A 105,974-nucleotide genomic window follows, 5' to 3' on the forward strand; every position below is an offset into this window, starting at 1 on the left:
CAATAGCCATATCTAAGTCAATTGCGACTAATCCGCAGATAAAACTTCTCGAGCATCCACATATCAATGGTTAGAAGCGGAATCTCTGAGATAAAAATAATTTTGTGGGTGGAATTTCTCAAGTATCTTTTTGATATTGTGGACTCTTCGGCATCCACTTCTTGTTAGGTTTATACGATCCAAATTTGAGAATTTTCTGATGCGTCCCATCCTTTGTGGCTGTGGGTGAAGAGTAGTTAACAGCGGATGTCGGCGCTCCTCCGGAATTCGGACATTTGCCCCAGGAAAATGTCCGTCCAAGGAAAAAAATGGCGTGCTGCAGAGACAAGATGGGAGAAGTAGTTGGTTTCGAAGTCTGCCAGCAGAATATCGTACCCCAAATTCCGTAATATGTGCAAACAAATCGAGAAATATTTGTCTTTCGATATGAGCATATACGTGGCCGGAAGTCGGTGTTCAACTGCCCATAGGCACATGCCTAGAACCATTCTCATGTCAGCGGAATTTCGACCTAATTAATAATAAACAAAACACAACATATGAATTCAATTAAGAATGTCAGAATAAAACATATGCTCCAAACACCTAAAATTGAAAACTATCTAAACAAAACATTAACTTTCATGTACCTACCAGGTAGCACATGGATCATGGTAATACCAGTCCTTTGTAGAGCTTCTGAAACGTCCCGTGGTATCCTTCCCACGTCTACATAAACAAATAATGTGATAGGACCACTCACCCTCAACTTAGTCAGTCCCGCAACGATGTTATTCGCAATTGATATAAAGTCTGCAGAATTGAGAACCTCACAATTCTCATAGTCCCACCATACGAAAATAGGTGGACCTGGATCGGGAACCTTGAAACCCAATTTTGGCTTAGCAGAGAGACCTCCATCTTTGGGGTTGAAATCCATTTTCAGCGAGTTAAGTGAACCTCCATCGGTTGCCTGAAAACACGTTTTTGGATTACAGAGAGGCCTTCATATTTGGGGTTGAAAGCCATTTTCAGCGAGAGCGATGGCAACTATAAAATAAATATCAAGAAATCGAAAATTGGAAGCGCAACATACAAGAAAATGTAAGACCAATAATATGTGTCCAATTAAATAGGAATATTACTTTAAATTAAAATAATATCATATATTTTTATGTTAATTAAATAAACTAACATAATGCATGCGTTTTAAAATATAGTCTCTGATAATTTTAAAAACCTAAAATGGTTTTTTCTTTATCTTAATTTTATTGCTATAACTTTGTAAAATAAATTATAACATTATAAATTTTTCAGTTCGACTTATAATTAATATTCTACTCCTGATGCCTACCATTGAACACAAAAAATCAAAACAAGCAGGGCAACTGCCAAAATTTGTCAACTTGATATGTAGCATAATACGTTGTTTTCGTGCTTATCTAAATTAGTAAAATACAGAATCAATAGCCATATCTAAGTCAATTGCGACTAATACGCAGATAAAACTTCTCGATCATCCACATATCAATGGTTAGAAGCGGAATCTCCAAGATAAAAATAATTTTGTGGGTGTAATTTCTCAAGTTTTTTTTTAACTTGTGGACTCTTCGGCATCCACATCTTGTTAGGTTTGTGCGATCCAAATTTGAGAATTTTTTGATGCGCCCCATCCTTTGTGGATGTGGGTGAAGAGTAGTTAACAGCAGATGTCGGCGCTCCTCCGTTGAGGGAAAATGTCCGTCCAAGGCAAGAAATGGCGCGCTGCAGAGACAAGATAGGAGAAACAATTGGATTGAAAGTCTGCCAACAGAATATCGTACCTCAAATTTCGCAATATGTGTAAACAAATTGAGAAATATTTGTCTTTCGATATGAGCATATGCGTGGCCGGGGGGGTGTTCAACTGCCCATAAACAGATGTCTAGAACCATTCTCATGTCACCGGAATTTCGACCTAATTAAGAATAAACAAAACACAACATATGAATTCAATTAAAAATGTCAGAATAAAACATATGCTCCAAACACTTAAAATTCAAAACTATCTAAACAAAACACTAACTTTCATGTACCTACCAAGTGGCACATGGATCATGGAAATACCAGTCCTCTGTAGAGCTTCTGAAACGTCCCATGGTATCTTTCCCATGTCTGCATAAACAAATAATGTGATAGGACCACTCAGCCTCAACTTAGTCAGTCCCGCAACGATGTTGTTCGCAATTGATATAAAGTCTGCAGAATGGAGAAGCTCACAATTCTCATAGTCCCACCATACGAAAATAGTTGGACCTGGATCGGTGATCTTGAAACCCAATTTTGGCTTAGCAGAGAGACCTTTATCTTTGGGGTTGAAATCCATTTTCAGCGAGTTAGGTGAACCTCCATCGGTTGCCTGAAAACACGTTTTTGGATTACGGAGAGACCTTCATATTTGGGGTTGAAAGCCATTTTTAGCGAGAGCGATGGTAACTGTAAAATGAAAATCTAGAAATCGAAAATTAGAAGCGCAACATACAAGAAAATATAAGACCAATAATATGTGTCCAATTAAATATGAATATTACTTTAAATTAAAATAATATCATATATTTTTATGTTAATTAAATAAACTAACATAATGCATGTGTTTTAAAATATAGTCTCTGATAATTTTAAAAACCTAAAATGGTTTTTTCTCCATCTTAATTTTATTGCTACAACTTATTAAAATAAATTATAACATTATAAATTTTTCAGTTCGATTTATAATTAATATTCTATTTCTGATGTCTACCATTGAACACAAAAAATCAGAACAAATAGGGCAACTGCCAAAATTTGTCAACTTGATATGTAGCATAATACGTTGTTTTCGTGCTTCTCTAAATTAGTAAAATACAGAATCAATAGCCATATCTAAGTCAATTGCGACTAATTCGCAGATAAAACTTCTCGAGCATCCACATATCAATGGTTAGAAGCGGAATCTCCGAGATAAAAATAATTTTGTGGGTGGAATTTCTCAAGTTTCTTTTTGATCTTGTGGACTCTTCGGCATCCACTTCTTGTTAGGTTTGTACGATCCAAATTTGAGAATTTTCTGATGCGCCACATCCTTTGTGGCTGTGGGTGAAGAGTAGTTAATAGCGGATGTCGGCGCTCCTCCGTTGACTTCGGACATTTGCCCCAGGAAAATGTCCGTCCAAGGAAAAAAATGGCGTGCTGCAGAGACAAGATGGGAGAAGCAGTTGGTTTCGAAGTCTGCCAGCAGAATATCGTACCACAAATTCCGCAATATGTGCAAACAAATTGAGAAATATTTGTCTTTCGATATGATCACATACGTGGCCGGGGGTAGGTGTTCAACTGCCCATAGACACATGCCTAGAACCATTCTCATGTCAGCGAAATTTCGACCTAATTAAGAATAAACTAAACTCAACATATGAATTCAATTAAGAATGTCAGAATAAATCATTTGCTCCAAACACTTAAAATTCAAAACTATCTAAACAAAACATTAACATTCATGTACCTACCAGGTGGCACATGGATCATGGTAATACTAGTCCTCTGTAGAGCTTTTGAAACGTCCTGTGGTATCTTTCCCACGCCTGCATAAACAAATAATGTGATAGGACCACTCAGCCTCAACTTAGTCAGTCCCGCAACGATGTTGTTCGCAATTGATATAAAGTCTGCAGAATTGACAACCTCACAATTCTCATAGTCCCACCATACGAAAATAGGTGGACCTGGATCGGTGACCTTGAAACCCAATTTTTGCTTAGTAGAGATACCTCCATCTTTGGTTGAAATTCATTTTCAGCGAGTTAGGTGAACCTCCATCGGTTGCCTGAAAACCCGTTTTTGGATTACGGAGAGGCCTTCATATTTGGGGTTGAACGCTATTTTCAGTGAGAAGGATGACAACTGTAAAATAAAAATCAAGAAATAGAAAATTGGAAGCGCAACATACAAGAAAATGTAAGACCAATAATATGTACTTTAAATTAAAATAATATCATATATTTTTATGGTAATTAAATAAACTAAAATAATGCATGTGTTTTAAAATATAGTCTCTGATAATTTCAAAAACATAAAATGTTCTTTTCTCCATCTTAATTTTATTGTTACAACTTTGTAAAATAAATTATAACATTATAAATTTTTCAGTTCGACTTATCATTAATATTCTATTCATGATGCCTACCATTGAACACAAAAAATCAGAACAAGTAGGGCAATTGTCAAAATTTGTCAACTTGATATATAGCATAATATGTTGTTTTCATGCTTCTCTAAATTAGTAAAATACAGAATCAATAGCCATATCTAAGTCCAATTGCGACTAATACGCAAATAAAACCTCTTAAGCATCCACAGATCAATGGTTAGAAGCGGAATCTTCGAGATGAAGATAATTTTGTGGGTGGAATTTCTCAAGTTTTTTTTTTTTGATTTTTGGACTCTTCGGCATCTACTTCTTGTTAGGTTCGTGCGATCAGAATTTTCGGATGCGTGCCATACTTTGTTGCTGTGATTGAAGAGTAGTTAACAGCGGATGTCGGCGCTCCTCAGTTAACTTCGGACATTTGCTCTAGGAAAATGTCCGTCCAAGGCAAGAAATGGTGTGCTGCAGAGACAAGATGGGAGAAGCAGTTGGTTTGGAAAGGCTGCCAGCAGAATATCATACCCCAAATTCCGCAATCTGTGCAAACAAATTGAGAAATATTTGACATAAATATGTCTCAATTTCACATTTCCTTTGGGGAATGTTGATTTAGAATTGGGATGGGTAGTTGGTCGTTTAACCAAGTCAGCTCATTTCACAACCTATAAAATTAGTGAGGAGTTCTCTCGCATTGCATGACAGCACATAAAAGGAATTCTTCGTTATCTTGGGATACCGATGTCAATCATGTCCAGTAGAGATCCCATTTTTTACATCAACTTTCTGGAATGCATAATCGGAACACATAATACGAACACACGAGCATATGTTAAAGACATATACTTATGTCCAATTAATAACTTTTAAATGTTCCACTAAAAAAGTTCTCGAACAAGCAACACAATCATTCTTTCCTCAAAACTAGTAAAAGATGCACACGCGTTGCATGTGTTAATATTAAAAAAACACGAAATTATTTTCAATTCAGAAAAGTTGTCCGAATCATTTCCCAAACATATTTTGCTTTTATCCAATGATTGTAAGAAATTAATTGAGGCAATTATTTGGACAAATCATATGTCAAGGGTCATCCAATCTCATAATTGCTACATGTAAAACACGATTAACATTGAAGTTTTTAAGTTAAGCTCTCGAAAAAAAGGTGCGCATTAATGTTGATATGAATAGTACATATCAAATATTTTTAAGTTATCTTCAACTGTACAATTTCATATCTACAACGTCTTGAAATCATTCGGATTCTGATGTGAGATCGGTTCATTTATCTTCTACTTAGCCCAAAAACATAACAGCAGTCACTATTGATCCGTGCAACCTCACAACGGCGATCACTTCTCACACGAGTGAATCACATTATTATCATCATGTGAATCACATTATTATCATCATTATTATTTGGATGTAGTTTTGAAGTATACCGGTGGAATAATAAATGAGGAGAGTAGTTAATATGGGAATCTTTGTCTGATGGCAAAGAATTAAAGTGCGACCTCTCCTTTTCTCTGTTCGGCAAACAATTTGTGCAGAGATTCCTTTTTTTACATATCATTATTAATATATCACAGTGTAACTTTATTCCTTCATATTTATGATCATTCACCCACTTCTTCTTCTTCCAATATTTACTCCCCTTAACAACTACTATAAAACATTTGAAACATCAATATCACACACACACACACACACACACACACACACACACACACACACACATATATATAAATTTAATCTTAAACATGATGTGTGTCGTAGATTAGAGTTGTAATCGATCCTTATATCATGTTACATATCGTTGTGTCATCCGGGTGATCAAAACAAGTGTTGTTACTAAATCATATATCTCCTAGAGTGATCTTATCGTTACGCATATGAGACATATATATTTTTTGCATTAATTGGAAACAAGAAAAAACAATGATTTTAAGCTCGCGAGTCGAATCGCGATCTTTGAGCATTTAAATTTGAGATCAAACTTTCAAGATGGATCGAGTTTATGCTCTAACAGTACTTAGAGGATCATCGATATTCTGGTTGTGTAGGTGTGTACTCTACATATCGTCTTTACCAGGACAACAACCTATGCGAGCAAGCACATAAATTGCAAAAAAATAAAAATAAAAAAAATTTGTAAGGTTATATTAGTTACCATGCTCTAGCAAAATGGCTTTTGTGTGCATATAATTTTGCTTTTCTTGGTTTGAAAACATTCGTATCATCAAATTATATAAGATTATATTTTGATGAATTTTAAATCTAAGAATTCCAAATATATTTGTGTTATTTAGAAATGTAATAACATAATCTAAAATATACTAATTAATAGATATTTAAAGAAAATGATAAATGGATTTTATTGAAAAATGGGGAAAAAAATATTTTAGAACCCCATAAAATAGCAAGATTTGAATGTCTATTAAATAATAACTAATTAGCAAAAAAATTGACAAGTGTTAAGTTTAAATGGTGTAGTAAAAATTTTGTAGCATCATGTGTAGTAAAAGATCTTGACCGGGCATGCTAACGAGATAATACTGTAAAAAAAATAGGGTTCAAAATCACATTTATAATTATTCTGAAAATAGTCACATTTATAGTTTAATATATAGGTGCGATTCTATCTGCTATTAAACTTCTAGAAACGGTTATTCAACAAGCGATTATGCTAACTGTGATAAATATTCTCAATAATAGTCAATATGCCACATGTCGATTGTTCTTCTAGCACAAACAATTATTTCACTCCGATTATTCGCTCATAATAATTGCACTCCTCTTAATCCATTAAAATAAAATACTTGACATTGGTTTTGATACCAATTTTAATTATGATCAAATATTTGTCGTTTTATCAAAAGTAAGGACTGTTAGTAACGATACAACTCTAATCTTTTAATCGTACAACAGACAAAGTACAACGTGTAGATTGCTCTTCTCACAGTATTAATGATTGTACCTCAAAATCCTGGATTTTAAAAGGCTTCTAGGCTTTCGGGCACGGTTTAACACCAAAATTCTAAAATTATAATCTTATACTTTTTTTTTATTTCCTCTACATATATTTTTGTGAATTATCTTGTGTAAATGTAACTTTGGACTGAGAATTTTGAAAGTTTGGGGATATTTTTATATATTCGAGATTAAATTTATATAAAAAAAATTAGGAACGATCGTGCTCTGCTGACCCGGCCATGTCTTGCACACATGTCGAAATAGAGTGGGCATGGCTACGGAAAGGTCACTTTAACTAACTCCATTCCTTTCTCTTTGTGAAAAAATAAAAGAAACATGGACAACAAAATTTATGATTTTAATCTTTAAACACATTAATTTGCAACTAAAATGCTTTAGGTTTTATTTATCGAGAGGGTTCATTTCTATCCCATAAGAATTTCAAACCAAGAAAAATATTTATATGAAAAACTATAAAAAGGGAAAATATCCAAAAATTTAAGCAACAAAAAAAAAGATCCAAAATCTTGTACTAAATATTTCTGAAATTACATTTTAGTTAATTTGTTTTTACTTTATTTTTTTTACATTAGTCAAACTCGATGTAATTATCAGAATCATCATAATTAACATTGCTGCTCGATACAATTTATGATCTAATCTTGAAAAACCAACTGGACCTGACCATAACTCAATCAATATTTAATATCTTCATGATTTTGTACAATAGAAAATTGCATTTGAGAAATATTATTTGGAATTATTATGGGGAAAAAAATAAACTTAATGAATACAAAAAATTAATAATAATCGAACCTCAAGATGGGAAGATTATAATGGGAGTTTTGGTCCTCAAGTAGTTGTTTTTTTGAAAAATCACTGAGATATTGGCACGGCTCAATCAAAAAGATCACAAACACAAACTTCGGATCTTATTCAAGAACTCGAAATCATTTTGAATATCTCTGACTGAACCGAGACAACATCGCATTGATAATTTCAATATGATATCTATATAATTTCTTCGGAGAAAAAGGGAAGAAGAAGCTACAAGAAAGGCCGGAGATTGTAATCTGGTTCAAGAACTAAAAATTTTACCTATAAGGGATCGAATAATACATATCATAATGGTAGAAAACATTTTTTTAGAGAAAAGGTCACAAAATTTAATTTTTTTTATTATTTGAAAGAGACTCCACGAGTGTTCTTGAGTCCCCCCAAACACGCCACTCCCTTTCATCTTCCCGACAAAATTTCGATACTCGAATTGGTAGTAAAAGCGAATAGATTTTGACTAATATGAAAACCCTTTATCCCATTTTTTTTTAATTTTTTTCCCAAAGAAAAAGAATCGATGCGTATCCGATTTTCACCCCTTTAGCCTAAAAAATTCTGTCCACTCGATGAAACAAGAACTGTGGTGAAACCCTAAAACAACAAAAAAAAAGTAACCAAAGAAAAATGGATTAAAGGAGAGAAAACTCACAATATTTTTCCCACTTTCTTGATGAAAACACAGAGAAAAATGGGTGAAAAAAATGGAAGGAAGAAGAAAGAAAGACGAAGGTGTGGAAAAAGAGAGAAGAATGGCGAGTGCATTTAAAACTAAGGAGTACCAAACCCTAAAAAAAAAAGAGAACCAGAGCCATTAATGGCAACCGATGACTAATAAATAACATAATATTCTCTATTCTCTCACTACAAATATAAAGAGAATTTACCCCTCACACACAAATATATATATATATATAACATTCACACACAGTCTGTCTGTATCTATCTATTTATTTTTCTCGGAACATTTGGTACAGTATGGTTGGTTTAAATATTTCTGCAAGTGGAAAATGATTTGGTAATCTTGCAAGTCGCATGCCTTACATTATACCATCGAGTTACTGGGTTTGGACAAGGCATGCAAACAATTGCATGGATGGATACGAAACTTATTCTTCTGTCCTTAGAGGGTAAAACTGTATTTTTTTACTAGGATTTTGTGGAAGTAGTTGTTGGGTAGTTTTATTATTATTGTCATAAAACAATGAGTAATGTTAAATGTAAAACCAATATATCGTACAACAACGATATTTACAATAATTATATTTTGAAATTTTGCTATTATATGGTGAGGTTTCGCTATTATCTCAAGAATTTTTTTTATTGAATTTATCATGAGATTTTGATAAATAAAATTTTGTATTGAATTTTTTGTGTTATAAGAATTGTTGTACAAATTTAGTTGTACATGTAGCATTACTCTAAAACTATAAATCGAACATATATATAATGAAATTCATCTATCCAATGGCGTACTCAGGATTTTCAATCAGATGGAGGGAATGCAATAGATTGAAGAAATCAACACAAAATGTATAATAAATGTCATATATTAATTTCATATGTTTTTACAATTAACACACTCTAAGATTTCATGCTTTGAAAATGCTGAATAATAGCTTAATTATCAATTATATTAAACAAATCTCACTCAATATACGGAACCAAACAATCATTTTACATATCTCTGAACTAATTACGAAGTGATGGTTTGGTAATTTACATTTCTCAAAAAACTCTCTACAATTGCAATTGCAACGGGTAATAACAATATATATATTCAGGGTGGGCGATTGCGCCCCTTCGGGACCATGTAGGCCTGCCACTGCATCTACCCCATATATTGATGCATACGAAAGATATGAAAAATTTCTGATTAAAGCTTGTATAATCCTCAAATTATTTGTGCGATCGCACCCCTTCAGGACCATGTAGGCCTGCCACTGCAGTTGGCTCACCTTGCAATAAGTTGCTCTGATATATGTGAATCGTGGACTTCGACCTGATCTTGCTTCTGAAGTCTGGAGGGTTCTTGAGCCAATGAGAGTTTCTTGTGGGGTTTCATCGTCCAGAATTGCTTCTAAAGACTGTCACGATATTCCATCCTACTTTATTTGTCCAATATTTCAGGTTGGTGGATTTCTTATGTTATTTTCTAAATTTTCCATATATGAGCAGGATCTCCGGTTTATTTGCATTTGCACTCCAAGTCGCAAATCCCACATCGACCTCTTTCTTGTGGATAGTACCTATGTTCGAGAGGCACTCTTACTAGTTTTTCGACTCTCAAAAACTAAACACATTACATGCTTCCATTCCTTCCTTGGTAGCAGGTAAACATAATATGTATATAGATGTATCAACATTCTATGCCAGAATCATTGCCTTCTGTGTGTAACTTCATGATCATTCTTGACAGGAAATCATGCGAGACCCTGTCTTCTCAGCAGACGGGTTTACGTAAGAGGCAGAAGCACTCAAAGGCTGGCTCGAGAGAGGGCATGATACTGTTGGGATATCAGGGAAATAAACGAGGTAACATCGCAGCGGAATATCAACAATGAATAAGATGAACACCAATATTTATAGTGGTTCACCCCAAGATTGGGCTACGTCCACTCTAAACCTCTCAAGGAGATCACTTCTTTATTAATAACAAAGAAGACAAGAGAATTGAGAATACAAAGTATTTCACTCAGAACACTCTGATTTTACCAATCACTTTCTCTCCACTAATCTTATTCCTTCCAAGGATAAACACTCCTTAAGAAATATCACACTAAATTCTTTATCTCGCTTTTACACTTGTGATTGTAGATGAGAAGATTTTGTGTTTTGGTAAGATTTTGGAATGAAGAATGAATGAGTATTTATAGGTGAAATTTAGGTAAAAAAACAAAAAATAAAACCTAACATTTTTTGACTAATCAAGACATGTGTTTATAATTCAAAAATGATGTTCTTTGAATTCAAATTTTGGTGGCTTTGAATTCAAATTAGGTGGCTTGATTACTTAGCAGATACGTCCCCCAATGACCAACCTCAAGCTTCCACACTGCAATCTGGTGCCAAACCATAGTCTCCGCTCTGCAATAAGAGAATGGCAGCAACATCCTTGAAATAATGCCCCAGTTGTCTTGTCTTTGCAATTTTTAGTAAGTTTCGTGACCTGCATACGGTTGATGATACATGCATAATCGTGCAGCCTAATAGTTGCGCAATATGTTAATATTCTACGGTTTTATGTAAGGTTTTTCTTCGGCTTTTGAACAGTAAGATCACGTTTTTGGAAGGTTGAATTTCAAATTTATGAATTTCATATATATTTTTGTTCTTCAGAAAAGTAATATCTTGAAATTCAAATTCAACTATCATATTTTTATATAGTATTTCATGTTAATTATAATGAATTTCAAGTTCATTCAATAATTATGTTATGAGTGAGTCTCATGTGAGACCGTCTCACAGATCTTAATCTGTGAGACGGGTCAACCCTACCCATATTCACAACAAAAAGTAATACTCTTAGCATAAAAAGTAATACTTTTTTGTGGATGATCCAAATAAAAGATCCGTCTCACAAATACGACCCGTGAGACCGTCTCACACAAGTTTTTGCATTATGCTATTTGAAATACACTCTACTTTAATTTACTTATTTATTTTAATTTGTAAATAAGAAAGATTGACATTTAAGATATGATTTTATTATTTTATAATAAACAAAAAAAAATTATAATTGAAATACATTGATTACAAATCTATCTCCTCACATGCTCTCTAAGGCTTGAATTATAAATTTAGATTGTGGATTTTTTTTAGATTTTAAAATTGATATAAGCATCGACAAACAATGTTTATTAAAACTCCCAAATTACCTAATAGTCTCAAAAAATAATCAGTAAATGAGCTGATTCTTGCCAAACGAGCTTCCAAGGTTTAAGGCGTGATCTGTAACAAATTAGCTAATTCACCAAAAATATATTTTTATTGCATATTGAATTGAATCATAACTTTGGATCGCCACGTAATGATTATTTGATTACACTAGAAAGTGGACTCGCAAATAGAAAAATAATTACCATGTATGCTCACTAATGAAGGGCTCTGAATCCCTCCACTTCCTATGCTAAAATACACTACAAAATTGTTTCACCCCGTTCAATCTACAACAAAAGAGGCTTCTTTCATCTTCTGTATGCAAGAATTATTTAATGTGGTTTTGGTTTATACCCATCAACAGCAAAGTTCCGAGTGGCAGAAGGAATGGCTAAGCGAATTCCATCCAACTCTGGCGCCGCAATTATCTGGCAACCCAAACGAGAACTGTAGAAAAATTTGGGAAAAATATATCAAGTAGCTAAACAGACTAAAATTCTTGTTTGCGTACGAACACAAGAAAGAAACCTACGTTTCAGTGAGGCCAAAGGCGAGATCCAGCATGTCATTTTCCTCATCCGTTGGATCAGGTATTTTGTTGTACTGGCTCATGTCCTGTCGAAGAAAAAAAACAAGTTGACAACAGAAGATGATTTCTTACCCATTTTCCAGTGGCATTCTTTCAAAGTTAAACGGAGGGTGGGAAACATGAGAATGGCGCGTGGTAACTTACCATCACAATCACATGACAAGTGGAACAGGCAAGTGATGCTTCACATGCACCTGCAATAAATTTGCATATTTTAGCAAGCATAATAATTAATAAACACGACTGCTAAAATCCTGAGATGACAGGACTTGCAAATCTCCACGTCAAGTAATTCCATCACAATTTAGAAATCAAACTGAATTAGCACTTGACTTGCGATTGAAATACTGTGAGCAAACATCCACCAAGGTTAACGAGTTCAGGAACTACAAAAATCTAAAATTCCCAGTTTACCTTCAAGATCTAAATCATTCTCGTGAGCAGCTTCCAGCATCGACATTCCAACTGGGACCTTAATATTCGTCTCTTCTCCATCCTTGTCAACAAATGTTACGGTTATCCTGCAGTGGAAATGAGGAAAAAAATAAAATCATATATGGAACTCCACATGTATGTCAGCTTTTAACGTCATATGCATGATTGGTATATCAGGTTTCTGCACCCTGAGGCGTCAATTCTACACAGTTGATAGCAGTTTCGAGCAACATTACCAGGTACATACCATTGGCAGTTGGAAAAAAATGTTTCTAGTGAAGACTGAAGATTTTAGACAGATTATGCCTGACAACAACAAATAAATTCAATGAAATATTAGACAGATTATTGTTGAGTATTGTTCTTCACAAGAATATGGACGAACTCCTTGGCACTTCTACTATTTTCTGTACAACAAAATATTGAAAATTGCTTGCATGAATACAAACATTATTCCCCTTAATTCAAGAGCACCAATGAGGGTTTTCTTAGTCCTATATGAAGAAACGGAAAGGAGGGTAAAAGTTTTGATGCTGCACTTGCTGTGCTTGAAAGACTTACTTTTGCTCTGTTTCATTTCCTTCATCGGAATCCAGTGTAGCTGCTGCAGTGCTAAATAATTCATCTCTCTGGTACCCAATCCCACACTGTTAAACAGAAAGAACATAAAACGGACAACAGAAAGTCATAATGCCAGATTTAAATGGTTGAAAATGCAAAGCACAAAGAACAACCTTGTCTGCACGGACATGATGAACGATAGTACCCGCCCTGTCCCATGTGATTACTTTCTCTTGGGACACAAGGAAAACCTAAAAGAACTACAAATTTTTCCTAGTCCTTCGCGCATATCTTTTTTATTATACTGTTAGAAGCCTCAGATTTTTTACACCAATGGATATCTACATTTTCCTCGGACTCTGTTATGTATAGCTACTTGATTCCATATTACTGTCTGGAAAGAAACCATAAAAAAGGAAAAAGTACGGGGTTTCATACAGCTTCAACACCTTTTTCCATCTATTTGTGCAGACTTCATCATGACCTTCATATATTCTAGCCAAACAACATGCACAATTCTAGCTCAAGTTCTCACCTTGCCATATATCGCCTACACAACATAGTTGTGAATGACATGCTAATTCTAAACATTAACATTTAAAGTCTGCCAAAAAAAGCTCAAAATTATATTGGAGAGTAAACAAACTAACCTGAGTTTGTAAATATTGATGATGAATCGCAGGCAGAACAGAAGGCCTTCTAAAAACCGGAGCTGTAATGAAACAAGAAGCAATCATTAAAGAAAACTGTATGAACATCAAAGTCATTCAAACAATTTAAGTATCGAGATGCAAAGAGTGCAAGGAAGACACCTTGGTTCTATCAGAAAATATTACGAGTAAATAAAACTATTGCGAAGGTGTCGAGCCATTTGTCAGTTTCTATAAAGAAAAGATTCTTGAGTTGGATTAACCAGGGAGGAGAAGAGGAAATGCAGCATTTCAGAGTGTTACCACGACATTTGTCAGTTGCTATGAAGAAAAGATTGTTGAGTTGGATTAACCAGTAGAAAAAGAGGAAATGCAGCATTTCAGAGTGTTCAGGTACAGGAAATGGACGCAGAGGAATTTAAGGCTAAAGGGAAAGAAGGTCACAGAATAGCGTTTAAACAAAAAGATTTGAACTCTCCTTTCATCTAGAATANAAAAAAAAAAAAAAAAAAAAAAAAAAAAAAAAAAAAAAGCACGAATCTCTGACAATATATTTGATCATATTTCCAAAATCTAATGCAAAACAAGAGGAAGAAGAAGAAGAATAAGAGGAGGAGGAGGAGGAGGAGGAGGAGGAAGAAGAAACAATTCGGGAAAGGAATGGTTCACCCTGGACTCACCGGAGCTGAAGTTCAAACACACGGCACGACCAAAGAAGACGGCGTCGTTTCTACGCAAGACAAAGGAAGTCGGGCCGATTACTTCTTAGATGGAAACAGGTATCGGTTTTTAGATGAGAGAGAGCAATCGCCATTAATGGGCCAATTTTCCATGCCCATCATATTTTGCCCATCTGAAAGAAGGCCTGCTCAGTAGGCAGTAGCCCAGTACCATCAATCGTTAATTTTTTATTGATTAAAGAAAATACATTTCTATCAAAATTTTAGAAGATAATATATTTTTACATGTGAAATTAATTACAAACTAATTAAATCAAAACTCAAAATAATCTTTAAAGAATTGTATTAATAAATCATCTTTTAAGTATCATCATCATACCTTAATAGAGATTTATTTTTGAGTCTAAAGAATATTACAATTATATCTCTTTCGGCCACAGAAACAAAGCATCCGAAGAGAGAAAATTACGAGGAGTCGCATACCAATGCAATCAAAAAGAATTTGTGAGATTTAAAACATAACAATATGCAGTCAATCTAAATCCTCTGTATCAAATGATATGTTTTCCACTACGTTATCATAGACAAATTTAAAAATAATAAAACACACAATAATTTTCACACTTGACTGCATCGCCACAATAATATACACGTCCAACAACTTGTACCAATGATTATGTCCATGGACACCGGAAATTTAAAAAAGTGACTGCTAAATACGAGCGAAGATCACACTTTCACCAATTGACTATCCTGTAAGAAATAAACAATGCCGAAATAGTAATTATCTCCATGTCACAGCCGCAGCTCCAAAGATAATAAACCAATAAATTGCATAATCAATATAGTTAGTAATACAACCATGCTTACACAATTATTACTAACCCCAAAGTATATTTTTTCCTCCATGGCTTTACCTCTGGTGAATGACTGATATTACTGAACTTAAGGGAACAGCCATCCAATACATGACATACACACTTGGAACTTTTGACCATTTGTGGGCATACTGAATTTCATATTTTCTACATGTAATCAAATAGTCAATAGATCTATGCTCTATGAAGGGCCATCTTTCTCCGTCTGATATTAACAGAAAGCCTACTCTCAGAATATGAGGAAACTGGGCCACTTGGAAGTGTTATCTTCTATACAAGTATTTTGACAGTGGAAACTTCAGACTCCTTGCTACCTGCCAAGGACATAATACAACCACATGACTACCTATCCAAAGAGCAACTGAAAGAATGTAGGTCATTCAAAGCAGGATTCAAAATACTACCTTCAAAGCCAAATCTTCGGATATTGTCGATCGATACCGAATTGAGCCTTCCAATGGACAGGTTCCTCCTTTAGTAATAAAATTGGCACCGCATAAACTAGATAGTTGCAAAACAATGTCGGACATGAACCTGCTACCACAATATTCACCTCCAAAGTCACCACTTTGCAGTTCATAACCGGGTGAATACTCCCCAACAGATGTTATACACTGAAATATGGCCAACAACCTTTCAAGGGGGAAAGTTCCAGGTCCTTTGTTGAGTAGCTCTTGCTCTTTAGTTTCCTTCTGCTCCTTTGATTTTTCAGAGCTCCTGCGTAGAGCACAAAATGGAAAATAAATCACTTGAACCTTACACAATCTTATTTTAATGGTAGACAAGGAAGTTGAGATTGCTTTCGCAAGAAATTGCAATTTTGTAAATATTTCCTCCTCAATCAAGGGAAAAAGGAGATTCTGAGGATTTTCAAAGTTTTTACTGATTTAATTGTTAAACTTCTTTTGCACGAGCAGCACTCCACATCCTTCTAACATGAATCCCTGATAACAAATATAAACCTATAACCGCCTCAATATCGATCAAACAAGACATTATGAGATAACTTTGGTATATAAATTTATAGACAACAAAATTGTACTCCCTCACTTGCCAAATAAGTAATGTTTATTTCAATTATCCGGAAGGATAATGAACATGGAACGCAATGGCATTTAAACTTCAAATTAAAACCAAAAAAATGAACATAAAGAACAAAAAGATATTTTTCACAAGTTAAAAGTATCCAATGTTTGTATCAGATATCTCATATCAGCTTGATAACTGGCTTACTTTCTCTTTCTTTTATGATTGTCAGATCCTCCAGTTGAATCAAAAAGTGCAGCATCAAGCGTTGCTGGATTTCTTGAAGCAATAAATGCAGAAATAAGAATATATTTGGCAGAAGCAGACATGTGGAAGTCGATCTCATCTAAAGATTCATCACCAAACTTCTTTGTAATGCCCTTCCTCCAAGTCCTCTCCTTGTTGTCTGAGGTTTTCATCAAAGGTTGAGAAGTAATGCTAAACGCCTCATTCAAGTATAGTGAGATACATGGTTGAAGATGACTAAATAGTTTCCTCTTCGTATCTTCATTCAGAACAGCTCCCAAATCATCAATAGGTTCACAGTATTTCTTAAATAAAGGTGAAAAGACAGTAGCTAATTCGTCAACTTGTCTGGTAATTCTACAGAAAGGCTTCAACACCATACTGTTTTAACAGAAACCAAAAGAATAAATACAATTATTATTTATCAAAGACTATAAACAGAGAGTGACAAGCACTGAAATGCAATACGTACTCCAGAAAAGAGGAATATAACTTGGGATTTGCTTGGTTTCTCATGAAAATCTGGCGTAAATCATCTTCTGTGAATCCAGGAATATAAACAGGAAAGGGCTCAACATAACCTGTGTCTGATTGATACGTATCAAGGGAGGTATTACTAATAAAAATTACACCCACCTCGGCCATTTTGAGGATATCAGACAAATTAAATAGCAAGGATAATGTGCTTGTACTCTTATCCCACTCTCTAACAAGCTCTAAATTATCAAATATCAAGTAAATCATCCTCCCATTAACCTGGGATGACAACTTTTTATCGCCAGACTTGTCCACTTTCCCTTTAAGACTCTCCATAAGAGTAGCCAAACCTTCACGCAACAGATTAACAAAATCAGATGGTTTTTCACATCGCTTCGCACTCGAATAACCATTGCCCACATTCTTCCTATGAAGAGAAACCTGGTTCAAGACGGATTCAAACAGTATTCTAGGACTGTAACAGGTGATGCAGCTAGAATATATAAATGGACGGTTCAAGAACCTAAATATCTGAAGCATGATACTTGTCTTTCCCCTTGAAGGACCTCCATATACAAATAATGGGATCATCGGGGAATTCAAAGGTCCCAAATGATTAACCAATTCGTTGATCTGCGAACGTCTTCCAGGAAAGGAATCAATTAACTCGTCAAAAGCTATTGATTCATTATCGTACACAAGGTCATTTATAGACAAATTTTGTGTGTCATTACTCGTTTTCGAAGCCTCTACTGCAGATTTTGAATTCGGGGTGGAAGAAGACGACGATCTCGTTGTTCTTCGGTTGATTCGGGGACTTTCCACTTCACTCATTTCTAATAAGCACAAAACCACGAACTCCTTGTTAAGGAAAAAGAACAATTGATCGAACTTACAAATAAAAAAACGAACTCTAAGAAAATGTTAATCTAAAAATAAAAGCATATACACCATAGCATACAAAGTACCTAATTGAATAGAGGCGATTCAGGGAAATTGTACGAGTCAGTTCACCTTTTATCTCAACAGGTGGAGAATGGCGACAGTCTCTGATATCAACTGAGGCGGAGGACGCCGCGGTGGCATGTGGCGGGGCATTTGGTTATTAGGGTTCTAGAAGCGTGCTGTTTTCCCGCCTTTCCATCCAATTAAAAATATATATTATCTTGAATATCAGTAATCACTACTATTTACTATATAAGTATGAATAGCGTATTTTTCCAAAACTATCCATCAATTGTAAATACTTTACTTTAACAACAATAATTTTCATACTAATAAGAATTATTATTTTAAATATATAAATCAACACTGCAATTATATAGATAAAAATTTGTGTGAGACGGTCTCACGGGTCGTATTTTGTGAGACGGATCTCTTATTCGGGTCATCCATGAAAAAGTATTACTTTTCATGCTAAGAGTATTACTTTTTATTGTGAATATGGGTAGGGTTGACACGTCTCACAGATTAAGATCCGTGAGACGGTCTCACATGAGACACACTCTTATATAATCTCTCCGTTAAAATAAAATTTCTCCTATTATAATATAAAAAAATTATAAATAATAGTTATTCCACACAAATGTTGTGTTCGTGTATATATATTTTTAATTAAAAAAATTTACACTGCAATGCATACTTATATATATATATGAAAAAATTTTAAAATAATCTCATTCAACTATTTAATTAAAAAAATGACATTCTTTCTCATATGTATTTCAAATACAGTGAGATCATTTTCTTAATTAAATAGTTGATCGAGTTTAAATTATATGTATTAATTAAAAATTAAACCTCCTATAGTAACGAAATTATGATGAATTGTTAAAACTTTTTAATAATTTTAAGAATGTACTAAAAGCACTAAATTTCATATTTTTAAATCTTTTTGCATCTCTCTTCTCTCTTATTTTTTCAATTTAAAAAATTAATAACTAATTTTTTTTAAAAAAAATATTTATTGTATTCAAATACTTGACAAGCACGTGTTCTGGTAGCTCCGGACAGTATTGTATTGGGGCTTCGAAGAAACTGGATAATTGAGGATCTGGTGTTAGTAGGATGGAGTTATACCAGGACAACCACTTGAGCCACATTTTAATTGGTGTGGCGGGTAACGAAACGGACGTTTATCCGCTCTCTAAATTGACTTCATCCAAACAAGAAATGGGGGATCTCTACGCTTTGGATTTTGATGGGGTTCTCTGCGACAGCTGCGGGGAGAGCTCTCTTTCTGCTGTCAAGGTTTTTTTAAAAAAATTCATGGCTTTTTCCCTTGCAATTTGACGATGAACTATGAATCACAATCTTGGATTTGACTTGCTTCTTTTATGTTTCTTATACGTTGAGAATTTCATGGGTTTTGCGTATAATTTAATCAAATGTTAAAAATCGTTGATTTTTATGACTTCCACTGGCTTCTGTCCGATGTTATAGGCAGCTAAAGTGAGATGGCCAAGTTTGTTCGACGGAGTGGATTCATCGTTGGAGGATTGGGTTGTTGATCAGATGTATACAGTAATGTTTCCTTCATCTTTCTAAGTCAGCTTTTATTGATTGAGTTGATATTTTGTTTTCCCTTCATTAAAAGCACAACGAAGGAAACAAGGGGAGGAATTATAAAACGGGAGCCGGTAGATGATATATTTTGCAGAACGAAACTTGGATTTTTAAAAAATGCATGTAAAATTTCAGATATTTCTAATTTTGTGTGAGCCTTTATTGCCTATGCCGGGATTGGCCCTCCAGAGAAGCATCACACCACTCGAAGGGTTCCACTAAGTCCACTTTTTACTTTAAGAAATCGATTAAACTAAGTTATTTGAGGAATTAGTTATCATCACAGAAAGGGTTCACGCCTCTCTGTGATTTCATCTGGTCTTTGCCACATTCCATTCACGACCTGATAAATGATATTTCACTTCGATGAACTTTGCTAGTAACTATTTCATATTCATTTTTACTTAAAGAAAACTATTAATTTCATAGAAGTTGGTCATAATCTTATCGGTCTCTCACACATGTTTTGTGAACTGACATGCTACACGGATATTAAAAACTCTACTGAAGCAGTCTTGAGTTCGATGGTGTTCCTTTTTATGCATCTTTGTAGATGATGAAGTGTTTAACTGGTTTCAGGTCCGGCCTGTTGTAGAAACAGGATATGAAAATCTATTACTTGTGAGGTTGTTGCTGGAGATGAAAATTCCTTCTGTAAGGAAGTCTTCGGTGGGTATCTAAAGCACAACTATTTCTATTTTCCAGTTGGCAGAAGCTCCAATCCATTTTGATTTCTGGAGTTTACCATTCGGGTGCTCTCTTAGCTAATGTTCAGCTTTATTCATGGTCTGATTGGAAGGTGGCAGAGGGGCTCACAGTTGAGGGAATATTGGATAACTGGTTCAAAATAAAACCCGTGATTATGGCAGAATGGGATGAGAAAAGGGACCTATTAATCGATCTTTTTGGAAAGGTTAGGGATGAATGGATTGACAATGACTTGGCAGGTTGGATAGGAGCGAATAGGTAAAATTAGTTTTTATTCTTTGGAGTTCTTAAATTTATGATTTGTTGCACGTTGGTGTACTTTTATCGAGACTATGGTCTTTACCCTGTGAATAATGATAAATGTGGCTTACCTGCAGATTGTATCCTGGTGTTCCTGACGCCCTAAAGTTTGCAAGCTCGAAGCTCTATATCGTGACCACAAAACAGGTTTACCCATTTTATGATTTCTCATCACAAAAATTAGATACGGTTTCTCTGATTTCTAGCAAAATTTCAATTTTTTACAAAGGGTTTGTTAATCTGACTGCATTGCTTTATATCACTTTCCTTTTTTGCTGTTATCACCCGGTTATTGCATTTTTGGTTTACAGAGCCGTTTTGCTGATGCTTTGCTTCGAGAGCTTGCTGGAGTCGCTATTCCACTTGAAAGAATTTATGGTCTTGGAACCGGGTGAGAATATTTCTGAACATCTAAATAATTATGGAAAGAAAGCAAAAGCTTTGCGAGTTCAGACCTTGAGTCGTCTTTCTTAAAGTAAAATGTTTCTTCTGAAATCTGCCAGTCCTAAGGTAGAAGTGCTGAAGAAGCTTCAGAATATGCCAGAACATCAGGGTCTAGCCCTGCAGTAAGTTCCTGGACTCATTAATATATTTTTTTCTGTAGTTCTATTCAATATTTATTTTTCTGCTTTTAAGTAATCTTATTTGCTATTATACATTCAGCTTTGTGGAGGACCGTATTGCGACTTTAAAGAATGTCATAAAGGAGCCAGAGTTGAACAACTGGAACCTATATCTTGGTAATTCCTGTAATTTTTTTTGTTGTATACCATTCTATTGATCTCATAAATTCTTCAAGTTTTTTAAGTCAAATTTCATGGTGCAGGGGATTGGGGTTACAACACTCAGAAAGAAAGAGAGGAAGCTGGAGGCATTCCCAGAATTCATCTTCTTCAGCTGTGTGACTTTAACGAGAAACTTAAATGATCTTTCCATTATGTATGGGGGAATATAACTCTTGCAACCATCGTTTTATTCTAACTTTTGTACGAAATTTGTGTACTGTTGTAGCCACTGATCACACACTATAAATTTATGATCCGATGCAAAATCACTTGAAAAAAATATGCCATAGTTTCATCTTTAGATATCTGCAAGAATTTAGTAACACGATAGTTTACAAAGCTACCTCATAGAATGGATTTGAGACAAGCAAACAACTTACAAGAATGTCAAAATTGCAGCTTGTATCACCCCACATTGCTAAGGTTCCCGGTGCCTTTCATCTTTCTCAGCCTGGATCTTCTCAAAAACCTCTTCAAAGTTAGTATCTCCGGGTCTTCTGAATAGTTGATCCCCTATCTTAATCTCATATGCATCCGATTGACTCAGCATGAATTCTTTTAACTGGAAAAAAGTTGGAAAATTTAGTTGATAGAAAATGTGTTAATGGCGTAATATATAACGAATGGATGTGAAATCTGTGTCTCATTTCTTTTTTGTCTCTCATCGTAGAAGAAATAACTGTGAGACAATGGGATACAATATTTCTTAATCGTAAGTAGCTGGTTAAAGTGTGATCAAGATATCCTATAGCATGGTGTCTTTAAGTCATGCATCTTCGGTACTACTAGTGGCGTCAAGGTGATACTTTCAGTTGCATTTGGATAACATGTAGTGCTCTCTATTATATAAGTTTTGGGATACGGATTTTGAATAAATCTCAATGCATCCACGAGCTCAAATTTGTAGATCAAAGGATTTGAACAGTCATCAGAACTATGTATTCAAACGGTGCAATAAATTTAGAACATGGATTTGAAATCAAATTCTAAGCTTTCAAATTCTTTCATCCAACTGCTGTACGACATCATCCGCAGCAACTGACAAGGATCTATAACGTCTTTTACACTCAAACGATATGTTAAGAGTTTGGAAATTGCTCTGTATCTATCCAACATGACTTCAACATGAACATAGATGGATGCCCTTTATCACACGTTTGACTAAAGTTGTGCAAAGAGTATCCATGCAAGACAGATGAAAAGTTAGCACTTCTCAACACTAGAAACATTTCTACTAAATTAACAAACTATTTAACTATAATTGACGTTTATTAACAAAATATCAAATCAAACCTCCGGCGAATCTTGACCTTTTTGCATGGTGACCGTGATGGTACTCAAATCTACACCCATGAATTTTGCCTCAATTGCACTTGTTCTTGCTACATTTGTCCATTTCATGGCAATGTCAGATACCGTCTCCTGCACAAAATTTCGTCAATAAAGCCAATTAAGATCATTGTAATGACTTACTGATAGTACTAGATGAAACTCAAAACACCTGAATCTGTACGAGCTAGTCAATGTATCATCAGTGATGCGATGGAAATATAGAATTTAATTATCAGACGCCAATATAAGCAGGCTACATTTCAAAGCAGAGCCAATAAATCCAAGCAACTTCAAAAACCACATCCCAATTTTCAAGTGATCCATCAGTTTTGAATTGTACAACGCTGATAACGTGGATTAAGCCATGCGCATACGGGTTTCCCCATCTACAGAGCAAAATAATCGTTATCACTACATCTCACATAATTCACGTTCGATTAACACCCAAATTTATTCTGGAAACCCCAAAAATCCCCGTGTTTTGTGAACTTCGCTAGTCCTAATTTGCCAAACATCCATTGATCAAGCAATTGTTAATTCAAATAGAACTCATGCGATTTGTATCCAATATCCAAACAAACAGCACAAAAAATGATATTAAACTCGCAACAAAACAGCAACCGAATTCGATCACCACTCAAAGAATTAAATGAACCAGTTGATTACCGGTGTTCGGCAAGTTCCGGGCACGAGTTTGACAAAGCCGAAAACGGGTCCAAGCCGGCGCTTCATCAATTCTTCCTGCGTTTCTTGAAGACCCGTCCCGGGAAAATACGTCGGTGGTGGGTCGAATTTGGGTTGTTTCTTCTTGCCCCATTCACGCCAAGCTTCATCCTCCTCAACGTCAATGACGTCGTCTAAATCATCATCTACGTGGATTCTCCGCTTCGATGCCTCCGCAAACCAGTCAATTCCGCCTACCAAAGAGGAGATTTATGGTTTGGTTTTTCATTTTGTGGGAAGTGGCGGTGATCCTGCGCGGTGGGGGTGGTTTAACGTGTGCACTTGAAAGTCGCGCATCAATCATGATACAAAAATTTCACCAACCTTTCAAATTTTTATGACAAAAATTTATGTGTGATGGTTTCACGGATAGTATTTTGTATTATGGATTTTTTATTTGGATCATCCATGAAAAAATATTATTTTTTATTTTGAATATCGGTAGGATTGACCCATTNCCATGAAAAAATATTATTTTTTATGCTAAGAATATTATTTTTTATTTTGAATATCGGTAGGATTAACCTATCTCACAGATAAAGATTCGTGAGACCGTCTCACAAACGGCCTACTCCAATTTAAAATATAAAGATACACTATTTTCAAAAATAAAATTTAGAATCCTTAATGTCTATAATAATTTCTAATTGGTCAAAAAAAATATAATTTCACATTTTAATATTTCAATACATAGGTATTCCGGTTTCAGTTTATAACAATTTTGGTTTCGATTCAAGTAAATTATTCAACAGTTATATTACAAAATATTATTAAAATTTAATTTGTAGGGTTTGGACCGAGTGCAGTCAGTTACGGGCTAAATCCATTGATGTGATTCACATTTTTTATGGATGGCTCGAAAGATCCATAAGCAGCATAAAAAATTATAAATATAGATCCGAATCCAAAATTGATTATTTATTATGTAACAAAAAGGTAAATGCTAAAACAAAGACCCCATATAAGTTGTCTCTCTTCCAACCAAAAGCTTATAAACATGCCTGAAGAAAGAGCCAACGTTGGTATCTTTCGGACTATCGTCAAAATCTGCAGCAATTTACAAGGATGGCAACTCCTAATTGCGATTCACATAGTTTTCTTTGGTGAACGAAAAATGGATCCTGGAGATTGAGCAGCCATTTGACCAAACCTGTTGCAAATTGGCCTGAATTCAGAATCTTCATCATCACTATGAATACTGCTTGTGATGTTCCTATTCTGTAGACTTCTACGGCGTAGAAGAAAGACGTTGAAGTAGTAGCTGACCAGAGCTTTCCTCCCTTTTCTTGGAAAACACTTGAAAAGTTCATCCCAGAAGTATTTTTCAGATGACAAACGGTTCGAGTTCACTATATCCTGAAACTTGTTCTCGTCTTGTTTAGTCCACGAAAGTGCATCTTCCTCTCCCATGGAATTGAATTTCCACTTGTAAAAAGCCGAGCCCAACTCAAGTTTTACCTTCATCCTTTTCTCCCCAATATGAAACCTGACACACTCGAGAGAACCAGGGAACCGGCATCCACATAATTCTTGTCTTCCTTTTCCTATAGGATCCCTTTCAATCAAGCTCTTGTTATGTCCTCCTTTGTCAACTGGCCAAATTCGGGTGCCTAACCATTTACAATCACTATCATAAGCTGCCTCGATATGCTTTGGTACGTCTACTTGAAAAGGTGGGCCTATAGGGATGTATTTCTTGCGGGTATGGTTGCTTCCAATGCCAATTGAATCTGCTGTTGAATCAGACTGCTTATCAGAAAAATACTTGTCGCTTTGACCACCTGACGATGATGGTTCTGAACACAACTGTCCTCGTGTTTTGCTGGAAGAATCTTTAGCGACAAGGAGCCTCTGGCTAAATCTTAACCTTTCAGAAACAGACTGATCTTCATACATGCTTGGATGCATCTTTTGCTTCTTCTGCCAAGCAAAGAAATTGTTTCATTCAAGGATGCCGGAATATTCAATAACTAGATAATATCAAACTAACATTAACCACGAAAGATGGGTACAATGGAGTATTAACACGGAAGACGTAATGTAAAGACCCGAAATTTAAACTAGAAGTTTCGAAAATTGAGACACTTCGATTTAGAAATTTCTGATTTGGGGGGATCAATCCTTCCAAGTTTGGGCAAGATAAAGGAATTCGATATAAGTATACCAAAATATACCAAAATGAAGGAATTTGGAGTTATTATATCAAGAGATAAAGGAACTTTGAAATAAATATATCCATATGATTGATTCTTCTCAAAATAAGTTTATTGAGATATATGATCTTGAGATAAGCATAGCTAGCTTATCAAAAAATTCACATCAAATTTCGAGATTTGTGAGTTATCAAATCTATCTCAACAACATTCTCAGCACCTATTACCCTCATACCTTGTGAAAGTCACACAACAAATTACTCCAGAATTTCGAGCAATGCTAGAGGCCGACAGTAAGCGAAAAGCTGCAGAAACTCTTTTATGACGAAACCATAAATTTGAACAACAGGAAGAACATTTCCGAGCAAGAGGAAGAAGATTTTGGAGCAACAACCCCTTGTCCTTCATGTTATGAAGAAAATCTGTAAGTGGGTTACTGTTTTCAAAATAAGTATATGTTTTAAATGGATTGAATATACCTTCTTTTTTAATTTACGTTTTTGAAATAAAAGTATGATTTTAGACATTATTATGAATCGAAATTTTAAATTGATAGGAATTCCAAAAATTATAATACGATATGACACCTAAGCGGTAGGATTATAATCATTTCAAAGTCTCTCACCTTGAAAGATTAAAAATTAAGGACTAATCACTATCAAAGAAATTAGATGCAATTTCAGTGCTATATAATGATGATATGTTTACAATATGTCATGATATTTTCGAAAAGTTCATGTATGAGATTTTACAGATCTTGTTATATGTTATGTTCCATCTGCCCAACTTGTTAGTATTTCATCCAAACGTTTGCCACTTACATTCCCTTCTCAGTTAAGAAGGGAGAAAAAATTGAGCAAGTAGAGCAGAACCAATTTTGGGGTTGGTGAAAATTTTATATTTTAGTTATCATTTTTATACTTTGATTTCGTTAGGATTCTTATCATTTTGGTGCGCATCCACACTTCTATTTTGATCAATTTTTGCCGTAAAGACAAGTTTATTTTCGAATTATTTATGACATAAACTTGTTTGGTTTATGTTGTACTACGACACTTGTTGTTATCGAATTTATATTTGTTAAACAACGTCGGTGTCGATACACTCCAAATAAGAGCCAAAAAATATAATCCAATAGCAACACGATGAAGCATAGTAACAACTGAAGATGGTATCATTTATAATATTCAAACACAGGCAAAAAATATTTGATTTGCACCTGCCAAATCGAATGTTGAGAAGTTTTATCGGCATTTCTTTCCAAAAGCATTTCCTCACGAACCAAGAGGATATTCTTCCACGTCTGCTCACTTCCATAGTACTTCCACTTCTGCATCTTTGGTATAGATCCAACTGCGGGGTTGCAAGGATTTTTAGCGATGTTGGTGAGCCAATTCAGTATGTCTAAGCAGCATCCACGCTTCCTCTTCCTCGTATCTGGATCCTCATCTGAGGCCTGATCATTTAAGCCATTGCGATCTTTGATATTACTTTGCTTTTCACAACCATCCACATTACCTGCAAACTCATTGGTACACTCATCAATGACGATCTTAAAATCTCGGTTCAGTTCCACAATACCCTGATCCTCATCACCGAGATTCAATCTATTCTTTTTTAACTGCTCCAATTCTACATCTTTATTGGTTTTATCTGGGAAACCTGATAAAAACACCTTCAAATCCGACTCAACCACCATTTGACAGTCTGATAAAACCAACTGTTGAACCCTGTATTCCCTTTTCCTTATCCTCGACAATCTCTTCTATACATTACAAAAACTCGACACGACAAACGAAAAATAAATCTGGACGGATTCTTAAATCAAAACCACACTCCGTCAACTTCGTGTCCTTCACAAGATACCAGAGGCAGCGGCCTAAAACACAAAATGCAGATAACTGTTTAAAAAAAAACAAAAGAATCTTGATGAACAAAAACTCACACTACCTTTCTCTATAACATTCAAATTCAAAATGAAGAAAGAGATATCGAAACGTTTGCAATAGTTTCTCGGTTGTGTTCGATACCAGCCCTTGAACTCGATTCTTAATCAACCCATTGTCTCCCTACACTCAGACCATAACAAACCTCGCGTTCATTTTATCACACGCATTTAAAGCACAATATATCAAGAGACTAAGCACCAAGTTAAAAACCCAAAGCAGGTAGCGGAAGTGCGAGTGTGTGAAACAAAAGAATAGAACACAATCTTCCTGGACCTTTAAAAAGGAATCAAGGCAAAAGGGCCATATATTTCGGGTGAGTTTTTGAGGGTGAGAAGGTAGACGATGGATTATTGCTGAGATACCTATATTTTTCAGACCCCTGTATACAGAAAAATTTTCAAGTCCCGCTCTTTTCTCTCTCAAGAATGAGAGAGAAGGGAGAAAATAGACTACAAATTGGCTCTGTATTTGTACAATGTACAGAAACAGGTAAATGTAGAAAAAGCCCAAAAAAATAAATCAAGAATTTGTTTGAGGGGCCATTGGGAAAACAGAGAGGCACTGTAAATTGAATTTTCAGGGTTTTTTTGGACTATGAAGGGGGATATTAGGGCTGAAACTTTTCTTCTCCAATTCTTGGCCCTTTGTTGCATAGACATTTTCCTTTTATTTCACAAGATTTCAGTTTTTCTCCCAAAGTTTATTGGACAAGGATAATTTAGGAAAGAATAATTCTATTCACGTTGAAATTCATATCTACATTTCTACTTAAAATTGAATAAAAATAGAGTAATTAAACCTGACCTGACCTCCGATAGTAAATTGTCGATGACTTGAATTAATTGTTATAGGTTGTGTAGCTATGGGGCATTCGAAAAAAGTGTAAAGAAAAATTATTTCATGTGAGTTCATAAGATTATTATATAGTGTTTTTGTGTATATATAATTCAAAACAAATAAAAATGGTTAAGTCTTAGCTCTGAATACATTAGCAGATTTGGCATAAGGGGTTGGCTTGGTTAGATCTAAAAATTTAGAAGAGAAGGGATTTGAGAGGCAGGATGAAGTCTCGAGGATTATGAACTTGCGATGGAGCTGAGTGCGATTGCTTTAAAATTTGGAATACTGGTTAACTATGGTTTCCTGACTTGATTTCTTGATGATATTATTGGAAAATTAGTATTTTGTTAGGTCAAGTAATGAGATCCCTGTGCTAACCAAAGGTTTCCAACAAAGTTTTGTGGGCCCACTAAAACAATAATAATATAATATATCGTTCGTCCGTTTCAAAATAATTGAAATTTAATGTGTAACTATATTTGGTTGTGCCTATTACTAATTTCCTTTTTAGATTTTGAAAAAATAAGTAAAGATTTCATATACATGGAGCAGAAAAATGATATCAATATCATCAACTGCAGTAGACTATCAATGAAACTTGAACTAATTACAAAACGAACCATGTCATACTTCATTCTTGATTCGAAAATAACAAGAATGTCAATTATATATAAAATTGTCAAAAAAAGATAGAATGAGTTTGGTTGGTAACTTCTCAACCCGTCAAAGATGAGGGACGACCCTCCCGACCTAATGATGGGTTGTGGCGGATTATGAGTTAGCCCACTTCGCTAGCTGATTTTGACATATCTAGATACATATGTCAAAACAAGAAAAACGAGGTAGGTTGAAAAATTGTCAATTCAACTCATCTATTATATATGGTGGTTCGGGCCAGGTCAGGCTCATTTTGACATTTCTAACGTCCAGATCAATATTTTTATATCCAGATCGGACTGTCAGGTTCTATAATTGATCATCAACCGGTCTGAACATCGACCAAACTTTTAATCGATCGGGCGTTATTGAACATGTCAAAATCGGTTAAAAACCAACTGGATCATTTCCCAATTTTTAAAATTTATTTTTAGTTATATATATGATTATTTGGATTTTGAACTTTGTTATAAATATTATTTTAAAATTATTATAACTTGTTTGATTTTTTAAACTTTGAAAAATATCTTTTTTATTATTACTATATTGTTCATATATACATATAAGGTATTTAGAATTTAAAATATAATATTTAATATATCATATTATTATTTTATATGATATAACATTATTTCAATCCGACCGTTGGGTTAAATCGATTTGATGGATTGAACCATATTTTAAGGTGGATCATTAAATCACTTATTTAATTATAAAAACATTGATCAAGATCAATATTGTAGAATAACAATAATAATAATAATAATAATAAGATTAAAAAAANAAAAAAAAAAAAAGAAAAAAAAAAAATTTAAAAATTAAAAATTTGAAAAAAAAAACAAAAAAGGAAAAAAAAAAAAAAAACAAACAAAATAGATGACACCATTTTTGTCTCTCTTATATAAATGGTAATACACATTCCACTTTTTTCTCGTTTTTCAATTATAGGAAATTGTGTATTATTTCTATTTTTTACCTGTATTTTATTGTAAAACAGATTTTACTAGTATCTTATTTCATGTTAACATATATAATATATTATTGAGTTTGATGTATTTAGATCGACTAAATTCTGAATGATGATGGATTTTTAAATAACAACAATACCCCTTTAAAATTATAAAATTTAATTTTTTTCATTTACTTAAGTTTGAGGTACTTAAAGTAACTAACTTTGATATCGTGACAAAATTTTTAAAATAACGACATCACCTCTTTAAAATTATAAAAGTTATTCTATTTTTATTTATAAAAATCTATTTTATTAAATTTATGTATTATATTATCAATATCATATCCACACTTTTCAAAAATTTTAAAACTACTATAATATATTTTTTTAATCTTTATCCAAATTAATTAACTTTTAAATGATTATATCATTCATAATATAAAAAATTATTATAAAAAACCATTAAATTATAAATAACAAATAAATTAAAACAAAAAATTAAAAACATATATACATGTAACGCGTGCAAAAGATCATTAGTATCAATCATGACGTAAAATACAAAACAAAAATACACCATCCAAAAATATAGACAAAAAAATCGAAAAAAGAAAATACACCCACGGAATTATAGGATGATAGGAACTGAACAAAAATTTACATTTTTAAAATTTTTGAAGGAACAAATTCCAATTTCAATCAAATAACAAAGTACAACCCTCGTCAAAAAAAAAAAAAATGAAGTACAACTAGATCATATCATCCTTAGCATATTTGAAAATGCAAAAATAGAGGTCAGCAATCAAGGGAAGGGAAGATGCCCATAAGTACATTAATATTTTATAAATCTTTTTAGTTTAATTGTTAAATAAATGGTCGAAAATTATAAATCATGTGTGCACAAGTTATTTTATTTTCACCCTTTATAAAAAATACATAAGTAATATTCAGTTCCGGGCCTAGTGGAATTGGGCTCGACTCCTGAGTGCGACACATGCAGGAGAGCGCCTAACCCTTATCAAGATATATTTTTTTATGTAAAATTATTTATGTTAATCATGTATTTTTTTTTCAAATACTATACTGACTACTGACTTGAACACCGAAGTGACTTTGCGTTTAGGCGGAATCATCTCATTCATTTTTTTGATGTACAATTATATTTTCGAAGTGGTTTGATTCGATTTATTGAATAAATTAGTTCGTGATCATCAATTCAATATATTTTATTGGGTATGATTTTTTTTATCACACCAAACATTTTAATAAAATATTAAGTTTAAACTTTAATTACCATATCTAAATTTGTCAAACAGGTCAACTGTATGAGGTCGGATTGGCCTGCAAAAACCCATCATATTACAAGTTAACTCGCAAGCTAGCCCGCCTCTGGTGGGTTGAGAAATCCTTAAACCGGCCAACCCATAAAAAAAAAAAAAAAAAAAGGTCAGCAATTAGTAAAAAAATTGGACCAACCCGAATTCACAGCTGCACATCTAGTTTTTTTAAAAAAATAATAAGCTTTTTAGAGGGATATTTTGGTAAAAGTGGTAGAAAGAGTCGGTTTCGGATTCAAATCCCGATTAAATAGGAAATTCTATATCACCATTGTATTAAAAAAAACCCGTAAGAAATAGTTTGTTTTTGAAAAAGAAGGCAAACTTAATACTCAAAATTCAGGTAAAGGAATCAGGAACCGTTGATTCTCCACACCCCAAAAAATAAAACAAAAGCGAAAATTTTTAACTAAATTCTAGGGTCAAGAACAAATCTCTGTCTTCTCCCTTCCTCTCCATAGCTAATAACATAACAGAATTAACTACCGCCAGTCAAAATCTCCTATCATTAAGCATATATGATAAGATGACAAGACTCTGATAACCATAACCCAAAAAAAAAGACCCAAAAAAGAGAGAAAAAAAATGAACAAGACAAAAGATTCCGAAAAAGGAAGAACATTCTACTGATTAAAACAAGATATCAATCTAATATCAATTCAGTACAGTGTCGGGTGTAGCACAAGGCGTAAAGATTGCGGGTAGCACAGGAAATAATGGAGGAGGAGCATTGGGAAGCAATGGCTCAGCCTCTTCAACAGTATCGTCACCGTTGGACTTGTCTACGAGTCAAATGGCTGTCTTGGAATTGGATGAACCAACACTTCTTTATAAGCCAAACTTAGATGAAAAGGCGTTGCTCCACGAGGCACCGTCAACTTTGTTGGTGAATGGAGAGGGAGACGATTATCCTCCTGTAAGAAGTTACGAGGATGTGAAAAATGTGATTAACATAGAATCCATCAAGCTGTGGTCTATTGCAGCTCCTATTGCCTTCAATATTTTGTGCAATTATGGCATCAATTCTTTCACTAGTATCTTTGTGGGGCACATAGGGGATATAGAGCTATCTGCAGTCGCTATTTGTTTATCAGTAATTGCAAACTTGTCATTCGGATTCATGGTAAGCTTATTATGTTTCAAACTTTGAATAATTCAATGCAATAGTAGATCCGACAGAGGACAAATTGTATCCTTTGAAAAGAATTTATGAAAATTAATGTATAAATTTTCTAGCATTACAAGTGTTATCCCCCAATATCTATCTATCCAGTCGTCCCACCTCGCCTCCCTTGTCCCAGATTCATCCCCTCTATGGATTCCAGATATATCCAAATTAAAGGAGATCAAAACATCAAAGCATTTCATATCATATCTTCTTGATTTAACAGCTTGGTATGGCTAGTGCACTCGAGACGTTATGTGGACAGGCGTTTGGAGCTGGAGAAACAGAAATGCTGGGAATTTACATGCAAAGATCGTGGATAATACTTACAACGGCTTGTTTCTGCCTTTCACCCCTTTATATCTATGCCACACCTTTGCTAAAGCTACTAGGACAAAGACACGACATTGCCGAAATAGCAGGAAACTTCTCAATAAAAATCATTCCACAGATGTTTTCGCTGGCCATTAACTTTCCTACACAGAAGTTCCTGCAAGCTCAAAGTAAGGTGGCGACTCTAGCATGGGTTGGTTTAGTGGCCTTTATCTTGCACATAGGTTTGTTGCTTTTGTTTGTTAAAGTATTTGAATGGGGATTGGCTGGTGCTGCAGCAGCCTATGATGTATCAGCATGGGGTATTGCTATAGCTCAGGTTGTTTATATAGTTGGGTGGTGCCAAGATAGTTGGAACGGATTGTCGTGGCTCGCTTTTAAGGATATATGGGGATTTGCAAAGCTTTCGATTGCCTCAGCCGTTATGATTTGCTTAGAGATATGGTATTTTATGAGTATAATAGTTCTCACTGGACATCTAGAGGATCCTGTTCTGGCTGTTGGATCCCTTTCTATCTGGTAATATTTTAATTCAATACTATTTCCTACCCGTACTTCCTGATCCCATCCACCATTTGAAATAGCAATACAAGATAATTCTAGCATATGGGGACCCAAGATGTGTGGAACAGATAAGGGGAGGGAGACGGGGAGGAGCAACTCGATGAATTCGGGAGGGTGAAACTTGAATTTTAGAAAATAATAAACATAAAAATTTCAATTTTATTATTATTCTATCACATATTTATTGTCTTGTATGCAGCATGAACCTGAATGGATGGGAAGGTATGCTGTTCATTGGGATTAATGCAGCAATAAGGTAAAAAAAATGGGGAAAAAAAGGAATAAATTATTCTCACCTGAATTAATTAGTGTCTTTCTGCTTCATTTCATCCTATATTCCTCCAGCGTTCGCGTGTCAAATGAGCTTGGATCAGGACGTCCTCGAGCTGCCAAGTTCTCAGTCATTGTCACTGTTGCCGAATCTGTACTCATAGGTCTCCTGAGCGTGGTGATAATAATGGCAACAAAAGACCATTTTGCCATCCTTTTTACCAACAGCGAAAAAATGCAAAAGGCGGTCTCCGATTTAGCACACCTTTTAGCTATAACCCTGGTACTGAATAGCATTCAGCCAGTGATTTCAGGTTCAATACCAGTTATATTGTGATAATCATAATAATATATATAGATATTCCATTTGGAATATTTATTTAAAGATCTTAAGATGATAGGGAAAAAAATGTCGTGTCTGCAGGAGTTGCTGTAGGGGGAGGATGGCAAGGACTTGTGGCTTATATTAACATGTTTTGTTATTACATCATAGGACTCCCAATCGGATTTTTTCTGGGTTATAAAACTAATCTTGGAGTGCAGGTAATATAAAAGGGTCTTCATTTCAGTCTGCAGGACTAATCATGCATGTGAATTGAATCGTAACATAACCATATCCACATAAAGCAAACAAGAAGGGAATAAAGTACAGATAAAATCGTCAGCAAGTTAGTATTCTCGAGTGTACAAAATTTACTGATGATGAATGGTTGCTTGCAGGGAATTTGGCTGGGTATGATATTTGGAACTTTTCTGCAAACTTTGATTCTTTTAATTATCGTGTGGAAAACGAATTGGGATGAAGAGGTAATAACTATTCTGATGTTGATTCCTAAGATATGATTCAACAGAAGAAATTACACATTCTCTGATGGACAATGCGTAGTCTAGTTTTACGTTTAAGCCCCTTACACGACATTGTTTCACTTGACTTGTAGGTGGCACAAGCTTCAGAAAGAATGCGTAGGTGGACATAATGAGGACATACATGGTCAAGTAGAAATTCGCTAAGGATGGAAAAACATAAAAAAAGACTTTTTAGCAATTGTTTCGATAGTTAAAAAGAAAATAACTCATGACTCATGCCCAGAAGTTCATTGATTGTCCATTTTATCCATTGGCGTGGTCTAAACTGTTCAAGCTCAGTATTGATCTATTATCGGTTGTCTTTAGCAGAGGTAAAGGATAAAAAACAAAACAAAAAAGAACTCTGTCATATATGAAAAAGAGCGGCTAATCAAGTTGCTGTTTCCTTAACTTATGAAGCCATCAAGCTAGAGTCTAGTTTATATTATTTGGTTAGTTTATTGAAAAAATAGAGAGAAAAAAGGTTGAAGAAAAAAACTTAAAGTAGAATAAAAAATGGTAAGCTTCCCAACAAAACAAAATATTTAATATAAGAAGTTTAACTTTTACATAGTACTGTTTGATCCTGGCACAATGTGAGATGCATGTGTTTTCTAGAAAAATTAGAAAATAAAATATTTTTTAATAAGCGGGTTTTAAGTAGCATATAAGATGGTTATAAAAAAGTAGAATATAATATATAATGATTAATAGAGTTGTTAGTGTTGAAAAAATAATTATATATACGAATATGTTATTCAGGTGGTAAAAGACGGCGTATGATATATCCGACTGTAAATCTATTACATGCTAAGCTGATTCTTAACTTTGGAAGTCTGTAAATAATAATTATACATGTCTGTACTTTGGATCAATGGTACAAAAAAGTAAGTCAAGAATGACTGAATAATAAAGTAGCGGGATAAAAAAAAAATACCGATATACATCCAAAAATTTTGTCCCCATTCAAATAAGCCTATTTAAAAAATAAGAATACGCGAACTGTTGTATACTTGCCACATAAAATCCTGCGAATCATAACTAGAATGAGCTAATCTTGTTTCGTGGTTTCATGTAAAAAAAGTACATCCTCGATCCAAGAAACAATGTTGAAAGCTAAACCTTCCAACACTCTTGAATAGCTTTCTAACACAGCCTGTCCCACGTCCTGCAAAAACAAAATTCTATATGATTTTTCTAAAAGGATATATAAATTTTTACAATAAACCCATTTAGCATTTTGGATCATTCATTACGTAAAATCAATCACCTTGTTATATTGGATTTTGCTTGTATCTAATGAAGTTTGTGAGAGTTCGGGATATCTTTGTTTCAAGCGTAGTAGCATGGTTTCTGCTCTTTCTGCCAAGACATGGTTCTTGTCACTCCTATCAACATCGGACATGAGATCTTTAACCAAGTCCCATGATGATTTTGAGTGAGCCATGCACGCTTTACGTCGCCACGTGTACATCGAGGCTTCAACCTTGTCTGCTAACTCGAGGGCTTCGTGCTCCGAGGCTATGTTGAGCGAGTCGAGAAGGTGATCGGGCGAGAAAGTATCCGCATTGCACATGTATCGGTAGATTGTATCTCCCACACTCGCTTTTCCACTCTAATTTTAAGAAGAAAACGAGGTGAAAATGTAAAGGGTGGTGAGTACATATACAAAGACAATGTTAGTGTCTAGTGGATTTTGTCACAGAACAGAAGTGACAGGTACCTTGGGAAGGGAAGCAATGTAAGATTCTGGGACGTGCATTTCGGTAAGAATGCCACTGTTAATGGCCATTGCGGCCTTGTGAATTTGGTTGGCACAGTCGCGTTTTTGGCACAAAATCTTCGTACATTTCTCGGAGAGGCCAACAGGGGGAACACAAGGAACAGGAAGCCACCATTTTTCCTCCTTCCGCTGAGCCTGCTGCTGAACCGATTTTCTGAACGATCCAAAATGAGTTGAATTCCCCGACATGCTGCCCTTTTCAGCGTACCAAAATTCAGTCTTTCTAAAACTTTCCAGCGTATTCTGTTACACAAAATTGTTCCATTGTTACACAACCATAATGGCATAATCCGTTAGCAACAAATCGATTTTCTTTTTTCCTTTTTCTCACCTGGAGCATTGCATCAAGTTTCTTCAAGGCCGGGAGGTTGAGATGAATATCCGATCTTGGGATGCTACTCATCACCTGTAAGTTAAAATGTAATTACCTATTAAAAACCATATGGTACAAAAATGAAATGGAAATTTTACCCAAAGAAGTTGAAACATTTTCACCTCTAAAGTAGTTCCATCTTTGAAATGCTGCAACGTGGGAGTAAATTCTACTATGTACTCGCATACTGATAAGAGGCAGTTCATTTCTCTGTTCCACATTAACTTCTTTTCGAGACTCAATGGCTCTAATCTCTGGTGTTGACCAAATACAGAAGCTGCACATTTTCGAAATAAACATTATATCAGATCTGATCTCGAAAATTCAGTGTGCTCAACAAGAAATATATAACACAAAAGAAAGGTAAGAAAATCTATATATACCATAAAGATTGGTAATAGCATTTGAGATTGAAACAGCAGTGCAGACTCCTTTGCCACTTCCAGACATGTCTTCTCCCAACAATAGTTTTGAAAATCTCTCCTTCATCAATTCCAGTTCTGCATTAGAAAAATAAGAGAAGACCATATCATTACGGTGCCAGTTACTACCTCAAAAACGTGGAATCCAAATCTTGATCCATTCATAACTACACAAAAATCCAAAACATATCAATAATCAAGAATTGCCCCATATAAGAAAAACCATCACCCTCCAGGGCCTATAAGAACATGTCTCGCAAACAAGACTAGAATTAATGTAATATTCAAGCATTTGGCAAGAAAATGTCTGCAAATGAAAGTCACCTAAATCCATTATGTCTTCATCCATTCCATCTTTATGCTGCGTCATGCCTAATCTTGAATGTTTCCCTCTAACCGGAGATTTAAAGCCGCCCTGCCACGAGAATGGAGAGGATATCTCTGCAAAGCTGTAATCATCTGTGTGCTCTGAGTAGGTCGAAGTCTCTGAATTAGTCCTACAGTGTGCAAAAGAATCGCTGCTCTGAATCGAGAAAATCGAGGTTTCCGTAACTGAGTGATCTGTTTGATCCATGGAAGAAGGTGAAAGCTGATATCCCAAGTAGCCATTTTCATCAGAAGTTGAAGTGCTGCTATCCATTCTTGATCTTGATTCTGGATTATCTTAGTTTACTTAATCCTGCAGAGAAATTCAATAAAGTTCTACGATAATATCTAAATAAAGAAACAATATTTTTCAAGAATAATAGGAGATGTATATTTGTTTGTATCAGAACTTTTGACTGATTCTGTGCTGCATGCATATAAAGTTTCTTGGAAAAAAGTAGAGCGAACCGTTGGAAAAGATACGGTGAAAATACACGGGAAAAAAGAAAGCAACGGTAACAAAATTAATCAATTCTTATAATTTAATTAAGGGCATCATTTTGAATTCGAACAGTTGAAGTTTGGAGGGCACCGTTAGAAAAAAAGCGATCCCTTTTCCTTGCGAATCATCTTCTTCACACTGCCATCATCTTCTGCAGATTTTGCCATTAAATTACCCATATTTTCTGAATCATCTTCTTCACACTGCCATCATCTTCTGCAGATTTTGCCATTAAATTACCCATATTTTCTTTCTTTGAAGTTAATGACTAAAATCTTGATATATTACGGGCCATGGTCCAGAAAATCTGCTGCGGATGTATAAATTTTGAATTTGGATGAAAGACAAAGCATGAATGCTGAGTATGGAATGTGCGTTGGATTAAATGTTAGTGTCGGGTATGAAATGGAATGATTTATGATTATTGTATGACAAAGTGGTTTAATAAGTAATAAAATTCATCAACCTTTGGGCTACTCCTATTATGTTTTTTTGGCAAAAACTTGTGGAAAACGATTTCATGGGTCGTATTTTGTGATACAGATATCTTATTTGTGTCATCCATGAAAAAATATTACTTTTTATGCTAAAAGTATTACTTTTTATGTTAAGAATATTGCTTTTTATTGTGAATATCATTAAGGTTGACCCGTCTCACAGATAAAGATTCGTGAGACTGTCTCACAACAAACCTACTCATTTTTTTTTTCTTCTTCTAAAGATCNAAATCATGCCGAGATTATTGCACTACATGAAGCAAGCCGTGAATGTGTGTGGTTAAAATCAATGACTCAACATATCCAAATCTCATGCGGATTATCATTCGACGAGAAGCCTGTGATACTATATGAAGATAATGCTGCATGTGTTGCTCAAATGAAAGAAGGATACATAAAAAGCGACAGAACTAAACATATTCCTCCTAAGTTCTTCGCATTCACCAAGGAGCTTGAGAAGAATAAATGTATTGATGTTCGTCACATTCAATCAAGTGAAAACTCATCAGATCTCTTCACAAAGGCACTTCCTACGACAATATTCAGAAAGCACATATATAATATTGGGATGCGCAATCTACGAAATTTGTGAAGAATTGTTCGTGTCAACATGAGGGGGAGTTTACGTGACTGCACTCTTTTTCCCTTACTATGGTTTTTATCCCAATGGGTTTTTCCTAGTAAGGTTTTTAACGAGGCAGTATAAAAACACGTAATGTATACAATCATTATGATCATCATCACAAGGGGGAGTGTTGAAAAATTATTTAAAAATGTGTTAAATATTTGTGTTGAAAATGTGAATGTTGAATGTTGAAAATTAGGTAAAATTAGGTGTTGAATATTGAAAATTAGTGTGTGATGATGTAGGTAATGATGTATTTTATTTTTGGATTATTTGTAAAAATTTTCTATAAATAGATCTCTCATTTGTGAAGAAAAACACAATTGAGTTGAGAGAAAAATATTATAAAGTGTGTAGTGTGATAATTTTGAGAGTTTGAGATTTTTACTTTTTTACCGTAAATTTTTACTTTTTCACAACACAAATAACAAATAAGCAATTATTTTATTTACATTTCAAATTTATCTTGTTTCGCATATCATATTCATGTCTAACTATATACGTGTATACACACACATTTAAAAAAAATTAAATAATACATATATATACACATATGATAATTATATAAAAACGAGTTATATATAGATACACACACCTTTTTTTTCGTTTGTTTTAATTAATTAAATGTAGACATATGGAAACATGGTTGGATTCAATGCGTGGATAGACGTGCGCCCCAATAATAGGTACCAATTTAAATGATCTGGGTTAACACGATAATCGACGTGCGGCGGAGTTGCCCACCTTGAATTGGCCGAAACGGTAAATATAAAATATTGAGCCGGATACCATTTTTATGTATGTGGATGATATTGTAGATGTCCATATACATACTAAGTTGGATATAAGTTTTTTTTTTCTTTTTAATGACGATGAAACCTCCGACTGATATCTTTTAGTGAACACGGAGATTAATGTTAACGCAGTAGTCGATAAATCGTACTAGTTAGCATATACTCACCTGAACAAATGTTTGGTATCGAATACGTATACCTTAGTAGAAAATAAACATTGATATTGATTGTCTTCCTATCTCAACATTATTAAATTATTTCTACTGTCTATATTTTAAATTTTAATTAATGAAATTGATATTATGTATATGGATGAATATTCTCTATCCGTGACCTTTCAATACACCTTGATTTTTGTATTAACGAGGTCGTACGTTTAATTTGTTGGAGTGGATTGGATTGGAATGCCATATTTTGATTATGATTATGAATCTGAAATACATTGAAAAATGGTTTCTTGGAAGACTGATGAAAATTGGAATTTTACATTATGATGCTTCGTTCGTTTTGCTGGAAACAATTCCGTCACAGTTAATTGTTAGAAGCGCTCTGCGCTTCCATGATTTTTGTTTTGTTAATATTTGACAAAATTTTGATTTCGTCTAAATTAAATGTTTGTTATGAATTCTGAAGAATTAAGAGTTTTATTAAATGTACTGTTATTGTATGCTTGTGAAATCCCATGTAGATGACATTGTTGCTGGAGTTTTATTTTTGGTTACACATGATGTTTGTAAATTAGCCCAGATTAAACATTTTCCAGTCTTGGAATCTATGAAACGTGATCCAGGAAGCTTGTCCGATAGAACTATCTTAATCATGCGAAAGACTTTTAGTTTGCGTTTACTTTTGTGACAAGATTATGTTGGTGCTATCCTCGGGTATAGTTATACCAGAAAAGGCAGCATGATACACTGTAATTCTTAGCTTCTTCACATAATATAATTCTGGACTTTATTTGAACTAGACCCAATTCCAGTAAAATCAATGAGTTTCTACAGCATTATGCGATCGTTATTCGAGTTGGACAGATGGTAAAGTGGCATGATGCCTTTGAAGTTAGGATGGCTGATGGTGGTTTCATTGGATGAGTCTAGTCTATCTTTCCATGATGCATACTTGCTGAAGTTCATGAATTCCTTATGTATGAATTATATGCATTTTATGTTGTGATAATTTGATAATACTCTTTGATTTTGCCAGAATTCGTGAATTTTATATCATTGACTGCTGACATTATGATTTCCTGCGGATGTAAGATGAAGATGATGATCACTATTTATAGTAATATATGAACTGGTTATGTACCCTTGAGTTCTTGTCCAAGATGTGCAGAATTGATCTGGAGATGAACATTTATGTTCATGCTACTTGCCATGTAGTCGATCAGATTCTTGAAGTAGTTAGAACAAGACATTTCATTTAAGTAAGATTAAGTGCTCCTCAAGCGAATTTTTAGAATAATGCTTTGTGTTTGCAAAAGATTATATTTTTAAAAAAATGATTACAATGTAAAAAGTAAAAAAAGAAATCATAATTGAATTATGTTTGAAAATAAAGAGAAAAATTAAATTTCAAAAAATATAATGTTTATGTTCGATAGATAAATAATTGATTATAATATTAGTTTTTACTATTTGAAAAATCCCCTCACACCGAAAGATATGTATAGTTTTGACACTCCAAACCTACCGGCTACCGTTCACGGGAAATTCAATCGGCAATATGTTAAGAATCTCCGATTCTTGAGATTCTGAATGAGGTAATTCTACATTCACTTTTCTCCAATCTGTTCTCTTTTTAATTGCTAGTCTTCAGAATTGTCATTAATATTTATGTGGGGCTACTTGCCACACGCAAAATCGATCGAGTATTTGACCAATCATTAGCTGTTAGTAGTTTAATTGCTTATCGATGCTTGAATCTGTCATCCCGTCTGCTAAAGTTTAGTTTTTGGAATTGCGCCGTGATGTTGGGTTTTGTAGGAAGGTGGTTGCTGTGACAAAATGATATATAGGTGAGGAATTTGATGAAGAACATTTGAGAAATGGATTCATCTCTTTACTCCAACAGAACCCACAAACTGAAAAAGAGACCGAAGATTCATTATAATTATAGAATTCCTCTCCTTTTCACATCCGCCATAGTCATCTTTTGCGTAGTTTTCTTTATTGTCTCCAAAATCTTATTTTCTCCTCCTCCTACGCCTCTCTTCCAAAATTCTGAACCAGCCCTCCACACCCAATGCACAGGCTCCACTACCTCAGGAGAGAAGTTCCTCTGGTATGCTCCTCACAGTGGGTTCAGCAATCAGCTCTCTGAGTTCAAGAACGCCATTCTAATGGCTGCAATTTTGAATAGGACATTGATCATTCCACCTGTTCTTGATCATCATGCTGTTGCCCTTGGTAGTTGCCCTAAATTTAGGGTCTCGAGCCCCAACGATTTGAGATTCACAGTGTGGAATCATAGTATTCAGCTCGTTCGTGAACACAGGTATATATCCATGGCTGACATAATTGATCTTTCATCTATAACATCCATTTCAGCTGTTAGATTTATAGATTTCAGAGTTTTTGTATCTATGTGGTGTGGGGTGAGTTTCAATTTGTTTTGCACCAAGGACTTGAGTGCACATTCATCTTTGAATGAACAGTTGCATCAATGTGGATCATCTCTATCTGGACATGACACCAATATCAATAAATGTTTATATGTTTCGGCAGAAGATTGTCGAACAACGGTATGGACTTACCAAAGCAATTACGAAGATGGGAGTTTGGATTCATTTCAGGCTGATGATGAACTCAGGAAGAAAAAGAAAATTTTGTTTATTAGGAAAAGAAAAGATGTCTATAAAGCCTTTGGTCCTAGCTCCGCTGCTGGACCAGCCATTGTTCTGGCATTTGGTAGCCTTTTTACTGCAAAATACAAGGGCTCTGAATCGCATATTGACATTCGCAAAGCTCCAAAAGATCAGAGGATACAGTTATTGATTCAGAAGATGGAATTTCTTCCATTCGTGCCGGAGATCTTAAATGCGGGGAAGAAGTTTACTCATGAGAGAATTAAGGCTCCATTTCTGTGCGTGCAGCTTAGATTATTGGACGGACAATTCAAGAATCACTGGAAAGCCACGTTTTTAGGAGTTAAGCAGGTGTTGGGTTCATTGATACAGAAAGGTCCTCTCCCAATTCATTTGTTTGTGATGACTGATCTTCCCTTTCATAATTGGACTGGAAGCTATTTGGGGGAGTTGGCAAAAGATTCGGATGATTTCAAGCTAATAAATCTCAGAGAGGAAGATGAGTTAGTTGCCCAAACTGCTAAGAAAGTTTTAAATTCAGGGCATGGTACGAAGCTTCAATTTGCTACTGGTAATTTTGATGGGAGAGAGGAGCAATGCAATGCTCTGTCATTGCCTGACATGCTTCTATTTATAGAAGAAACTATTTGTAGCTGTGCTACTTTAGGTTTCATTGGGACTTCCGGATCAACCATTGCTGAAAGTATTGAATTAATGAGAAAAAATAATTTATGTTTGGTGTGAATTCTGGTTTCGGAATGTTTTTCTGCTCCAAGATGTTTCTGTTGACGTGTTAATAAATTGTGGGAGAATTGATATTTTTGTTCTTGTGGGAGCTGATATTGCTTTTGTATTTTCTTGAGGTAACTGTTGGACCAAGGAATTGGTGAGGAGGAACCACTGATTAAATGGCTTCAAAATTTCATACTTCAGTGCTTCTTGGCTACTATTTCTTTCACATACCAATCCCACAATCAAAGCTTAAACCAAGAAATCGAACACTGCGGCGCGGTCTTCATCTTCTTAGATCACAGGGGATGGGTGATTCCATTGGATTGCTTTAGCTCTTCCAACCGATTCAAAATCCCACGAGTTGTGGAGATACTTATTTCTTGAAATTTTCTGTTCAAGGAGTTTTGTTTTCTCAGCTTCTTCTGGATCTTCAGTGACTAAAAAGGCCACATGACTTCCGAAACCTACACAAGTGATAACAACATAAATGCAAATGATCTGGTACTTCTGTCAATAATCAACTTCATTTTTCCATTATATCTGTAACATCTTAAATGCTAGTTAAATAATGTGTGTGTGTGTTAAGTAATATTTATTTTATTCTTTACAACATTAACAAAAATTATACATGCGTCGTTTTGACTTTGACATGTAATTAATAACGAGTTGGTGACAAATTTTGAGGAAAAAATCTCTGTGGTTAACCTATAGTTAGAGTGGATTGGGGAAAAATCATGGGAATTTGAAAGAGTTAATATTTATTTACTTTTCGATTTATGTTGTAGTTTTCCTGTGATTTTTGTAAGCTTGAATTTCTAAATTCAGCTAATAGAACTGAGGGATAAATAAAGGGCTGTTTTTAGATATTCAAAAACCACAAATATACATATTATTATTATTATTATTATTATATTTGTTGTAAGACGGTCTCACGGATCTTTGTTTATGAGATGAGTCAATTATGTCTATATTTATGATAAAAAGTAATATTTTTAACATAAAAAAATATTTTTTTATGAGTGACTTGAATAGAATATGTGTTTCACAAAATTAATCCGTGAGACCGTTTCACATGAGTTTTTATGTAATTTCATTTTGGTTAATTGAATTTCGTAGTTTTTATTTTAGTTCAAAATTTACGTGATTAGAAGTTTTAAAATATTTTTTGTTTCATGCTATATTATTCAATTTTTGTTAGTTGAATTGAATATAAAATCGGTTCATTTACTCAAGCAAATAAAATTTTAATAAAATATTTTTCTCTAGGAGATTAACAAATGGGTAATTTATATCATTTAAAGTTAAATAAAATTTTATCAAAAAATTAAAAAGTTTTTTTTAATAATTCCTGATAAATTTATAATTTCTCGGAGTGAATATTTCCAATATTTGGAAGGAAACAAATAATTAGGATTGTTCTAATCAAACCAAATTGTATGGTTCGGTTCGATTCGGTTTCAGGTAATCACGGTTTGTATGGGTTATTATAATCCACCAAACTATAAAAATTGACTTGATTCAACTTTTGGATAAAAATATATCAAACCAAACGATCCGAACCGACCACATAAATATAAAAAAAATCATGTAACATATTTTTATAATTAAATGTGATTTCTCTTGAATATAAATATATTTTATTTGATTTTTAATTTCTATTATATTATTAATGAGTTTTGTAACTGTCCAATTACATTGAAAATTTATTTATTGTAGATTTTAGTTCTCCTTAAATGTCTAGATTTTTTTATAAGTTGCACAATTTTGTAACTTCATAAGTATTTTAATAAATGATATTTACTTATAATTATTTTACAATCAAATAAGAGATTTACTTAATTTCTGTTTTCGATCGCTACTTTTTCAAATTACAATATATCTTCCACTAATTCACTGTTAAACTCAAAACTTAAAATTAATCATCCAAATCAAGTCAAATCAAACCAAAATTCATTATTTGAGTTTGTTTGGTTACAAAAATTTCATGATTTGGTATAGTTTGAAATTTTATAAAATTGATAAAATGTTGTTGGTTCAAATTTTTATATAAAATGAAAACAAACCGTACTTGAACATTCCTACTAATAACTATTCGGGTAAATCGGATAAAACACTACCCAAACCCGACTAATGTTAACCCGAATATTGGGCTTTGATGGTTAAGACTTAAGACGATTCTCATTTCTCAAACGTCAAATCGTTCTTTCCCATTTCTTCCACACAGCATCCATGACCGGTTGATTACTGAAGGTTGTAAGGACGAAGATTGCTAATTTTTTTCTTTTGGTTCGAGTCCCTCGATTTCACCTAGCAACGCCCATAGCTGGTTCGAGTCCCTCGATTTGTTGCCTCCATTCGATTGGTTTCTTTCAGGTGATGCCTCAAAATCGATTTCATTCATAGTGTGTTGCATTGGTTTATGTTTATTGATTAATTAATAGTTTCGAGCAATTTTCTCCACAATCCGATCTTTATCCGTTTCAGCGATGAATATGTAAATTCATCCACCCTGCAACTGGAGAATGGAGATGTACAAGTTCATCCTGTTGAACATATTTCATTTCCTCGCTGACGCCTAATATGTATACCCAAACAATTTTTTTTCTCAACCACATTCGCTACAACCCACCAATAATCCAGCAGAACAAATTGGTGTTCTCACCCAACTTGAAATATGGGTTGTGCAGTTCAGCCCAAAGGGTGTCTGAATCAGGCATTATTTCAAGATATGGAGGTAGCTTGGCTGTACTCAGGAGAGGAATATCTCAGATAAAACAAGAACTAAATCAAGAACAGAAGTGCGATGATGATTATTATATGAGGAGATGTGTGGGGGTTGCGAGAAAGGCAATTGGGTGTACAAGTCCTAACCCGATGGTTGGATGTGTAATTGTTAGAGATGGAAAAATAATTGGTGAAGGTTTCCACCCAAAAGCTGGCCAACCTCATGCCGAGGTAAATCGGATTTTGAATCCTCTCCGAATGAGTTTTACATGAATTTCTTTATGACTGTTTTTTTTAAAATGGTTTTACGTGGTTCTGTGGGTGATGTAAACGTGTGATTTCTTGTAAGTTGTCTCTTGAAACAGTTATCATTCACCAGGAGCATTTTTGGAGTGCTGTTTGTTTGTTTCCGGGAAGCTTTGGATAGACATGGACAGTAGTCTAGTTCAACTCCGTTTCATAACTATGCTACTCAGTTCTCTCTTTTTTGTTGTTTACACGAAGAGCTATTGGGACGTGATCTCTTCAATTCTGAATGAGTATGATGGAGAAATATGTTATCTTTCATATGTAAATTCAACAATGGGTATCACTCGGTTCAAGAAAAATTAGGAACATCTTATAATTTAACTGAAAAATAGCCGCCTTTTTCCATGGAAATACTTAATTATAGCGACTTGTTAGTGATAAAGACGAGGAAACAAAGATTCTGATCAATACTTTCATTAAGGGCATAGGTTTTTGCGCTCAGAGATGCTGGGGATTTGGCGGAAAATGGTATTGCATATGTGAGTTTGGAGCCATGTAACCATTATGGAAGAACTCCTCCATGCACCGAAGCACTAATTAAATCCAAAGTGAAAAAAGTGGTGGTTGGTATGGTGGATCCAAATCCGATTGTGGCTTCCGCGGGCGTTAAAAGACTACAAGATGCCGGTATTGAAGTGATTGTAGGAGTCGAGGAAGAACTATGCAAAAAGCTTAATGAAGCCTACATTCATCAAATGCTGACTGGAAAACCCTTCGTTACTCTGAGGTACTTACTTTTTCTGGCCTATGTTGCTTCTTGATCTTAAAAAAAACGTTACTTTGGTTGACTTTTGATCGAACTTCTTTTGGTGGATTCCATAATTGATTGTCGATTTTCCTCAATATTGATTCTTTTTTTAACAGGTATTCCTTGTCACTTGGCGGAAATTTGCTAAATCAGCTTGGTGAAAATGCTATGGAACGTGGTGGATATTACTCAAAATTGTTGCAAGAATATGATGCGGTCATACTCTCTTCTACTGCTCTAGCCAACAAGTTAGTGTTTCCCGTGTCTAGTGAACTGGGGGCAAATCAACCTCTTACAATAGTGTTATCAAAATCTGCAAATTCCCTAATTCAGATTCCTGATCTTACTACTGATGCTGCTTCAAAAGTAATAATCATCACTGAAAAAGAGCTGGGAAATGGCCAAGAAGGTGTTCAGAGGACTCTTTCTGATAAAATGACTTTAGCTGAAATTCTTGAACATTGCAAGAGAAAAGGATTATGTAGCGTTTTACTTGATTTAATGGGAGACTATGTTGATTTTGAGGATATACTGAAAGAAGGTTTCGATAAAGATTTGTTCCAGAAAGTGGTGGTGGAGGTCTTGCCGATTTGGGATGGAAGTGCAGTTAAAACATTAAGCTTTGCGAATATGAAAACAAGGGTTAAGAATTTGACGTCAAGAATCTCCGGTGGAAGTCTTATAGTTGAGGGATATTTTTGTTGAAATTGCATGTAGAAGTCAAAACTAAGTTTTTACATCGCTTAATTGCAGAGTAACATACCGGGATAGTATTAGCCATATTTTTCATGGCCTTTGGATTTTGGAATATCCAAACATGATCTTTTTATAATCATGCTTTGTGAGGTAATAACATCTACCGCACGATAGATATGATCTCTGATATAGAAAAGTAGTCGTAACAATATATGATTTCGATATCTATGCATGCACTACTTTGTTGATGCAAGTGGAAGAAATTGATTATTTATTTATTTCGTTCATAAACAACATTTTCGTTCTTGAAAAAAATTCTTTTAATTTCTTAAAATTTTGATTTTCTCGTATCAAACACCACAAATCATCTACATAAGAATTCCTAAGTACTTCCCATTTTTTTATTGAACGATCCTCGTACATCCATCTGCACCTTTGAAGCAACAGCTAAAATCCCTGGATGGAGTAAGTAACCTTCTCAAAACTTCCCGTGCATCTTGTTATCTCACAAAGTTGAATTTAATGGCAATAACAATACCAGTGCAGAAAGTATGATTAGACTCACAAAATCATACATCAGAGTGCGTTTTCATTTTTCAAGAACGAAATCCAAAACATTAGAATCGTCTGATATCTTTTGGTGGCTTAAAATGAAGAGGATGAGATTCTGGTGTGGCACTTTCATCCTCTTTCCACATCTTGATAGTCTTATCAGCCTCACAACTGATAAGCCTTGAACCAGTTACATCATATGTGAGAGCGTATATGCCTGCTTCACTGTCCAGTGATCCTGACATAATGAAATCACCGTGTTTATATGGACCCTCTAAGAGGAAACGACGAGGAAATAGCTCGATTTCATGGTTAAATACCAGGTTGCACGATTGTTTGAGCCTGCTGAAAATTGTGACCGCTGTTCCAGTCCCAGAACCACATGCTTCCGTTGTCACCTTTGACAAAAGAAACCAGAAGAATGATGAGAAATATTAAAATCATGGTACAAGAAATATATAATTCCAAGAAAAGAGAAAAGGCCCAAAGAGAGGAGATAAAGTGACAGCCAGGAGAGAGATACGATAAAACTCACCAGCTGTGACTAGTACACCTTCTTCGTTGACAGCAGCTGCATTAATAATGGTTTTTTGTTGAGAGCTGTATGATAAAATCATGGTGTCAGCTATAGTAACAAGATTTTGGAAAAGATTTTTTTTCCTAAATATGGATGAAGACAAACCGGGGAAAACAAAGCAAAGTTCATAGTCGCAGACCAATAGCTATTCCAAGTTTATGAAAGAAGAGTCATGCCAAACTCCTCAAATCAGAATAAAAAATCTGAGCCAGAATATATATTGTGCATGATGAACGAGATTATCTACTCCTAGTCATGCATATGTTCCTAAGAAGTAGAATAATGTCCGTGCAGCATGTCAAATTGATGTTATGCATCCAAGTGCTAAAAAAATCAGGTCCATACAATAATCCATGTTCGAAGTGTAGAAAAAGAGGCCTAAAATAAGAGGGTCGTATCTGTGTGCACAGACCACTGTATATGAGAAAATGGTGATACCACATTAACATCAATCAGAACAAACCCATGATTGACTTCTGTTAAAATTATCACAAGTCACAACCCCATCTCGCTAGACTAAATATCAGTAAGGCTTCACCTACACATTGTGTGCTATTATTTACCGGTCCTGCTTGGAAGCCTCGGTAACAAAAGCAGGTAAAATAGTCCTGTTTAGTAGCATCTGCTTTGGTAGAATCAATAATTAGAAACTACTTCCCCCCTGTTTCTGACTGTTTTTTTAATTGTTTGTACAAAATCAAATACCTTTTTATCATTCACACAACAAAATTTCTCCCTCTTTTATTTACTTTAATTTAACTACCTCACATCCATTTTCTAATTTTAATATTTAATAATTTCACAATTCAAACTATATTTTTCTATCGTATAAACTATAACTACAAGCTTTTGCTATTAAAAATTTATTAGTTTTCAAACCTTTATGATATTTTACTACTTTAATAATTAAACAAATAATTAGTTATTTTTATCTAAATTAAAATAACACAAAAAGGCGCCTTCATTATGTCCGTTTCAATAATCTCAATCACTAAGTATTTATCCCAAACAAACACTTGTTTCGGTTTCCAAAATTTTGACTCCCAAAAGAAACCTATAATTTATTTCACAAAAATTAGAAAAATAATTTCTTCAACAAGCAGAAACAAGAAAACAAAACAATCTTCCTCCCAAACGAACCAATGTAGTATTCCATGCTTATTAAACTAAACACATCAAAACAACTTTATGTTAAACAAAAATAGTAACATTTGCGATGCTAAAAAATAAAAGCATGGAAAAGTACTGAACAGAATATCATACAATTCCTACAATCATATATCAGATGTGGCAAAGTCGATAAAACTCACAGCATGTTGTGCATAAATTCTCCTTTCGGAAGTTTGAATTTTTTTATGTTCTCAGCTGACGCAGATACAAAACAATCCCTGCAAATTGTGGCGAAATCAACTGAGCTAATGACAATGAATAAAGTACAATTCATATATCAAATATTTATTTCCAATTTGAGATGCAATGCAAAAATAAGACACTTACTCCTTGGGATGTGGAGCCATTGCACGCACAGATTTTTTATGGTGTGTGAGAGTTAACATAGTTTTACCTGGAAGGAACAAAAACTTGGACCTTCAAAGAGAGAAATTGAGATTTAATAATGAACCGCGAAATGAATATTCATAACATGTTACCATATCGAAGGTCCCAGAACTTTATTGTTGAATCATGAGAACCAGTGATTACTTGTGGATCCTGCAAATTCAAGCTACACTAATGAGATTTGATCACAAGATAAAAAATAATAAGAATAATACTAAAAGCAAGTCGAAACCTCACTTTGCACAGCACTTAATCTATGTAAAAATCATTATTCCTATTAGTAGTATAGGGGTAAAGTTTCAAAATGGGAAAAAAGTGTCTACACAGAAGAAAGAGTTTGTGGATTCACAGTGTTTTTGAACTAAAGGAATACAACACTGATTGCTATGTTAGCATTTACTAACTTCTTAGATGTACACACGTGTAGATTTCTAAACATCTTTTGGTACAAGATAAAATAGCATTATGCATCATTTCTAGCGATCGGATTCCCTATTAAATAGTAGTAAAAACCAATAAACTGTGCAATATACAGTATCTTTAAAATGAACCAGCGCAGGCATAAACCATTTTTTCCCTTTTAAATAAATTATAGACACTCTGCTTCCTGAAAATTGATTAATACAAATTCAAAAGACTAATCAGATGCATCCCAGCATCACCACATCATGTTTCAATTAAGCAGAAGAAAACCTATGCTTGATAAGCACTCACCGTAGGTCTTGTGAAAACTGAACAAACTGTATTCTCATGTCCAGAGAGCGCATGAATTTGCATTTTGCTGCGAATATCCCACACCTAGAATTATCATAAAACAAATTAGTCTGAACCTAAAATACGCATGCAGACAGGTGGCATTTATACAACTTCATCCATACCCGACACACAGAATCTCGGCCTCCAGTAAGTAAAATGTCAATGGTTGGATGGAGAGCCAGGCAATAAACACCGCTCAGATGACCATGATAGGAACGAATGACCTGAAGAGAGAGTGGAAAGTGTTACTGCATGCACAGATATAACCACCTAAACGAAAACAGATATGGTGATATGTCACCAGCCTTGTTCTGCTCTAGATCCCAACATTTAACTAATTTGTCATCACCAGCAGAGAACATGTAAGTGTGCTTGGTACTAACAGCCAGACCTGGAAGAAAAATTGGTTAATGTATGCACATACTGTAATCTAATTCAAAAAATAAGAGTTCGACAGACCTAGAAAATAAACTACCTCGCACTTGATCTATGTGACCAGTAAGTGTAAGTTTCAGCCTCCCACTTGCTAAATCCCATATCTAGATGCAACAAAAAAAGAAACTTCTGATGACACAAAACGAAGGATGAACAAAAAAACAGAAATATCGAATGTTAGTGATTCTAAAGAAACCAAAACAAATTATACTGGTTTAAAATTATAATAAATCATATCCAAGATCAATTTCTGGCAAAAGATATATATATATAAAAAAGCATCTATCAAGTTCCCCACAAATCATCGTTCATAGGCAGGGAGAACTTGGTCGAAGAAATAATCCCAGAGAGCCGCTGCAATTTCAACATTCTTCTCATCTAACTTAGTACTTGCATGCCAATTAAACTAAAACAGTAGTGTTGGCACGCACATTGTGCTGTGTGAAAAATTAATTACTCAGTCAAAAATATTTTGTCCACCAATTAAGGATTGTATAGCCGGTTTTCTCAATCTTTTAAGTTTTATGTGGGTTAAGATATACATGAAATAAATAGTAAATTACTTAAAAATAAGGGTTGCTTTTGTAATAAGTAAGTTGATATACTAACCTACCAAAAGTATTACTATAATAGTCACATTTTTAATAATATAGTAAGAGATGATCAATAAATATTTAGAACTTGAAGTTCCATATCAGACAAGAGTTACATTAATCATTCACAAGTGGATTTTTTCCATACCCCCCTCCATTTTCTCCATTTCAGAAAATGCGTGAGCTGCATCCGAGAAAAGAAGAATGTCAATATCTAACCTTGATTGTTCGATCAGCAGATCCAGTACAAAACCAAGTGTTGCTCGGGTCAACTGCGACGGACCGCACCCATCCCAAATGGCCACTGATAACCTATGCAGCCAGAGTTTGGAAGGTAAAGATAAAGGAACATAAGGAGGGATTAAATAAGCCACTGATAACCTATGCAGCCAGAGTCTGNATAATACTAGTAGTAGTAGTAGTAGTAGTAGTAGTAGTAGTAGTAGAATATTCATAGTTAAAACATTATCATCTTTTCAAGTTCTGGAACAACTTTCTTATTAGCTCAGAGAATCTTCTTACCCTGTAATTCTTCCATGGAGCCCGCCATATAGGGCGAGGCCATCTACTTGGAATTCTTTCCATAATGGCTGATGTTGAAAGATTCCTGCCAGGCACAAGCAAGCAATGGTTCATTGTCAGACAGGATCTCAACAGCTACCATTATCCTTACCATCAATAATCCCAATACTCGAAAGAATAAAGATAGAGAGGTTAAAAAAACAATTATTCTGTGCATACATGATATGCAAAGAGACGAAGATTAAACTATTTTCCAGTCGACAATATGTCAAATGTCGAGCTCAAACAACGGCTAGCTGCAAGAGAGCTAATCCTACCTTTTTGTATAGAGTAGCAAAAGGTGAACAGATAACACTTGATGAAACTGGTGAAGAACCCATTCGCTAAGAACATCATATTTTTCTTTGGTTAGGGATTTCAGATTGGTGAATAACACAGTAAAAATAACTATTTGCATGCATGGAGAGTAAGCACTATAGAACTAAGTAAACGAATAAAAAATATAGGGCAAGATTCCTCCACCTTAAAAAAAGACATTTATAGTCAGGTAAGAATGCAAACTGTAAACTTCAAGAAAGAAACCAATAAAGATACCTTTCAGATGAACCATGAGAAGGGACGACTGCTGCACTCCTGCCTTGAAAACCAACGTCAGTTCTGCACAAAACAATTCATCTTGAATAAATAGAATAAGGTGTTATACAATCAGTCAATCATGCATAATCATGTGAAAATAAGATCTAAAATGTCCGGTGTTCCAGAGATGCAGCCGGTATGCATACATTGTGACATTTCACATCTTTTACCACTATTTCCCCCGAAAAGTATTTAATATCTGGATGACAATTAAGATAACTAGTCTGATGTGACACAATCTTCCAACAGAAAAAAGGGAAAATAAACTGACACAGACTGGCCCCTGGGTTGCGCAGCTGAACTAATCGCCAAATCAGTCTGGGACCCTCCCTGCTGGATATCATTTGATCTTTCAGGACCTGCATGAAGAATACATATTCATTGTTAACTAAGAAGAAACAAATTCTTAGTGACTGTCATGTATGTTTATCTTTCTAAAATAGACACCAAAGATGACTATAGCTTTGTCAAGTGCCACCAAAGAACATGATTTGGCACTAATATATTTATTTGTGTGATTGACTGGGAATTTTTATGAAACAATACCACTGATGGAACTTCGGAAACCCAAAAAGGGTATACCTGGAAGTGTTAGGGCAATGGAAGGAGCAAGAACTTTCTGTAGTTCAGTTTTTGCTACTGGCAAATCACCAGGACGTTCAGATTCCATGCCTTTGAGCCCTCCATACTCGGTATTTAACTAAAATTATCAGAAAACTTCTTCATCATTCAATATAAAGGATATAATAACACACTTATAAGTGAACATCATGAAGTAAATATTCCACATATTATACAAACTGTTACGTCCCACATCAGCTGGCCAAATAATATGGATTGTCTGTTATATTTGAGTGGCTCTAACTAAAAGGGGATTTTTTTCGGATTTAGCCTCTCTTCTTGAAATTATGGCCTAATATTGTTGAAAATCTAGGCATCGTAAAGAGTGACTTAGAAATGAGCTAATATGACCTGTGCTCATATTACAGGGCCCATTAAAATGCATGCACATAATACTGGTAAGTGAAGGGAAAACCATTCGAACTGGGTCGCCCCACATACTTACCTATGTTACTTGAAGCCATCAACTTTTTCTTCTTCCCGCACCATTAATTCAAAATTCCTCACAGTCGTGCAATTTACTGGATATGTTTACATAATCTGAAATTCCATTTTCCAAGAAAAAAAGGCACTAACCTTGTGGCTAACTCGAATCTTCTTGCTGCAAACCAGAAAAGAAACGGGGATTAAAAAGATCACGTAAGCATCAGTAATCACCAAGTAAGCCTATAATCAAAACACGATAAAATTAAAGAAAGATTTCCTAGAATGAGCTTTTAAAAAACCTTTCTGGATCCGGTGGAGGAAATTGTCCATGAAGGGGAGAGAATAGGTCAAGCGCTCGCTTCAAAGACTTGAAGCCCAGCTTCTTAAGCGATTGCGGCTCCACAGGAAGTTCCGCTTCCATTGTTGGCCCCGGCATTCGATATGTGACTGCGTGCAGAGGAGAAAGGAAAGCCTAGAGGAGTAAATACACTGCTCAAGCGTGAGAACGTAGCTCCGCCGAAAAAGGGCGGAGGCGGTGGCTGACTGGCGACGTGGGCCGTTGTGGTTTATAAATAATCATCCAATTGGATATAAGCGACTCGTAGAGTCCAATTGCTTCTAAATGGGCCCAGTATGAACTGAGTCCATAATGGCGATTCGGGGCTTTCCATTTTTAATTACTCGGCGAGAAAAATCAGAGCACGTCGTCGTTTTACCCATAACGATAATAATTTTTCTTATTAAACCCTAACCCCTAATCTAAAGTGAGGGTTTGTATTAACAAGCCTCGGGGAGAAAATGTCGAAGAAGAATGATCTTGCTCGAAGAAAAAGGCTGCACGAATACGAACTAAGAAGTGAGTAGTGTTGCCATAGACTTAAATGAATGTAATTGCCTGATATACTGTTATTTTGTATACTTTGGTGTGCAATTTTTTGGATACTATTGCTTTGAACTTTATCCTGACTGCTTGAAGTTGGTGGAGCAAACAGAAGAGAAAGAAGAGAAGGAGAAGAGGGAGAAGAAGCTTCATGCCAGGAAAAACAAGATGAAGGTAAAGTGCTTTTTCTTTTATTTTTGTTTTTTTTTTCCGATTTCTGCTCGATATAATATATGGAGGGAATTATCTGTTCTATATGTTTGATTGTTTTGCTTCGCTAATCCATTGGAATTAAGGGGCTATCAGCTATGCGAGAAGTTTCAAAATTTCAATCCCTATTTTTTGAAAAAAGAAAAATTGCAACTTTTGCATCTCGACTCAGTGTTCCCTTGTTTAAGTGCTTATTGGGATTGTAATTTTCATTGTTTTGAATACTTGGGATGACATATGATGAAAAAGAACTTGATTTGTGTCATGATTAGGTTGATGGTTCCAGCAGTAAGAAGAAGAAAGGTGGGAGTGGATTTCAAGTTGGCAAGAAAAAGTTGAAAACAAAGTTGAAAACGAAAGTGACGCCATTGGAGAAAGCTAAAGCTGCCCAAGCAATGGAGATCGACAACTGAGGTTATTATCTAGGAAATTCGTCGAATGGGAAATGAAAAATCATCGTTCTTTCATTGAGTCAGTGGTGTTTGTTTCTTGGAGCATGGGTTGTTCATCTTGCTTTCACATTATGAAAATTTAATTTAGATTAACTATTAATATGGACATCTTTTGGGTGGAAGTTAAGGTTCTTTGGAAGAACTTTTCTTTACTTTTGTCAGGTATGGAAATTACATATACTTTCTGTTTAATTGTTTCCTTTGGAGATAAATCATTGTTCTGTTGGGAGAAATTTAACCTCTGACTGGAAATTAGTTGGTCCAAAATTTGGTGGCAGTTGGCCATAAAGACCTAGTGCATGATGCAGCGAGCCAGCGAACCACATAAAGGAATTTGTTTCTCCATTCTATTGTTTCTTACAACACTGAACTTCAATCATTATATAAGAGAATGAGAGTATGAGACCTAGAAAATCCAAAGACACGTCTATGATACTGTTTAACCTAAAATCAGCAGCAATTATCAATTCAATAATGCTAACGAAACACGTTAATACACATCTAAGCTCATCGGATCTTTTATGATGAAATACTATAATTCCTATACCTCTTAACAGATAACAGAGTAATTCATTGATCAATGTAGCCGTCATCGTAAATGAGGACAGCCGATCAATTTAAAGTGAGATTTCAACAAGTGATACTAAAAGGTAAAAAAAAAGTAGCATCCCGGCATAAACAACTTACAGGTCTTGAATCACTTTCTTGAATTTCCTACCGAGCGGCATTTATAGGTAGCCAACCAAGTTTTAAGATATTTGCAAGTTCTCCATACAGAGGAATACTACTCGAGAAAATTTTATACCAAGATGGTAAACGGATGTACCAATGCACAATGGATTGGAATGGTTGAAGGTAGCAAATTCATACTACGGCATTTCACAAAGTGAGGGATAAACATGGAGCAGAAAGCAATCAGTTGTTGCTCCAAGTAGCGATGCAGTAAGTAGAATATGTGCAGTTCTCGTGGAGTACATGGGAACTTATTTGAGAGACACCTAAAGAACCTTACTTTTCCATACTTGGAACCTGTGAGGCTTTATATCGGTGGTAAATCTGCAAGAAGCATTTGCACCAGTTCCAAGTAATGGTTAAGCATGAGATTGACTCTGGAGCTGTCCCCTTCCTAAGTCCAAATAGGGAGCAGGAAGCTGATATCCTTGTAAACTCCTTAGAAAAGAAAATACTCAGGCTATATATTGACGTATCTAGTCAGTAATCTAATAATGAGAAAATATAATTACATTGTTTTCATATTTCTCTCAACATTTTATTCGCCTATCAAACACACAATAAAAGTCTTATTATTTTGGTGTTAGTTGGCTGAGGTGCTATCTGTTTCAGACTTGTATTTTGTACATATGAGCTACTGTTTGATCATTTAATATATTCATATCAAATATGACCTTTCATGAAGCTGTGACTCAATTTCTTACGACGCCCTAGTTACCTTTAAGATTTTCTTTTTAAAGGCGTGTATTGCATGAGGTTATTGGTTGTCTTTATCTATGAAATCTTCTTTTGTACAAGGAGAACCGTAGTAGTATTTTCTTTATAAGAAATATGATGTACATAAGTTTGGTTTTCAAGGATGCCTGGCTACTGTACAAGCTTTACGCGCACAACATATATACAACACCACTTAAAAACATAATTCTTTTGTCTAGGCATCAGACCAAGTAATGTCCAAATAGCCCCAATTGCCTTCTGGCACCCCCAAGGCTTCCCAGACAGCTTTTGATGCATCGACTATGTTATTAGCACACGGAGGCTGATAATCATGGTCTCCATCACATCCCATTGTGGAATCACACTCGTCAACAACCATAGCTGTTACGGTTCTACCATTGGCACTTATCTTTATATTGTTCAGGCATCTGCTTCCTCCATTGTACCATCCCGTCGATAGTGCAACAACTGGCTTGTCATCAGAATGGTATTGGTTGTCACATTCCGATGGTCCACCACCATCTCCACCTTTCTGGAAACTGTTGAGTGTCAGGGCTGCTTTGGTGCTTCCAGACACCGGGGGAGAACATTTGTATGTGGTATAAAACTTTCCCTGCTTACAGCAGTCCGAGTCGTTTTCTCGATTACATTGCCCTGGAGGTGGCTTTCTTCCTTCTATTTTGCCACTTGGTTTGCATCCTTGAAGTCTAGCCTCTACGGAAAGAAAAGCAAGGAGAACCAACAGAAGAAGAAGAGCTGCAATTCCCAAGTTCTTCATATCACTTCGGGTTACTAGATATTGGATGTGGAGTAGGATGAAGTAACCTGTTTATACAAGCCGTTCCCTATAGAAAGCCGAGAAAGTGTTCAACGCTCACAACTTATAATTTCCTATTTTTGTAAATTTAATTAGCTGCGACTTTGGTACTCTATTGAAGGAGTCGGAACATTTTTTCCTCCAAAGTTTCTAAGCCGTGTTGGTTAAGCTACGTATGCTATTTTATTACGTCTACTCTTGTACTTCAGTGTCTCTACCAGCAAAATTTATAGTCCATTGTAGTTTCGAGACAGTGATGTCCTAGAACAAACAGATAAGTTTTATGTTTATTTATTTTTTTGCCGACAATCTTTAATGGGTTTTCTATGTCTCCTTGAGTGAACGTCCGCTGATTTTGAGCATGACATGTTGTTTCCACCACTAAAGTTTAGACTCTCCCAGTTGTCACCTTGAAGAAATCTTTTTACATTTTAAATAACAATATTTGTATCATCAATAAAAATTTAGTTATAAAAATTAAAGTTCACCCAAAACAATGTCTTTGAATTATTTACATGCTACATTACAAATCGTCAAGATTACCCTTAATCTTACTTTTTAATTCCATAATAAAAATGTACTCTTCTTTAATCTCGGAAACTCGAGGTCGTTCGGGTAAATTCGAGATACGAATGTAATATTACAAATCAAGTCATCAAATCGATCACCTCGTGATTCCGCACCCGTCGTACCATGTCATCCCAGCTAGGAGCAAATAGAGTTAATCTTGGAAGTGAGGGAGCACAAAATGAAACCAGCCCTCGTTATATTCTCCTCTCTTAGATTTCTTGTCCAAACGCGGTTTTTTGTTTATGGAGATTAGGGTTATATTTGAAGTTCCCTGCATGGAACTTATAATTGTCAGAATTCAGCAAAGAGAACGAACGACATACTTTACTCTTCCTGAGTTTGCTATGCTCAATTGCAGAGCATTTCCATGGAAAATCAGCGCGATTTCAAAGTTCCGAAACTGAAATCATTGGACGGCGTCATCTCGCCGATCAATGTCTCCGGTCGCTGCTTCCACCACTCGCCTCTGAGTCCCATTTTCGATCCGTACGCATCTGACAGTTCGGATTCTCCAACTCCACTGATGAAGTACCTATGCTCCGCAGCTCCGGCGCTCGGCGCCACCACTGTCCCATCCTCACCGGTGTTCGCTACGCCTCTGAAGGTCGAGGAGGATGTTCTCGTTATGGATGGAATTCCGGTGCCAAAATCCAATAAATGTGGCCCAGCGAGAGTAAGGTCAGCTCTGACATTATTGAAATTGAATTTGAATTCTACTTCGTCACAGCCAGGTGGTGTCGCAGCTGAGAATGAGAATTCCAACAAAGCGGATATTTGCCGTCATTGGAAGGATTCTGCCATATGCCGCTTTGGTTCCAAATGCCAGGTCAACTACCTCTCTCTATCAAAAGTTTGATTCTTGTTTTCTTTCAATATTTGCAATGGGTAAAGGTAAAGTCGTTGCTTATGATTTGAGAGGAAAAGCACCGAAAAGCTCACTGCTTCCTATCAACATATATGGCTAAATGTGTTATTTAGGAATCGCTGAGTAAATTGCTTTATTGACTTCACCTTTGGATTGCAACAGTTTGCACACGGCAAGGAGGAGCTGCGTCCTCCTCGTTTCTCTGACAAAAACAAGCTTGAGGTATGAAAGATACATTCTTTTTCTCGTTTTGCTTTACTTTTCTTGCATAATATTATATCATCCATATTGGCCAACTGTTGAATCGTACGTCTTCGTACCACAAGATTTATTGTGTGATTTCTAATACTTTTGCAATTTCCTTGCAAATAGATCTTCAAACCATACAACAGTTCCAGTGGATCAAGCTCATCATCACATGGCAGGAAAAGCTGTTCAGTTAACCAAATCATCGCCGCCTCCACTTCAGCAGCCCTCCTATTGCCGATACCGTCCACACCAATGACCTCATTAACATCTACTGTCGAAATCAAATCCAATTCTGGATCCATCAATGAGAGCAAAGACCCTAATACTGCTCTTTTAGGTTCCAATTGGTTACCTCTGGATGATGGATTTGAGGTTATTTTACCACTTGGATCAAGTGAAAGAAAAAAGAATCCCTCGAAAGAAGATTTGGAGGCTGAGATACAAAAACTTCTGTACGGTACAGGTTCGACAAAAAGATTGCCTGTGTTTCTCGGTATATGCACAGACTGATTGCTTGATTGGGTTCTCTTTTGGCTGAAGAATTTAAGATCCACCATTCTTGTCACTGATTAGATGGTAAAATTGTTGTGATTTTGTGATGCCATTTTTACCAGTTTTTGCACCCACAATTTGGCTGTGAGATAGAGGTATAGTTGAATGCTGCAAAAAATGAATAGCAAGTACAGTTATCTGATTACATGTCGATTGTTGCCTGAATGAATAAGTGGGTTCTCTAATTCCTGAATTTGTACACGTTTCGGCACTATGTGGACAGTACTTGGATATGGATTCGAAAGTAACACTTGTGGTACAGAGAGATAAAAAAAATTCGATGATGAGATAATGTTCTCAACAATTGTAAAGAGTGCTACATTTCGTCTTGGCATGTAAAAAACTTAAGAAGGAATGATGTTCTTTGATACTGAGAAGGAGAGAAAAACTTTCATGGTTATTATACAGCAGAATTTTTCCTTAGGACTTTACATCTGAGTCTTTATATTCTTTTGTATATTAAACTCAATATATGTTAACACGAACATAAAATAAAACATAATTTCCACTATGCATCTCCACGTTATATCCAAATCACCCCCGTCCTCTAAAGGCACCCCTAAGGCTCTCCAAACAGCTTGAGAAGCATCAACAATGTTATTATCACACTGAGGCAGATAATCATGTTTTTTATTGCACCCCATCGAAGAATCACACTCGTCAACAACCATAGCATTCACACTTCTGCCTTCAGCACTTAATACTAATATTGTTGAGGCACCTGCTTCCGCTACTATACCATCAAGTTGATAATGCAACGACTGGTGTGTGGTACTTATTACCATATTCGATGGCTTCCCTCCATCTACACCTTCTTCGAAACTGTTCAGATTGACAGTAAAGCTCAAGCTATTCATAAAAATTTTCAGTTCCTTTATGCGTTAAAGCTGAAGTCTTGAAAATTAATTAGATGGAGATAAAATTTATTTGCAGCTTAACCCAAGAAAATGCCAGGATTGCTCTCATTTATACTTTTGGCTGCTTCTTATATGATCCAGTTGAGGTTTCAACGGGACTATATACGTATAATATTTTTTGCATCAACTTTACCTCTACGGTATTGCGTTTAGTAAAGAAATGGGATTAAAATTAATTGATCTGTATCCTTTCGTTGCCTTTGAATCAGGTTTAACTAATTGGAATGTGTTCCCATTGGACTTTGTTGCTGAAGCCTCTAAGAAATCATTTCAGAACATTTTCTTAATAGATTTGTGTGCGTAGCAATTGCTTTTGCTGTTTATATAATATATGATATCACAAATGAAACTTGAAATTTAGGCAAAAAAATTGAGTTTTGCCATAACATTAGCTCGTGCCTCATGTTCTGTCCTGAATGGTCACCTTGTTTTATCACAAATTTTTATTTCAATTCTCGTAATGGTAAAAGCGACACTTTGTCAAGATTTCACAAGAGATCTCATCGGTTAACTTGGTTTTAAAATTTAGAAAAATAAATGAGAATTCATTGGTCGGAATAAGTCTTAACTCTTAACACTGATATATGTTCGTCCTTTTTATTTTGTCTGGTTGTAGAATTGATCAGATTAAGCGTGAAATAAACTAGCTAAAAAATGTTGAAATTTATTTTTCATCTTTTCAGTTGCACCTTCAGTATAACCTCGTGATTATAAACATTTTCTTGTATCGTAATTTCGCAGGCTTGAGGATCCATGAATAACCCTACCCCAAAAAAAAGGATCCATAAATAAACTGGTGAATTGAATTGGATGCATCATGAAATTCAAGAAACCAGCATATCATAAACTCTGGTAAATTGTTGAATCATAGCATTCATATTTCACAGGTATATGCCGTCCAACAACACCATCCCGAAACCACAACAAAGGAAGACAAGTAGTACATAGGAAAACATAAAACATATTTAGACTAGAAGTTGAAGCTCAGAAAGACCAACAAGCACCTAATCTAGGCATCAGACCATGTGATATCCAACTCGCCCCAATCATCTTCGGGAACTCCCAAGGCTTTCCAAACAGCTTTTGATGCATCGACAATGTTATTAGGACATGGAGGCTGATAATCGTGATCTTCATCACACCCCATAGTAGAATCGCACTCATCAACCACCATTGCTGTCACGGTTCTGCCATTAGCACTTATCTTTACATTGTTATGGCATCTGCTGCCTTCACTGTACCATCCGGTCGATAGAGCCACCACTGGGGTGTCATCAGAGTGGTACTTATTGTCACATTCCGATGGTCCTCCACCATCTCCTCCTTTCTGAAAACTATTGAGGGTTAGAACTGCTTTTGTGCTTCCAGATACTGAAGGCGAACACTTGTAGGTCGTGTAGAACTTTCCTTGCTTACAGCAGTCCGAGTAATTTTCTTGGTTACATTGCCCCGGAGGTGGCTTTTTCCCTTCTATTCTGCCGCTCGGCTTGCATCCCTGAATCCTAGCCTCTATGGAATAAGAAGCAAGAAGTATCAGTAAAAGCAGAGTTACTCCTGTGCTTAAGCTTGTGTTGTTCATCTTGATTCTCGATTAATTATCTGAAGAGTTTGGTGAAGGGATCTGCGTATTTGTACTCTCACAATGCTGAATACGCCAGATCAAGGCTCGTGCAAATTATTTTGAATTATTTTCTGATAGATTAGCGTTTCAAGCACTCCACACTATTCCATAGCAGCTACGCTTTGGACCTATATCTTGGCCCAACGAATATTTATTAATTTCTAATTTTTTATTCTTTGAATTTATTATTGTGTATCATTTTCACAAAGTTGCTGCCTTGCATCTGATGTTTTGATGGGATTTTAAAATTTTAAATCCAAAATAGTTATATCGGCATTTGAGATTATGACGTGAGTCGTTGAATAATAAGTTTTTCGTGTTCAAGATTGAGTAAATGTCGCGGCAAATTAAGTACCAGCAAAGTGCACATTCCTATGGTTGGAAGTGTCAATAGAACTATCCACTTTTTGTGTTGAACCCCTAACAACAGTTACCAACTAGTAAATTTGCACAAGTTTTTGTTCTTTGAGCACTTTCTTGGAATTTTTCCTAAATAAAGCTTATAAACACAGACTGATTATCCAATTTTCTGTATCAATATTCTGTATTCAAACACAACTTAAACACTAATATACAATGAAGACGAATAATTTGAGCATGGTTTCATCTCTTCTGCTTTTACTTCTTGCTGTTTATACCATAGAGGCTAGACTTCACGGATGCAAGCCAAGTGGCAGAATAGAAGGGAAGACCCCGCCTCCGGGACAATGTAACCAGGAGAATGACTCAGATTGCTGTAAGCAAGGAGAGTTCTACAATATTTACAAGTGCTCGCCTCCCGTCTCTGGAAGCACAAAGGCCGTTCTGACCCTTAATAGTTTTCAGAAAGGTGGAGATGGTGGAGGGCCATCTGAATGTGACAACAAGTACCACTCCGACGACACGCCAGTGGTGGCTCTATCGACCGGATGGTACAACAGAGGCAGCAGATGTCATAACAACATAAAGATAAGTGCTAATGGCAGAACCGTGACAGCAGTGGTGGTTGACGAGTGCGATTCAACGATGGGGTGTGATAAAGATCACGATTATCAGCCTCCGTGTCCTAATAACATTGTCGATGCGTCAAAGGCTGTATGGAAAGCCTTGGGAGTTCCAGAAGATGATTGGGGCGAGTTGGATATCACATGGTCTGATGCATAGGAGCACTTCTGTTTGATGCAAGTGATCATACTTGTTCATATACATTGTATCTATTGAAGCATATTAAGAATATACATTGTCAGTTTTCTTTTAAGTTTTACCCAAGTTTGATAGCTTTCATGTTGCAAGATTTACCTTTTCATTTTCAAAAAATTGCCTGAAAAATTTAAATCAACAATCTGGTGATAGAGAATATATGAGCAGAGGAGGTAATTAGCCAAGGAAGAACCAACAAATGCCCGTATAAGACTTTTTAAAGTTTTAAACTTGTCAAATTGAGTAGAAGCTGAAATATATATGGAATTTGGCTGGGTCTTTGATAATTTTAAAATACTCCACAGTTCATTTAGTGGAAATGTAAAGATTTTTCAAGTAATAAAAAACTATGAGTTTCACTTTAGAATAATAAATATCGAAATAGTTAGAATTTCAAAAGTTGCTAAATTATTCAACGCTCCGCTTTTTAAATTCTATCACTGCAACAATAATTCCAGGCTTGTTCTTTGTAGCATGTTTTAATTTTTCAAAAATCATTCTCACAACGTAGCACATTATCGATACGGATATTATTTTCGATGCAAAATTGATATCATTCTCAAATATACTTCAATTATTAAATTTTAAAATAAACAACAAATTATCAAAATTTTACATGACTTAACAATAAATAAAAATTATTTGGAAAATAAAACTAAAACAAATCATATTTTAAGAACACATTTTATAAAAACATAAAGATCCGTGAGACGTGTCACAAGTAACTTACTGGTAAAAATAAACGTTTATTAAAATTTGTGTCTTGGATTGATCATATTTTTCCAAAAACAAAGTTCGTGTGTATCTAAAAACAAAGTTCGTGTGTATAAAATTAATTTGTTTTTGGATTGATCATATTCTTCCATGGCAACAAATTAATACTTCAAATTGAAGATGTTTTTTTATAAGGAAGTTGAAGTACTACTATATTAAAAAATTATTTCTTTGGTTTCTCTAAAACCCAAGTTTCTTAATCTTAAACGTTTTTAGATATTACCTTTTAAAATCAAATCCAGTTACAATGAATTATTTCAAAATATTTTTCTTTAAAGCAAAAATGAAGTTCTATTCAATAACACAGAGTATTTTTAATTGAGGGATATAAATGCTACATGAGATTAATGGCAAGGAGCCACTAGCCAAGCCCTTGAATAGGTCAGTGGGTGTGGGGGTGTGCATAGCTTTAGTGAAGAGGGTGGTCTTTCATGCCTATAAATACGTACCCGACTCATTCAAATTCTTCAAATCAAAATCTCAAAAATACCTATCAAGTTCATTAAAATGAAGACACATTTCCTCTGAAGTGTGACTGTCCTACTGTTTTTCTGTGTTTTATCCAAAACCGAAGCTCAGCCTTGCAGACCAAGTGGAGCCCTTAGGGGCAAGAAACCTCGTCCTGGGCAATGCAACTCACAGAACGATTCCGAATGCTGTGTACAAAGACAACTTTATGCCACATTCAATTGTTCGCCTGAAGTGACCAATCGTACCAAAGCTGTCTTAACACTCAACGGTTTTGGACCAGGTGCTGGAGGGGCATCAGAATGTGACGACAAGTTTCACTCAAATGACACCCCAGTGGTGGCATTGTCTACAGGATGGTTCAACAAACAGAAATGGTGCCTTAAATCCATAACGGAAGGAGAATTAAGGCTATCGTGGTTGACGAATGTGACTCAACTATTGGGTGTGATGCTGAGCACGATTTCCAGCCTCCATGCCATAATAACATTGTTGATGCCTCTAGGGCAGTTTGGAAGGCGTTAGGCATGCCAAAAAGAGATTGGGGTTGAGTTGGATATCTTCTGGTTGGTTTGATTCTTGTTTCTGAAACATATGGAAGTGACTGTTTAATTCGAAAACGTCTTGTACTTCTAGCACGTTTGTGTGCATTTTAGTATTGATGTTTTTGTTATATAACACTTCTTAATAAGGAATCCAAATGGTTTAGTTTTCCCGGGAGATGACTCTTGTTGAATATGTAGTCCTATGGAACTATGCATTCTGCAGAATTACATGCTACACAGCAATATTGCCAAACTAAAAAAATGAGCGAACGCGGGGGGATTTATTTTTATTACATTTATTTTCTAGATTTAGACAGTAAGTCCTGGCTTGCTATTTCGGAAGATGAGAGATTCCACCCAACCATCAGACCGCTTTTTGCTGCAATAACTGATAACGTTCAGCAGCTAAAATTAGCGAGTTGATGGTATCTTAAAAGGTCATTTTCATGGAACGTCTCGAAAGTTTTCCAGAATCTTTTTCGATTCCTAATTTATTTGCAAATGTCATGCACATGAGATTTCTCCATTAATCTTGGAGTAGAAAAACTCAGAAGTGCATTAAAAATGTCACCAGTTGGTAATAGGAAGAATTTCTGTAACAATCTGTGTTCAAATCATACCAAAAACAGAGTATCGAGAGTGCTAAATACAGTGTCAACTTTCTATAGAAAAAATGACATGAAAACTACATGTAAACATAATCACACATTTTATACACTTGATATATTGATAACATAGGCAAACTAAATGGCTAGCAAAACTGGAAGTAAACAGAAGAAGAGAACTCACAGCATGCTATCAGTCCGAGCAGGCAACCGTCTGAAGAAATTCAACAGGGCAGATGGTAGCTTATGCCAAAACATTGGATGCCTCATAAAATATAATCCAGAGAAGATTATCAACAACCGGAGAGGTACGACGTACACTATAGTGGCAGCTGCTATGCATAAAACCATGAATATTACAGTAGCTCGTGGGTCTCTCCAGCTCGATAATGCCTGAATCCTTTCCCCTTGAGATGCTATATCACCTACCACCATCTGGATTCGACCAGCTACAGTTCGTAACCGATCGTACCTCATTCTTACAAGGTCTGTACCACATGTGGTTGGGAATGTGTCAAATTCCTCGTCAAGCTCATCAGAATGCACAGCATCGGCAAATGACAGTTTTGTGTCCACGTGAGGAGGGTATCTAGGCCAGTTAGTTCCGGAGACCGATTAGAAACATGTACAGAAATGCGGTTGGTAGAATAAGCTCGGGGAAACAGATTAGCATGACAAAGAGGGCTTGCACTAGAACTGTTGTGATGGGGTTTTTCCACGTACAAACTTCTCTAAACCAGTTTACAACGGTGAACAATCCACTAAAAACTGACATCAACCTGAAAAAGTTAGCCTTGCTTCGCCTCATACTCCAGAGATGTGAATCAGAATCGATCATATACTCGATTACGTCTTTTCTGAGAGGGGGTTCAGCACGACTTAATCGTGCTGTCACTATATTGACAGCTTGGTGACGCAACATATCAAGCTGGGCCATAGTCAATGGTCTCACGTAGTGCATTTTGGGCAAGAGAGGTCTTGAGTATAAGAACATCATATTAGCCATTGATAAGCATGAAAACCTAATCGCCAAATGCAACTCCCCCATCTTCTTTACACCAGAGGGGTTAAGTACCAGAAGTGGGTAAGAATGAGTATACACATGGCCAGTCTCAAGAGTTGATATCCGGATCCGAACTTTCCCAATATTAATGTCTCTGTTACCATTTGAAGCCTTCTCGCCTGTTTGGCCATTGTCAAAAACACCAACAGTAAGAACAGTGGCTGGATCAAAAACTTCCCAAGAGTACTGTTCATTGAACTTGGGATTTAAGCAATCTACAATTGTTCTCGTTCGAATCCATTTCTGACCATACTTTGCAACACAAAATGTATCGGAAGTGCCCTTACCATTTACCATCTTCATGGGCGTAATGGCTTCAGCATTTAAAATCCCTAATTCCAATATACCAATTGGTGGCTTCCAGAGCTGTTTTGCTGTTGGCCTTAAATCGCTGCTATAATGGGTAGATTCATCAAGGACGTGGTAACCTCCATCAAGACAGACTTGAAGAAGGACCCTACTAGCAAACTTGTCTTTAGTCGAATCCCCAACATCATTTGAATTCGGATTTTGAAGGTTAAACCATCGATGATGAACAACATGGTCATCAGCCCGTAGATCAACTGTTGATAATGGAATGAAAATCCTACCAAGAATCTCATCTTTGTTTGGACCGACACGATCTTCCACTGAAAGTATCAGATAATCATCAAATGGTTCAGCAGCAACAAACATCAACTCTTCATTCCATGAAACTTTCAAAGGTTGTAATTGCACTGATTTTGTTCTCAAAACTTGGTTACCAATCTGTGCCTTAACAAGGAGATTCGGAACTTTATTTTTCTCTACTACAACCAAATCCTGTGCCTCAATCACATTAACCCGAACATACCATAACCTTGGGGAGAGGTAAACTTTTGAACGGAGGTGAGTCAACGAAACTGAGCCATCAACAGGGCCAGTGGCATCTGAATGCCAAGCGTCTGGAAAAGCCTCATCAGCTTGTGTTCCTATCCAGACAGCAAGCATTAGTTCTCCTTTCTTTTTCTTCCCCTTCTTGTCTCCAAGTCGATACCATTCTGGAGCCAAAGGGCTATCTGGTGGAACTCGTGTTGGGATCTCAGGAAGGTCAAACCGAATAAGCCCAACAAAATCATCTTTTAACATATCCTTATCTTTGACCACGACTTCCAAGACAGAGGACTGCATTCTTTCTCTTGAAAAGCTGAACACCATATTCCACTCAGGGTTTTGTGTTTTCTCACAATGCTTTGTCACCCCCTTATAGTTACCGAGTTTTACTTCAACAAAGGGGTCAAGACTCCCTGTAAGATTCTTGGAAGGAAGGTCATGAGCTCTGACAACCTGAACAAAGAGGAACTGCATTGGCTCAACCAGGTCATACATGTTGAATGGATTCTCTGATCGTCTAAATTTTCCCCCAACAACTTGACCGCCACCAAGAACAGGGTTGGTTTCTTTAAGCATAAAATCAGCTGGTTGTGAGGATAAAACAGAGTACACGCCATCTTTTATTGGTTCGTTGGAGATGCCGGAAGGTGGAGGCTCTTGTTTCTGGTTCTTTGAGTTGAAGAGGTGATAAAATGCACGCCTTATACCACCCCTTTTGCTGTTAGTCAACGGTTCTGAGATGAGCTCTTCCGCTTTCGGAGAAGCCATCTCAGGAAGAGGAATTGTAGATTTGATATTTGTATCTTCAGTCAAGAAGACTTTCAGGCCAACCTCCCCACGTGCACGTGAGAAAACACCTCCTTTTTCTAAAGGGTAGTTACAAACAGCAGCATCAGATTGGTTAACAAATGATGTGCCAGCTATCCGAACTTTCCCTAGGGAAGATTTATGTTTAATGCTTTTGTTGGCGCTGTAAATATGAGCCTCCAGCATGTGATTATGCATGTCATTTGGATCAGAGACATTAAAATAGAAGGTCTCATTCCAGAACGGGTCAAGATCTTTTTCTTTGATGGTGGTTCGAAATTTCTGACCATCAAATTGAAGCTCCACAAAAGGGTTGGATGCACCCTGTCCATCTGTAGGTATAAGGTTGTGGGCTCTCACAACTTCAACAGCTAACTTGAGATTGCTCATGGCTGACTTTTAACAAATACTTATCCTTGGCGAATACAAGTGAAAGAAATCACATTACCTGTTTGCAAAACATGCTGCTAAACATTAATAATCTCTTAATAGAGGACCAACAGATAAACTTACGAAAGAATCAATAAAAAACTAGCAAATAGGATCCTAATTTTGATACAACTCAGAGTAATAAAAGGGCTTCAGTTTTTTTACTACTTAAGCTAATAGAAGTCTGAACTTTTTTCCCTCCAAAATGCATACAGTTACTTCATCTCAACTAAATTATTAAGTTTGCCATGAATCAAAACAGCGTCCAAATGATACCATATTCTTGAGCTTTGTGTGCTCAACATCAACTAATCTTTGGCAAAAAACAGAACTTTTAGCCTTTTACTTACATTGCGTCACTTGTTAAGTTCGACTAGATACGAATCAGTCTTTTCTAAGGTATTTACCTCCCAAAAGGCATGAAATCAAATCTGGGATTTATCGATTAACATAACAAAAATATGACCAACATATTGAAATACAGTCTTTGCTATTGAGACAGTAGACACCGACTTCCTAAAGAGGCACACAAAATAACTACATAAAATTCCAGCTTCAACTCTCAACAACAACAAAATAAATGTTCATTCTGTGCTACATACTTGCAAAGCAGACCAATCAAATGTACAATTTTGTCACTTTTATTTAAATTAGTCCGAGTAATGACAAAAACATGAAACTGATCAAGAAGCCAAGATAGATCATTAAACTTTTACATTCTTGAATACAACACAAAAAATCCACACCCCATATTCAAACTTTACATTCATATATCATTTTTCAGTACATTTAAAAAAGGGATCTTTACGCCATAAAACACAAATATGCCACACACCCTTAAAGTGTAACGTATGTAGAAATTAGAGAGAGGGAGAAAGAGCAAGGATTTAGAAACACAAAAGGCCAGAAAAGGCACGTACCTTCAGGTTTCTGGTTATTCCATAACTTTTTTATTTTTGACTAAGAAAAATCTTTAATTCTGAGGCACAGATACACAGACGAAACTGAAAAGGAAAGATGTGGGAAATGAAGAATTAAAGAAGCACCTCTATTAGATTAGATAGATAATACGAACTTATCGTAAGTTGCCACTTGGCACAGTAATACATTAATATGTATTTAATTCCATATATTTTGTTTTAAAAATATTATTTTATTCTACAAAATTATATTTAACACTTATTCTTATTTTATAATCATAAAATATTAGATTTTAAGCATATTTTCTGTACTTATTTATTTTTATATTGTATATATTATCAAATAAAATATTATTAAAGAAGAGGAAAAATCAAAGAAGACGCCGAAGATGGTTGAAAAGTCTACGACAGGGGTCTATGAATATAACAGACAGAGGTTCCCGCATATTCACTTAAATATCTGGAGAAAATTATTCTTGATTTTTAATATATAATTTATTTTTGAAATAAATAAGTTTTTCACGTATCTATTAAATTAGTAAAAGCTAATAAAAATTGGAAGTTCCTTTAAAAAAAAAATAAAAATTGGAAGTTGTCATTTGTCAACTATATTGCATGAGACCAATCCTTATTAATTTACCTTAAACATTTCTTGTTTACACCCTCAAATATCTGTCAACCTGTGGGACATAAGTTCCACTCAAAATTTGAATTTCTCATTTTATTTTAAAAATCCATTCCTATTTCATATACTTGTCCACTTCAACATCTATCATCAAATTCAGGCATCCTAGTATTACATCATGCCACGACTTTTAGTTTCGAGTTTGGTACTCGTAGGTTGCTCTTAGTATTATATTTTTCAAAATTTCAAGAAGTTTCAGAAATTTCCATTAAAAACTTTTTGTAAATAGTTAAAAGGGAGATCAGAAGGTTTATAAAAAAACGTTACTCATTCTCCCATAAGTTCCATGTATATAGAATATTTGAAGCACACAAACTAGTAAAAGTTAACTATTTGCCAATATCCATAAACTGGTAAAAAAAATCGTACGTTACAATTTGTTAATTAATCTCTACTTGTATATTTGTAAACAGTTAAACTTGGCCTTCAAAAAGCTTTAAGATATAGCTAAAAATGTGTACGTCAATATTCTATGTACTTTGAACAACTAAGAGGTGAAACAGGAGATTTTAATTGAGGCCATTATAAAGATTTATTTGCTGCTGTTTTGTTTGTTCCAGTACTCATTCTCCCATGCTTCAACTTCTCTGGTTGCCTTCTCTTGTTCATCAATAAAAGCCTTGAATTCTTGAGGTTCATAAGGTGGAGGCATAGTGCATGGAGATATATCCCTTGGGGACTTCTCCAATGATTCTTCCATGAATTTTCTCCAATTCCCATCCGCAGAGCACGCCATCGATTCCGAACAAAGCTCCTTTGCATTTGGAGGAATCGTGGGCTTATACTTTAAGAGCTTTGCATATTCATTCAGCAGGTGAAACATGTAATCATACACATTGTCCATCTTCAAATCTTCGTGGATGAAGCGGCTCCCGGCTTCCCCGATGGCCTTCGCCTGAGAAACATGTTACAAAACAAAGACAAATGCAAAAGTAGTTTAAATATTATCAGAGATTTTTACTTGGTGCAAAAATTAGTATGGTAAGAAAAGAATCACCTTCTGAGTGTGATTGTTTCCCCATTCAACAGCAAACTTGGAGGACTTGCATTTGTCATTTTCTCTAACTGGCCAATAGTGATGCTGAGGGATCATTCCTCTTATGAAGAAATCGTACCAACGGAGTGTCATTAGCAAAGTTGGGGAATCACAGGCTAAGATGTACTTTTCACTCACAGACCATGCCCATCCTTCTATATAAATTTTGTACCTGAAATACAAAATACAATACGAGTAGCCAAAATTTGAACCTTGTACCAAATTTGTAGGCTAATTATAAATTTTCTTAGACCTGTGGGTGCATTGGTCTCCAAGACTTGATTGTTTGTACCCTTGTTGGGATTCCGCTATCCAATCCTGAAAACCAAAAGTTGTAATAAGAATTATATACAGCTTCACCAAATTCATATTGAATGCAAAATCTATATCGTATATTTAAGTGGTGATTACTTGAACATAAAGGCGTGTGTTCCAGTCATTTTGTTGAGTGAGATTGCATCGCATAAGGTCCCCTCTCCATGGGGCAACATGTGGGTTTCCCCTCCAATAGGCGTAGGGTACTCTATCCTCCCATTTTGTCCTCTTATTCCCTTCTTTTATCTCTTCCAATACACTTCTCCATGGCTTTATATTTATCTCTGCCCTGCACCAATCACATGATGAACAAATAAAAACTTTACTGGTAAGTGGTAATAGCTCCAAATTAAAGTTCTTATTTAAAAAAATCCACTATGTTTTCAAAATTCGTGAAAAGGCCTCGATGGTAACTTTAATTTCAAAATAACCCCTACCATTATCTTCTTAAAATTTGGAATATAATAGCCCCTATCATTGTCTTAATTAAATTCTTGATGCAACGCCATATCCAATATATAAATATATTCATAACCCAAGAATTATCTAAAAGTGAAAAAAAAAAACATATTCAATTCTATTATTGGAGGAAAGAAGGGAATTTATTTAATTTAACCTTGTCAAATATGTATATGATTCTGTCAAAAATTTATAATTAAATTAGATCGTGACTCAGTTGACTCCAGTGTCCCTATCTGATCGGTCCATAGGAACATTAAATAAGGGATACGCATCTAACTCTCGGAAGTCTCTAACATTACCGAAGGGACACGCCTCTGACTTTTGGGGGAGCCTACGAAAAATAGTTGAGAATGTGTATGTTTTAGACAAATATGTAAAAATATTTAATTAAGTCATTTTATTATGCTAGATATAAGATTTAGATCACGCTGAAAATCCAACATTTGATGTTGTATAATTTTTACATGAGATGATCAGATCAACTCGTGTAAAGTGTCAGATAAATTTGAAAAATTGTCAGACAAACGAGATGATCAATCATCTCATGTAAAAGAAAAACAACATCTGTGTTTTCAGTTCCAGCAGAAAATCCAAATCCCTGTATATATTATCTGATTATAGAAAAAAATTGTAAGTATTCTGAATCAACTAATTACTCAATTTCTCGAGTATTTTGAACTTAATTAAAATATTGAATTCGTATTTCGAGTTGAATTCAAACGGGTAAATGCTCCATGTCGATTTAAGAGAATATATGCAGCTTCTAAAAATAAATAATTATTAATTCTTTTTTCAGAAAAATAAAAAAATCAATCATCATTTGTTTTAGATTTTGCAAAAGAATATTGCTAATAACAACGAAACTGCGTAAGTGGAGAAAAAAGTATTACCAGCCCCAAAATGACCAATCGGGAAACACGATATCCAAGCTCCGCCAATCCGAACAGTACCGGAACAGCGGCGGAGGCTCCGAGCCCGGTGATCGGAATTGATTCTCTTGTACGACGGGCCTGTCATCACTGTCGAACATGAGCTCCAAATCCGGTAATCTCCCTGGGTACAACCTCGCCAGCTGCACAAATCCCCATATCGTGAACAGAGCACGACTCTGGATCGACTTCCTAAACCTCTCCACGTAAACTGTTCCGTCTACGATCAAGAGTCTGAAATGCGCGGTGTTCCGCGCCTTCTCCACCATTTCACGCGTGATTCCGGTCTGCCTCCAGTGGCGCAAGTCTTGGTGGATCCATCGGAAGTACTCGGGGCAGGTTTGTGAATTTTTCGAGGGATCGTGGGCGAATTTTTGCGAAATAGGGTTCCTCAGGGGACATGCATTGGTGCCATTCCATGTGTTGCAGTCCAGCGGAAACTCGAGGGTGGTTTTGTGAGCGCTTAATGTAGGAAAAGGTTCTCTAGAGGAAAATCCTGCGTATCTAGCCTGCGTGCAAGAATCATCTTCAGACAATATAAATTCGATGGTGGTTCTAGAATCCAAACAGACCGATCTTATCGTACATCAATGTTTGAATTCGAGGTAACAAACTTCTCTCTCTCTCTCAACTAAAAAGAAAAAAAATTAAAGCAGAAGATCGAGTGAACATATCATCTCAATTCAAATATTTATTAAAATCTAATCAAACCAATGGAGTTCGTGTATATGGAGATGATCCCTGCCTAAAATCAAATCAAAATTTGATGGTCAAAAATTGGGAAGAATACATACGAGGTCAAGCCAGCCGGAGAAAACCAGCCCTGAAAGTAAGAGGAGAAAGAAGAAAACAAGAAGCGCTGTAGCAGTCAAAGTGGACTTCTTCTTCAGCGATTTCCACCATTTTTGTAGCTGAAAATTAGATATCTGATCATCGAAAGCAGATATCTTCATTGACTTCTCTTCTTGATCAACTCCAGTACTCATGCTTCACTTTAATTATTCTTCAAATTTAATTACTTAATCATCCCCAAATATATATGATCATAAACTTGTCTGCAAACATGTATTTAACCTAAAATTCCCACGAGAGGAGAAGGTTGATTTTATTGGTTTATGTTTATCATCTGATCTTTGAAAGTTCGAGTGCGAATACAAATAATAGTAATTGTTTGTATCAGCTGTCATTAATTATTAGTGTCCTTATTAACCTTGTCTTATTAGTTTCACTTCAAAACACGATTCTTTGTCACATGCATGTATCAATATTTAAGTTAACTCATCCAAGAAAAAAATATTCTAGTAATTTTGATAAATTATGTGATGGCCAATGAATCTTGTGATATTGTATAACCTGAATTCCTGGATTGACATTTAAGACCAACAACTATGTTTACAACAATATATAGTTGCCATGTACCCCAAACATGGCACAAATCTTACTTTCTGAAATACAAAAACATCCCAACAGCTATTTTTTTAAATGGTTGAAGCAAGCAGCTAAATATCGCGACTGGGAACACTCCTAGGAAAGCTTTTGAGAGCTTTACAGTTTAAAAATTGCCAGTAGCATCTAATAATCAAAGATACAGAAATTGTTGTTTCTTCTTCTTCTTCTGACAAAAATGGTGTAAGAGATTTGGGAAATCGTTCTTGTTTGGATTCCTCGAAGTCGAAGGATATTGAAGCCGTATAGCGGTACAGATACTTACTGCATGTGAAGAAACAATTTTAGTGTCGAGAAGTTTTAGTAGACTAGGTCTCACTGATCGTCATGAGAAAGCCTCCACTCCCAAGCTCACCATATGCTTAGGATACATGCTTATTCCAGGAGGATTCGATGACGGAATGAGAGGCTTCCCACATGAAAATAATTCAAAATTTGAAGCATAATTGATTCTTTTACGTATGTTATCAAGGAATGTAAAAAATACTGTCGAATTGGAAGGAAAAAAACTATTTATAACTCTCAAAATTCAAATCATGCAGATTGATTTAACTCAATCCTACATAAACAAAGAAAAAAAGCCTTGGGTTCTTTCACAATAAGTGGAAGCTATCTTTTACAATGAAACGGTCATGACATAAACAGAACATATTCGAAAATCTGGCATCATATGCCTCGCGAGTCAAATACAAAGTCTTTTATGGCCAAGATCACGATGTCATACAACCCTTGACCAGAAACAAGGGTAAACTGTTTGTCAGGCGACAATAATTCTGATACAAAAAAGATGACAGTTAAAACAGGGAGGAACCAAATGTTGCCGAATTACCATTCCCATGCCGAGGCATCTAAAGAACGAAGATTTCAAAACAAAGGGAACAGCCAGCTGAACAGACACATATACACAGTTCTCTTGGTGAACCAAACATTTATGTGAATCAATACATGTAGATAGCACAAATCACCCGTGTAGCAACTCCCAACCATGAAGCAACTAGCCCATACTACCGATCATTGGCAGTAGATTGCTTGATCTATTTGTGGAGGGATCTGCTTAATCTCTGTTCCTAGTTCTTGTTCAATCCTGTATCTGAAAGATCAAGATACACATCAAGGTCAAAAGATAACTAAAATGAACAACTCCATCCATACACAGGAATGAAATCTTACAAATTGAAGCGATCCTCATAGGTGATCAAATTCACGGCTAACCCAAGGTGTCCAAACCTTCCTGATCGACCAACCTACGTGTAACATGAACATTTATGAGGAAATAGTTGCTTAGCATGAAAAGAACACCGATTAAAAAAAAATCAATCTTGTACCCTGTGTAAATATGTTTCTGAGTTCTTGGGAAAATCAAAATTAATAACGACATTGACAGCTTGAATGTCTATCCCTCTTGTAAATAAGTCTGCAATTTGATCACAAGAATGGAAAAAACAATGTAATCACCGATAGGAGATAAAAGAGCATTGGAATGGAATTAGAACTATGAACAAACTTGATATAGCAGTCCACACAATTAAATAATAGAAACAATAAATTTCTAGAAAAGTTATATTGCGGTCTAGAGGCAGGATAGTTAGGAGAAAACAATAATGGTCAAAGGGTGAAGTAGTGCACGCTAGGTTTACTTCCAAGTAAAAAAAACTAAGTTCAAACTAAACAATATAAAAATAATTGATTCACAAACTCTGCCATCATGTGAAATAATTTCACTTCATCACCCCAATCCAATTGTATGACACCTTTCCTAATTGTGAAGATCAAAAAATCTCATGAATCAGATCAAAAATTAAAAACCAACAATTAACACAAAGTTCGGGTAAGTACAAAAGACTGCTGTTTAAAGCAAATTGGTATAAAAATTACTACTCAACAAGCCACCACCATAATGCTTTACTGCGGATATGGTTTATTCTACGCCAAGACAAAAGCAACTAAAAACCAAAAACCAAAACATGGTCATGGCAATAAGCCCTAAAGAGCATACCAGTGCAAACAAGATTCCTGCAGGCACCATTGCGGAAGTCATGAAATACTCTATTCCGATGATCTTGAAGCATCTTAGCATGAATATAGAAGCAAGAATAGCCAAGCTCTGTAATTTTCTTAGCAAGAAGTTCTACACGATTCACAGAATTGCAAAAAATAATAGATTGGTTTATTTGAAGCTGCAACAGAAAGACAACAAATCTGTTAAAGAGAGTCTGGATGGAGAGTTCCGCTAGTTTGGATACAAAAGCACTTGGCTAAATTTGTTTTTAAAAAAAGTAAATATAAATTTGTCTTTGGATTGATTGGTGAAGAAAGACCCTTTTTTCCTAATTCTTGCAAAAGAAGCTGAAGGGAAAACCTAAAAGTCATATTTGTTGACACTATACATGAAAGCACTTAAAAATGCCAAAATTTAAAATCCAGAAGATGTGGTTTCGAGACTTCGTTTTATACTTGAATAAGTGTTCTAAAATTCGGCAACAAAAAAGTGCTAGTCGGCCAGCCTAGGCGGCCCTAGGTGCTGACCGACAACACAGAAAATTACCTATTTTTGGGTTTTTTTAAACAATTTGAGCTTTTAATTTAAATTAAAAGCCCAACTGCAAAAAATGAAAGGTAATGTTTTTATATGCCATGAACCAAAGTCCAACAAGAAATGCGATTTGCTAGCTTGTCCTAAGACACCAAACCTCATTTTCGTCTGAGATCTAGAGTGAGATAATTTCATGAGGATGATTTTGTATCCGAAGAAGAAGAGGAGGATCACAAAAATGATATGGAGTTTTTGTCCGATGACGAACAAGTTGAAAATTATGGAGAATGAGTGGAGTAAATTTGTGATATTCTATTCATTGTGTAGTTTTGAACGCATTTTAAATTTGATGTTATTGTGTTGAGATTATAGTATGTGATTTATTATGCTGATAACGTGGAATTCGCTTAGTGGCTCCTAATCCCACCAACGAGCCTAATCCCAACGTGAGGTGCTGGTCTGGCGCCTGACTATTATCTAGCGAATTTTAGAACCTTAACTTAAATCATTAAAAAAATTATCGCGTGACTCACGTCTTAACATAAAAATACTTTTACTATAAAAAAACTTAAATATCATGATTAATGAAGTTCTTGTTTTTAAATTAAGTGCTGCTGACCCAAACTTTTCATTAGTAAAAAAACTAAACGATCAGAAAAGGTAAAGCAAATGCACTGCGATTAAATATATGCTTAATCTTGTAAACCTTCGAAAATAGAGTGTTGAGGCAGTGAACTTTCTGTCTTTCTTCCACAAAAGCAAAATACTGAGTTATACCCTTGAGAGTAAGCTCATCCATAAGGTTGATAATGTAAGGCCTTTTCAAGTACTTGTCTTTAAAATCTTTCACCGTAACAGGAAATGTAGCAGAAAACAAGAGAATCTGACGATTTGCAGGCAAAAAGCCAATCAGCTGCTCAATAGAAGGTTGAAACTCAGGTGACAAAAGCTTATCAGCCTGAAATATATCAGAACAAAGAGAATAAGATCTAACCACTTTCCAACACATCTAGGACTTCATGCCTGCATTACTTCCAAAATTGAAATAAGGAGGAATAGGAAACACAGAAAATTTTTTTATAAAATAGGATTGCATGATCTCATAGAAAGTTTTGAAAAGCAGCGGCCATCTAATGTAGGTAGCATCACTGCATTTTCAAATTCCCCACGCTCAATGTATATACGCAATTTAACAAAAGAATTGAAATATGACAACTGCTGATTCCCAGGTCCAAAAGATAAGAAAAAGGGGATAGACAATGTGAAGCTAAGAAAAAAAATGAAAACAAAGTTGGATACAAGTATATTGTCTACATAACAAACACACTGCATCAATTATGGTTTCAATAGTTAATCAACTGCAATAAAAACATGTTGGCTACTGGCAGTCCATACCTCATCCATTGCTAGCATAGCGCAATCTTTCAAAATGCAAATACCCTTTCTTGCAAGATCAAGGATTCTTCCAGGAGTCCCAACAAGTAGATGAACTGGTTGATAAAGCCGCATTATGTCATCTTTTAAGCTTGTTCCACCAGTAGTTACCATGACTTGAATTTTTAAATGCTTCCCAAGTTCTTTGCAAACTTGGGATGTCTGAAGAGCCAATTCTCGGGTCGGTACTAGAATAACAACTGCAAAGATGCTCGTATGTAAAACACCACAAAAAATAACCGGATACTGCAAATATCTGCGCAACAAACACACCCATATGTCCACAGAGACAATGCCGGCAGACTGATATGGACCATTTAAAATGGATATTGGAGAAGAAACAACATAAACATGTATAGATATAAAAGAAAGTAGTTTGTAAGACAAATAACCCCTATGATTGATCTAATTGTATCATGGATTAAGACTAAAGTGATAGTGTAAGTATCATGCTACCTACAATCTTAGAAAGCCCTTCCATATCGTGTAATGGAAAAAATCAGGTGACTCTTTCTCAAAGGAAATTTAAAATGTACTATGGCATATTGACTTATCCTCAGTTTCAGCTCTCACAATCCAAAGGTCTAGCTGCCATAAGCCTAATACAAGGTCCTAGTTCCCTTAAAAAGTACATCCAAAGAGACCCAAGATGATAAAAGGTGAGGACAATTAAATAGATATAATGGACCTTGAATAGCATTTTTATCTTGATCAATTTTTTCCAAGGCAGGAATGCAAAAGGCAGCAGTTTTTCCAGTTCCATTTTTGGCCCTAGCTAAGATATCACTGCCAGTGAGAGCAATCGGTATGCTCTCCTCTTGGATTGGGGATGGCCTCTCAAAACCCTTCTCATATATTCCCATAAGAAGTTCGCGCTTCAAAAAGTAGTCTTCAAATTCATTTCCTTTCGTGGCAGTAACATCCTAAAAGACAAACAAATGGCAATCAGGAATTCGTACCTACCAATATTCATGCATACAGGAAAACCAGACAAACTGCCAATGAATGCTGAAGAATGATCAACTTACTTAATTCATGTCTAATAATACAACAGTCCTAAACAAAAAATGCCAAAGAAAAAATCTGGAAGGGCGTCCACGAAAAGAATATATTCTATAATCAACTTCAGAGACGACTCATCCAAAATTTGAGGGCTACGAAACTGCAGACTGCAGTTACTCAAGTACATACTTTGGTTAAGAAAGAGATCGGCTTCTGTTATTTTCAGTAATATAGTAGCTCTTGATGACAAACTAGGCTCTTAGGGTTTCCCGAGCAGCTTAACAATCAATTCAGGCAACACTCATAACAAAAGTTTTTCCCTATGCTAGATTAACCTGAGGCTCTTTCTGAAGGGTTCGCTTAACATCACGGCATAATATTTGGTGAGTAAAAGCATCACAAGGCTTGTTCAAAAAAGGACAATTACAAGTTAGTGATTGAGCAGAAGCCTCCATGATTATCCGCTTACATAATAACTAAACCATGTTTCAAGTGCTTGTTAACCGATTTTATTCAGTAGCGATGTGTCAAACTTTCCTAACATAAAATAACATAGTGATTAAGACCATGATAACTACCCTAACCATCTTGAACTTTTAATTTGATCGAAAATATCCAAACTATTTTAACAATAAAGCATACAAGATAAACCAATGAAATTGACTTTGTATGGACACTTGACAGTAACAAGAATCGTCAAAAAATATTACCTCAGTTTTGAAACGGGTGTCCCGAGGCGGTAACTTTAAGCTTGCTTTCCAATCTTGAGCACTGGTCAAGAAGAAAAGCAATAGAAAGTAGATGTTTGTGTTAATTATTGTAAGTCCGAGATTACTAGGACGATAGATAAGTGAACGATATATGCCAATGCAAGAAATATGTGTGTGTGTTGAGGGGAGGCAGAATAACAAAATTTCCTGTACAGCATTTGGTTATCTAGGAGTCACTGAATAAAAGGTCTTCCCAAAAACATGTCGGCACCATGCAGGAACAAAGCAAAACAGATCCGAGACAAACCACAAGCCTCATGCCCCAAAGAGGTCGACAAAAACGAAAAAAAAAAAAAAACTTCAATGCAATTTCACATGTAGCAACAATTCATAACTGCGATCTGATCTCAATAGACCTTCTGACACACTAGAACAACAACTACCGGAGTCATTACAGTTCTAAAGATTAGGAGATATTACAATTCTAAAGTTAGCATTTTTAGTAAGAAACACTAATTAAGCCAGCCACACGTTGAAAGATTGAGTACTTGGTTCCAGCATATTGTTTTCATGTGACACTATATCTATAGGTTATACAAGTTTATTTTCTTTCTCGTAAAATTCCAATGCCTATACTCCAGCTCGTAGCATAGTCAATTCAATGTATAGCCCGGTGAAATACAAAGATCTTTAAGATCCAATTCACTCTAATTATTCGTTATAAAGACAAAAACAGGACGTGCAAAAGGCCTTTAAGAGGAACTGAGAGTCTGAGACCAACAACCAATTTATTAGTGAATCATATCGTCAGAAACGAAATTAATATAGTTTGAAGTAAGGGGGGAAAAAGAACAAGTGACGACTACAAAGATATTAACCTCGAATCTACAGCTTCAGATTGCACGGTTTTCTCAACCTCGTCGATAGTTGCATCAGCTGGCGTTAGATGAGTTCTTGGCAGCCATTGCTGTGGCTGAGGGTTTTGAAAAAACTGATTGCTCTGATTATTATTCGGAGCTGGACTACGCTGTACGTACTGCTGAGCAGGGTTTCTCGACTGAAAACCAGGGTTCAGCCCCGCATTTGAATGTATTCCGCCTCCTCGGCCGCCTCCCATACCTGGCGGCGGATATCTCGCTCTCGAATTCATCACAAATCCCTCAATACAAACACTTGATCGAATTTCACATCAAACAAAAATTCGTGCTAATCTCTTGCGTTTATATCTGTACAAAACAATATATAATTCTGAAGCTACAAATAGGATGCTGCTGCGGTATACTTGAAAGTTTTTGTGTTAGCTTGGTGGCAGCAGGGGAGAATGATTTGCTGCATTTAGGGAAAAGAGTGCACCACTACGTAATTTACAATAACTTGTGGGTATGTTTTGAGATTATTAAAACCTTGTCTGGATTTTGTGGCTTTGTTCTAAGATTTGATTATCATATTCTCTTTTCTAAAATTTTTAAAGCTACTAAAATATTTTTTTGCCCTCTATCCAAACTTTTAAATTTTTAAATTAAATAATTGTATCATTTCTAATATAAAAATTTATTATAATAAAATATTTAATTTAAAAAAAAATTTAACACAAAAAACATCACATATATACAAACAACGCATGCAAATAATCGTTACATTCGTCATTTTCAAGATGATTAGTTAAATATCATTCCAAATTTATACAAAATTTATGGAAAAATACATCCATAGAGAAAAATCAAGAACTCAAGAGTCTCAAAATTTCTCACATCCAGCATATTATATATCCCTTGATAAAAAGCCATGCAAAACTCAACCTCAACATCAAACACAAAACATTACAAACATACATATAGCATATTCCCGCTCGCTGAATCGATCGTCCTACGATCTCCCATTATCTGCGCCAACGGTCCCTTCCACGACTTCTATGCCCGAAGTCTCAAACTCCATTTTCAACTTCTCAAGCTTCTCTTTAATGGGACTCTCACTCAGAGCAGCAGACACAGCTTCCCTTATTTCTTCTCCCAGTTTCATCACTCTTTCTGAGTTAGGATCCTTCGCAGCTTCGACTTTCAATTCATCCATTTTCCAAACGAGTCCTTTTTCATGTATAGCCTTCTCAATCTCCTCCTTAATCTCTCTATTCATCTTCAAGATTGCTTCACTCGATTCGGTACGTGGAGTCATGCTTCCTCTTCTCGTCGTTCCCACGAGCTCCAAGTTAGCCGATCTAAGGAGCTCTTCGATCCCGTCCTTGGCTTGTTCTATCTCCTTTTCAAGATTTTCGTCCAATGAATCCCCTTTTGATAGCTTGTCTCTACCGATCTTTAAGGTGTCCATCTTGGCTTTTACGTCTGGTAAAACTTTGTGATTAAGCTCAATTTTTAGCTTTTCATTTTTTTCTTTCAACTCGAGAAGCCTGGTGACCATGTCCAGCGTTTGGAGCTTTTGTTTTAGGCCAAGATACGCACCGGGGCGGGAGAGTTTTTTCTTGAATTCTAGTACGATTTTATCTGCTTTTTCCTTTAATTCTTGGTTTGTGGAATGATCGATGTTGGTGGATCTAGCAAGCTCTAAGTTAAGGGATTCAATCTGATCGACCAACCCCATTGAGATGAATGCCTTCGTCATTTCTCGGTCTAGATCTTTTTCGAGCTTTTCGAGTTTTTGATCGGTGACTGGATCAGACTTAGGCGGTCCCATTGCTTTGAGTATCGTTTTCTTGAGATCCTCGAGCTCGGATTCTATGTCAGAAAACATGGGCGTATTTACCTCAGATGGCTTCATATTGCGCTTCCTTTCAGGTTCCACCTCGACTCCTTCTCTGAATCCTCCTACTCCAATCGCACGGAACTTGAGCCTTCTGTGTTGCAGTAGCTCTTCAGTGTTCATCCTTGCTAATTCCTGGGTCAAAAGATACATCGGTCAAAGGTTAAACAGATTTGGAAAATGCATCAGAATTCGAGTCAATTAACTTCGCCTAGAACTATTAAGTGATTCACCTCCATTTCTTGAAGAATAGCATCCTTGATCCTTTGAGATGACCATACAGGATCAGCATGTGCACCGCCAAGAGGCTCCTGTATGAAAATTATACGACAGATTCACAAAAAATCGAAAGTAAGATCAGAAGCTACTCATGTTAGGGGAAAAAATCGACAACACAGAATTGCTAGGACCAAGAGAAATGGAACACCATTACATACGCGAAAGTGAATGTTCTTACAGGAATAATACCGTCGGCTATCCGAAGCTTGTAATGTTCTTGAGCAGTGATCCTCAATTTTTCAGCTGCCTGGTCGATGGTATGTAGAAAGTTTTGCTAAAGATTTTACTCAAAAATAGATTTGGGTCGTGAATCCTCATTAAGTATGTACCTTGGGAGCCGCCTGTGAGGACTTCCACAATATAGCAGCACAAGCTTCTGGACTGGAAAGAAAAGTTTATTGCTGATTAGAAATATTCTGACGATCATAGAGGTCGAAAAGACAGAGAAGAACATGTGAAAACTTCAACTGGGACAAAAAGTAACTGTTAGAAATCAAAGAATATCCTCTAGAAATACAAGGATGAACCAAACCAACCTTGCAACATAGAACGCCGAGTTTTCAAGCATCAACAACTTGTTGGAACAAGCAATTGCCAGGGCACCACCGGAACCACCTTCACCTGTTACTACAGTGATGATTGGTACTTTGAGGCCAAACATTGTCCTCAAATTTTGGGCTATGGCCTCACCCTGGAATTTTTTGGAAGAGAACCACATAAATTTAAGCCAAAATTTATCATCTTATTAATTACCTGTATCAACTATTAGGCATAATACTGTCAACAGGGAAAAAAAAGCGTACAGCTTGGCACTCAGCCAAGAAACTGCTCACTTGCCTGGCCAAGTTCCTCAGATTTCAGGTCAGCATAGGCACCAGGAGTGTCTACAAATGTAACGATGGGAAGTCTGTGATGATCAGCATATTTCATCATGCGCAACGCCTTCCTATAACTGCAAAATATCGAAATGATACTATAACTGACATTTCAATTACTTAATAAGCCGAACAAACAAAAATGATATCAAGAAATGTCCAATTGCAACAGCTTCAAGAATGAGATTTGATGTAACTTTGTGCTTAGAATTTGATTTTGATTTTTAAACCCTCGCATGCTCTTCAATACAGCTAATCACTAACAACATGCATTCAGGTAAACTAGCACCGATTCAGCTATAAACGGCCTTTCTAAAATGTACCCGTGAGGAGTAGGCATCGCAAAGTTCCTCATTAAATTTTCCTTTGTATTCCGTCCTTTCTGATGGCCTATGAACATGTAGCTTCGACCCTCTATACTTCCAATACCAGTCACAATCGCTGGATCGTCATAGCCTGCACGATCTCCATGGAGTTCCACCCACTATTCGAGACACGAATTCAGTAACTCCACATTTCAAAAAGTACACACTTTCAAAAAGAACTCACTCTAGATTTACCTTCTCTGTGATGTTTAGGATATGATCAAGTACGGTAGGTCTGTTTGGATGTCGAGCAATGTTTAGTCGTTGGATGGGAGTCAAATGTGCATATAAATCCTTAAGAGCCTGGAAAAATGCTCAAAATCTAAAACTTGGAAAAATATGAACATCAGCCACCCTATGCTGAAGAAAATCTTGAAGCCAGTCGAATAACAGCAGATAATTTTTAGCAATAATCGGTTCAAGAAACTTAAGGAAACCGAGAAAACATGAACACTTCACATGTATGTCCTTCGACGATTGACTCTATTGTTAGCTTATAGAACTATTATTCGCCCACTTTCTAAAAGTCTAAGCTTTTCACATAATTTCACTTCGAAAATGGATATATCAAACACATTCATAAAAATACACCTGTTCATACTTCAACTCCAAAGCATTGATCTGGTCCGTAAAATCTAATCCAGTATCATCAGCCATTCTTTGCACCTGCACAGAATCCAAACCCAAGAAACATTGAGTCGATGAATAAGAATATACACTGTCATCTGGAAAAATTCGAAATTAAACCAAATTACTTAAAACCACGAGACGCAATCATATCAGCAAAACGAAATCAATCAACCTCAATAATCTTCTGCTCCAAATCAATCAGTGGCTTCTCAAAAGCAAGTGTCACCGGCTTTGGTTTCTCCTCGAGAGGCTTGAAGTTCGAAAGATAAGTCAAGGGCGTCTGGCTATTAGGATCAATGTTGTCCGGCCATGGATAATCATGTTTCTTCCACTTTTTAATCCCCGCGGAAATACGAAAAATTCTTCCATTTCTTAACCTTGAACCTTTCAAATCTTTACAAGGGGGCTCACTACAATTTCTTGGTAAAAATTCACAATTCGCAAAATGCAAAGTCATCCCATTTCCTGAATTCTTGTCCTGTCTTCCGGATCTCCAGACATTCCCAGATATAATAGATAAGGTATTCATATCAAAACATTCCGTGATGCGGCAAATTAAAAAACTGCAGATTAGTTGACAGTGAATCCGTCATAAGAAACTAGTAGCAGCAAACATAGGATTAATATTCCTTTGACAAAACAAAATCTTGAATAGAGAATGAATCACACTTACCTAAGAAACTCGTAACTTACAGACTATATCATAGAGAAGGGTTTTGTTAGTTTCCTTTTTTGTGAGATTTGGTGAAGTTTCCTGTGACCAAGAAATTCTGTGAGTAAACTGAAGGGAACAGAGTAGTTTGAGAAGCTGAGACAACGGTCCAGATACATTTATTTACTTTAATTTAACTGCAAATAAATATGTCGTGCTGATTGCACATTACATGTTCTCTGGATAAAGTGTCTTTGTTATTTTTTTCCCAGCAAAACTTACCATACAAATGCTTTATTTATTTGTTCTATAAGTTTATAAAAAGATAAAAACTTATGTGAGACGATCTCACAGGTCGTATTTGTGAGACGGATATCTTATTTGGGTCATCCATGAAAAAATATTATTTTTTATGTTAAAAGTATTACTTTTTTATTGTGAACATTGGTAGGGTTGACACATCTCATAGATAAAATTTGTGAGATCGTCTCACAAGAAACCTACTTTTATAAAAATATTAAATTTTTATTCAAAAAAAATATTTAAATTATATCAATATTATTTAGTATTTTTCGATGTTTTGGTAAATAACTTTTGGGATACTCTATGGCATAATATCTTAATTTCATACCGTGTAAAAAGTTTTATCAAATAAAATTATTATTTATTGTGATAAAATTTTATATATTTTAAAATTTGATATATTGGATTAAAATTAAAAAATATAACAGAATTATAAAATATTTTGAAATAATGAAGAGTTGAATGAAAAGTATGGTTTGTGTTGAGAAATATAAAAGCAAGATAAAAAAAAAAAAAAAAAAGATAGTTATGCAATAGTATATATAAAAAGATGTACATTTTCTCCCTCAAAAAAAGATGTACATATGAAATATGCACCCAACATGGATGGATTATCAAGCTAGGGTGTGTAACATCAACGTCTTTAATTTATAATGATATTTCAATTCGATGTTCAATTATAATAATTTTTTTCTCAACTCAAAAATATATAATAAAATAATATTTTTTCTTGTTAGAGGCGGGCTCGTACCATTCGACATCTCTAATCTTTAAATTAAATTAAATTTTTTTAAAAAATTTCAACACTATCCACCAATGATTTATTTCAATTTTCATAAAATTATGTTCTCCGCAGATATTAATCTTATCTTTTGGAACCAAAATTAATATACAAATTATTTATCCCCCATCCAAAATCTTGATTTTCCAGGCCATAAAATTCCGCCGTAGTTTCTCAAGGAAAGGAAGACATCTTTGAATGCATGAAAAAAAGAGGTAAAAAAGAATGACAACAAACCATTTCTAACTAACGTAACTTCCGTGGTCCACAAAAGGTAAATACTTTTCCTCCCACATATTTTTCCACCAAACAAGTAAAGAAATCAGCTATTTTCCCTCCATTTTAATCGGATTCCACATATTTTTTCACCCCATTAATAATCCCCCACTGCTTCATAACAATGGAATCTCCAATCACTCATCCAAGATACATCGGTTCCATAGTAGATTTTCGCACTTTTTCATTAATTGCGAGAAAGTGCTGGAAATTTATCTTGTTGGGCCGATATAAAATTGCTAAAAAAAACTTAAAGTGAAGAGTGTTTGTGGAGACGAAAGGTGTAAAATTGCTTTTCCCTTAATCTTTGGCCTATTTATCAGAAGTTTGAATATAGAGATTCTGAGAAGAAAGGGAGGAAAGGCAAAAACATGGCAGCATTTACAGGAACTTTGGATAAGTGCAAGGCTTGTGAAAAGACGGTTTATTTCATTGATTTGTTGACTACGGATGGAGCAATTTACCATAAATCGTGTTTCAAATGCAGCCACTGCAAAGGAACTCTTGTGGTATGTGATCTTATTTCCAAATATCATGTTTCTTGTAATGTTTGTGTGAATTGATGATGGATCTTAAGTTTTTATCCAAAGGGCAAGAAAAGGTGATTGCTTTTATTGGTTCTTGTTGGGTGGTTCTGACGGTATATGTAAATGTGCATTCGCCCCTGTGTTTCTCTTATCTCCGTCTTTTTTTCATATTCTTTGCATTCTGAATTCTGATATTTCCTTGGATTATGTTTGTGCTGCATTAAGTTTTAACATGAACCGTCGTATTTTATGGTCCTTCTGTCATTGTTTTGCTCAATGTGATTCAGTTCTAAACCTTAGGATTTGCAACAAATAGGGCTATATAAACATAGAAACGATATGATTTTAGATGGGCGACTTGCATTGGTTTCCTTCTCATTTTAACGGGGGTCTGTTACCTCATAAGCTCTATTGCTAATGTTTTTGTTGTATGGTTTAATGGATGTACCATCTTATCTTGCAATGTTATGCTGCAGATGAGCAACTACTCTTCAATGGATGGAGTTCTGTACTGCAAGCCACATTTTGAACAACTTTTCAAGGAGTCTGGAAACTTTAGCAAGAATTTTCAAACTTGTAATATTACCTTGTTTTGAAATCTATTTACCCTTTTAGTTACCACATTATTACTTTTCAGACACTTAATTATTCTTTTGATATTTAATCAATTTTTCAGCAGCAAAACCTGAGAGAGAAAATTCGCTGGTATGTCTTTTATCTTCCTCCGTTAGTCTTTCTGCAGTCATTGAAATGCTCTCAAATGGCAAAAACTGTAATAAAATATATATTGTTTTAATGAAAACTTGATATTTTCCAATTCTTGTTTGAATTTATGCAGACAAGGGTGTCTAGCAAGGTCTCTGCCATGTTCTCTGGGACTGTAGATAAATGTCCAGCTTGTAATAAAGTTGTTTACCCCCTGGAGAAGGCAAGTAATTTAATATGTTTATTTCTCAAATATATAATCTAATTTTGTAAAAAGAAAAATATGTAAAGGATGTTAATCATGACTTGAATCCATTTTTCCTCAAGCAGATGGCAATGGAGGGAGAATCTTTTCACAAGTCATGCTTCAAGTGTGCACATGGAGGTTGTCCTCTCACGCACTCGTCCTATGCTGCATTGGATGGGATCTTATACTGCAAGGTCCATTTTCAACAGTTATTTATGGAGAAAGGAAACTACCAACATGTCATAGATGCTGCCACGAACAAAAAGAGTGGTGTAGAGCTCGTGGAGTCCGAGGCTGAGGCCGCCCACGACGACCACAAGCCAAAGGAGGAAGAGAGTGATGCGAAATCTGAACAAGAATCAGAATCCGAGAAGGCACAAGAACAATCTTAGTAAAACTTTAAATATAATGTGTTTTTTGCGGTTTTTGTTTTAAATCATAAAAGTTTACAGGTTTCTTTTCACCTTTGTATTTATCTTTTAACTCTTGAATCTTGACAGATTATATTGTATTGTATTTTATCATGATTAAATTAGTGCATTTAATCATGCACTATTTAAAATCTGTCATAGTGCTCAAGAATTTGTATTCTTTATTTATATTGGGAGATTTATGTACAATTTGTTGTTTATACATATATATATTGGAAAAAATATAATATACTTTGTGATATATACATTTGCATAAGAACATTTAATAGGCATATCTTCTAAAAACCTATAATTTTAAAAAAAACTAAAATCAAATTTAAGGGAGCTTCCAATATACTAGTCACCGGTAATACTGAAATTTTCCTCCAAACAATCACTTGTTTTTCTTTTCTTTCTTTTTTCCCAATTTTTCTCATTTATCCAACAAACATATATACACAAGCAAAGAAAAAATATTCTGTACATACTCTATAGAAATATTTTTGCTATCTGAAATATATAGACGATAGATTTATACACGTAAATAATATATTAGTATGTTTTTTGTTTATCGTGAGACGAGACATCTTTGCTCGTATTTATAATAATAAGTAATATTTTTGTCATAAAAAATAATATTTTTTCATAAATAATCCAAATAAAATATATATCTCACAAAATTGACACGTGACATTGTCACACAAAATTTTTTGTGATAATATATATAATGATTTATAACCTCAATCGAATTTGGCGGAGGCGGACAAATTCTCGACTTTTGGTTGTGTGATTTAGTGGCTGCGCTCTAGATAGTTGAGTGCGCCCTTTTCTTTCTTTTCCATTTATCATTTGACAAAAACTTACGTGAGACTGTCTCACGGGTCGTATTTTATGAGACGAATATCTTATTTGGATCATCCATGAAAAAGTATTACTTTTTATGCCAATAGTATTACCTTTTATTATGAATATTGGTATAATTAACCGGTCTGTCTCACAAGAGACAGTCAATTTTCATTTAACACGCTTTTTCCTAAAAGTGAAAATGCTGTGTTTCCAACACGACTACTAAAACCCTAGCTAGATCACCGGTCTCGGTGCGTACCGTCGATACTTATCGCAAGCTAGCATAGGGCTGAGAATCAGGCTACAAATTATCTGTCTCGAAATGGCCGCTGCCGCCACTACATCAGCGTCCACCGCTTTCAGCTCCACCACCGATTGCTGCAATCAGGGGGCCAAAAGAGTGTTCCGAATCACTGCTCTTCAGGTGGCCTCGACTCGACGGCCCTCCGCCTTTAAGAGTGTAAGAACGATCAATACGAATGCGTGTACCACAGACTCACGGTGTTCCTTCTCTGGTTTTACGAAGAGTAAGCCCACAATGCTGTGATGAATGATTATTCTGTATCAACTTTTTCTTGATCAATTATTTTAACGGGCAGTCCAGGGCTGGCTGGCTCCGACAATGAATAAATGAGTTCCATTATTCAAAAATTCAACTTTCCGTCGTGTGAAAAAAATAAATTTGCTTGCCCATAGCAAATGAGTTCGTCCCGGAGCCAGAGACAATCCCAAACTGTAACGACTATGATTTTTACGTGTAATTTATTTAAAATGTGTAGTTTGGCAACTGTGGGATAAAAAAATGGGTTTATAAAGTTGGTCTGCATGTGTTAAACTGGGTTTCTAATTTCTGTCTGCAAGTTTTTATATTTCATTTTGATAATATTTCAGTGTGGTCTTATCTTTCTCATTCGGCGGGTTCTGCAGCTGCAACCATCACGGCTTCTGCGAAGATCATTGATGGAAAATCAGTTGCCAAAGAAATCAGAGATGAAATTGCTATTGAGATATCTAGGATGAAAGAGTCTATAGGGGTCGTTCCAGGACTGGCAGTCATTCTCGTCGGAGACAGGAAGGATTCTGCTACTTACGTACGCAACAAGAAGAAATCTTGTGAATCTGTTGGGATCAAGTCATATGAAGTGCATTTGGCTGAAGACTCCTCGGAACAAGAAGTGCTCAAGTATATTTCAGGCTTCAATGATGATCCTTCGGTTCATGGTATCCTTGTTCAGTTGCCTCTACCTTCTGTAAGCCTCCTATATTTGAGTATTCGACTTTCTGTTACACTCTACGTGGCTGAAAATTGTGCTTATGAACTCGTTATATATATCAAGAGGATACATGCAAAAACATGTGAATGAATTTTGTAAAGATTAATCAGACTACTCCCTTGGGGCCACAAATCGATAGAGCCTTAAATCCCTAGTGCAATAGAATATCCTGTGACTGTGAGTTCATCTGATGACAGCAACTTTCATTTTAATAGTTTCCAATCATGGGGATGATTTTTAATATTGCGGGTATATTCTTTGTGCAGCATATGAACGAGCAGAATGTCTTGAATGCTGTTTGTATTGAGAAAGATGTCGATGGATTCAACCCTCTTAATATTGGTCGTCTAGCCATGAGAGGTCGAGAACCATTATTTGTTCCTTGTACTCCCAAAGGATGTATAGAGTTATTGCGTAGATATGGTGTTGCGATCAAGGGGAAGAGGGCGGTTGTAATTGGCAGGAGTAATATTGTCGGGATGCCTGCTGCCCTCTTATTGCAAGTATGATGATCCTCAAGTATATCGAGCAGTTTAATGCATTTTGTTGTCCTATTTTGAATTTTCTAGCTTGTTCTTCTGGCAGAGGGAAGATGCTACAGTCACTATTGTCCATTCAAGAACAAAAAACCCGGAGGAGATCACAAGAGAAGCAGACATCGTTATCTCAGCTGTGGGGCAGCCAAACATGGTGAGGGGTAGCTGGATCAAGCCTGGCTCTGTTGTCATCGATGTTGGAATAAATCCAGTTGAGGTGCGCATATTTTCTCAGATTTTTTTGTTAAACTCGTCCCATGGTGCATCAGTCCGAGACAGTGACGGCTGACGACTGACAGTCATCTTTTCTTGTTACCTTATACATGAAGAATTATAACACAAGATTAGTGCCTTCTCATGCGACAGGATGCTAAGAGCCCTCGAGGCTATCGACTTGTTGGAGATGTTTGTTATGAGGAGGCAAGCCAGATTGCTTCTGCTATAACCCCTGTTCCTGGGGGAGTTGGCCCTATGACTATAGCCATGCTTATCTTAAACACCCTTGTCGCAGCAAAGAGAGCTAACAACTTCAAATGACATCTATGATCAGACAAGGGCATATTCCTTCTCATCAATCTGACTGAGATTCTTCAGTTTCTGCAGAACTGGGCTGGTACATTAGTATGCATGTCCTTACCATTGAAGCAGTGCAGTTTGGTTGAGGCGAAGTTTCAATCTTTGTGATAAATTTATAAAATTAGTTGAAAGGACGACCTATTACAGCTGGGAAATAGTCCATTCAATTTTTGAAACGAAAAATTCTCAACTTTACGTGTAATTTTCTACAATAAAAATAATATTTAATCTCAAAGAGACACTGAGCATGATGTTAATGTGGAGGCATGACTTGAATGGTTGCAACAAACTCTTCAAAGATGAATTTATTACATCAACATGGCTTTAACCAAATGTATTTGTGCATTTTATATTTGTTACTTTCCATCCTCAGCAACGTTAAATTAGTATTATCATGCGTTTGTTAATGTATGCGTTGATATGTTTGGTACACGTCTTTCCATTCACATTACCTATTTTACATTTATTATAATTCATGTAATTGAAAATAAAAAACTTTCATCTAATTTTCTTTAATGGCAGTCACCCAAAATAAAACAAACAAAATGGTTAAAAAGTTGATAAAAGGAGCAAAAAAAAGATGAAATACTGATACACTAACGAACAGAATGAATTTGATTATAATTTCATCATTACTAAAAACAAAGAAAAAAATAATTAACGTTGTCAAATATCAATCATTACTCAATAAACCTTTTTAAGGAAAAAAGAAAGGAATTAATAAGATTAACATCATAATTTCAATTCATACTATTTTTCAAGTTGCTCTGATATCTTAAGATCCTTAACGAGATCCACAGCTGCGATATGTTTTTACAAACTGCTATGATATCTTAAATAGGACATGATTTCTTTATAAAATTAGTTTAAAGGGTAAGCTGTTGCAGGTGGGGAATAGTCCATTCAATTCTGAAATGAATACTTTGCGTGTAATTTTTTCTACAATATTTAATGACAAGGTACACAGAGCATGGTGTTTTTGTGGTTGCAACAAATGCTTCAAAGACTTGAACCTCAATTGAAAATAGGTTATAGTAATATGGGTGCTTGGCGTGTGATTTGCTTAAAGGAGAAAAAAGGTATGTGGTTGAATTATTTCTTAATTTTATGAGGAGAAATATATTTTTGGTCATATAATTTTATCTCAAAATTTTCAGTTTTAAGTACTAAAAAAATAAAATAAAATCTTTCTAAATCAATCGTAAAAGTGAATTTTTATTGCACCATAAGTGATCACTACTAATTGTACAATTTAAAGCTTAAAAAGGGGGAATTAAAATTTTCGGTCCTCAATTTTCTATTTTGAAAAATAATAATCCCCGATATAATTTTTTAAAAAAGTAAATAATCATTAATGTGTATCATTATATCGGAGTCCTCAATTTTCTATTTTGAAAAATAATAATCCCCGATGTAATTCTTTCTAAAAGTAAATAATCATTAATGTGTATCATTACATAGGAATGGAACATTTTTCAAAATAAAACGTTAATAAATCTACGGTCATTTTTCAAAATAGAAAGTTAATATCAACATCAATCGGAAGGTGATGATATAAATTCATGAGATTGTTACACAGATATAAATTCGTGAGACCGTTACACGAGATAGCTAATCAAATTTTAAAATCTAATATCACAAATACTACGTTTCTTGTTTTTTTAGGAACAAATACTACGTTTCAATGGATTATTCCCACGTACATGATACATCCCATGGAATTATCTTATTCAACGTTTAAAAATACACCTTTCTAAAAAAAATATAAGCACGTATACATCCAAATAGAAAGAATCATTCTTCGAAAGACGACACTTCTTTGCGGAGAAAGAACAAGCCAGACGGGCCATCATCGGGTAACAGCGCCAGCATCACCGGGCCTTCCGCACCCTCTTCGATCGTCAATATGCCAGTATTGAAGTTAAGTTCTGTCGAGACGAATCCTGGACACAAGCAATTTATCCGAAAACTAGGGTACTTTCTAGCTAAAATCCTCGTATATGCACCCATGGCTGCTTTCGACAAAATGTAAGCACCGAGAAATTGCGGCCAGCCTTTAGCTTCTAATGACCCCTCCTTCAAACTTTTCAAGAATTCGCTCAATACTTGGTCGATCCTCTCTTCTGTAAGATTTTCAGTATCGTTGAGTACCCCTTTAGCCCATTCATTCGGTATGCTCTGAAACAACAATGATGTGTCTGAATCAGTAACCTATACAAGATTTTAGCTGAACGCGTTTAATGAAGTCCTGTTCGTCGGTCGGCTATTTGAACAATAGTTTTCGTACCTTTAACTTGCCCATTGAAGACGAAACGTTAACGATTCTTGGCGAAGGAGAAGACTTGAGAAGAGGAAGCAGAGCTTCAGTGGTCCTTTTTGCACCATAGTAATTTGTTTGAAGAGCTTCCATGGCCAAGTCACAAGTCATAACAGATGTGGCATTCCAATTGATTTTTTCTCTGTCTCTCTGCACAATTCATTCCCAGAATTATAAAACAGAGTCAGAGGCAACGTATGAATGAAATCAAGAGATGATATACGTGGGAAATTTCCTTTTTCAGTTTCTTGATTTCTTATGAAAAGTTGTATTATTTTATAATATCTACACAGAGAGATGTGGAGCATCTCACAACACACAAACTCTATCTTCAGAGGTGACTAATGGGTTAGAAGACATAATTGATTTTTACAAAAGCTATTGAAGTAGTCCTCTTTTATTGAATCCCCTGTTTTCAGTGAATAATACGAAACTGGACACAGGTAGGAGGAAACAAACGGACCCCGGCGCGGACGGTCTCGATTGCTGCCCGGAAAGTATCCCTATCGAGTATGGCTCCAGAAATCGCTGCATTGTTCACCTGCAGCCATCCTAATTTATTCATTAAAAAAAAAAGAAATATTTTCCTGCATATCTTTTTCATGGAAACCCGATATACCAGAACATCAAGCTTTCCGAACTGAGACTTGACAAATTCAGCAAGCGAAGCAACGCTTTCCGAATCCATCACATCGAGCTGATGAAAAATCACGAAAGCAGAAAGCCCGGATTCTTCATTCAGTTTTTCGACAGCTTCGAGTCCCCTTTTCTCATCTCTAGCCGTCAACACTACAGTGATCCCTATAGACGCCAACTGCCTGCAGATCTCAAATCCAATCCCTCTGTTGGCGCCAGTAACCACAGCATACCTGCAGTAGCATGGTTCAACGGAAGGTTAAAGAATTCTGGAGATGGCGTTAATTCATTTGGTTACTTACTTCTTGTTTGAGTTATCCGCCATAGATGAAAAAGGTGAGATTTTTGTTTGGGTCCGTGTTGTTTTGGCTGAGAGTGTATATATAGATTGATATTTTGCAATAATAATTGGGTCTCGACTCTAATTGATCACTCAATTTTGATTTTAATATCAAATAATCAGATCCACATAAAATACATATTTGATAAATAACATACTAATCATTATATGTAATCACTTAATTTTAATACATAACAATAATAATAGTGAGAATGACTCATTAATACGTCTATTCAATCATATTATAATAGATTTTTTGTGAGACGATTTTATATATATGAAACAAGTCAATCTTATTCATATTTACAATAATAAATAATATTTTTGACATAAAAAATAATATTCTCATAAATAACTTAAATAGAAGATTTGTATTAAAAAATTGACTCGTAACATATACTCTCGCAAATTTATGTGATAATATGAAGAACTTGAACATGGAAAAACGTGTCCATGTGATTGCATGCCATTAACATGCTGGGAACAAAAACGTGATGATCAATGCTGCCACAGTAAAGTACGCTAATAGATGAGTGGCCGTGGGTTAAAATATAGTATTACCATGTAATAACAAAATTATTATTATATTTTTAAAATTTAAAAATAAAAAATTAAAACATCATAAAATATTGTTTTTTTGTAGAAAAACATCATCAGTTTTAAAAACAAAAAAATATTATCCTACTTAAATAATTATATTAATCGATTACAAAAATTAAAATTATCTTTAGATTCTTGCTTTTAATATAATATCTAATGATAAAATATTTAACATAAAAAAACAATGTGCATGAAAAATCTAACTTATAAAAACCCAATTTAATTCTTTCTTTTATTTTAACGAAATATGTTAATCTCATATATTTTTAAGTTTATGAAATGTTATTGTGTTAAATATGATATAATAAGTTAAATTTGGAGAAGATTTGACCGAATATTGCGGCTTGATTTGGACAAGACTGATATAGTATTGTAAATTAATGAATATAAATTCTATAATAGTTATATTTTTTATTATTAATATAATCATAAAAAACGATAAATATTGATAATTTTTTCTACGTGTCATGACATCAAATTAATTCCTCAAATTTAATAGTATACTTAAAGTATAGATGAACCACGAATAATAACTCCATAAGCTCTGTTAGGGATTTATTCAATCAACCAAATCTTTACAATTATATCGCATATCTTATCGTAGGCACTAGCATTTAATAAACCATGTGCATAGCTAATATAAAATGATGAATGAAGACAGATTTATGTCTAATAATTTCATTTTTTTTAATTAAATTTCAAAGAGAAAATTTATTAAAATAAACAAGAAATTGTTTTAGATAAGTTAGAAGATCTTGTTTCTTGCTAATGGAATCGTTTTTTTCCCTGAAAAAAAAAGAAAGAAAATAAAATGTTTACAAAACATATAGATCAGGGAAAAAAAATTGATTAAATTGATAACAAAAATAAATTTTTTTTTTGAGGATAAAATAAATTATAAAATAGATTAGTGTGAACTTTCAACGAGTTTTCTGATGTCTTTGCTTCTAAAAGAGTTATTCAATGATTATGTTTAGACTTTTTTATTGGAAAAAATTCATAAACCACGTAATTCATAATGTTAAATCATTAATAATTTAACTGAAAACTTAAGATCTAAAATCATAATCATAAATTTTTAGAACAAGTCTCGATCTTCCATATCTACGCACTCTTTTTCTTCAGAAAGAACGAGATGTCGCGTGATATGGGGACCTTTCCCTTTATATAGATAATGTTTACATTTATGTTTTATCTCATCATAAAAACAGAAATTCAACTTATATCTATACACATTAAATGTTCACAACCTATCAGATATATTAAAGCTCAATAACCAGAAACCTATTAAATACGCTTAAGAACGAGTTCCTGATATACAATCTATTTTCCTTGAGAGAATCTTTCATATTCTCTTCATATTTTTAATAATGGGGAGGACAATTGGGAACATGATAACGTCCGATCTCGAAATCATAATTCATATATATATAATCTATATTATTATCTTCTGATATTTCTATTTTAGTTTATCATTAAAACAGAAAGTACACTTATGTATCTACATATTAAAGGCATGGCAAAAGCTTGTGTGAGACGGTCTCACATGTCGTATTTTGTGAGACGAATATCTTATTTGGGTCATCCATGAAAAAATATTACTTTTATGCTAAAAATATGACTTTTTATTGTGAATATAGGTAGAATTGACCCGTCTCACAGATAAAGATTCGTGAGACTGTCTCACGAGAGACCTACTCTAAATGCATATAAATTATTAGTTACATTAAAGCTCAATAATCAAAATTTCAACCGATCATTTTAATTTTAAGCTTAACTTAATACACAATTCACAACGCATAATTATTTACACATAAGTTCATATAAATAAAATTGATCCACATTTCGGACCAAGATACACCCCCACATAAATGAAACATTATGTTTCTGAGAACAAACATCACAAAAAAATTATTGTTCAACTGACCGCTAAGGCTAGCTGTTAATTGTCGTCTTAGAAATTTTCTACCAACAAAAATCACGTTAAAAGAACTATAGAGGCAGGACTTGTTGAAGACCAGAACCCCTCGTTGTAATCATTGAAACGTGCGAAAACTATTTTCTTCTTTTAACTGAAAATATTCTTCTTTTTAAATTGAATGCGTTTTTAAATTCTCATAACTATTATTATTCATACTTTATATTTAGATTTCATTATATTCACAAGAAAATGAAAATTTTAAAATAATGAAAATAAAAATAACAGACTAAAACTATAATATCAAGATAAAGTACTAAAACAACAAAGAGATAGATATACATTATAAAATCTGTAATTATCCATCAAAATATAAAGCGTCGTGCCTATTAAGAGACAAGAAAGTCATCCAACTCAGATACATTTTCACGAGGGGTTCATAATTTTGAAAAAAAAACTTTATTATTTAATAGTGTAAACTGACTCAATATAAAATACACTGTGCAAGAGTTTTTTTTCCTCTGCATATCGCAAGACCCGAAGCAAAATCCAAAGCAAATTTGGTGGTCTAGCGGGAATTGTCGTTCTTTCCCCAGGATGATCGTCGGTGTTCGATTCTGGTTCGTGTCACCAAAGTAATGGCTGGCAAAGATGACATCTGCGCCGACGCGAAGGAATGGGTCCACCGCATCATCTGCCTGCAGATGAAAATTGTGCGCTGCTGAGCCACCTGCTTTTTTGAACGATATTTTTACCGACACTCGATTTCTACACAACACGTCAACTCGCCAAACGCGATTTTAACCATCCACCCGCGTGTGACCAACTTCTTATCCCATTATCACAACTTAGATTTTGACTTTGAACCTCGTTACGACTGCCACGTTCATATATCATCATTCTAACATGTGATCGTTGTCGATAATCCAAAGTTTATATGCAACAGGACCAAGTAATTTCCCTTTAACAACACAAAACAGGAAGTAACATTACATACAAATCATACATTTCGGAATACGACAGTAGTTTCAAGTATCAACTCCATTTCTGAAGTCCATTTCTGAAGTGACAGAGAAACAAGAAGTTCCTTAATAATAATATTTTTTTTATAAAAAAAAACATATATACAAACAAACAGTCATTGCCTCCTCAAAGCTGGATAAAACACTCGAGCATCCTGGATGATTGGCTAATCCTTTTATCGATCATACTTCTTCACTGCCGCTTTGGTTACCGTTTTTTAGTATATTGAACTTGCATAGAGGACAGGTGGCATTCATATACAACCACTTGTCGATGCAGGCTGAGTGAAAATGGTGGCGACAAGGGAGTTCACGCAGTTCAGTACCATCNAAAAAAAAAAAAAAAAAAAAAAAAAAAAAAAAAAAAAAAAAAAAAAAAAAAAAAGATAAATCGCTTACTGCAGTGAATGGACTGCTTTGGAAATCAGTTCTTTTCCTAGGTTTACCAGCATGCATCTCATCATATCATGGAATCAGCGTTATCGCAAATCAACTTGCAAAATTAGAAACTACGAAAATCAAGTGAAAAACATCGGACAGCACCACTGCTTCACCTAGAACTTGGTTTTAGAATGCTTCCAAGGTCATTTACAAGAATAGTTTCACTGTTTTTGTAAATCAATAAGAGATTCCCTTCCTCTATGTCGAAGTATGTATGAACAAGTCTGATTAAGCATTGTCTAATTTGATAAAAGATCAGTTAGTCGAAGAAGATAAAACAGGCAAAATATTTCAAAATTATAATACGTAGGGGAGGCAGATGGTTGAACATTAGTTTTTAACTCTATTCTGATCAGAGTGTGCAGGATAAGTCAACTGTTAACAAATCATAGGGTAATTAACCTCTTAATCGTTGACAACATACCCCCACCCCCCTTTTTCTTTCATTTTTGTAATCATTATTTGGAATCATACATGGTCAACCTAGAGTAACTACTAGCAACTACAAAAAATTTGTACGATAGCAACAACGCTGTGGTTTTATCATAAAAAAAGTTATCATTACTCTTTTTATACAAAATGTATGCTAGTAACAACAGAATTGCCAAGCAGACAAAGGCAAATCATTGTTATGTCCCCGCCTAGGGAAATGACAAGTAGAAAATATGCATCCCAAGTTAGTCAAAAGACTCGTGATAATCACTTTATTATCCGTTAAAGCAACCAAACAAATCAATCATAGTCTAATAGTAAAAACAGGAAGGATACAACTCAAAGTACCAACTGAAACAAGAAGTTAGCTGTATAAATTATTCAACTGTCAGTTACCTGATCTGCTACTGCATATAAGATTGCTATAATACATGGTAGACAGCAGCAAACAGCAATTCCAATGACACATGCCACAGCAACACAAATAACAACGAAGAACACATCAAAGGCCAAAAATGTAATACAAAGCCTGCAACAGAAATCAATAATCGGCCATACTCATGTAGTTATATTGAAACAAAAATGTATTTGAAAGGTTGCTAACAGGATCAATCCATCTAGATTTACTAGCACAAACCAGTAAAGCTGAGGCGATTCAGCGGTCAAGCTTTGCCCACCAGCAGAAACCCAATAGAACCCAATTATCCACCAAATGAATGAAAACATGGTATTTGCAGACTCCAGATGTTTAGCCACACTGCGAAAAGAAACATCAAGAGATCATATTAACCAAATTTCTCAAGGCCGGACATTAAACATGACTTTCAATCTAATACTTGCTGGTGTTTAATATTTAATTGGAAAATTAAACTAAACCTCTGTCAAGAAAGGAAAAAGACAAATGAATAAAAGGAAAATCATTATAACGTGCTGATAATATAAGCCTGTGCAGGTCTGGTGCTGTTTGAATAAAATCATGACCATTCTATTCAAAAGCGGAAAAGATTGGAAAAAAGAAAATAAGGGGGACACTTGAGATGGAAATATGCATTCTCTAGAGTCGTATCACTTTACATAAGCAACCCCACATAAGAATTCAGAACAATGAAAATAAGAAATGTTTAGGAAAATTTATTCAGCTAATGGCTTTAGATGAGTGGAAAAGGCAAAGGTTATTCTTGAAATTTAACAAGAACTAGATCACCAATTGCAACAACCGAACCATTGGAAAGTAATCACCGCAGTATTAAAAGGGTTGAAAAACATATCAGACTGCAGCAAAAGTTCTCCATTTGCGTCAACAAATGAGATGAATTCAAATCAGCTAATTTCCTATTCCAAGCAATTTATGCAAAAGCTTCGTCGTTACTATTCAGTCAAGTAAAAAATCCTCAGCAAAATCCACCGAACATTAGCTGCAGCATACAACATTTTATCTCCTACCAAACCATTTTAAGTCTATCGCAGAACTATATTCAGTTAGATCAAGTCTATAATCACTTTCCCATGTGTGCCATATACGATTCCACAGCTCAAAACTACACATTTGAACCAGTCCTAGATATTTATACAGACGTGACATGTGAAACATGACTAACTACATGTACTACATTGATATGTTTCTCAATTCAAATTGAAAGACCTAATAAAATTTCAACAAAAAAAATAACACAAACAAACCACAAAAGCCCCCCGAGTACCGAGTACCTAGTGTCATCATCACTTTGCCGGCGGTCAGTATCGTAATCACCAGACTCCGCATCATCACTTCCGGAGCTCGAATTCGAGAAATTACGAGTATACCTAAATTGCCCCCTATCACTCCCCTCCGAACTCCGCTGCGAATACCTCTTCTTATACTCCGTCCAGACACACACCATATGCAGAATGCACTGCAGAGCGTAGCCGACAATCCACAGCCTCAGTGGCATCGACGGCATCTCATAGCGTGTCATAATCATCACCGAAATCGAGACAATCACGAAAGCGAGGTTCCAAATAAGGTCCAATATCACTATCGGCTTAGAGTAAGCCCAATCGCTCTGCCGTTCTTCGATTTGCTCGGCAGCAGCTTCACGCACACGAACGGACGGCTCACGCATGACGCGGCTGCGGCTGCTGGCCCTCCGGAGGAAGCGAGCAGCACCGCGGAGGCTTGGAGGACGGCGGAGGAAGCGGGGGCGAGGACGGAAGGTCTGGTCATCAAGCAACGGCGTGGAATCCACGGCCGCCGGAGGCGATGAAGTGTTGCTATCAGACGACATCGTTCAATGGCGATTTTGCGTTTCTGAAAGTTTCTATGTATACTAAATTTTTTAAGTACCGTGTATCGTGCTTTGTGTTTATTGGGGAAAGTTTGATCGGACGGTGGGCGTTGAAGATGAAGTTTGTGTCAGAAAAATCTCAGATACAATACGTATTTGTACAAAATATCGTATACATTATAATAATATGATGCAGATCATTTAAATTTGCATAAAATTATTTTGAGAAATAAAAAGTTCAAATAAATATATTTAAAACTAATATATATATATATATATATATATATATAGGAAAGTTTAACACATTTCAACGGTAAAATCTCATCTATTTACTTTTTAATCTTGATTTTGTCGAGTCATANAAAAAAAAAAAAAAAAAAAAAAAAACAAAAACGAGCCTCGTTACATTCCAGCCAAATCTTTAGTTACAAAAAAAGGAACATAATTTCAAACTAGCAAGTTCATTGACCGCCTAATTTTATAGTAAGGTTTTTTTTAGATGATTTCATTGTTCTATATATTTAAGACAGATTGATATGGTTTATAACTACATTGAAAAGTATTATATTTGATATAAATAATAATATTTTCTTGAATTAAATCGGATAAGAGAGTCATATGGCAAAATTTAACCCAGAGCAAATTTAAGAGTTTTTATGCATTGTGTATGTATGCCATAGCTCTAATACTTTTAGTTGGTTGGGCATGAGATTGGGCTTCTATTTGGGCTTGGAGTTTGATTGAGCCCTAATTCAAAGTTAAACTCCAGATAAGTTACAAATAAAGTCCAAGAAGCATATGGAAAGCAGTTGATAAAGCACATCAAAATTACTATTATTATTTATTAATTAATTTATTATTATTTTTTTTTTTTTTTAAACAAGAGAACTGAAGTAGACCCTCGAGGGATTTGATTAATAAAAGGCAAAAACTTGTGTGAGACGGTCTCACGGGTCGTATTTTGTGATACAGATCTTTTATTTGGGTCATCCATGAAAAAATATTACTTTTTATGCTAAGAATATTACTTTTTTTTGTGAATATCGGTAGAGTTGACCTGTTTCACAGATAAAGATTTGTGAGACCGTCTCACAAGAGACATACCCTAAAACAACTACTTTTTTTAACTAGCTTGATAGTTATAATTATTTTTTATGTTATATACAATGGGTATGCTATGTATGTTATTGATTATTTAATATATTAAATGTATATTTTATATGTGTATAAGTTTATCTTATGTTTATCTTATGAAGTAAAACTCATGTAAATTAATCATAGTCTCTAAAAGATTTCGAGTCCACCGAGTGTAGAAGCCTCCCAATCCCTTTGTAAGATGTTACTATATGCATTTTCTAATTGATTCGTTATTATTTATTGAGAAAATTTGTAAAATAATTTTGGTCAATTATTTAATTAAGAAAATGATCTTCTCATGTGTATTTGAGAAGATCATTTTATAATTAAATAGTTAATTAAATAGTTGATCGAAGTTAAAAAACAAAATAACTCATTATTTTGGCATTCAATTCAGTCGACATGTTGTTTGTATGTATTATGGGTGGTGGAAGAATACGAAAGATTTAATCAGTGAGACCAAAGTGTAATTTAGGTTACAGTTAGATTGACTATGGACTTCAAGGGCCGATGGATTTGTCATCGCCTTCATCATTATGATGTTATCGAATTCTGCTTCTTTATTGCGTGGGCCCCGATCAGGGATGGGCACGTCTCCGTTTTGTTCCCACCAGAAAAACGTTGTTGGACTCTACATTGGCCCACTTTCATGTGATGGGTTCGAATTGGACTCATTCAGAAAGCCCAAATCTCTTTCCCAATTCCTTTGGTTGCAGTGCATGCTTATCTCAATCTTAAAATATTATTTTCATTTTTTTATGTTTTATTTATTGATGGCCAAAAGAAAATTTTGGCGGACTAATAATTTTCATTACTTGTTTGGTATATAAGAAGAGAAAATCAAAGGATATGACATATAATATGAGTAATAAAAAAATAGTTTATATAATGTAATTAATTATATGCAATTTGATATATAGTTGAGGATGTGATACAATTAATGATTATTTTATCATCCACGTGAAACGATATTTTGAAAATGCGTACAGAGATTTGAAAACAAGTCCTAATTTCACATTCGGAAGTTGGATCCATTCTTGGTCGGACTTATTCGAAGAAAATCGTTTCCTTTTTGAATCTGTCAATTTGGACACCGAATCGACATTTAAAGAGGCTAAAATTCAAAACCCTTCTTCATAAAGTCTTCGTGAAACTTTA

General features: G+C 35.1%; 21 protein-coding genes and 3 pseudogenes across 40 annotated transcripts in view; 10 read left to right on the forward strand and 14 right to left on the reverse strand.

Annotated features, from left to right (window-relative positions):
- Positions 1–1,014, reverse strand: part of LOC140956827 (uncharacterized) — a 2,280-nt gene extending 1,266 nt beyond the window's left edge. The window contains exons 1-2 of one of the 3 annotated variants that reach the window (XR_012171542.1): positions 634–1,014; positions 116–460 (exon numbers count right to left, since the gene is read on the reverse strand). Coding sequence is in view for 1 of the 3 variants with exons in the window: in XM_073413708.1 (XP_073269809.1) it covers positions 634–919 (286 nt within the window). In the remaining 2 variants the exon portion in view is untranslated. Of the gene's footprint in view, positions 1–115; positions 512–633 lie in introns of those variants that run through there. The other 2 variants (XR_012171543.1, XM_073413708.1) reach the window with 2 other exon arrangements.
- Positions 1,015–11,914: 10,900 nt separating this feature from the next.
- LOC140957860 (uncharacterized) lies at positions 11,915–14,464 on the reverse strand. Of its 2 annotated transcripts, none has more exons than XM_073415258.1 (6): positions 14,060–14,464; positions 13,410–13,495; positions 12,828–12,934; positions 12,558–12,607; positions 12,357–12,439; positions 11,915–12,252 (listed from the first exon to the last, which is right to left on the reverse strand). In XM_073415258.1, the coding sequence occupies exons 1-6, from the start codon at positions 14,174–14,176 to the stop codon at positions 12,249–12,251; spliced, it is 447 nt and encodes a 148-aa protein (XP_073271359.1). In that variant the 5' UTR covers positions 14,177–14,464; the 3' UTR covers positions 11,915–12,248. The 2 variants fall into 2 exon arrangements, with proteins under 2 accessions (XP_073271359.1, XP_073271358.1); XM_073415257.1 differs by having other exon boundaries at positions 11,915–12,271; positions 14,060–14,438.
- Positions 14,465–15,547: 1,083 nt separating this feature from the next.
- LOC140957861 (origin of replication complex subunit 5) lies at positions 15,548–18,476 on the reverse strand. Of its 4 annotated transcripts, none has more exons than XM_073415261.1 (5): positions 18,335–18,476; positions 17,362–18,202; positions 16,851–17,270; positions 16,022–16,334; positions 15,548–15,931 (listed from the first exon to the last, which is right to left on the reverse strand). In XM_073415261.1, exons 2-5 carry the CDS (start codon positions 18,198–18,200, stop codon positions 15,881–15,883), a joined length of 1,623 nt encoding a protein of 540 aa, XP_073271362.1. In that variant the 5' UTR covers positions 18,201–18,202; positions 18,335–18,476; the 3' UTR covers positions 15,548–15,880. The 4 variants fall into 4 exon arrangements, with proteins under 4 accessions (XP_073271362.1, XP_073271361.1, XP_073271363.1 ...); XM_073415260.1 differs by having other exon boundaries at positions 17,362–18,224; positions 18,316–18,476; XM_073415262.1 differs by having other exon boundaries at positions 17,362–18,224; positions 18,369–18,475.
- Positions 18,477–19,361: 885 nt separating this feature from the next.
- Positions 19,362–22,005, forward strand: LOC140956567 (uncharacterized). Its single transcript, XM_073413357.1, has 10 exons — positions 19,362–19,385; positions 19,473–19,616; positions 19,809–19,889; positions 20,511–20,600; positions 20,731–20,897; positions 21,017–21,086; positions 21,251–21,330; positions 21,443–21,505; positions 21,603–21,679; positions 21,766–22,005. The coding sequence occupies exons 2-10, from the start codon at positions 19,539–19,541 to the stop codon at positions 21,864–21,866; spliced, it is 807 nt and encodes a 268-aa protein (XP_073269458.1). The 5' UTR covers positions 19,362–19,385; positions 19,473–19,538; the 3' UTR covers positions 21,867–22,005.
- A 99-nt stretch (positions 22,006–22,104) lies between these two features.
- Positions 22,105–24,037, reverse strand: LOC140956568 (uncharacterized). The gene is made up of 3 exons (XM_073413359.1): positions 23,723–24,037; positions 23,018–23,146; positions 22,105–22,286 (listed from the first exon to the last, which is right to left on the reverse strand). Exons 1-3 carry the CDS (start codon positions 23,786–23,788, stop codon positions 22,143–22,145), a joined length of 339 nt encoding a protein of 112 aa, XP_073269460.1. The 5' UTR covers positions 23,789–24,037; the 3' UTR covers positions 22,105–22,142.
- Positions 24,038–24,680: 643 nt separating this feature from the next.
- Positions 24,681–28,551, reverse strand: LOC140956850 (AT-rich interactive domain-containing protein 2-like). Of its 6 annotated transcripts, none has more exons than XM_073413751.1 (3): positions 28,244–28,551; positions 27,152–27,811; positions 24,681–25,699 (listed from the first exon to the last, which is right to left on the reverse strand). In XM_073413751.1, the coding sequence occupies exons 2-3, from the start codon at positions 27,629–27,631 to the stop codon at positions 24,866–24,868; spliced, it is 1,314 nt and encodes a 437-aa protein (XP_073269852.1). In that variant the 5' UTR covers positions 27,632–27,811; positions 28,244–28,551; the 3' UTR covers positions 24,681–24,865. The 6 variants fall into 6 exon arrangements, with proteins under 6 accessions (XP_073269852.1, XP_073269850.1, XP_073269851.1 ...); XM_073413749.1 differs by having other exon boundaries at positions 27,152–28,001; XM_073413750.1 differs by having other exon boundaries at positions 28,155–28,551.
- Positions 28,552–32,218: 3,667 nt separating this feature from the next.
- Positions 32,219–35,270, forward strand: LOC140956862 (protein DETOXIFICATION 34-like). 2 transcript variants are annotated; one of them, XM_073413766.1, is made up of 8 exons: positions 32,219–32,790; positions 33,059–33,335; positions 33,444–33,684; positions 33,929–33,985; positions 34,075–34,313; positions 34,424–34,542; positions 34,720–34,806; positions 34,938–35,270. In XM_073413766.1, exons 1-8 carry the CDS (start codon positions 32,461–32,463, stop codon positions 34,974–34,976), a joined length of 1,389 nt encoding a protein of 462 aa, XP_073269867.1. In that variant the 5' UTR covers positions 32,219–32,460; the 3' UTR covers positions 34,977–35,270. The 2 variants fall into 2 exon arrangements, with proteins under 2 accessions (XP_073269867.1, XP_073269866.1); XM_073413765.1 differs by having other exon boundaries at positions 33,059–33,684.
- A 485-nt stretch (positions 35,271–35,755) lies between these two features.
- LOC140957561 (rop guanine nucleotide exchange factor 3-like) lies at positions 35,756–38,597 on the reverse strand. The gene is made up of 8 exons (XM_073414873.1): positions 38,382–38,597; positions 37,748–38,102; positions 37,385–37,501; positions 37,124–37,278; positions 36,960–37,034; positions 36,569–36,871; positions 36,116–36,460; positions 35,756–36,013 (listed from the first exon to the last, which is right to left on the reverse strand). The coding sequence occupies exons 2-8, from the start codon at positions 38,061–38,063 to the stop codon at positions 35,897–35,899; spliced, it is 1,428 nt and encodes a 475-aa protein (XP_073270974.1). The 5' UTR covers positions 38,064–38,102; positions 38,382–38,597; the 3' UTR covers positions 35,756–35,896.
- A 3,292-nt stretch (positions 38,598–41,889) lies between these two features.
- Positions 41,890–44,506, forward strand: LOC140957898 (O-fucosyltransferase 30). Its single transcript, XM_073415315.1, has one exon. It carries the CDS (start codon positions 42,255–42,257, stop codon positions 43,755–43,757), a length of 1,503 nt encoding a protein of 500 aa, XP_073271416.1. The 5' UTR covers positions 41,890–42,254; the 3' UTR covers positions 43,758–44,506.
- Positions 44,507–45,917: 1,411 nt separating this feature from the next.
- On the forward strand, positions 45,918–48,433 carry LOC140956657 (riboflavin biosynthesis protein PYRD, chloroplastic-like). 4 transcript variants are annotated; one of them, XM_073413502.1, is made up of 4 exons: positions 45,918–46,118; positions 46,230–46,700; positions 47,207–47,505; positions 47,643–48,433. In XM_073413502.1, exons 2-4 carry the CDS (start codon positions 46,326–46,328, stop codon positions 48,229–48,231), a joined length of 1,263 nt encoding a protein of 420 aa, XP_073269603.1. In that variant the 5' UTR covers positions 45,918–46,118; positions 46,230–46,325; the 3' UTR covers positions 48,232–48,433. The 4 variants fall into 4 exon arrangements, with proteins under 4 accessions (XP_073269603.1, XP_073269605.1, XP_073269602.1 ...); XM_073413504.1 differs by having other exon boundaries at positions 46,433–46,700; XM_073413501.1 differs by having other exon boundaries at positions 45,918–46,700.
- A 250-nt stretch (positions 48,434–48,683) lies between these two features.
- LOC140956656 (protein pleiotropic regulatory locus 1-like) lies at positions 48,684–55,468 on the reverse strand. The gene is made up of 17 exons (XM_073413500.1): positions 55,197–55,468; positions 55,048–55,072; positions 54,433–54,550; positions 54,122–54,209; positions 53,809–53,871; positions 53,215–53,299; positions 52,912–53,004; positions 52,140–52,203; positions 51,970–52,055; positions 51,787–51,888; positions 51,623–51,706; positions 51,001–51,061; positions 50,849–50,915; positions 50,662–50,739; positions 49,310–49,374; positions 49,095–49,172; positions 48,684–49,012 (listed from the first exon to the last, which is right to left on the reverse strand). Exons 1-17 carry the CDS (start codon positions 55,331–55,333, stop codon positions 48,840–48,842), a joined length of 1,467 nt encoding a protein of 488 aa, XP_073269601.1. The 5' UTR covers positions 55,334–55,468; the 3' UTR covers positions 48,684–48,839.
- Positions 55,469–55,598: 130 nt separating this feature from the next.
- Positions 55,599–56,631, forward strand: LOC140956663 (uncharacterized). The gene is made up of 3 exons (XM_073413510.1): positions 55,599–55,753; positions 55,890–55,951; positions 56,260–56,631. Exons 1-3 carry the CDS (start codon positions 55,696–55,698, stop codon positions 56,398–56,400), a joined length of 261 nt encoding a protein of 86 aa, XP_073269611.1. The 5' UTR covers positions 55,599–55,695; the 3' UTR covers positions 56,401–56,631.
- Positions 56,502–63,644, reverse strand: LOC140956665 (uncharacterized; annotated as a pseudogene).
- LOC140956659 (uncharacterized) lies at positions 59,326–62,902 on the forward strand. Of its 3 annotated transcripts, none has more exons than XR_012171502.1 (4): positions 59,326–60,101; positions 60,303–60,362; positions 60,513–60,965; positions 62,746–62,902. XR_012171502.1 is itself a non-coding variant. In XM_073413505.1 (3 exons), exons 1-3 carry the CDS (start codon positions 59,643–59,645, stop codon positions 60,897–60,899), a joined length of 906 nt encoding a protein of 301 aa, XP_073269606.1. In that variant the 5' UTR covers positions 59,326–59,642; the 3' UTR covers positions 60,900–61,126. The 3 variants fall into 3 exon arrangements, 1 of the variants encoding a protein (XP_073269606.1); XR_012171501.1 differs by lacking the exon at positions 62,746–62,902 and adding an exon at positions 62,600–62,737; XM_073413505.1 differs by lacking the exon at positions 62,746–62,902 and having other exon boundaries at positions 60,513–61,126.
- Positions 63,645–63,826: 182 nt separating the features above from the next.
- On the forward strand, positions 63,827–64,715 carry LOC140956661 (kiwellin-1-like). Its single transcript, XM_073413509.1, has one exon. It carries the CDS (start codon positions 64,056–64,058, stop codon positions 64,620–64,622), a length of 567 nt encoding a protein of 188 aa, XP_073269610.1. The 5' UTR covers positions 63,827–64,055; the 3' UTR covers positions 64,623–64,715.
- Positions 64,716–65,939: 1,224 nt separating this feature from the next.
- LOC140956662 (kiwellin-1-like) lies at positions 65,940–66,479 on the forward strand (annotated as a pseudogene).
- A 520-nt stretch (positions 66,480–66,999) lies between these two features.
- On the reverse strand, positions 67,000–71,244 carry LOC140957015 (FT-interacting protein 3-like; annotated as a pseudogene).
- An 878-nt stretch (positions 71,245–72,122) lies between these two features.
- LOC140956654 (uncharacterized) lies at positions 72,123–75,687 on the reverse strand. The gene is made up of 6 exons (XM_073413498.1): positions 75,343–75,687; positions 74,510–75,057; positions 73,254–73,446; positions 73,096–73,160; positions 72,804–73,014; positions 72,123–72,701 (listed from the first exon to the last, which is right to left on the reverse strand). The coding sequence occupies exons 1-6, from the start codon at positions 75,532–75,534 to the stop codon at positions 72,339–72,341; spliced, it is 1,572 nt and encodes a 523-aa protein (XP_073269599.1). The 5' UTR covers positions 75,535–75,687; the 3' UTR covers positions 72,123–72,338.
- An 850-nt stretch (positions 75,688–76,537) lies between these two features.
- On the reverse strand, positions 76,538–83,013 carry LOC140956655 (DEAD-box ATP-dependent RNA helicase 6-like). The gene is made up of 9 exons (XM_073413499.1): positions 82,552–83,013; positions 81,674–81,734; positions 80,650–80,884; positions 79,923–80,161; positions 79,234–79,485; positions 77,991–78,171; positions 77,320–77,408; positions 77,165–77,238; positions 76,538–77,084 (listed from the first exon to the last, which is right to left on the reverse strand). Exons 1-9 carry the CDS (start codon positions 82,821–82,823, stop codon positions 77,006–77,008), a joined length of 1,482 nt encoding a protein of 493 aa, XP_073269600.1. The 5' UTR covers positions 82,824–83,013; the 3' UTR covers positions 76,538–77,005.
- A 360-nt stretch (positions 83,014–83,373) lies between these two features.
- LOC140956664 (acetyl-coenzyme A carboxylase carboxyl transferase subunit alpha, chloroplastic-like) lies at positions 83,374–87,105 on the reverse strand. The gene is made up of 10 exons (XM_073413511.1): positions 86,749–87,105; positions 86,538–86,612; positions 86,142–86,249; positions 85,905–86,065; positions 85,544–85,658; positions 85,243–85,397; positions 85,036–85,087; positions 84,885–84,953; positions 84,661–84,738; positions 83,374–84,562 (listed from the first exon to the last, which is right to left on the reverse strand). The coding sequence occupies exons 1-10, from the start codon at positions 87,103–87,105 to the stop codon at positions 83,540–83,542; spliced, it is 2,193 nt and encodes a 730-aa protein (XP_073269612.1). The 3' UTR covers positions 83,374–83,539.
- Positions 87,106–88,702: 1,597 nt separating this feature from the next.
- LOC140956660 (LIM domain-containing protein PLIM2c-like) lies at positions 88,703–90,687 on the forward strand. 2 transcript variants are annotated; one of them, XM_073413508.1, is made up of 5 exons: positions 88,703–89,097; positions 89,592–89,691; positions 89,795–89,820; positions 89,954–90,043; positions 90,151–90,687. In XM_073413508.1, the coding sequence occupies exons 1-5, from the start codon at positions 88,960–88,962 to the stop codon at positions 90,457–90,459; spliced, it is 663 nt and encodes a 220-aa protein (XP_073269609.1). In that variant the 5' UTR covers positions 88,703–88,959; the 3' UTR covers positions 90,460–90,687. The 2 variants fall into 2 exon arrangements, with proteins under 2 accessions (XP_073269609.1, XP_073269607.1); XM_073413506.1 differs by having other exon boundaries at positions 88,705–89,097; positions 89,792–89,820.
- Positions 90,688–91,516: 829 nt separating this feature from the next.
- LOC140956546 (bifunctional protein FolD 4, chloroplastic-like) lies at positions 91,517–94,008 on the forward strand. 2 transcript variants are annotated; one of them, XM_073413322.1, is made up of 5 exons: positions 91,517–91,850; positions 92,215–92,573; positions 92,864–93,100; positions 93,183–93,350; positions 93,500–94,008. In XM_073413322.1, exons 1-5 carry the CDS (start codon positions 91,646–91,648, stop codon positions 93,668–93,670), a joined length of 1,140 nt encoding a protein of 379 aa, XP_073269423.1. In that variant the 5' UTR covers positions 91,517–91,645; the 3' UTR covers positions 93,671–94,008. The 2 variants fall into 2 exon arrangements, with proteins under 2 accessions (XP_073269423.1, XP_073269424.1); XM_073413323.1 differs by having other exon boundaries at positions 91,519–91,850; positions 92,251–92,573; positions 93,500–94,005.
- A 1,397-nt stretch (positions 94,009–95,405) lies between these two features.
- LOC140957012 ((+)-neomenthol dehydrogenase-like) lies at positions 95,406–97,062 on the reverse strand. Its single transcript, XM_073414047.1, has 5 exons — positions 96,965–97,062; positions 96,646–96,895; positions 96,490–96,567; positions 95,997–96,176; positions 95,406–95,887 (listed from the first exon to the last, which is right to left on the reverse strand). Exons 1-5 carry the CDS (start codon positions 96,985–96,987, stop codon positions 95,504–95,506), a joined length of 915 nt encoding a protein of 304 aa, XP_073270148.1. The 5' UTR covers positions 96,988–97,062; the 3' UTR covers positions 95,406–95,503.
- Positions 97,063–101,438: 4,376 nt separating this feature from the next.
- Positions 101,439–103,747, reverse strand: LOC140957013 (E3 ubiquitin-protein ligase At1g12760-like). The gene is made up of 3 exons (XM_073414048.1): positions 103,123–103,747; positions 102,053–102,172; positions 101,439–101,944 (listed from the first exon to the last, which is right to left on the reverse strand). The coding sequence occupies exons 1-3, from the start codon at positions 103,677–103,679 to the stop codon at positions 101,797–101,799; spliced, it is 825 nt and encodes a 274-aa protein (XP_073270149.1). The 5' UTR covers positions 103,680–103,747; the 3' UTR covers positions 101,439–101,796.
- Positions 103,748–105,974: the final 2,227 nt, after the last annotated feature.

This window comes from Primulina huaijiensis, chromosome 14 (genome assembly GCF_012295235.1).
Source record: "Primulina huaijiensis isolate GDHJ02 chromosome 14, ASM1229523v2, whole genome shotgun sequence".
Lineage (NCBI taxonomy): Eukaryota > Viridiplantae > Streptophyta > Magnoliopsida > Lamiales > Gesneriaceae > Primulina > Primulina huaijiensis.

What these genes read in the sequence shown, in the direction of transcription:
- LOC140957860 (XM_073415257.1), bottom strand. Translation starts at nt 14,176, where the DNA reads ATGACTTTGATGTTCATACAGTTTTCTTTAATGATTGCTTCTTGTTTC. An exon ending in GGAAATGAAACAGAGCAAAA is followed by an intron (nt 12,935 to 13,409) that starts GTAAGTCTTTCA and finishes TTTCCACTGCAG; the next exon opens with GATAACCGTAACATTTGTTG. An exon ending in CTTGTCATGTGATTGTGATG is followed by an intron (nt 12,440 to 12,557) that starts GTAAGTTACCAC and finishes TTTCTTCGACAG; the next exon opens with GACATGAGCCAGTACAACAA.
- LOC140957861 (XM_073415261.1), bottom strand. Translation starts at nt 18,200, where the DNA reads ATGAGTGAAGTGGAAAGTCCCCGAATCAACCGAAGAACAACGAGATCG. An exon ending in AATCATAAAAGAAAGAGAAA is followed by an intron (nt 16,335 to 16,850) that starts GTAAGCCAGTTA and finishes TGCTCTACGCAG; the next exon opens with GAGCTCTGAAAAATCAAAGG. An exon ending in CCGAAGATTTGGCTTTGAAG is followed by an intron (nt 15,932 to 16,021) that starts GTAGTATTTTGA and finishes TGTCCTTGGCAG; the next exon opens with GTAGCAAGGAGTCTGAAGTT.
- LOC140956567 (XM_073413357.1), top strand. Translation starts at nt 19,539, where the DNA reads ATGGGGGATCTCTACGCTTTGGATTTTGATGGGGTTCTCTGCGACAGC. An exon ending in TTGTTGATCAGATGTATACA is followed by an intron (nt 19,890 to 20,510) that starts GTAATGTTTCCT and finishes AACTGGTTTCAG; the next exon opens with GTCCGGCCTGTTGTAGAAAC. An exon ending in ATATCGTGACCACAAAACAG is followed by an intron (nt 21,087 to 21,250) that starts GTTTACCCATTT and finishes TTTGGTTTACAG; the next exon opens with AGCCGTTTTGCTGATGCTTT.
- LOC140956568 (XM_073413359.1), bottom strand. Translation starts at nt 23,788, where the DNA reads ATGAAGCGCCGGCTTGGACCCGTTTTCGGCTTTGTCAAACTCGTGCCC. An exon ending in CCGGAACTTGCCGAACACCG is followed by an intron (nt 23,147 to 23,722) that starts GTAATCAACTGG and finishes AATTTTGTGCAG; the next exon opens with GAGACGGTATCTGACATTGC. An exon ending in AAGGTCAAGATTCGCCGGAG is followed by an intron (nt 22,287 to 23,017) that starts GTTTGATTTGAT and finishes ACTTTTTTCCAG; the next exon opens with TTAAAAGAATTCATGCTGAG.
- LOC140956850 (XM_073413751.1), bottom strand. Translation starts at nt 27,631, where the DNA reads ATGGTGGTTGAGTCGGATTTGAAGGTGTTTTTATCAGGTTTCCCAGAT. An exon ending in CTCAACATTCGATTTGGCAG is followed by an intron (nt 25,700 to 27,151) that starts GTGCAAATCAAA and finishes TTTGCTTGGCAG; the next exon opens with AAGAAGCAAAAGATGCATCC.
- LOC140956862 (XM_073413765.1), top strand. Translation starts at nt 32,461, where the DNA reads ATGGCTGTCTTGGAATTGGATGAACCAACACTTCTTTATAAGCCAAAC. An exon ending in GTTGGATCCCTTTCTATCTG is followed by an intron (nt 33,685 to 33,928) that starts GTAATATTTTAA and finishes TCTTGTATGCAG; the next exon opens with CATGAACCTGAATGGATGGG. An exon ending in AAACGAATTGGGATGAAGAG is followed by an intron (nt 34,807 to 34,937) that starts GTAATAACTATT and finishes CTTGACTTGTAG; the next exon opens with GTGGCACAAGCTTCAGAAAG.
- LOC140957561 (XM_073414873.1), bottom strand. Translation starts at nt 38,063, where the DNA reads ATGGATAGCAGCACTTCAACTTCTGATGAAAATGGCTACTTGGGATAT. An exon ending in TGAAGACATAATGGATTTAG is followed by an intron (nt 37,502 to 37,747) that starts GTGACTTTCATT and finishes TTTCTAATGCAG; the next exon opens with AACTGGAATTGATGAAGGAG. An exon ending in GCAAAATCCAATATAACAAG is followed by an intron (nt 36,014 to 36,115) that starts GTGATTGATTTT and finishes TTGTTTTTGCAG; the next exon opens with GACGTGGGACAGGCTGTGTT.
- LOC140957898 (XM_073415315.1), top strand. Translation starts at nt 42,255, where the DNA reads ATGGATTCATCTCTTTACTCCAACAGAACCCACAAACTGAAAAAGAGA.
- LOC140956657 (XM_073413501.1), top strand. Translation starts at nt 46,326, where the DNA reads ATGTATACCCAAACAATTTTTTTTCTCAACCACATTCGCTACAACCCA. An exon ending in CTGGCCAACCTCATGCCGAG is followed by an intron (nt 46,701 to 47,206) that starts GTAAATCGGATT and finishes TTAAGGGCATAG; the next exon opens with GTTTTTGCGCTCAGAGATGC. An exon ending in AAACCCTTCGTTACTCTGAG is followed by an intron (nt 47,506 to 47,642) that starts GTACTTACTTTT and finishes TTTTTTTAACAG; the next exon opens with GTATTCCTTGTCACTTGGCG.
- LOC140956656 (XM_073413500.1), bottom strand. Translation starts at nt 55,333, where the DNA reads ATGCCGGGGCCAACAATGGAAGCGGAACTTCCTGTGGAGCCGCAATCG. An exon ending in GTTCTGGGACCTTCGATATG is followed by an intron (nt 50,916 to 51,000) that starts GTAACATGTTAT and finishes TGTTCCTTCCAG; the next exon opens with GTAAAACTATGTTAACTCTC. An exon ending in TCAAACAATCGTGCAACCTG is followed by an intron (nt 49,013 to 49,094) that starts GTATTTAACCAT and finishes TCATTATGTCAG; the next exon opens with GATCACTGGACAGTGAAGCA.
- LOC140956663 (XM_073413510.1), top strand. Translation starts at nt 55,696, where the DNA reads ATGTCGAAGAAGAATGATCTTGCTCGAAGAAAAAGGCTGCACGAATAC. An exon ending in GCACGAATACGAACTAAGAA is followed by an intron (nt 55,754 to 55,889) that starts GTGAGTAGTGTT and finishes TGGAGCAAACAG; the next exon opens with AAGAGAAAGAAGAGAAGGAG. An exon ending in CCAGGAAAAACAAGATGAAG is followed by an intron (nt 55,952 to 56,259) that starts GTAAAGTGCTTT and finishes TGTCATGATTAG; the next exon opens with GTTGATGGTTCCAGCAGTAA.
- LOC140956659 (XM_073413505.1), top strand. Translation starts at nt 59,643, where the DNA reads ATGGAAAATCAGCGCGATTTCAAAGTTCCGAAACTGAAATCATTGGAC. An exon ending in GCTTTGGTTCCAAATGCCAG is followed by an intron (nt 60,102 to 60,302) that starts GTCAACTACCTC and finishes GGATTGCAACAG; the next exon opens with TTTGCACACGGCAAGGAGGA. An exon ending in CTGACAAAAACAAGCTTGAG is followed by an intron (nt 60,363 to 60,512) that starts GTATGAAAGATA and finishes CCTTGCAAATAG; the next exon opens with ATCTTCAAACCATACAACAG.
- LOC140956661 (XM_073413509.1), top strand. Translation starts at nt 64,056, where the DNA reads ATGAAGACGAATAATTTGAGCATGGTTTCATCTCTTCTGCTTTTACTT.
- LOC140956654 (XM_073413498.1), bottom strand. Translation starts at nt 75,534, where the DNA reads ATGAGTACTGGAGTTGATCAAGAAGAGAAGTCAATGAAGATATCTGCT. An exon ending in GATTGGTCATTTTGGGGCTG is followed by an intron (nt 73,447 to 74,509) that starts GTAATACTTTTT and finishes TGATTGGTGCAG; the next exon opens with GGCAGAGATAAATATAAAGC. An exon ending in ACACACGCCTTTATGTTCAA is followed by an intron (nt 73,161 to 73,253) that starts GTAATCACCACT and finishes TTTGGTTTTCAG; the next exon opens with GATTGGATAGCGGAATCCCA.
- LOC140956655 (XM_073413499.1), bottom strand. Translation starts at nt 82,823, where the DNA reads ATGAATTCGAGAGCGAGATATCCGCCGCCAGGTATGGGAGGCGGCCGA. An exon ending in ACACCCGTTTCAAAACTGAG is followed by an intron (nt 80,885 to 81,673) that starts GTAATATTTTTT and finishes TTTGTCTTTTAG; the next exon opens with GATGTTACTGCCACGAAAGG. An exon ending in TATGAGGATCGCTTCAATTT is followed by an intron (nt 77,085 to 77,164) that starts GTAAGATTTCAT and finishes TTGATCTTTCAG; the next exon opens with ATACAGGATTGAACAAGAAC.
- LOC140956664 (XM_073413511.1), bottom strand. Translation starts at nt 87,105, where the DNA reads ATGAATACCTTATCTATTATATCTGGGAATGTCTGGAGATCCGGAAGA. An exon ending in AATCTGAGGAACTTGGCCAG is followed by an intron (nt 85,398 to 85,543) that starts GCAAGTGAGCAG and finishes AAAAAATTCCAG; the next exon opens with GGTGAGGCCATAGCCCAAAA. An exon ending in TCGGCGTTCTATGTTGCAAG is followed by an intron (nt 85,088 to 85,242) that starts GTTGGTTTGGTT and finishes TTTTCTTTCCAG; the next exon opens with TCCAGAAGCTTGTGCTGCTA.
- LOC140956660 (XM_073413506.1), top strand. Translation starts at nt 88,960, where the DNA reads ATGGCAGCATTTACAGGAACTTTGGATAAGTGCAAGGCTTGTGAAAAG. An exon ending in ACTGCAAAGGAACTCTTGTG is followed by an intron (nt 89,098 to 89,591) that starts GTATGTGATCTT and finishes GTTATGCTGCAG; the next exon opens with ATGAGCAACTACTCTTCAAT. An exon ending in TAGCAAGAATTTTCAAACTT is followed by an intron (nt 89,692 to 89,791) that starts GTAATATTACCT and finishes TCAATTTTTCAG; the next exon opens with CAGCAAAACCTGAGAGAGAA.
- LOC140956546 (XM_073413322.1), top strand. Translation starts at nt 91,646, where the DNA reads ATGGCCGCTGCCGCCACTACATCAGCGTCCACCGCTTTCAGCTCCACC. An exon ending in TTCAGTTGCCTCTACCTTCT is followed by an intron (nt 92,574 to 92,863) that starts GTAAGCCTCCTA and finishes TTCTTTGTGCAG; the next exon opens with CATATGAACGAGCAGAATGT. An exon ending in TTGGAATAAATCCAGTTGAG is followed by an intron (nt 93,351 to 93,499) that starts GTGCGCATATTT and finishes CTCATGCGACAG; the next exon opens with GATGCTAAGAGCCCTCGAGG.
- LOC140957012 (XM_073414047.1), bottom strand. Translation starts at nt 96,987, where the DNA reads ATGGCGGATAACTCAAACAAGAA. An exon ending in GCGGATAACTCAAACAAGAA is followed by an intron (nt 96,896 to 96,964) that starts GTAAGTAACCAA and finishes ATGCTACTGCAG; the next exon opens with GTATGCTGTGGTTACTGGCG. An exon ending in TCGAGACCGTCCGCGCCGGG is followed by an intron (nt 96,177 to 96,489) that starts GTCCGTTTGTTT and finishes TGAATTGTGCAG; the next exon opens with AGAGACAGAGAAAAAATCAA.
- LOC140957013 (XM_073414048.1), bottom strand. Translation starts at nt 103,679, where the DNA reads ATGTCGTCTGATAGCAACACTTCATCGCCTCCGGCGGCCGTGGATTCC. An exon ending in CAAAGTGATGATGACACTAG is followed by an intron (nt 102,173 to 103,122) that starts GTACTCGGTACT and finishes TTCTTTTCGCAG; the next exon opens with TGTGGCTAAACATCTGGAGT. An exon ending in GAATCGCCTCAGCTTTACTG is followed by an intron (nt 101,945 to 102,052) that starts GTTTGTGCTAGT and finishes TTTCTGTTGCAG; the next exon opens with GCTTTGTATTACATTTTTGG.